General features: G+C 43.4%; 4 protein-coding genes across 4 annotated transcripts; 2 read left to right on the top strand and 2 right to left on the bottom strand.

The window, feature by feature from the left end:
- Positions 1–12,871: 12,871 nt before the first annotated feature.
- tmem186 (transmembrane protein 186) lies at positions 12,872–14,416 on the bottom strand. Its single transcript, XM_084318829.1, has 2 exons — positions 14,283–14,416; positions 12,872–13,951 (listed from the first exon to the last, which is right to left on the bottom strand). The coding sequence occupies exons 1-2, from the start codon at positions 14,283–14,285 to the stop codon at positions 13,271–13,273; spliced, it is 684 nt and encodes a 227-aa protein (XP_084174955.1). The 5' UTR covers positions 14,286–14,416; the 3' UTR covers positions 12,872–13,270.
- A 250-nt stretch (positions 14,417–14,666) lies between these two features.
- On the top strand, positions 14,667–29,686 carry gde1 (glycerophosphodiester phosphodiesterase 1). The gene is made up of 6 exons (XM_084318859.1): positions 14,667–15,290; positions 18,025–18,200; positions 19,450–19,555; positions 21,716–21,808; positions 22,410–22,621; positions 28,543–29,686. Exons 1-6 carry the CDS (start codon positions 15,024–15,026, stop codon positions 28,688–28,690), a joined length of 1,002 nt encoding a protein of 333 aa, XP_084174985.1. The 5' UTR covers positions 14,667–15,023; the 3' UTR covers positions 28,691–29,686.
- A 3,766-nt stretch (positions 29,687–33,452) lies between these two features.
- On the top strand, positions 33,453–68,048 carry mcrip2 (MAPK regulated corepressor interacting protein 2). Its single transcript, XM_084319114.1, has 5 exons — positions 33,453–33,870; positions 34,020–34,089; positions 43,836–43,969; positions 51,349–51,462; positions 67,254–68,048. Exons 1-5 carry the CDS (start codon positions 33,804–33,806, stop codon positions 67,322–67,324), a joined length of 456 nt encoding a protein of 151 aa, XP_084175240.1. The 5' UTR covers positions 33,453–33,803; the 3' UTR covers positions 67,325–68,048.
- Positions 68,049–68,101: 53 nt separating this feature from the next.
- Positions 68,102–102,626, bottom strand: slx4 (SLX4 structure-specific endonuclease subunit homolog). Its single transcript, XM_084319113.1, has 13 exons — positions 101,956–102,626; positions 99,373–99,583; positions 97,805–98,017; positions 91,943–92,163; positions 91,147–91,442; positions 90,297–90,540; positions 88,329–88,477; positions 87,871–88,017; positions 81,668–81,837; positions 77,937–80,248; positions 72,076–72,175; positions 68,859–69,164; positions 68,102–68,501 (listed from the first exon to the last, which is right to left on the bottom strand). Exons 1-13 carry the CDS (start codon positions 102,452–102,454, stop codon positions 68,120–68,122), a joined length of 5,250 nt encoding a protein of 1,749 aa, XP_084175239.1. The 5' UTR covers positions 102,455–102,626; the 3' UTR covers positions 68,102–68,119.
- Positions 102,627–102,924: the final 298 nt, after the last annotated feature.

Raw genomic sequence — 102,924 nt, 5'->3', positions numbered from 1 at the left:
TGTAAAGCGCTTTGGATAAATAAATGCAGCCATTTACCATTTATATATGTATGGTTCTCTCTCCTAAAAGTGAGAACAAGATACCAGAAAATATATTTAGTGTTTACTGCAGACCCATGTTACTGACCAAACACTCTATATCAGTGATGGCTGTTAGAATGTAGAGCTACTTAACACATAACGTATACAATTATATATTTTTTTAAATGCAAGCTTAAATACTTAACACATAAAAAAAACGAATCCAAGCTAAGGCCATGGCCACATTTGCACCAATGTTTTTTTCTCTTTCACCACCATTCAAAACCACACAAAATGGTGGCGCTGTCGCGAAGAAATGCTGCCTCACCTGCTTGGTCAAAGGTTCAAATTAGTTCAACTTCGACAAACCTACCCAACCAATGTGAGCAGTGAATGTGATTGGTTGAACACTGAGCAGCATCATATTATCCAGTACCGTCCACCTTTGCCGCAGCATACAAGGACACTTGGCATGGACAAAAAACTGTCTGACCATGACCTAAGAATAGAACTTCAACACACTGATAAGACTGTCTTCAAAGGTTTCTGAGACAGATACTGAAATTCCTTTGTTAGCATTTATATTTGGGTTGGTGAGGCTAACTCACGCTACCTTGAAATCCTGCAAGGCACTATACCCAAGTTCGTATTGTTTGAATAAAAAATGCAAAAAATGCTGACTTCTATTCTATGCCTTGTCTCCATTAGCCAGTATGTTTAGCCTTGCTTGGGCTAGCCATGGCCAGTTATTGTTCGGATATTGTGTTCCTTGTAAACTCTCTCAAAATTCACAACACCAACTGTGGTAAAACATGATGATACAACAGTCCCAGCCAGGTTTGACCAGGTTCTAAAGATAATGGAGACACTTACCTGTGTGCGTAGGCGGCGCGTGGGCTTTAGGTCAGGGAAGGCTGTAAAGGGAACGCCCCCCGTGCGGAGCGTGAACATTTTTACCTTTTATTTTTGGTTGCACGCAAACTGTCCAGGTTCTGATTTCATATACACACACACACACTACTAGGCTATACTACAGCGAGCCCCACTCATTTATATATAGTGCAAATTAATTGTTCAAATGAAGGCATCCAATATGATTAACGGTTCACTGATCATGAAATATAAACTAACTATACAATTTTTTTGGTTGCACGCAAATGATGCTGTCCAGGTTCTGATTTCATATACACACACACACACACTATTAGGCTACTACAGCGAGCCCCACTCATTTCATATAGTGCAAATTAAGTGTTCAAATGAAGGCATCCAATAATATATTAACCATTGTCTTACCTTAATGCAGATAAATGCGACGTTTCGTCTTGGTGAGAAAGACCGTTCACAACTTGAATCACAAGTTGCAATGAAGTGAATGTTTTTCGTAATTTAGATCTCATCATGCTTTGAAAACAATGTACATACAGTAGCTCTAAAAAGTTTCCACGATTTGATGAACTCGGACTCTCATCATGTCCTCTTAGAGCAAGTGTAGCCGGTGTGATCTTGTCTGCGTTGTGTTTAAGTCGATTCGACCCCTGTTAAGGGATCGCCCTGAGTGGGAGTTGAACCCCGGACGCCGGCGCCGCGGGCGGCATTACAGACCACTAAGCAAGAAGTGAATTCACTGCTTGCTTCCGGGTCTGGATGCCTCTGGGGAGTGAGTTTTACTTGCAGTACCGCTTACCATCCACAGCCACGTCACTACTTGTACCCGTGACTGTGGATATACTGCGGTACCTCCGTTACACAAGCCCTTGTTTGCCAAGATAAAACAACATACAGCCTCAGGTGATCGGTAGTTATGCCCAGGGCCAGCCCGGTGCAGCTTCTAAATTACTTTGTTTATGCCTTGGAAAAATACCGTATATCCATTTAGCTTTTTGAAATTTTACTCAAAATAGTGCGCTGGTGTTCGCTACAAAGCGATCGGCGGGCTGAAATTCAGAACACAGATGTTTGCTTACTGCGGCCTGCGGGATCAGGATGATCATGTGAATGATGTGATTGGCTACATTATTTAACCTGAGCCTATGTGTGATTGGTTACTGCCTGTACCTGGAATGTTAAACGCTGCCACCGATTGACACCTTCGTCGTTGACACCTCGGCCAGCCGGCTGCAGCACAAGACACACACAATAGCCAGCAGCCTGCGCACATATTATATACATTTCACAATTCCGAGCATAATATTCTGGGTAGGCATAGCCCCCCCTAGCCTATATATACCCGCCGCCTATGCCTGTGTGCCAGACAGTCACAGGCCACAGCACAACTAAACCCTGGCTAGTGGAGACAAGGCACTAGAGGTGTCGTGTACGGTGTTACCAATGCCGTTGGTCGAGTAGCGCCAGAAGCGGGAGTTTGTTGATGGTAGTACAGTACTGTAGTTGCACCTTACATTGTGCAAAGCACAGAGCACACAACCTTGTCTGGTTTGAAAGCCCCACTACTGCACGTGGTTTGCTAAATGTTGATTTGTCCGCGGAAAGCAACAGTTGTGATTGGGGGGTCGAGAAAAGAGGGCGGATCTAGGTCAATTCCACCTTCACTTATTTTCAATGGGGAGCAATTCGTCTTTCCAAAGCACGCTGAGCTCGCCTTTTTCACGGCATGGAAAAAGGATGAGTTCAGCAACTTCAGCTCAAGTGAACTTTATGCAAATGTACAAATTTGAGGCTCAAGAGCCAATCACATTGCTGTGAAGCACTCTGCGCACTCGTGCTGAGAAGGGTGCTATAAAAATGTAGTTTTACTTTTAGATTCAGCCAAACAACCAATGGTTTTTTGGGGGGCGGGGTGAAAATTACGAGTTCCAGCATAGCAGCTTAGTCATGATGACCAAAATAAAGTTACAACATTGTTACCCCTTAACTGTCAAATGGAGTAAATGTTTGTCTACTGTAAGTATTAACACTAACCTTAATCATTCACAAATAGTCAAAACACTGTTTTGTCATGGAAGACGTCTTTAATAATTAATATCTCCTCACGTGGATTGTTTGTATCTTTTACAGAGTCTGTCGAAACAGTTGGAGAAGGTCCAGGTGAACAACTGCATTTGTTATTGATACTATTTCACACCTTACAAAATCATTTCACTCATCATTTTGTCTTTGGTACATTGAGATAAGGAGAATTCCGAGAGAACATTGTGGAATCATTATTTCATTTAATTTCAAACCTTTATTTCAACTAGTAAGACACAGAGGTTACCCTCATTTACAGCGACGACGAGCTTACAAAACAAGACACAGTTTATCAGCAATTTCATACATATAATTATAGGCACAATAAATATGAATAAACAATACAAAATCAGCTAAGACAGTTACAAGTCGACACATGCTAGATCCACAAAGAATGGATTGCACTGTGCTAATTGCACCCTTACTTACAATTCATTATGAATTGAAAATGCAGTGATTGATTGAATGAAAATTGTATTAACAGATTGCAGAATGGGTACAATACAGTACAGCTCAGTTCACACAATTGTTGGGGGGGGGGGGGGTGCAGACCAGAGAAAGACTTTTGTCTTGTTTACATCAGGGTCCCCCATTTTCAATTCATAATGAATTGTAAGTAAGGGTGCAATCCATTCTTTGTGGATCTAGCCCACAGTGGTTGGATGTCATACTTTTAAATGCAGCAAGAGAAGGAAGAACCTTCAGCGTCAGAGTCAGTTGGAGGGCATTCCAGGTGTTGGAAGCATCAAAGGAAAAAGCAGTTATTAATTCTAACAGTCCTACAGCTTGGGACCCGTTACATAATGCTACTCTGGCAAATCCCAACAAATGAAGCAAGGGGGTGCATGAGCTACTCATACTTGGGTTTGAGATTTAATGTTTTTATGTACTTACTTTCACATACATTTCTACAATTTTCACTTTCATAGAATGGAGTATATGTTACATACAACAAAGACATACAAAATAAATGCATTTGAACTTTGTAGTACTAATCATAATCATAATCAACTGTATTTATATAGCACCTTTACAACAGTTGTGACAGGTTCAGATAGAAATAAAGATAAAAGAAAGAAAGAAATGTAGTATGTCCTGTGTAGTGTGTAGTATGTATGTACATTATTTGGTCGCTTAGGTGTACTTTTGTGTTATATAATCTCAAATCAGGTAATGATGCTGGTAGATGTTTCTCTCGTGATATTACCATCGTTTTCAGAATGTGATCCAGGTGAATTTCTTCTGTGACTATGAGGAGAGCAGAGGCAACTATCTAGTGGATGTTGATGGTAACCGCATGCTGGACGTCTACATGCAGATTGCCTCCATACCCATAGGTGAGAGTCTCTCTCTCCCCCTCTCTCTCTCTCCCCCCCCCCCTCTCTCTCTCTCTCTCTCTCTCTCTCTCTCTCTGTCTCTGTCTCTCTCTCTCCCCCTCTCTCCCTCTCTCTTTCTCTCTCTCTCTCTCTCTCTCTCTCTCTCTCTCTCTCTCTCTCTCTCTCTCTCTCTCTCTCTCTCTCTCTCTCTCTCTCTCTCTCTCTGTCTGTCTGTCTGTCTGTCTGTCTGTCTGTCTGTCTGTCTGTCTGTCTGTCTGTCTGTCTGTCTGTCTGTCTGTCTGTCTCTCTCTCTCTCACACGCACACGCACACGCACACACACACACACACACACATTTCAACTTTACTTTTGCTTTTCAGGATACAACCACCCAGCACTGACCAAAGTTATGGCTGACCCTACAAATCTGGTAATGTTGGAATAATGAAACATTGAAAATGTGGTCACAGGAAACATTTGATATATGATATATATAATAATGATGTATAATAATGATAATGTAATGTGTTTGTTCAGAGGGAATATTTGATATAATAAGGATATGATAATGTAATTAATGTAATGTGTTTGGTCACAGAAAACATGTGATAAAAGAATGATATGATAATGTAATGTAATGTGTTTTGTCACAGGGAACCTTTGTGAACAGACCAGCTCTTGGGATGCTTCCACCAGGACAATTTCCAGATAAACTATTCAACGGCTTAATGTCAGTAAGTTTGACATTTCACACCTTGGAGAACAGCTTTCATATGGTGGTCAAGTCTTCTCCCCCAGTTCTGTCAGGTAATGTGTTCAAGGGTAATCCTCTACCACCCCCAGCTCTAAAAGGTGTCTTCTCCTCCTTCTCCACCACCAGGTGGCACCCAAGGGCTTAGGTAGAGTGCAAACTATGGCCTGTGGCTCCTGCTCTAATGAGAACGCCTTCAAATCTATCTTCATCTGGTACAGAGTAAGTGATTGATGAAGTAGAAAGTTACTCATTGTCATCAGTTGTTGTTGTTATTGTTGTTGTTGTTGTTGTTGTTGTTGTTGTTGTTGTTGTTGTTGTTGTTATTATTACATTTGATTTATACTATTACTCAGTCAAAGCTGTGGTGTTTGTACTGTAGAACAAGCAGAGAGGCACCAGTGTGCCGACGCCAGAGGAAGAGAGGACCAGCCTCATAAACCAGGTAAGAAAAGCACATCTCAAAATAGAGAACATCTCAAAAGATATAATCATCTAATGATTAGTGATAGCAGTAGTAGGTTAGTAGTAGTGCTATTATTATTATTATTATTATTATTATTATTATTATTATTATTATTATTATTATTATTATTATTATTATTATTATTATTATTAGCATGATCATCATCATTATTATTATTATCATTATGGATTCAGTTTCACACTGTTTCAAAACCAAGTACAATATTGTATATGTATAATGTTGAGAATAACTTTTCAGTCTAGGACCAGGCATTACTGTATGTCCATCAGGAGTAGAGAGCATCACTGTTTATTCTCTAGGACCAGGGCAGGCTGTATGTATATCTGTCCATCAGGAGTAGAGAGCATCACTGTTTGTTCTCTAGGACCAGGCTGTATGTATATCTGTCCATCAGGAGTAGAGAGCATCACTGTTTGTTCTCTAGGACCAGGCTGTATGTATATCTGTCCATCAGGAGTAGAGAGCATCACTGTTTGTTCTCTAGGACCAGGCTGTATGTATATCTGTCCATCAGGAGTAGAGAGCATCACTGTTTGTTCTCTAGGACCAGGCTGTATGTATATCTGTCCATCAGGAGTAGAGAGCATCACTGTTTGTTCTCTAGGACCAGGGCAGGCTGTATGTATATCTGTCCATCAGGAGTAGAGAGCATCACTGTTTGTTCTCTAGGACCAGGCTGTATGTATATCTGTCCATCAGGAGTAGAGAGCATCACTGTTTGTTCTCTAGGTCCCTGGCTGCCCCGAGCTCACCATGCTATCGTTCATGGGAGGCTTTCACGGAAGAACTATGGGTAACATGACACATATCCCCAGCTTTACATTCATCATCTCCTTTACATGTTATATTATTACATAAGTCAAATGATGTGTTCACATGTCATCGTATTTCAACAGTTATCATTAGATGAGCACCCTAACAACTATGATCAATTCAGTATTGACGTTTTTCAAATGTATTTTATCAACTCATTTTATGATGTGATTAATAATTCCTTGCTGCAGGATGTCTGGCCACCAGCCACACCAAGGCCATTCAGAAGCTGGACGTGCCCACGTTCGACTGGCCCATCGCCCCCTACCCCAAACTCCAGTACCCTCTGCACCAGTTTGAGAGAGAGAATGCCCAGGAGGAAGCCCGCTGTCTGGAGGAGGTCAGTCCTTCCCACTGTCTGTTCTAATCCATCCATTTATTCATTGATTGATTAATCAATTGATTCGTTATTATTATTATTATTTTATTTTATTATTAGCCCGCTCCTCCTGAATCCTGCTTCCCATTTGACTCATTTACAATGTTGTAGATTTTGTTTATTATATTATTATTAGTATATGTTAAGTATACTTCCATACATAAAAAAACTAATAATGTTACTATAAAATATTCAATCTAAAATATCTAAAAGTCCATTAAGAAGAACATAAAAATCCTACATTAGATATAAATATAAATAAATAGGTATATAGAAAGGATTATATGCAGGTATATTCAGACAGATATAGATATATATATATGCAGTAAATATAAATATAGAAATGTACATATACAGTGTACAGCATTATTCAGATTCAGACAACTTTATTGATCCCGCGTGGGGCAATTCATATTTGCAGCTTCACCAACAAGCAACAAAGACAAACAAACAACAAAACATCTCAATGACAGCACGGCAAATAAAAAGAGAAACACTCCATGTGATACACAATCCAGCAGTAAAAGTAAAAGTAAAAACAGACAACCAAGTGCAAAAGGCTACTTAAAATGACTACCGTCTGTGTTTAAAAGTCTGATAGCCGAGGGGACAAAAGATTTGGCGTAGCAGTTGGTCCTACTTGGTGGGACGTCATAACGGCGTCCAGAAGGCAACAGTGAAAACCGCTGAGACAGAGCATGGAGGGGTTGATTAATGATGCTCGTCCCCTTCTTGACCACCTGGTCCGTCCAGAGAGAACATAGGTCTCTCTGTTTTACTCCAATTATTTTGGAGCACACTTTCACTATGTACTCTGTAGGCTGTTCCTATCTTTAATGGCCAGGCCACTGAACCAGCAGATAAAAGAAAAAGTTATGAGGCTTTCAATAAAATAACTATAAAAAGTGCTCAGGATCTTCGCACTAACATTAAAAGAGTTCAGCTTTCTCAGCAGGTAGATCCTCTGCTGTGCTGACCTTTTTTAACAATAGACTCTGTATTTAGGTTGAACTTCAGTTTACAGTCAAACACAGTTCCCAGGTATTTGTACGATTCAACAATCTGGATGTCCTCATCGTGAATTACACTAGCTACACTGGCTTGATGATCGGGGTTGTGTCTGAAGTCAATTATCATGTCCTTAGTCTTAGAGACATTGAGGTCCAAGTAATTCTCATCACACCAATTCACAAAGTCGTGAAGTACAAGTCCATGATCAGTTTCGGAGCGCTGCAGTAGGGATACCAGGACAGTGTCATCTGAAAACTTAACCAGATGCCTTTGGTCATGAAGCGATCTGCAGCTGTCCGTGTACATAATAAATAAACAACTATGTTATTATTGTACATAGGATATTTTTATTAATCCCTCACAGGGAAATTCAAGTGACATACACATACAGCTCATCGTCTCATTAAACGTACATGCTATCCTACAGAGTTATAAGGGTAGTTTGAGATAGGTAGTTATATATAAGACACTCAATCAATGATTAAATAGCATCAGTTAGCAGCACAGTTCATTAAAGTGTGTTGGTGAGAAAGTGCATTTTGTGAAATCTTTCACTTCGATGTTGGCATTAGGTTGGAGTTCATAGTCTGTTCATAATCCTCTGCCCTCTTCCACGCTCTCATCTCTCCGCCCTCCCGTCTCTAGGCTGAGGACCTGATCGAGAAGTGGGGGAAGAAAGGCAAGCCAGTGGCCGGTGTCGTCATTGAGCCAATCCAGGCCGAGGGAGGAGACAACCACGCCTCCATTGACTTCTACAGAAAGCTGAGGGGAATCACCAAGAAGGTATGGAGTCCATGGCTCCTCCTCTGTTCACAAGTGTTCACCTTTTCAATCAATATCTGAAAAAAAAAATTTAAGAAAACCCACTAACCTTCTTACTGTCTTTTACCATTATGTACCTTACCACTATGTACTATGTTACTATGCTTATACTACTACCCATCATGCTAATATGTCTATACTACTATGCACTCAGAGTGTAACACTCAAGTTTGACACTATTTAACAAACAATGCCACTGACTCTTAGCTGCCAGAGATGTACCCCTTCTGCTGACTTGTTGTTCACAACTTCGTCGCTTTGGATAAAAGTGTCAGCTAAATGACTAAATGTAGAAATGTAAATTATACATATTATTATTCAGGAAATGTAGCAGGGATGTATATGCATCAGCTTTACAAATCAAATATTGATATATATCTTGAAACGCCCCACCCATACTTCTACCTTTTAGAATGAGGAAAAAGAAAGAAGACAACATTACAAAGGGAGGTATAGACGGTTTCACTGGAATTCTGTTGCTAGGGAACAGTTTGGATCTAAATATATTTCCTGTCAACTATTGCATTAGCAGACATTGCAACAGGAAATATAATTGGGTCATTTTAGAATTGTATTGTTTATTGTGTCACTTTGAAACTGTCTATAGTAGTAATATACTAGTAGTTGTATTCAGTCATCACACACACAATACAATAGGCACAATCATTCCAGACTGTCAATGGTCTTTGATTTTGGCAGTGACTGAAAAGGTACAGGCTGAAGCATAATGCTTATATATGCCTGTCCTATATTCTTATCAAATTAAGATAAGATAATAATTCTCTAATATGTCTGTAAAGCACTGAAGAAGCACTGAATGTTAATCTAATTGGAACTCACATGTTGAACACTGCTTAGCTATACAAGATTACACTGATACATATACCCCAAATGCAATGACCTTTGTGCTGTAGGCCTACATGTGTGTATACTGTATGTTATGTATGGTTTCCCTCTTCAAGTTACCACTTAACAACCTCTGACCTTTGTGTGTTCCACAGCATGGGTGTGCATTCCTGGTGGATGAAGTGCAGACAGGGGGCGGGTCTACAGGGAAGTTCTGGGCTCATGAACACTGGGGATTGGACGATTCAGCTGACATCGTCTCCTTCAGTAAGAAGATGCAGACTGGGGGCTACTACCTCAAAGATGATTTCCAGCCAGACAAGGTTGGAAGAATCAGATAGATTGCTGCATTTTATAGCAAGATACAGTAGCTTCCCTGCTTGTACGGCAATTTATTCCTTGGATTAAAAGTTTCAAGTTTGCTTTTATTTGTCACGTATAAAGTAGGCTACATGTACTGTACATTACAGTGAAATGCTTGGTTCTGTATGAGCCCCTGAGAATGTACTTCATACAGTCAAAAAAGTAAGTAAAAGAGGAATAAAGTCCCAACACTATACAATATACAAACTAGAGTACAACCTACAATGGAAAGTAAAGAAATGCAGACAATGAGGTACAAAGATTCAAACTTAAAAAAAAAATGCTAAATGAGATATGGATGTAGCGCTAATCTCTTAATAAATAGAAAAGATATGGTGTAGTGTTAAAGTGTTTAAAGTGAGTGTTAAGGTGAGTGTTTGTTTAAAGTGAATGTGTGCATGTGGATTGTTACTGTCTTGGTGTTATCATACTCAGATCTAACCTTTAAGTCACACATCAACAAGACCAACAACCTTAGAAACAGCTAAAATACGACCATTTATAAATCAAATGGACGCTGAAAAACTGATCCATGCCTTTGCGTCGACTTGACTACTGTAATGCACTCTTTACTGGCCTCCCGAAAAGAAAACACACAAAGACTACAACTCATTCAAAACTCTGCAGCTAGACTATTAATAAAAATAACCACATCAGACCACATCAGTCCAGTGTTAGCTACTCTGCACCGGTTTACAGTAACATTTAAGGTCCTCCTTCTTATATACAAAGCACTAAATGGAACAGGACCAAGCTACATTGCCAATTATCTTGTCAACTATGTGCCCCCAAGAACATTACGATAATCTACTACTGGTTTATTGAAAGTTCCCAACAACAGCCAGAAGAAAATCGGGGATGCAACCTTTGCTAACTACGCACCAAAGCTATGGAACACCTTACATTAGGGGGGCTGGCTCACTAAATATTTTCTAAAATAAGCTAAAAACACATCTCTTCACCTTAGCCTTTTAATACATTCTGCCACTTACATCCACAGTGATTAGTGTACTGTATATTAGAGCTATTTTATTGCACTGCAAAAAATCTGTCCATTTGATGTTTATTTTTTACTGCATTTTATGTATGCACTTTGTGTAAATGTTATGCTCATTTTATGCCTATGTCTATTTTATGTTTATTTTGAAGCTTTGGGCTGCAGTTTTTGTATGAAAGGTGCATAAATACGTGTATAACGACAATACATTTGAATCTAATCTAAGCCGTTCAGGATCTTCAACACGTGGCTGGGAGACCACACCAAGAACATGTTCCTCACTGAGGTGCTGAAGGTGATCAGGACAGAGAACCTCCTGGAACAAGTGAAGAAGACGGGCAAAGTCATGCTAGACGGTCTCTATGACCTCCAGGTGAGACTCGCCACTCTCTTCACTTAAGATAACATAAGATATTCCTTTATCGATCCCCTTGGGGAAAGTTGGGGTGTCATAGCAGCATGGGGGAAGGGAGGTACAGGTATGGGCAGGGTAATAGTAGAAAGACATAAATACAGGCAATAATGAGATCTGAATATAAAAATATGAGGAAAGATAAACAATGTAAACAATATAATTAAATAAACAGGGTAAACAAAGGTGCAGATGAGGCTCTTACCAGAGACGGCACAAGAGACACCCTATTACCCGTCCAGGTTGCTATTGTGGTATACAGTAGTGTGTGTGTGTGGAGGGGAATCAGTATCGCCCGTCTGTCTCTGTAACATCAGAATGTTCTCCTCTTCAAGGCAAAATACCCTCACCTCCTTAGCAGAGCTCGGGGAATCGGGACCTTCTGCGCCATTGACTTGAAGGATGAGGCCACTCGCAACAACCTCATCCTCAAATGCCGGAACAAAGGTAACATATTTAGCACAATGGTAACGACACCTAAAACAATTATAATAATAATTACTGAGGTGTTACCGTGCCAATTATTGTCTTCTCTTCCCTCCAGGTCTGGTGTTAGGTGGCTGTGGAACTGAGTCCATCAGGTTCCGTCCTGCCCTGGTGTTCAAAGAGCACCACGCACACCTCTTCCTGGACATCTTCAGCGACGCCATAGCTGAACTCAAATAGAGAGGGCCAATGAAAATGCCCTCCGAGACCAGAAATGACAGACTAATGCAGAGTTTCAGCTCTGAAGAACTGCCTTTCCCTGTCAAATCTACTGCATGCATCAGTCGTGCAAAACCCAGCATATTCATAGTATTATTTCATGACGTGATTTGCAATGTACAACATGGTGCTACGCCACAGCTCATATGGTGCTATGCGGCTGTTTGCAAGAAAGATGTCTGCGATTAAATGTTGTGAATCTATATTTTCAGCTTAAAAGGGATAGATTTTTGGACATTCAGTTGTATGAAATACCCTGAAAACAGTGCCAATTTCCAGAATCAGAAATGCTGGAGGCCCGTGGTGTAGTGTTGGAAATGGGTCACACTTAACTGCATGTTGTGGTGGATTGAAACTTGGTTTACACAAAACGGGTTGGTTTCGTGACCCCCGTTTGCTTACCGGTTTGTCCGGAACCGGCCTGAACTCTTGCCCACTCCACTCGGTAAGTAAGCTAATAGCTTTGCATCGACTACACTACTGGCAAGTATTTCATACAAATGAATGTCAAAAATCCAAACTAGCTCATTAAAGGATCATTTGAGATTTCTAAATGTAATATTCCAAAGGTTCTATAGCCTGGTGGTAATCTTAAGAACCAGGTAAAATGGGCCTCAGTTTATTGAACTGATCTATGGTTAGCTGAGTATAATGAAACATCCCACGTTGGCCCTTATGTCATTTAGCATTAGCGGTGGCTAGATTTAGCTAGATTATCTGAGAAACAAACTGAATTGCACATTCACCTGGATTACTCAGGCCAAAGAGTCATCTGAATATGAAAATAACATTAATTAAGCTATTAATTTTGTCTATATTTGCTGTATTTAGATTATGTTGTAAAGGGGGAACTAGGGACAAATAGATAATATACATGCTTCTGCTTGGAGAAAAAATAACCGTGTAAATAAATAATATATACATTTGTATAGTAATTCCTGGAGTATGGTATAATAAAAGATATTTAGATTGTTTTTATTGTGGTCCGTTTTCATTTAATAATCTGCCATTTTAATAGCTGTCCAAGACAAGTGAAACAGTGAATAGTCACTGAGTGTTGAGTGACAGTCAACAGGCCAGAGTCCGGTGGAAACCTGCAAATGTTCATCCCTGCTTTTCAGGAACAAACTTGAATGACCACACACTCATTGGCCAATCATTTATATCATACATAACCATTCGGTACTTCTTAACCCAATGTCTTGTGATACACACCCCTGCTGAGGAGGTAAATCATACTACAGCGCTAGTGAACCTAGATTACTGTATAATCTATAACTCGGACACAAGGCTGTATTGCAGAACAGACTTTCAACGCAAAGCACACAATATCCAATGCAAAGTATTCACCATAAACACAATTTTACAGACTATACATCATTTATGAGTCCCAAACACTCTTTTGAAAGACTCCTTGTCCACCACCCGACCAAACCTGGTGGAGAAATACAGTGTCCGTGGAGTACTGTATCTCTTTAGCTTCTGAATGGGCTCGCCCACCGAATCCCCGGAGTCCGCAATGGGCATAACGTCCGACACAGGCAGGTAAATGTCATGGCGCCTGCCCCAGAACGTGAGGTGGCCAACTTTTAGTGTGGTCTGCGACGAGTCCAGATACATCATGCCCACCACCCTCCGGAGTAAGTGACTTACGGCGTACAGCATGCCGCCGGCGAACAGGGCTATCCCTGTGGTGTAGCTGAGCAGGAAGTATGAGACGTCTCCTTGGAGGTACATATAGAACACGGGGGGCAGGATGAGCATGGTGATTCCGGTCTGGATGAGTTTCAGCCTGGACACGGTTCTGAGGGTCATGATGTGTGGAAAAGAGTATATCAGAGTGTACTTCTGGTCGCTGGACAGGTCAGAGTAGTTTGCCAGGGCAGTGGGCTGCCGGAGAAGGGGTCCATAGGAGCTGCGCTGAATGGGTGCTGTTGGTGTTTTGTGAGCGTGTTGTGGTTGTGTGCCACACAGTAACCGGTGTATGGGACTTCTCTGTAGACATTTTCCTCTAGTAAAGGACAACAAACGGGCGGTTGGGAGGAATGTTGACCTAAACTGTAAAAGATAGAAAAGCAGATCAATTAAAAATGAAAAAAAATCCATGCTTATATTTATATGGCTACATTTACATTTAGTCATTTAGCTGACGCTTTTATCAAAAGCGACTTACAAGTTCTGTATGACAAGTCATCATCAGAAGGGCACAAATCTATCAGCTGGCTAGAGCGGCAGCTGACCGAGTTGACCTTTGCAGTACTGACTCACAATCCATGCTTACTTATTATTGAACTATTATGGGGGTAGTAGAGTACACACATTATTTCTAGACCCCGTTTCAAATCAACAAAAGCAGCGGATTAAGAGGACGACAGGTGCAGCTACTTACCATGACGGCCCGAGGACGAGCTAACTAGCAGAATCGAAATGGAAACAAACATGTCAACAGCCAGACATGGGTTTAGCTGCAGCTACACGCCCCCGCTCCCACGCTACTGTGACCCGGATGTGATTTGCCAAAAGATTTGCACGTTTTTTTTTTTTTACATTTAAAATTACATTTACTTTAGCTTGTGTGCCATCTTGTGGGAATGCTACAGATCGTTGGTCAAATTTTAACTTTTTTAAATGCCCGTTCAATTAAAAAATATTATGTCCTCTCCTTCGTGTTTTTCACGAACACGCGCTGGAACACGTGACGTCTTGCCGCAGAGGAGCGTTCAGATCCACGTGACCGTTCAGATTTCCACTTGTCTTGGATCAAAGTCAATGGTTGAAACGCTCAAACGTGAACTGGCCATGGGCACGGCGCTGCACATTTGGTCGCCGGTTTCATTCATCATTTGAAGGTGGAGCACGGGACATTTCTCGGAACGAGGTTGGAAAAAGTAGGAAGGTAGCCAAGTAGTTCTCCTCGCTAAGTAGGAAGGTAGCCAAGTAGTTCTCCTCGCTAAGTAGGAAGGTAGCCAAGTAGTTCTCCTCGCTAAGTAGGAAGGTAGCCAAGTAGTTCTCCTCGCTAAGTAGGAAGGTAGCCAAGTAGTTCTCCTCGCTGAGGCGGGTAAGTTGACGTGAACCTCTCCCTCGCTGCGGTGTCAACAACACGACACTGATGTGCTGCTGACTGTAAACAATGCTGCAGCTCGGAGACGAAGTCACCCTTTACACCGCGGTGTTCGTCGTGGTCCTGCTGGTCACTAGAAGTCCAATATGGTCCACCGCCCTCACCGTCTCCCTCTACCTCTTTCTGGTGATGTTCCAGTTCCCCCAAGTGTCCTCCGGCAGAGCACAGCAGGTGCTGCGTCCTGCAGCCACAGCGGGGTCCGGCGGGGTCTCTGTGATCGCCCACCGGGGCGGGGGGCATGATGCACCGGAGAACACTATGGCAGCCATTCGGGAGGTGAGACGGGGATGGGTGTAATAATAATGATATTCGTTGGAAAATCCCTCGGAACAGCTGCTCATAGATTCAGTGCTCTGAATGTCATTATCTCACGTGAAGCAGCAGGTAATGTGTCTGTCCTCAGGCCAGCATAATTTATTGTTGGAGCTGAATCTGAGAGGTTGACTTCTTATGCATGCCCCCCCCCCCCCCCACACACACACGCATGCATTGATCAATACATACAATTGTTAAGGGGATTCAGACCAGAGAGAGACTTTCGTCTTGTTCAGGGTCCCCCATTTTCAATTCATCATATATGACACACACGACATACAGATAGACAGTACTGCTACAATACATCTATACATTTATTTATGACATACCAGATTTGCAAATACAGTACTGTTTGTGGTACAAAAAGTGTCCAGAAAAGAGTGTATATACATTTGACGTAGAAACTGTACATTGGAGGAGGTTGGGTCGGTGGGGGGGGGGGGGGGGGGGGACTGTATGAATGAATGAATGAAAACTTTATTAACAGATTGCAGAATGGGTAGTACAGTACAGCTCAATACATACAATTGTTAAGGGGATGCAGACCAGAGAAAGACTTTCGTCTTGTTTACATCAGGGTCCCCCATTTTCAATTCATCGTAACATATATGACATACATGACATACAGATAGACAGTACTGCTACATCTATACATTTATGACATACCAGATTTGCAATTACAGTACTGTTTGTGATACAAAAAGAGTCCAGAAAGAAAAGAGTATATACATTAGGCGTAGAAACTGTACATTGGATTGGGTAGGTGGGGGTGGGGGGGGACTGTACATTGGAGGTGGTTGGGGGGGGGGGGGGGGGGGGTGGGAAGGAGTGGGGGGGGGGGGGTGTTGGGTAGGAGTGGGGGGGGGGGTTGGGTAGGAGGGGTGGGTGGGGACTGTACATTGGAGGTGGTTGGGTGGGGGGGGTTGGGTAGGAGTGGGGGGGGGGGGTGGGTAGGAGTGGGGGGGGGGGTTGGGTAGGAGGGGTGGGTGGGGGACACTGTACAACTGTACAAACAACACTGTACATTGGATTATTGACAAGACCATACTTGGTAATTTACTGTACATTGGAGGGGGTTGTGTTCGGACATTGGAGGTGTGGGGGTTGGGTAGGGGACACTGTACACTGTACATTGGAATACTGACAAAGCCATACTTGGTAATTTACTGTACAACTTGGTTAGGACATTTGTAGGGGCCAGTTTCGAATTGCAGTCTCCCGTAGGTGTTCTTTGAGAGAGTTTTTGAAAGTGGGTAGTGATTCACATTCCTTTACAGCTTTGGGTAGGGTAGGGCGTTCCACATTGATGTGGCATAATTGCAAAACGTGTTTAGTCCCTTGTTTGAGCCGAATCTGGGTTTAACATGATTTGTGGAGCTCCCTCTGGTGTTGTGATCGTGGTATTCACTGACCTTTGGGAAGTATTTCGACATGCACATGGGTACCTTGGTCGTGTAGTGTATCTTGTGTATCTTGTAGACCAGGCCCATTGCAAGTTGCTGTACTCTGTCGTCTACTCTAAGCCATCCTAGGTTAAATGCACACATTTAAAGTAGCTGTAAGTGGGTTTTTTCTTCCAGTTTTTTTTATTAAGTGGTCTACGTGTTAAAAGAATAGCTCTACATTCTGACATTCATCACTGATATATAGTGTTTAGTCAGTAACATGGGTCTCCCACTCCCAGACAGTAGTGCAGTAAACAGAAAATACATTTCCTGGTATCCTGTTCCCAATTTATCCAATCAGGAGAAAGAACCCTAGAAATGTTTGCTTATTATTTATTTTTATTTTTTTTGGGTAGGTTTTTATTGTTTTTACTACCGGGCAGTCCGGTAGAGAGAGAGAGAGGAAGAACGGGAGACAGAGCGGGGGGGAAGACATTCGGCAAAGGACGCCGGGTCCGGGAATCGAACCCGGGTCGGCCGCTTCACGACGCACTGACGTGCAGTGTGTTACATGGTTCGCCACTTGGGCGCCCCATGTTTGCTTATTTCAAGAAATCTTGCCAAGTGCACTGGCAGATTATTTTTGCTTGTTTCAAGCACATTTGCTTAAAACTAGTTTTTATTTCTTATTTTTGTCAGATCATTTGCAGTGTGGACTGTGGAGCTCTCCTCTCCTGATTGGAGAGGTCCAGAAATACCAGAACATTTATTCTGTTTACTGAATTACTGACTAAACACTATATCAGTGACAGCTGTCTGAATATTATAGCTATTAAACACTTACTTTAACAACAAAAAATACCACTTACAGCCTACATTTACTTGAGTAGAATGCCATGTCTTGTTATTTAAAAATAAAGTTATTATTATACATATCTTGAAGAAGATCATTTTTATTGTCAATGTACACAAGGCAATTGAAATTAGTCTCCTATTAACATACATACACAGTCCCCCACGCATATACATTTCATCAGAGGTCAGAGTGCAGGAAGAAGTTTGTGGGTTTAGTGCCTTGCTCAAGGGCACTTAGACAGGACGGTGGGCACAGTAGATGTAATACCAGGCACCCTTGCCTTCAGTCACCAGCTCACAGCTGGATTACACCCTCCTGTCGGGTGTTGAACCAGCGACCTTTCCGTTACTGGCCGGCCTCTTTACCTCTAGGCCTGCCGCCTGCCTGCCTCTTACCTGAGTAGAATGCTGTGTCTCTTCATGCTTCTCCAATTAACCAACCCTCTCAATGCAAGGCCAGCAAGAACGGAGCGACGGGTGTGGAACTGGACCTGGAGTTCACATCAGACGGAGTTCCCATCTTGATGCACGATGAGACTGTGGACAGAACCACCAGCGGGTCTGGACCGCTCTCTCACATGAGCTTCTCTGAGCTGGGCTCACTAGACGCAGCTGCCAAGCATAGACTCAGGTGAGCGGGAGAGAGACGGGCGTATATATATATATTTTATACATAGTACAGACACACACAGAAACACACAGACAGGCACACACGCAGACACAGACAGACGGATACACACACACACAGATTGGCAACCTTTGGACAATGCCATTCATGAAATGTGCATTTCATTATGATGTGTGTGGTGCCTCCCAGACTAACAGTGAGACACCGAACAAAGCAAGTATTGATGGAGTATGTGCAATTCTGGCTCTTATCCTCTTCGCCTGGGTCCAGTGATAGCAATGTAATACAGGGCTTTCCCCAGGATGTTGGTACAGAGTCGGAACTAGGGGGTGGTCCGGAGGGGTTTCGTGCAAGAACAGCGAGCGTGGCCATCCACACCGAGTCCGACTTCAGAGTGGGCGAAAGCACACGGAGGAAGGCACATTTACATTGGAACAGCTGTAAATGCCTAGTCTATATAATAATAATAATAATGGCTTGGATTTATATAGCGCTCTTCATGACACCCAGAGCGCTTCACAGAGTCCATTATTCGTTCATACACAGTCATACCGGTGGTGGTAAGCTAAAATTGCAGCCAGAGCTGCTCTGAGGCAGACTCACGGAAGCGTGGCGAATAATCATCGCCTACGGCCCCTCCGACCACCACCAACATTCATTCACATGCATACACATTCATACGAGGCAAGTAGGTTAAGTGTCTTGCCCAAGGACACAACGGCGATGGGATGGACATGCGCTTGAGCGGGATTCGAACCACCAACCCTTCGATCATTGGACGACCCGCTCTATCCCTGAGCCAAAGCCGCCCCAAATATATGCAAAGTCAGTCCCCGTTTGAAGATTTCTTAAAGATTTCCAGTTCCAGTGTTCTATTTTGCATGTATAACCAGTTATTATCTAATTAATTAGAATGATGAAATCAGTGTGACTGTACTCCTGAAAAAGTATAGTATGGTTTATTTGTATTGGGAAAGATACAGACACATTAGCTGGTTGAACAACATCTATATTTGTGGTAATAATGCAGATATTGAGTGTATTTCTGTGAAAATGCGCGTGGCGCACGCCTCTGAATCCAACCAAAGCCGGTGTGAACAGCGACACCTGTTAACATGGGATTGAAAGTGAAGCGCCTCATGCCCGCGCTCTGTGGGTTTGGGCTGTCAGTTGGTATTGATGATTGGCTCGAACATGGTATGTTTGTAAACAACGAACAGGTCTATAGGGTTTGTTGTTGCTGACCTTCCAGAGAGCGGTTCGCTGGGGAGAAGGTGCCGACCCTGCAGGAGGCCGTGGAGGAATGCATCAAGCTCAAGCTCACCGTTTACTTTGATGTCAAAGGTCATCCTGACGAGGTACAGCCAGCAGCATACACGTTATCATGATCGGTTATTCAACACAGTCAAGTTCAAGTTTCAAGTTTGCTTTTATTTGTCATATAAAGTACATGTACATTACAGTGACATGCTTGGTTCTGTACGAGCCCCTGAGAATGTGCTTCATACAGTAAAAAAAATTAAGTAAGTAAAAGAGGAATTAAGTCTCAACACTATACAAATATACAATGAAAGTACAATGAAGTAAAAATGCAGGCAATGCGGTACAAAAATGCAAACTTAAAAGGGTTTGGATGAGGTATGGATTTAGTGCAAATCTCTTTAATAAATAGATAAAATATGGTGTAGTGTTAAAGTGAGTGTTAAGGTGAGTGTTTGTTTAAAGTGAGTGTGTGCTTGTGGATGTGTGTGCAATGAGTGTAGACTGTAGATGGATGGGTGGATGTACCCCTGATCCAGAGAATGTAGAAGCAAAAAAAGCTTAATTCTCAAGTTGACGATACATTTTTACATGGAATGAAAGTACATTCATTTCCATTGTATTTGCCTTGTTCTGACCATTTCACTCTGAATCGTCAGAGAACACGTTCAGGTACATTATAGTTCTTTGGTTTGCAACACTATCTTTAACAACTTCAGCGTATCTGCAGGTTATTAAAAAGTCTTACATTTAATTTGCACAGGGATAAAAAAATATTTGGGGCAGCCCAGCTGTCGGGAGATGAAATAATGTGAAAATATATTAAATGTTTTTGTATTCATGTCAAGTTGTTTTTTTGCTGTGCTACCGGGAGCTTGGTGTGTCTGGTGGGAGCTTGTATGGAACGTGCAAGAATTTAAATTGTCGCGCAAGTGCAGCTGCCAGCTCAGTGTCGCTATGTGTACTTTTTGCTAGTATATATACTATAGTCGTGAAATTGGTATTACATTTAGCTCTAAGTGGTATTAAAAAGGTCTTCAATTTAACTAGTTGAAACCTGCAAATACCCTGCACTTGACAACTAGCTGTTCTGTTTGTTGTTAATCGGCACATTTTTAGACCATGTGGAAGTGGTCGTTTCAGGCAGCGATATGCAGGGTCCAGGGCCCCCCTCATTTATCAACAATGCGTAGAAAGTGTTCTATTTCCGTTCCTAGCACGGAATTTATGCCACTTGTTCTACGCTCTGCGCTCGTGCACGATTTTAAGTATTTGCATATAGAACCGCCCGTAATTAACCATATTAATTAACCACGGTAATGAAACACCTCCATGAAATGTGGAAAAATGGACTAAACCGAGCGAACGCGTGTTATGGGAGAAATACGCGACAGGCTGACAGACGTGTACACGGTGATATCGGATATGATATCTATTAACTTCCTAAAGACCATTGCTGCCTGGGCAGCGCAAACACTAATAAAGACAGTTAACCACTGTTTGCCGTTGGTGTCATTAATAACCATGCTGGAATATGACTGTGGCCAAATACCCGAGGGTGGAGAGGACTTTAATGTGCATGGGGATGGCATTTGTGCGTTTTGTTCCACGCTCTAATTTCGGTCTCAAATTGCGGTACAAATCAAGGAGAATGTGTCTCGGGTAGCGGACTCTAGTTAATATTATGTTCTCTCTGCAATTAGACTGCCATTCATTCATTCATTCATCCCTATCTGCTATCTCTGAAAACAGCTCCCCCGCGGAGCGCAGTCAGCGCACCCCATAGTATTCCGATAACGCTATATATAAACCATGCTGCATTCATTCGGAAAGAAAGACCTATTCCAAATGCTATAGGGTTTGACAATAATTACACTACTGTCTGTCGCTATTTTACAATTAACTATAATGAATTACGGATCATATTCATATGAACACGTCAGTGACAGTTGAAACTAATGCATGAAAGTCCGTCTCATGGTGCGTGCAGTTTTCTCATTCTACCACTGGGCGCCAGGTACGCATGGTCTGAGCTGTGCGTATATATACGCACAAAGTCAAGCACACGTTCAAATTGATAAGTCCCACACTTTGCTTAGAAATTATCGTACACACGGGTTACGCACATATCTGTGCTACGCACCATTGATAAATGAGGGCCCAGGACCAGGGTTCCTACTGATAACACAGCTGCTCTCAGGAGACGCACACACACACAGCTGAGTTACAGTAGACATATGTTTCTCCTTCTCATACAGGCAGCAGCAGCCCTTAAAGACTTGTTTAAGAAGCACCCGGTTCTCTACAACACCAGCATCGTATGCTCGTTCGAGCCTAAAGTAATCTACAGGGTAAGGGGTGTACAAGGGCCTTCCAGGGGTACAGCAGGTTGATATATTTTATATATATATTTACTGCATATATATCCATATCTGTCTGAATATACCTGCATATAATCCTTCTATATATCTACTCATACACCTGCATATAACCCATATAACTATGTATGTACAATGCATGTACAATAATGCTGTATATGCCGTGTAAATATATATTTATTCTTACCATATATATATATATATATATATATATATATATATATATCCACATCTGTCTGTATACTGTATACCTGCATATAATCCTTTTTACATATATAAACTATATCTATCTGTCGGCTTGATCTAGTGGTGAGTGCACTTGCCCCCGACCCCAAGCATTGTCAGTTTGACAAGCATAATTATTTTTTACTTTCACCGATATGAAACGTAAATATATTACGTATGGCTAAAACATAATGTACATTATGTACCTTTTTTCCTGTGGTCACGATTAGTACTTTATTTACGTTTTCTTACGAGACTGTTGCTTATTGCTAAACACGGTGTGTTAAAGTAACCGTAAGCAACACTTTTGGTTCTTGGTTCTCCGTTGACACCGTTTCTTCTGTCCCAGATGAGGCAGGCTGACCCGGACGTGGTCACCGCTCTGACCCACAGGCCCTGGAGCCTGAGTCGGTTAGGAGACGGCGCCCCGCGCTTCTCATCGCTATGGAAACACTACTGGATGACACTCGTGGACGTGATGCTCGACTGGGTGCATCACCACCTGCTGTGGAAGCTTTGTGGCATCTCTGCCTTCCTGGTGCAGAAGAACTTTGTTTCCCCGTGAGTTTCTCCAACTGAAATCATACATTTTAAGATAAAAATATCCATTTATTGATCCCCTTGGGGAAATCCAGGTGTCATAGCAGCATGGGGGGGGGGGGGGGGGGGTGTACAGGTATGGGCAGGGTAATAGTAGAAAGACATACATATAGGCAGTACAATTCGATCTGAATATACAAATATGAGAATAAATAAACAGTGTTAACAATATAATTAACACTTTAATCGCCATGGGTTAAATTCATAATTTACCATCCCTCGCCAGCTCTATTTGTCTGGAGAAGTTCCCCTTCTCTGCAGGGCTATAACTTTTTAAATTCTATTGCTACATTGCCATTATTATGGCCCATTCAATGTCCTATATGTATTGTTCAGGGTGTAGCAACGTTAAACTTTTTCATTCACATATTCATACTAAAATATGGTCTAAAGTATAAGTATGTTTTTATCGTTTTCTGCAGCTTTCTTCAGAACGTGATTTATAGCCCTAAATGCATTATATTGATGATCAAATACAGTTTGGTAGGAATCTGTGCGAGATGAAAAATTTCAACTGGACGTACTTCTAGAATGATCTACGTATGATCTGATGATGACCGGATGGGCGGGGGATCGTTTATAATTCCGTGGGCAGCGTTAGATGATTCATCCAGAGTGGGTCATATGTTCATCATAGCAGTTTATATGGAATACGTTAGAAAATAACACTGAATCTTACCGTATGTTCCTCGCGCCGTTGGACGATCAGCGTGGAGTAGACCGTTTTCGATTATGGGATGTTGATCCTGATGAACCATTTCCAGGTTGTATAATACTATATACGTCCAAATAACGTTGTTTATTGAGTTAGGGCGAGCGATTGATCATCCAGTGTGTTGAGATGGAGTCCGGCTACCGATCGCGAGTGCCCGGAGCACATATGGATGAGCACTTCCTGTTTGGCGCGCCCCTCCCTCTTGGCCGATCGGCCACCAGATGGCGCTCTCGAACCGTTAGACAGTTGAGTGGAGCTCACCAGTACATATCAGGGCTCCGGAAAGGAAATATGATTTCGATGACAGATTTTTTTAATATTGACGTCAAAGACGAGTTACGGCGTCTTCGGCAGAATGAGCATGGCTAGGAATGACGTCTTAACTCGTCCCCGGCGATCATAGTGTTAACTCTGAATATAAAGATATGAGGAAAATAAACTATATAAACAACGGTGCAGATGAGGATCTGAATGCCCTATCGGTTATATTCTATGTTACAACAAATATCGGCAATAAATCATTTGAATTGTTTGGATGCTTGCAGTGCTGTGGAGAGCCACAGTATAGCTGCTTGCAGTGCTGTGAAGAGCCACGGTATAGCTGCTTGCAGTGCTGTGAAGAGCCACGGTATAGCTGCTTGCAGTGCTGTGAAGAGCCACGGTATAGCTGCTTGCAGTGCTGTGGAGAGCCACGGTATAGCTGCTTGCAGTGCTGTGGAGAGCCACGGTATAGCTGCTTGCAGTGCTGTGGAGAGCCACGGTATAGCTGCTTGCAGTGCTGTGGAGAACCACAGTATAGCTGCTTGCAGTGCTGTGGAGAACCACAGTATAGCTGCTTGCAGTGCTGTGAAGAGCCACGGTATAGCTGCTTGCAGTGCTGTGGAGAGCCACGGTATAGCTGCTTGCAGTGCTGTGGAGAGCCACGGTATAGCTGCTTGCAGTGCTGTGGAGAGCCACGGTATAGCTGCTTGCAGTGCTGTGAAGAGCCACGGTATAGCTGCTTGCAGTGCTGTGGAGAGCCACGGTATAGCTGCTTGCAGTGCTGTGGAGAGCCACGGTATAGCTGCTTGCAGTGCTGTGGAGAGCCACGGTATAGCTGCTTGCAGTGCTGTGGAGAACCACGGTATAGCTGCTTGCAGTGCTGTGGAGAACCACAGTATAGCTGCTTGCAGTGCTGTGGAGAACCACAGTATAGCTGCTTGCAGTGCTGTGTAGAACCACAGTATAGCTGCTTGCAGTGTTCTTGAGAACTCATCCGATCGACGTCACATTTTTTATAGTGACACCATCTGACCAAATGACACCAAATTCAACACTACAGATGGGCAGAGCTTACATGGATAGATTTTTTCTGGACCCACAGATACAATAATTTGTTTCTGAGAGTTACAGTTCAAAAGTTAGACACTGCACTCCCCTGGGTCCTCAGCAATATACCTGATGAGTGGGAAGTTGATGAATGGTTCTCGATAAATGCACATCAGACACACAGACAGAGATTCCTTCCTTTATAATTCATAACCCCTGAAACCATAGTGTCAGGATATTATGTATTCACCCTGGCAGCAGATCCTTCAAATTAACATAATAACTCAATTGTTTTGTTTCTATTACATTTTGTTCAAATTAGCTGTGAACATTGATGACCTCTAGAGGAGGAACCCTATAGACCTGTTCGCAGTCCACGTCAGACTCTGTGTGCGTGCGCATCAAGGGGGCAAAAGGAACATAATCCTTGTCAGAACAACGGGGCAGACTACAATATATTTGCATTTGTTAGCCATGCTAGCGATCTAAACAATCAATCCATGCCAAAGCTAGATATGTAAAAGGTGAAAGTCTCACACTCACAGCCATGCTGATTTGGCAAAATGACATCCAGCCGTTTTTGTTTTGAAACAACTTTTAGTCAGGCGAGTGTCATGGTTTCTCCATAGAGCCCCGTTGTACTTTTTTAGCGGAGCAGCTCGCGCATGTAGGGGGCAACTTAGTCACGTGACTCAGTTGGTATTGCTGATTGGCTCGAACACGGTATGTTTGTATACAGCAAACGGGTCTATTGACTTTGTTGACCCCATGACCTTTCCTCTAGTGCCACCATGGAGACAAAAGGAGCCTATAAGTCCTGACTTGTTAGTCATACAGCTGTTCAGCTGATTCTGAGAGAAATGTGGAATCTTATCAAGGGACCAAGACCTTCAAATTAGGGCTGTCAGTTTATCGCGTTAGATTAATTAATTACACAGCAAATTATCACGTTATGAAAATGTACTCAATTAATAAAACATATACCATATATATTTTTTCAATAATATATATATTTTTTAATCTCATTCATTCCATAAGAACGTAGAATAAACATTTACAAACTTGTTTTTATATGGTACATTTGCATGTTCTTGGTATCTGATTCTAGGGACATCTATGGATCTCAGGGAATGTATTCCCAGTGTCAGAAATACTGTGTCTGTTACTAGGCTTGAGTAAATTGTAATGAACCAAATGAGAATATCAATTCAATTTTATTTTTAATTTTTTTTTATCTTTGACTGTGAATAACACCATGCTAAAATTTACCAGACCTGAAAAATCTAAGCAAATGAATAAATGGAAGATGATTAAACAGAAGGTTTTGTAGATACAGTACTGAATTCTGCCATCCGGACACATGCAATTTGAAATATGATTATAGAATATCAGCCCTAAAATGGTTATGCGATTAAAATGCGATTAATTAATTACAAATCCTGTAATTAATTAGATAAAAAATGTTAATCGCCTGACAGCACTACTTCAAATGTATATTTAGATAGTCGATATGCTCTGCCTAATTCTGGGTACACTCCAATGGGGCTGTTCATTCTCAAACAGAAAGCCCTTGTTTATGATTTATGAAAGATCTTTTCAATAATTGCAGAATTGTACTTCTCATCCATAAAGTCTAAACAATTAAATTGTATTTCTCAGTGTTTTTATTAAATACGGAATTAACCCAGACTCTATATGAATAGGATTTTCTTTCGTCCCTAATATTGTCCTGTGGTGTGTGAGATTGAAGACTACATTGGAAATTAGCTGTTTTTAACACTTGAATGTGTTTTGTGCAGGAACACCGTCTCCATTATAATCTTGTGTTTGATGATGAGTTGTAGCTCACTGGTGTCATGTGGTCATGTTACAGACTAGCAGGCTATAATCCATTATAAAAGCTCCTTAATCCTTATGACATGAGATAAGGACTGGCCGGCCCAACGAAAGATATTTATTCTCACTGGACCGACTGCAGACGCCTCAGGGAAGCCAAAGCATGCGCACCCGGGTATCTAAGGCTACGTTCGCACTGCAGATGACATTAAAGTGGCCCAAATCTGATCTCTTTGCTCATATGTGACTCGGATCCAATTTCACAACAGTGTGAACAGCACAAAACACATGGAATCTGATCTTTTCAATTCTGATTTGGGCCACTTTCATATGTGGTACTAAATAAGATACAGGTCTTGATTTTTTGCAATGCAACCTCAGTCATGCGACTTTCATACAACTTTTACGTCACTCTGGATTGACATTTGTCACAATTGTTTACGTCCATCTGCTTTATTGTTCATTTGCGCATGCGGGTCAGTTCAGGAGCGTGATGAGTTCATACTGGAATCTGACATTGGCCACAAAATAATAATAATAATAATAATAATAATAATAATAATAATAATAATAATAATAATAATAATAATAATAATAATGTGAACAGCCAAACAGATCTGAGCATTAAGTCAGAATTGAGCACTAAGGCTTGCAGTGTGAACGTAGCCTAAGAGTTACATTATACAAATGCACATTTACATCTATCGAGCCTTTCCACGTGTGCAGACGGGTTTTAACTGCACACAATAGACCCCTTTCTGAGGATATGACCTCATTACCTCCTTGATGGTAAAGAGGAAGTGATGCGCTACTTGGGAACATTTTGTCCGATTTGGACCGAAAGTGAACAAAAACGTTTGTCCTACTACTATAGCAAGAAGGCATGTGAAGTTTTGAGTCATTTGGCCTCCTGGTGGCTCTATTCTCACAAAGTAAAGATTGCAAACTACTCCTCGATGGCTCGTCTGATCATGATAAACACGTGTTGTTCCGGTGTGGCGTCCTGCTGCTGCTGCCAGTCGCATTTCCTCGTAAACACATTTCGCTCCTCCTTGGCTTTTCACTTCATTATAATAATAATAATAATAATAATAATAATAATAATAATAATTCATTACATTTATATAGTGCTTTTCTCACACTCAAAGCACGCCCCACAATGTAGAGTGTAAATTGCCTCCGTCACCACCACTGGTAGCACCCAACCTTGGGCTACGCAGGCTCAATGGCTACCATACACTGGCATCCGGCACACATCACACTACCCAATGGCTGAACGGCTCAGGAGATGGGGATTGATATCAGTCAATTAAGGGTAAGGGATGATTAGGTGGCCTTGATGTCAGAGACCTGATTGGGAATTTGGCCAGGAACGTCGGGGAACCCCCCACTCTTTACGATAGGCGTCCTGGGTTCTTTAACGGATGAAATTATCATTAAACATGTTGTCATTAAACATGTTGTCTGTCAAACGTTGTATAAAGAACAGGGCTTTCCCCAGGATTTAACAAGATGGTGCTGAGTCGCTAGAAGGGGGGTGGTCCGGAGGGGGGTGCAAGCGATGCATTAAGTGCAGACATACAAGTATAAAATAGACAGAATAAAAGCGATGCATAAAGTACAGACAGAATAAAAGCAGTGCAATAAAATAGCTCTCATTCACAGTGCAATAATCATAAAAATAAACAAGATTAGCACAAAAGAGATTTGATTTGATTTGATTTGTGTATTAAAAGGCCTCCCTAATGTCCATAGGTAGGTGAAATATGCAACTATTTGGCCTGGTTCCTTCATTGCATAAGAACAATGAAGAAATATAGAGTGTTACAAGCCTACATGGAAGAGAGCCTCAGAAAATACTTGTTCTAAAACCAAAAAGCTTAATATGAATAATTCCTTTCCGAAAAAAAAAAAAAACGTTTTGCTTGATTCATTACATTCACTTTTCTGTGTTCTGTAAGGGTGTGAGGACGAGACTTGGAAATCTCTATTGACTGTGTCCCGCCTTTGTCTCTGTGTACAGGGACTATGTCCAGTACTGGGCCCAGAGGGAGGTGGAGGTGGTGGCATGGACTGTCAACACGGCGGTGGAGAAACAGTACTACCAGGAGCTGCTCCAAGTCAATTACATCACAGACAGTTTACTACAGGACTGTGATCCCCATTACTGACAGAAGCATGGCGCCAGGACCCCACCCCCACCAGCGTTGCCAGATGGGAAAAGTTCTCGCTTCTCGATAATTCTAAGCCTTTGGTATGATACTTTTAACATTTAATGTAGAATTATCATATTTGGAGGAAAATTATCGTATGCGAGTCATAACATATGCCTACATAAGTAGGGATTTGTCAAAACTCACTAAATGACTACTGTCCATCCCTAACCAATAGTCACCCATAACCTACATGGAAATCAAATAAACACACAAACAGAGAAAGATTAAACTCTCATTTACATAGCATTGTGTATCATTTTGAATTGTAGCGACGTCTTCACTAAAATTTCATGTGGCATCACCTACAGTATACCTTTAGTTCCTATGGTGTTTTTGCACAGTAATGTCTGGAAACACTTTGCCAAATGCAATGAATGTACAGGAAGTTGTGTATGAATTTGAGCGTTAGATTAACAGAACTCAAAATCAAAAACATGGCGCTTTGTGTGAATTTATGTACATTGATCCTTATAGGCTACAAATGTGAGGGACATTTTTTTAGAATGACCTATATCAAATGTACTGTATTCACCATCTCAGGAGCAAACCAGTGACTGTTCTGTAAAATACCACTCTTTCATTCTAACAATGTGAGGGGCCAGTACTAACAATGTGAGGGGGGGCCAGTACTATGTTCGAGCCCCGACCCACTTACACTGGAGTCACAACATTAGGACCCCCCCCCCCTAATGAGTTATACCTCCTTTTGCACAATCCACATCTCTTTTCTCCATGCTAAAATATCCCTCTTTAACTCGTCTCTTTGTCTACATCTCCTCTGAAGTGGATTAACAAGTGGAATGAAGGTCATCGCTTTCACCTGGATTCACCTGTTCGTACCAGAGTGGGTGTTCCTGTTTTTGTTTTTTGTACTCTCGGGTTTATTAACATCAGTCATCAGTCTCCATGTTTAGTTTTCCTGGGACTCAGGAATTTCATCGCACAATCTGGGAAGAAATAAATCTTTGTGAAAGGCAAAAAGTCTCTTTGTTCCTCAAGAAGCACATGTAGTCAGGTCCATATTATGTGGACATTGACACTTTTGGCTCTGTACACCACCCCAATGACTCTGTACACCACCTCAATGACTATACACCACCTCAATGACTCTGTACACCACCTCAATGACTGTACACCACCCCAATGACTCTGTACACCACCTCAATGACTATACACCACCTCAATGACGCTGTACACCACCTCAATGACTCTGTACACCACCTCAATGACTCTGTACACCACCACAATGACTGTACACCACCTCAATGACTCTGTACACCACCACAATGACTCTGTACACCACCTCAATGACTCTGTACACCACCTCAATGACTCTGTACACCACCTCAATGACTGTACACCATCTCAATGACTCTGTACACCACCTCAATGACTCTGTACACCACCTCAATGTCTCTGTACACCACCTCAATGACTACACCACCTCAATGTCTCTGTACACCACCTCAATGACTCTGTACACCACCACAATGTCTCTGTACACCACCACAATGTCTCTGTACACCACCTCAATGACTATACACCACCTCAATGACTCTGTACACCACCTCAATGACTGTACACCACATCAATGTCTCTGTACACCACCTCAATGACTGTACACCACCACAATGTCTGTACACCACCTCAATGGACTTGAAATGAAACAATCAAGACGTGCTTCAAGTGCAGACTTTAACTGCTTTAATTTGAGGTGAATGGTGTAGAATTACAAGTTTCTACATGTGCCTCCCCCTTTTTCCAATTACTTTTGGTCCCTTTAAAAAGGGGGAAGCACATAATTATAAAAACGGTTGCAATTCCTACACCGTTCACCTAATTTGGGTGTAAATTAAAGCAGTTAAAGTCTGCACTTAAAACACATGTGGCTCGGGAGGTAGAGCAGTCGTCTGGTAATCTGGGAGGTTCCCGGTTATATTCCAGCTCCTCCCGGGCAGCATGTCGAAGTGTCCCTGAGCAAGACACATAACCTCTAATCGCTCCTGATGAGCAGGTTGGCACCTTGCATGGTTGCCTCTGCCGTCGGTCTGTTAATGTGTGAGTTGAATGGGTAAAATGTGAGGAACAAATTGTAAAGCGCTTTGGATAAAAGCGCTATATAAATGCAGGCATTTACATGTTGTTTAATTCCAAGTCCATTGTGGTGGCGTACAGGGCCAGAATGATGAACATTGTGTTGATGTCCAAATATGTATCCATATGTATGGACCTGACTAGGTAAAGGGTTCCATAGATGGACATTAGCCGCATGGCTTGGAGACTGTGTTATACTGACCACATCGGAGTGAGCTGGCAAGAAGCAAAGGCCCTGGCCCAGAAGAGAGTGAGATGGAGAGCTCTGGTGGACGCCCCCTATGCCCCCCAACGGGGTAAAGAGGATTAAGTCAACATGGAGTGACAAGTATCACCCAGGATAAGCCTGTCTGAGCTGCTTCTTCTCACAGCCGATCTCGCTACCAACACTGCTGCCAGTTTACACCATGTTTTGTCGCTCATAGACGTTATAATAATAATACATTTAATTTGTAGTGCACTCTACATTTCACAATTAAATCTCAGTGTGCTACAGGTTAAACTTCAAGCAACAGATCAAATAGGCATGGTTAAAACAAAAAACAAAAGATAGGTCTGTGTTCCTGACTTTTGATGATTGATTGATTTTATTGATGGAATAAAAACACACAACAAGAATCCAAAGGATAACATGAGAGAGTAAGTAATAAGACCCTTATTTCCGTCATGGTCCCAGGGCTGTTAGGCCACAACAAAAAAACGAACATGACAAGGACACAAAAACATACATTTAAAGCATTAGAAAACTAACATAGCTAAAATTGTATATCACACAATAACAAAACAGTTGGAATCCCATTCTTAGTATAGGGGGGCTATTCCTCTACTCTGTCCATGAGCCACTTCCTGACATTTCTCTTGAAGCTGTGGAGGCACAAGCTCTGCTTGATGGGGATAGGCAGCTTGTTCCAATCCTGGGCTCCAGAGAAAGCAAGGGAGCACTGACCTAGTTTGGAACGAAAAGAAGCAGGCTTCAGGTTTGCTATGCTTGCTATAGTTCTGTGGTTGTGGGATTCACTGACCGGGGTGAAGTAGTTCTGAAGGTATCTAGGGGACCTTTGGTTGATAATATTGTGCACTACGTTGAGTCTGAGCTGAGTAACTGGCCTCCACAGGAAGCCAGTTTAGCTCCTGGAATTGACTCCTCCCTATGTGGGTGCGGGGGCCAAGACCCATTACCACCCTTTCCAACTTATTTTGGGAAACCTGAAGCTTCTTTTTTATGGTCCCTGACAGGCCCTCGAACCAAGACACGCTACCATAATCAAAGTGGCAGAGTACTAGGCTATTTGCTAGTGGCCTGAGACTATCTCTGCCAAGGAGGTTGGCTTTCCTAGCTAGGTACCTGGTGCAGGCGTTGACTTTGCCCAGTACTTGGGAGGCCATAGCCTCCCCATCTAGACTCCCATCATGCAGCCTATAGATACTTCACTGTTTTTTGCTGTTTTAGGGTTTCAAACCCTAACTGGATATTGAACTCCTGTGCTTTCCTGAGCTTGGGCTTGGAGCCCAATAATACTGCCTCTGTCTTACCTAGGTGTAGAGAAAGCCTGTTGTCCGAAAGCCAACTGCTGACCCCTGCAAATTCTTCTCCTAGCAGCTGTTCTAGTGTGATCTGATCCTTGTGTGAGACTAGCAGGGCTGAGTCGTCTGAAAATAAAAACAAGCTACATGAGCATGCTGCTGACATGTCATTTATGTACAGTCACCCCACATACTATGGGCTTGGCATCCGACATAGTGCCACTGACCTCAACCTGCTGGACCCTATCAGAAAGTTAGGAAGAGAACCATCTGACCACTGTCTCGGTCATACCCAAGGCCTTAAGCTTGGAGAGCAGTAGGTCGTGGTTCACTGTGTCCAGAAGAACTAGCCCACACAGCTTACCTGAACCTATCTCCCTCCTGATACTGTCTGTAAGATAAAGAAGACATGTGTCAGTAGAGTAGGACTTCCTAAAGCCGGATTGGAGATCGTACAGCAGGTCATGGCTGCTTGCATTGAGGTTCATCATTATTCCAGCCCATGATGTCACAAGGCTACATTTACATTGGCTTCAGGACATGTCGACCATCAGACTATGAAACATTACATCGGCCATGAAAGGGCACGTGGTACCTCGTTTAAAGGCCCAATCTGTGATCCAAAAGTGAACAAATTGGTAGCCACCCCCCCCCCCCCACCCCCCCAAAGATTGGAGACATGTTTTTATTCTCTAGTCTAGTTGATTGACTGAGGTTTGATATAGCATAACACTAGATATGAGTTTTGAACTATAGCTATAGGCTAATATGTATTTGGGGCTGTAATACGTTTGTTTACGTTGGTAATGATGTTTGTACACAGAGCCATTCTGATTCATGATGAGCATATTTTTCATCTACAGATCAAACTCTTAAGAATGTATGTGGATATACCCCACACACGCATATAGTTAAACATTTAATCTGGATTGGGTTTTTTAATGTTTAATTATTGTTTTATACTGAATAAACCTACACATTTGGATTAATGAGTGAAAGGTTGGCGGTACTATTCGAACGGCTGCCCCTCCTCCATCCCGACTAGTGGGGGCGTGGCGTGACGTCACCCGGGGGGTGCCCGAGCGTGATGGGTCTCCGGTTCTGAAGAAACCAAAGCTTGGAGCTGGCGGTTCCCCACGCTGCATTAATGTAGAACGGCTTTCCAAAGGTGAATCAGACGAATTTCCGTCCAAGATTGTGATCGGAAGGGAGGGACACGCGTTTGTTTCAAGCATGTGGCGCTGTTTCACCTTGGACGACCTATAGGATACCCTTTGTGGTGAACAGACGGCTTTAAACCAAACATAAATTACATTTATGCTTCTTCTGCGCTACGGTCCATCTCAAGGCGGTACCAACACCTCTGACAGTCACTTGTAGCTTGTAGGCTGTGGGCTCGACGCAGAACCAGCCGAGTTGGAAAAGCACGTTGTAGGTGTGTTTGTTTCGCATGATGTACACACTTACCAGAGGTCCCAGTAAACTTGTTGTTACCCAACACAGGACAGCCTGGACAGGTGAGCAGCAATCTAAATTAATAGATACAAAAACGTGTGTAGAAAGATAATTATGTATCGCGGAGGTTGTGACATGCATTTTGAGTGATGCCCTTTTTTTTAAGCAACAATGCAGTTTGTAAATAAAACTCCTTGCATTTTATCTCTAGGTCCCACGCAACAAATTGAGAATAAAGTCAACGACTTGAAGCTCAGACCGACCTCTTGGTTGACGTCAAAGTAAGAAGAAAGTACTAATCTTGTGTTAATTGCATGGAGCTCTCTTGAACCAGGCGTGAGTATGGGCTGAAAACACGTGCGGGCTCGTCACCGCCGATAGTCTTATCATTTAACGCCAGAAGTCACGATGAACGTCAATGAATAATTGAGCCACCGGATACTATGGCCGTGGCTGCTGTTGGCTACTGGCTGTTGGTTATGTTGTCATTGCATCAGACTTGTAACAACACATTTCTAACCCGACATATCGTCCATAACTGTGACCTTGCAAGGTTAGCCGACAGACTACCGGTGTTGGGGGACACTACTGTAGTACCCAGTTACTGCACAAAGAGTTTCAAGTTTCTTTATTAGTTGTTGTCATACAAAAATACAGAACACTTTTATATGAAATGCTTTTTCCGAGAAGTAGTTAAACTACATCTTATTAACTACTCTAAAAAATTGCAGCTAAATACAAAATGCCAGCTTATACAAAATTACTACTTATACAATATAAAAACAACTACAACACCGGAAATTATCACAATAGAGAGTCTGGAATCTCATACAACCGAACCGACTAGTAGTGGGTGTTTTTGCCTCAGGACAAGGACAGGCCAATCCTCGGATGTTTTTTTAACACTTTGAGTGCCACGCCTCCGGTGCCCCGGAACCCTGTTGCGTGCCACCACCCACTTCAATGACAGAGCTCTCATATTTGCGAACGCATAAACTATATCTTAAATTGTGGCTATGTGTCTAATAGGGTTGCACGGTATACCGGTATTAGTATAGTACCGCGGTACTAGAGTGTTCGAAATGATACTATACTGCGTTTGGAAAAACATTTTCTTTTTTTTCTTTAATTTATTCATTTATGCATGCGAATACCTTCCTATTGGAGCACAGCGCTGCTGTCAGTGATGACGTTGCGCTAGTTTACCGGAAGAGAGAGCTCTGATGGGGAGAGATTGAGAATTCTATTCTTGCGAATAGCATTGTGGACATTTTCTAATGCTCGTATAAGGAACTGTAGTCACGAGAGCTAGCATTAACGTAACGTTAGTTATCATAACCATCGGCAATCACAGTGAGGATCTTTATTGATTAACACTTTAATCGCCGATGACGTGTTTAGAGACGTCATTCCTAGCCATGCTCATTCTGCCGAAGACGCCGTAACTCGTCTTTGATGTCAATATTTCAAAAATCTGTGATCGAAATCATATTTCTCCTCCGGGGTCCTGAGATATACTGCTGATCTCCACTCAACTCTCTAGCGGTTCAAGAGTGCCATCTGGTGGCCGGTCGGCAGATCGCCAACAGGAAGTGACTCGTCAAACAGGAAGTGCTCATCCATAAATCGTCCGGGCACTCGCGATCATTAGCAGGACTCTATCTCAACACACTGGATAATCAATCGCTCGCCCTAACTCAATAAACAACGTTATTTGGACGTATATAGTATTATACAACCTGGAAATGGTTCATCAGGATCAACATCCCATAATCGAAAACTGTCTACTCCAAGCTGATCGTCCAACGGCGCGAGGAAGATACGGTGAGTTTCAACGTTATTTTCTAACGTCTTCTATACTAACTGATCTGATGATCATATGACCCACACTAGATGAATGGTATAACGTTGCCCACGGAATTATAAACGCCCCCTCTCCCATCCGGTCAATATCAGATGATGCGTAGTAACTTCTAGAACCACGTCCAGTTGAAATTTTTTACCTTGCGCCGATTGCTATCAAACTGTATTTCATCATCAATATAATGCATTTGGAGCTATAAATCAAGTTCTGGAGAAAGCTGCAGAAAACGATAAAAACATACTTATACTTTAGACTATATTTTAGTATGAATATGTGAATGAAAAAGTATATCGTTGCTACACCCTGAACAATGGATATAGGACATTGAATGGGCCATAATAATGTCAATTTAGCAATAGAATTTAAAAAGTTATAGCCCTGCAAAGAAGGGGAACTTCTCCATAGACAAATAGAGCTGGCTAGGGATGGTAAATTATGAATTTAACCCATGGCGATCAAAGTGTTAACGTTAGCTAGCTTTAACTAGAATTATAGTTTGCTAGCTATATAAGCTAACGTTAGCCGAGTTTATTCTATGCAAAATGTGCTAGCTAGCTAACGTTAACACATCCACCGCCGGAAACGGCTTACGACGTGTTTCAAGGTCATGCGAATTCCGCCATTCCACGGTGTACGACGTTATTGAGATCATATTTCATTTTTTCGCCCATGGTATTCATAATTCCCTCACAGAGCCTGGTCTGATACAGTGGGAGCCTGCACAACAGTGCAACGCTTCAATACCGCCGCCTGGTGGATGATCGGGCGAGTTACCAAACCGGAAATGGATCGAATCGATCTCCGTGCATCTGGGAAATGCGTCCGGCAATACCAGTTTCTGACCGAAGAATAATTGCCAACTTATACTGGAGGCAGAAGGCTAATGTTAGAATAGGAAAGGAGAAATCAAGAGACTTCCCGGTGGAGAAGGGTGTAAGACAAGGATGCATCTTGTCCCCTGTACTCTTTAATATGTACAGTGAATCACTGATGAAAAAAGGTCTGAGAGGAGGGAAAGGAGTAAAACTTGGCGAATAGAACATCACCAATATAAGATACGCGGATGACACTGCTATAGTCTGTAACTGTCAAGAAGATCTACAGGACATGATGAATAAGCTGAATGTCGAATGCAAAAACTATGGAATGTCGCTAAACACAAAACTAAAGTAATGATCATTGAAAAAACACCAGGAACTGTTTGTAAAATACAGGTGGATGGAGAAAAACTTGAACAAGTGAAGGAGTACATGTACCTTGGAAGCTGGATCAGTGAAGGTGGAAGAGCTAACATGGACATTAAGAGAAGAACCGGAATTGCAAAGGGCACATTCTGGAACCATAAAGAATTATTGAGAAGAAACATAAGTTGGAAAACGAAGACCAGGATTTTGGAAACGTATGTTATGTCAGTCTTTTCATACGGAGCAGAAGCATGGACGCTGAATGAAGAGGCAAAGAGGATGATAGACTCTTTTGAAATGTGGACACTGAGGAAGATGCTGAAGATAACATGGAAGGATAAGATCAAGAATGAGGAGGTACTGAGAAGAGCGGATATGCAAGGAGGACAGCTGCTGGAGAGGTTGAAAAAGAGAAAGATGGAGTTGTGCGGGCATGTTCTGAGAGGATCCAGCGGGGAGATGTTCAAGAAGGTGGTGATGGGGAAGGTGGATGGAAAGAGAGGAAGTGGAAGACCAAGAAGAGGCTGGGTAGACAACATCTGTGATTGGAGTTGAGTGAGAGGCGGAGTCACGGAGTTGGAGAGAAGAAGTGGGGACAGAATGGGTTGGAGAGTGATAGGCAACCTTCGGAACGAAGAAGCCACCTAATGATGATGAGTCACATATTGTTGCAGGACTCTAGACACACATCCGTGTATATGGATCGCTGCCATAACTCAATAATCGATATGATTTGGCCGTTTATTTCGCCATACAAACCGGAAATGGATCTAGTCGATCCACGTCAAATAAGTGGGATCTTTTTCCTCCAGTCTCATCGGCGAACGGTAAGAGGACAGTAACGTTACTTTCAGCGTGATTGTTTATTATTATTAATGCAAACTGCTCTGATCAATATATCACCCATACTACATAAAGCATTTACTGACGATCACGGAATTATAGACGACCCCCCCCTCGTTCATCCGCGCATGATGAGTCATAACGTTTAGGATCGTATTCAGTTGGATTTATTATTATTTTGTATCTTTTTCCCCCCTCCTTTTTTCCGATTTTTCTCCCATCCCACTGGTAGTCGTTATGCCAATTCCCAACCCCCTTCCTGGTTGTTGCGCACTCCCCCCTACTGTTGGTCCGGGAGGCCGGAGACTGTCGCATGCTTTCCTCAGACGCATGTGCAGCCAGCCGGCAGCCAGCCTGGCAGCACAGATTCTCACCGGGAGAGTGTAATGTGTGGAAGGTCACACTACCTCCCTCCAGATCCTACCCTCGCTGTGCAGGCGCCCCGACCGAACTGTAGGGGTCGCTGTCCACAACGCCCAGGACCCACCCATCAGCTTTCCCACCCCTAACACTGCCAATTGTGTTAGTATGAACAACCAGCCAAGCTGATAGCAACGCCGAGAGCTGGATTCGAACCCAGCGTCTCCAGCGTTGATGGCGAGCGCCTTGCCCACTACACCACCTAGCCGCCCCTGGATTTTTTTAATATAGCGTGTATCACGAATAAACTGCAATTGATAATCTATATTATGCGTTTAGGCCTATAACTAGCGTTCTAGGAATTACTGCAGAAAACGATAAAAACATATTTATATTCTAGACGGTATTTTCGTATGAATCTATGAATGAAAAAGTATAACGTTCCTACATCCTGAACAATAGATAATCGATGTTGAATGGGCCATAGTAATGTCAATTTAGCAATACAATTAAAAAAGTTATAGCCCTGCAAAGAAGGTGAACATCTCCATAGGCTTAGAGTGGTGGCAGAGAGTGGTATGAGAGGGGCAAACTACGTGGCAGTTAATGTGTTAATAAAGATCCTCACTGCAATTGCAGATGGTATGGTATGATAACTAACGTTACATTAATGCTACAGTAGCTCGGACTAGCTCCCATCAGTACTGTAGTCATGCCATTGATACCAACATTCGTTGGATGAGCTATGCTAGCTCTCGTGACTACAGTTCCTTATACGAGCATTAGAAAATGTTCACAATGCTATTCGCAAGAATAGAAAATAAATTAAAGCCTAATAATAAGCTATACATAGCCTAAATTGCCGTGCTGAAAGCTAGTAAACACAGCATCCCCTGTTGCCTACCCACAACAGAAATGAATTGATGCACATGTGCATCTCTATAGCTTAGTCACAAACGTGATTTATACAGAGACATTTGACAATTGCCCATTTAATGGTTCATACATACTGTATAAAGACAACGGAAATCTATTATTTGTGTTAGTTCTAGATTATGATAGGCTCATCAAAATGTTTTCTAGGTTATGGTATCTCAAACTAATTAGGCCCTCTGCTATGACAAATGTATAATAATAATAATACAACCATACTTTTTCTACCCCTTGCATTTTTTTAACTACAGAAGTCTGCTGCATTAGGCTCACAGAGTGACTCCCCCCACTCAGAAGCAACCTAACCTCCCAGCTTTTTTTGAGCAGCATATTAAGTACACAAATTAGTCCAAAGATGATAAAAGGCTCAACAGGGCAGTCTCGGAGTTCATTTGTGTGGACCAAGTTCCAATATATATACAGTTGAGAAAGCTGGGTTCAGAAACCTTGTACAGCAACTGTTTTGAGTGCAAATAAAGTTCTCCAGCATTTTGAATGCCATTGCTTTTAATTTAATTTATTTATTCTTGTCATTGTTCATTGTTGTGTTTTAAAATAAAGAACAATAATGACATCTGAGAGTATCGAAAAGTATCAATTCATATTGGTATAGTATCGAAACAAATGTTGGTATCGTGACAACCCTAGTGTCTAATATGGCAGTCGCTTATCAATGACTTGTTTGCAGTCAACATTGTCGAAACGGATTGTTTTTTTAATCGGTTCATTTCCGTTTTATACCATTTTGATTCTGTGATAAACGCCCTTTATTGGAATACACTGGAATACACAAAACACGTTGTCATTTTTCGGCCTATTTATGAATCGTTTTCAAATAAACGCTAGATTATCGATAGTATATGTGTACTTATGCACGCTATAGAAGCAGGCTGAAAAATCGATTATCTTATTTCCTGATCGCACACACACACACATATGGCACACGCTGATTATATAGGTGAAAATAGCTCTGATTATCCCAAGACTGGTAAAATAGATTCCTTACCTCAGATCAGATGTTCTCCAAAAAGATAATTCCAATTCCTGATCGCCATTCCAAATATCGATCGCGTTTATTGACCAACGCTGGGTACTGGAAACACACGTTCTCCGCTGTTCTGGTGGTGGGCGATTACTTGGATCGTCTCCGGTTACTTGTCTGACAAGTAAAATGTGGAAGCAGGACTTTTTTTTCTCCATGCGTTTCATTCAATCCAATCCAAAGGGGTGCAGTACCATCCAGAGAGACAATAGGGGGCGATATTTTCCCTGTTCGAGTTCAGACAGATCCCCACTGGTAACGTGAGGCTAGATTGATGAAAAATGAATGGAAATCGATAATAAAAAAATAACGATTAAAAACGAGATCTCTCGTCGGCTGGCACTGAAAGTGTTAAGGAGGGGGCAGGCATCTGTTGTTGAGGTACCGGGAAAATACAAACTTTCTAGGGAAATGTGTAGTTTGTAATTAACTACCTAAGCTACATAACTACTGAAAAAGCTACTGAGATTTGAACGTAGTTTAAAGGAGCTGTAAGTGGTTTTTCTTTGTTAGAATAATAAGTGGTCTAACATGCTCCACATTCCGACAGCTATCACTGTTCTAGAAGGTTTGGTCAGTAACATGGGTCTCCAAGTCCCTCTGCTCTGCAGTAAACACAAAATAAATGTCCTGGTATCCCGTTCCCACTTTATCCAATCAGGACAGGGAAGGGAACTCAACACTGCAAAAATGGTGTGAATTTTTTTTTAAATAAAAACTAGTTGCAAATAATGTGTTTGAAATAAATTAAATAATCTGCCAGTGCAATAAGCTAATTTGGCTTGGCAAGATTTCTTGAAATAAGCAAATAAAATCAAATGTATTTGTATAGCCCGAAATCAATCATGACCAAACACTAGCCATATATCGGTGACGGCTGTCAGAATGTAAAGCTATTAACTCTTTCAGTGCCAGCAGGGGGCGCACGATTTAGTGCTTGAATGCCCACCATCCACTTCAATGTTAGCGTTAATATCGCCTAATCTATGTTTTAAATTATGTCTAAATTGTGTCTAATCTGCCCGTCGCTTATCAATGACTCATTTTCCAGTCAACATTGTCAAAGCGGATTGTTTTTTTATCTGTTCATTTCCGTTTTATAGCATCTTGAAAAGCCCTCGTTTTCAAGGAAAATAAAAATATTACATAATAAACGGAATATTCTAGAATACACTAACATTAAACATTTTCTGCCTATTTATGAATAGTTTTCAAATAAACGCTAGATTATCGATAGTATATGTGTACGTATGCACGCTATATAGGCAATCTGATATCTGATATATTTCCTGATCGCTCGCACAGCCAAACAGCCACATCACACATAGGGGAAAAGCTTATATCTCTGTGAAAACGGGTCTGATTATCCTAAGACTGGTAAAATAGATTCCTTACCTGAGATCAGATGTTATCCAAAAAGATTATTCCAATTCCTGATCGCCATTCCAAAAACCGATCGCTTTTATTGATCCAATGCTAAACACATATTACACGCTGTTCTGATGGTCCACAATGACTGGGATCATCTCCGGTTACATGCGTGAGAAGTAAAATGTGGATTCCGGATTTTTCTTTTCTCATCCATTTTCATTGAGTCTATTCCAAAAGGGTGCATTACCATCTGGGAGACGATAGGGGGCGCTTTTTTCACATCTGAGCTCCTGGTGGGGCTGGTTTCCCAACGGTAGACTCGGTTGATGAAATATGAATTCAGATCGCTAATAAAGAAATTCACGGCAATTGTCGTGGTGGGCATTCAGGGGGCGGGCTGATAACACGTGTTATGTCGTTTTGGGCATTCGAAGTGTTAAATACTTATTTTAACAACAAAAGAAGACTACTTACAGCACCTTTTAAACTACCACCCAAGTACTGCAAATGTAGTTCAACTAGTAATTTAAATAGGCTTACATGTAGTTAACCGCTCCCAAACACTGCATGCTACCCATGTATTTGTTGACCACCCATATAGACGGTTATCAATTGGATGGATCAGACAGGCGGGTAATTAAGGGGACTAACACCAGTGGTGGAAGAAGTACACAGTTCCTTTACTTAAGTAAAAGTAGAAATACTCAGCTAAATGAGTACTAGTAATAGTAAAAGTCCTCCATTCAAACTCTACTTAAGTAAAAGTAGAGAAGTATTTGCTATTGAATGTACTTAAGTATCTAAAATAAAAGTAGTAAGTACACATTCTACATGACGTTTTTTGTATCCATTAGGGCTGTCTTAAATGCTTCGAAGCTTCGTTCGATGGCACGAGCTTCGAACATTCAAAAAAGAAGCGAAGTTAAAATAAAATAAAAAAGATTTTGCCTCAAATCTTGCGCCTCCATTCCAATGAAACTAAAGTAAACAGCGCCTTCCCGCCTCCATTCCAATGAAACGAAAGTAAGTGGTGCCTCGACTCCACCTCTCTACAACAAGCACGTGGAGATTATCTGTGTTGAAAACAACAAGGACATGTGCAGCAGACATGTCGACGAAGAAGTCATCAGACGTGTGGTTACACTTTAAAATATGCAAAGACAATGCCCAAAAAGCAGAGTGCCAGATATGCCAGAAGAAAATGGCATATCACAACTCTACAACAACTGTCAAATCACCTAAAAAACGTAAGTATCGTTGTACACGACGGCGACGCCACACAAAACATTAATAAGGCTATGCCTATGCTGCTATGACTAATGCGTTACCAAGTTGGCAAATTTAATTGTAATCATCTGCTTTTGTAGGTGCATTGTCTGATATAATTATAAATGATAAATTAAATATAATATAATTGTTTGCTTGATAGACGAAGGTTGCAACATAATTATGTAATGTCATGTCGTTGGCTGTGAGAGCAGCCCCACTGCACCCAGGCAGCGCAAGGGGCTACTTAATTAATTAATCCAATCCACTTTATTTATAGAGCCCATTTAAAAACAACAAAATTTACCAAAGTGCTGTACAAGTCCCACAACATAAGATAAAAAAATAATAATAATAAAAAAAATATTATAAAAAAAGAAAATCTCGAAGCTTCGAATTAAAATCGAAGCTCGGCCCCGAAGCTTCGATTGCCAAAAAAAGCTTAGAAGGTCAGCCCTACAAAACACGTTGTCAGTTTCCGGCTGATTTATGAATCGTTTTCAAATAAATGCTAGATTATCGAGAGTATTTGTGTTCTTATGCACGATACAAAAGCGGGCTGAAAAACCATTTATTCGTGCCGCGCTCGGCGCCTAACGCCACACACACACACGTTGTGAACGCTGTGAAAAACAACTGATTAACCCAAAACTGGTAACATAGATTCCTTACCTCAGATCAGATGTTCTGCAAAAAGATGAATCCAATTCCTGATCGCCATTCCAAATATTGATTGCGTTTATTGATCCAACGTTATAGTCCGAAACGCATAATCGAAAGCTGCTCCGAGCCTCGCCAGTGAATCTGGTAACGGACACTGCTTGCCAGAGATGGGGAAACCCTGGACCGGAGTTTTTCTCTGATGCACTTTTTTACTCAATCCAATCCAATGATGATGGGGGGCGGTATTTGCCCTTTTCGAGCTCAGAGCCATTCCCAATGATAACGTCAGGCTGGACGGATGAAAAATGAATGGATATCGCTAATAAAAGAAATAACGATTAAATAACGAGAAATCTCGTTATTGGCAACCAATGCATGGCGGCCAATAACTAGAAATCTCGTTGTTGGCAACCAATGTGTTAATTGCTCAGCCCTAGCAAATGCCCAATCACACTGTTTTATTAAATAATAAACCTTGCTATTTGCCTGCTTTTTTTCCAGTTCTCCGCCCCCTAAGATAGTGTTTAATCGTCTGAGCGGGAAGCGGTACCACACAGCGTCCGCGCAGAAGGAAGCCGGCCCTGCTGAAGGCTTCACACCTGACCACCAAGATAATGTTAGATTTGTCTACGAAGGTGAGCTTTGGGACAGATATTTAATTCGTCGTACAATTGATGACCCGTTAAGACATACAGGGTGATGCACAAGTCACGATTTGATACAGTAGTTAAACAGAATGACGACATTGCAGTGTAAATCTTCAATATTCACTGGTTCCCTGGTTACAGTAGGTTGCAAATTCATTGCTAAAATCACACATTTAAGCGTTTCATCAAGCACATTTAGTCATTTCTGTGTATTTGACTTCAGTTCAAATGATTTGTATAAATAGTTTATTTTGGGTTTATGTGTTGGGTGTTTTGACAAGGTAATGGAATTTATTAAATTCTCTACTGTATTTAAAGGACATACTTTACATAATCCATCTAGTCAGGACTTTCCTTCATTCTGGGTCAGACCCAGTGGTCAGACAGTCTGTCATTGTGTATTGTCTGTTTAGGGCCAGATAATCTTATAATTTGTGTTGGATTTTAGTTGTTTAGTTTCTGAATAATTTGGTTGGTAACTACAGCTGTCCTGGGGCTCTGTTGTGTTCTGCTAGGTTGACTGCTTGGTGAATACAGCTGTCCTGTGGCTCTGTTGTGTTCTGCTAGGTTGACTGCTTGGTGACTACAGCTGTCCTGGGGCTCTGTGGTGTTCTGCTAGGTTGACTGCTTGGTGACTACAGCTGTCCTGGGGCTCTGTGGTGTTCTGCTAGGTTGACTGCTTGGTGACTACAGCTGTCCTGGGGCTCTGTGGTGTTCTGCTAGGTTGACTGCTTGGTGACTACAGCTGTCCTGGGGCTCTGTGGTGTTCTGCTAGGTTGACTGCTTGGTGACTACAGCTGTCCTGGGGGCTCTGTGTGTTCTGCTAGGTTGACTGCTTGGTGACTACAGCTGTCCTGGGGCTCTGTGGTGTTCTGCTAGGTTGACTGCTTGGTGACTACAGCTGTCCTGGGGCTCTGTGGTGTTCTGCTAGGTTGACTGCTTGGTGACTACAGCTGTCCTGGGGCTCTGTGGTGTTCTGCTAGGTTGACTGCTTGGTGACTACAGCTGTCCTGGGGCTCTGTGGTGTTCTGCTAGGTTGACTGCTTGGTGAGTGACTACAGCTGTCCTGGGGCTCTGTGGTGTTCTGCTAGGTTGACTGCTTGGTGACTACAGCTGTCCTGGGGCTCTGTGTTCTGCTAGGTTGACTGCTTGGTGACTACAGCTGTCCTGGGGCTCTGTGTGTTCTGCTAGGTTGACTGCTTGGTGACTACAGCTGTCCTGGGGCTCTGTGTGTTCTGCTAGGTTGACTGCTTGGTGACTACAGCTGTCCTGGGGCTCTGTGGTGTTCTGCTAGGTTGACTGCTTGGTGACTACAGCTGTCCTGGGGCTCTGTGGTGTTCTGCTAGGTTGACTGGGCCTCAGGAAAAAGTCTGGTCAGAAAACATAATAAAGTACTAATCAACCACAGGCAAAAAGGTACATAATACGTTATGTACGTCATTGTACGTTATGTTATAGCCATACGTAATATATATATATTTTTTGTATTGGTGAACAATCGAGAGTCAAACTAACAATGATTGTTAACACCCACCGACTATGGGTGGGACGATACATCGATCCAGATCGATATATCGATCTATTATCAATTATCAAATAGGATCGATGCAACGTAAAAAGATCGATTCATATTGCGATACTCTTATTTTGAAAATCCCGTCGTGAGCATATCCGCCCGGCTGCAACAACAGTAGCTCAGCGCAGCTCAGCGTGTGTAGACGTTAGACAGCATTGCTTCAGAGTCCGCCTATTTTGCCCGAAATAAGTGCCTGTTTTTTTCCCCACAAGGGGTCAAATGCTGCATCTAACATGCTTTCCATCCTCGCCATTCCTTTATGCCCACGTTAAATACCGAAATTAACGTTGCGTTAGCGTGAGCTAACTAAGCTAAGCTGATAGAGCGATAGAGAGGTCCACTAGGGACTGGGAAGGAGGGGGGGTTACTGCATTCTCGAGATAGCCCCACTAACAGGATCTGGCCGGTACTGCACCTTCTGACTCCCAATATGCCTTTTCCAGCCAAAATACAGCGCTGTGATAGGATATTAATATCTGAAAAAAAAGAAAAACGAACCAAAAACAGTGAACAGGATGTCTATTTGTATTAAAAACAATAGATTGTTTTTCATTTAAATGTCTGGAAGAGATCAAAAATAAAAATGTCAAATGATATTTCCATTGCCTTTTTTTGTTGTTGATTTAAATGTTACTGATTGTGTTAAATGGGCATATAATATTGTCTCATATCGATCGCAGGCACCTGAATCGAATCGTATCGTATCGTGGCAGACTTTGTGATATCGGAAAATATCGTATCGTTGTCCAAAGAATCGATATCGTATCGTATCGTGATGAAACTGGTGATTCCCACCCCTACCACCGACCCACCCTGATACAAACACAGCTATGATGATTCCTTTTAACATTTAATGGTTATTATGGTTAAGATGGAAAGTTAGGGTTAAGGACGGTTAGTTTAACTCATTCAGCGCCAGTCACGAGAAAAGTCGGGTTAACTCGCCAACCGTTCAGCGCCAATCACGAGAAAAGTCGGGTTTTAATCGTTATTTCTTTTATTAGCTATATCCATTCATTTTTCATCCATCCAGCCTGATGTTATTATTGGGATGGGTCTGAGCTCGCAAAGGGCAAATACCGCCGCCTACGCCTTCCAGCCGGTATTGCACATCATTGAAATCCCTTTCCCTTGGGCTGTATGCTGATCTAACAAGTCCGGTCCAGGTTTTCCTTCTCGGCATGCAGTATTGTTATAACACAGGGACTGGGGAGACTGAGAGCGGCGTGGATTATGCCTTTCGGACATATAACGTTGGATCAATATTTGGAATGGCGATCAGGAATTGGATTAATCTTTTTGCAGGACATCAAATACCAGGTAAGGACTCTATGTTACGAATCTTGGGTTAATCCGATGTTTCTTTCGCCACCATCGGAGCGTGTGTGTGTGTTTCTGACGTTGGCTGCAGGTAAAGCACTGAGAAGCGCCCGCTTCTGTTCACGCATGATGACACATATAATACCGATAATCTAGCGTTATTTTCAGAACGATTCATAAATCAAGCGACAAATGGCACGATTTCTAAGGAAATGCATTGAAGCGCCATTTGCTCGAGTTTCTTGAGATTAGACAGAATGCTCTGGAAATATACTCTTATTCACCACGGTATAAAACGGAAATGTACGGATGAAAAAACAATCTGTTTTGTGCATGTTGACTGGAAGCAACTCACTGACAATCGACGGGTGTATTAGACCCATAGCTATAATATAAGATATATTTTAAGCACTCGCAAACGTCGCAGTCTCCCCATTGATTAAAGCGATGTCGCTCTAGCGCCCTCTGGTGCCCCGACCCCTGGCACTGATTGAGTTAAGGCAACAGTGTGGTTAGGTTAAGGTTAGGGTTAGTTTAAGGCAACTGTGGTTAAGGTTAGGGTTAGTTTAAGGTAACAGTGTGGTTAAGGTTAGGGTTCAGGTTAGTGTAATGTAACAGTGTAATTAGGGTTTGAGTGAGGCTATCAGAAAAGTGTGTCTCTGTAGTCTTGAGGTAAAGGCACTTGCCTCCCATGTGAGCATCCCAGGTTTGTTTGAGGGGAACTCGGAACGTTTTCTGAATACATTAAAAGTTAAAGAATGTTTAATATGTAATATATGCACTTATTTGGAAATGTGTCAATCAATATATTACTTACTTACATTACAATATTTTCCTTTTTCCTGTAGTTGATAAGTACTTTATTTACATATTGCAGAGGAGGAGACTCTTCTTTGGCTTCCTCTCTTGGCAGGTTAGATTATTGTGGTTTAATGTTTGAGAGACACTACATTTTAGATGTTGACATTTGATGGTACTTTCTTTTAGTTCTGCTCACTCACTCACACCAGATTCAGATTCGGTTTTATTTGCCATATGCAACAAGTACAATGGAATTCTTACTCTCTGTTTGCTCCACAGCATAAAGGAATAAAAAGCAACAATTTACAGAATAGAAAAGCAGGTATTTATATACAATAAACAATCAACTGTCTGTGGTATCGGTATGTGCAATAAAAATAAGTACAACTAGTATAAGTAAATAAAATAAAAAATAACCGAATAGTCGCTTGCAGGGAGTAATTTATGTTTGTCAAACACTTCCTCTCCTAACTGTTGGCTAACATTTGCAAACATTGAATCCCAAACATAAACAAATGGTGAGTGTGCAAACATTTGCAAACATAATGCCTTGTTGAACGCACCTCTTGTATATAGGACCTGTTCACTGTATACAAAGTATGCCGTGTTCGAGCCAATCAGCAATACCAACTGAGTCACGTGACTAAGTTGCCCACTACCTGCACGAGATAAAAGAAATATGACAGGGCTCTATGGAGAAACCTTGACACTCCCCTGACTAAAGGTTGTTTCAAACGAAAACGACTGGATGTCATTTTTGCCAAATCAGCATGGCTGTGACTCTGAGTCTTTCACCTTTTACATATCTAGCTTTGGCATGGATTGATTGTTTAGATCACTAGCATGGCTAACAAATGCAAATATATTATAGTCTGCCATGTTGTTCTGACAAGCGCGCACATCGAGTCTGACGTGGACAGCGAACAGGTCTATAGAACAGCCATATATTTGACATCCAGGTGACATCACAGATTCATAGTGTGCTGATGACTCCACCACCTCAGCAGGTTTGATCCACCTGGAGGGGTGAGGGCGGCACCTTGTTAAACCATGCACTGTGTGAACAACTTGGACCTTTTTATTGGAGTTCTGAGGCTTGGTAAGCCACACATCCCTTGGTCGTGTCGTGATTGTTTTTTAAACTTTATTGTAGTTATATGACTTTGTGTGTATACTGTATTTTGTATTTCTTTTAGTATTTCTGTTTTTGTATTGTACAGCACTTTGGTACAACTTCGGTTGATTTGAAATGTGCTATATAAATAAAGTTGACCTTGACCTTAATGTTGGCGAAACAAAATATATGATGGTGGACTTGACCAGACCTGAACTCCAGCCTTTAGTGACTGATGGACAAACGGTTGGTACCGTAAATTAAGTGGGAAGTGGACTCTTGACATCATAATACATTAGTCACAACAGTGGCTCCACTTCCTCCAGCAGCTAAAAGGGTTGAGTTGTCATCAAAGAGAAGCCACCTATTCTCGGTCCTCGCTCCACAATGGTTGAATGAAGTTCCCACCACAGTTTGGAGAGCCGAAACACGACCGATCTTTCGCCGTCGACTAAAAACACACTTCTTCAATCAATATCTGAAATGAAAGGTTACAAAAATAAAACGTCTTACTATCGTGCACTCTTCCACTAATTCATCTTCCTTGTCTATATTACTACCTACTATACTAATATGTCTCTACTACTATGCACTCAACACTGCAGAACCCAAGTTTCAACACTGTTTGATGAACATTGTTACTCAGCTGAAAGAGGTGTACCCACAGGCACTGAATCTGCGCTCATTAAGGTTATAAATGACATACGGATGAACACTGATGAAGGCAAAATCTAAATTCTAGTGTTTGATACTGTTGACAGACTAGAGAACTGGGTTTGGCTTTCGGGCACAGTCTTAGAGTGGTTCAGGTCCTACCTGCAAGACAGGAACTACTTTGTTTCCGTTGGAAATTACACATCTGAACAAAGTTAACTAATATGACATGTGGGGTACCCCAAGGTTACATTTTAGGACCAGTCTTATTCAACCTTTATATGCTCCCACTAGGCCTAATTATGCAAAAAATGCTGCGTCAGTGCATTGACCAAATACTGGATCACTGGATGTGCCAGAACATCCAACTAAATAAAGACAAAACGGAGATAATTTCTTAAATGGACGACAGGCCTAACTCATTGTCATTTCTCTTTTAAGCATTAGCTTCAGATAATGTATGCTATGTAGCAACCGACTGCAGCTGAAAGTGTCTGGACGGGCTGTGTGAGTTTAACCACAACCTTCAGTCTTATCTGAGGGTGAAGCCCCCCTCCTTCTGCTTGATGCAACATGCCAGAAGTCTGCCTGGCCCACCAAGGACACACGGCTGCTTGTTTTCTGAAGCAGTACATGCAAGGTTACTTGTACTGGGATATTAGAAAAGGGATTATTCTGCAGATACAAGATCATTGACAAAAAAAATCCAAATGTTTCTTATATGTTTTTGTTATATTAAAAACACATTGGTTGCCAGCCGGATATGGCGATTTATCGCTTGGATGCCACCACGTTAATGAATGGGAGGACGAGCACATTTGCAAACGCATAAACTATATCTTAAATTATGGCTGTGTCTAATACACCCGTCGCTTATCAATGACTTGCTTGCAGTCAACATGTACGAAACGGATTGTTTTTTCATCAGTACATTTCCGTTTATACCGTTTTGGATACGAGTATAGTTTCGGAGAGTTCTAGAAATTCCGCGAAAATAGCCATTTACTGGAATACACAACACGTTGTCATTTTCCGCCTGATTTATGAATCGTTTTCAAATAAACGCTAGATTATCGAGAGTATTTGTGTTCTTATGCACGATACAAAAGCTGGCTGAAAAAATCATTTATTCGTGCCGCGCTCAGCACCTAACGCCACACACACACACACACACACACACTCACACACGTTGTGAAATCTGTGAAAAACAACTCTGATTAACCCAAAACTGGTCAAATAGATTCCTTACCTCATATCAGATGTTTTGCAAAAAGATGAATCCAATTCCTGATCGCCATTCCAAATATTGATCGCATTTATTGATCTAACGCTATAGTCTGAAACGCATGATCCAAGCTGCTTCCAGCCTCGCCACTGTATCTGGTAACACGACACTGCTTTCCAGAGGTGGGGAAACCCTGGGGCAGAGTTTTTTTCTGATGCATTTTCCCATCGACTCCAATCCAATGATGTGCATTACCATCCGGGAGACGATAGGGGGCGGTATTTGCCCTTTTCGAGCTCAGAGCCATTCCCAATGATAATGTCAGGCTGGACGGATGAAAAATGAATGGATATCGCTAATAAAAGAAATAACGATTAAATAACGAAATCTCGTTATTGGCAACCAACGCATGGCGGCCAACATGGCCAACAACGAGATATCTCGTTGTTGGCACCCAATGTGTTAATACATGGTCGACTTTTGTAATGCGATTGTTACGTTTTAATATATGAATACAAAAATGGTCAGGTTACAGGTTCTTTAAACTAAACCTAGAAAAGTGCATTATGATGAGCCATTGTTTTTGTCCTTTCTGTGTACACTTCAGATGCTGTTGAATTAGTTATCCGTAGGGTCTATTGATATTTGAACACCATTGCGTGTGTGTGTGTGTGCAGCATGGCAGGAGGTGGAGCAGAAGATGGAGGACGGCGATGCGAGTGGAGGGGAGGCCCCGTGTGGCCAGGGCCCCGTGCAGTACGCAGAGAAGACCCCCAGTCCTGTGAGGAAGAGTAAGCTGCTCCTTTTACCTCCACCTTGTTCTGCTCAAACATTCCAGAGAAAGACGAGGTTGTAACTAAGGGTGCTTTCTCACTCACCATTCGGGTCCGTACCGTCCTCATTCCGGGTTAGGGTGCGAACTTCCCCCCTCCCTCTCCCCCCTCTAGTTTGTGTACACACTTCAGTCTTGTCCAGTGGCGGCTCGTGGATTCTTCTCCACTAGGGGCGCTATACCAAACATTTTGCAAACATGTACAAGGCACGCATTGGCGAATATTATCACCATTGCCATCGATCAATATATGATCACAGTCAGTCAAATGCAACCACGTTTCCAATAGCCCAACACAAACACGCACAGCTCTCTCTCTCTCTCTCTTTCTCTCTCTCTCAGATGATGTCAGATCGATTCAATAATAAACACATATGTATATTTTGTCATTTTAAACAAGTTACCATTCATGGTCTGAGTGGTTATGCCTCACACGCGGCGAAATGAGAGAGAGCGAGAGAGAGCGAGCGAGAGAGAGAGAGAGAGAGAGAGAGAGATTAGCTGAGTGGCTAACAGCAGCTAAAGTTAGCTAAGAGAGAGAGAATTAACTCACTTTGTTTAATTGAAACGTGGTCCAGCCGGAGGGCTTAATAAAGTGGATGTCCACTGACTGTCCCCCAGACTGTTGTCGATGTATATCCATTCCACTCACTGTCCAGACTCCAGACTGAATCACAAGTTCACAACACACAGCCTCGAACAACGAAATGCGGCTATGGAAATTCTAGACGGAAATTCTAAACGCTTGCCTAGACCGCTTCAAATCGTGCCCGGCTTCCATCATAAACATCATATTTCAACGCACAACGCGTTACGCACTGATTGGCTGCGACGGATACAGCGATGAAACAGCGCACTCAGAGCGCTATTGCGTCTAGCCCGAGAGAAATACGGCAGGATAAATGCGGCTAAGGTAATGGAACGTTCTTTATCAGACAGAATCGTCACTTCCTGTTCAGGAAAACGATTATTAATATTTTATATTTTAACGTTATATTGTGCATTGGAAACACAAACATACTTAAAATGAGTAAATATTATTCATTTTAAACATGTTTATTTTATTTTTAGGGGTCTAAAATAAAAATAAAACATTTTCTTCTTCTCCTGCTCTCTTTACCAGGGGGGGCGGCGCCCTAGCGCCCCCCAGTGGCGGCCGCCACTGGTCTTGTCTTGGTTCGCTCCGGGTTCTGTTTACGGTTTGCGTTTTGAGCGTGTACGCTTGCCGTAGGCGATGATGTCACGCTCGAAAATGTAAACAGGAAGAGTGTTAACACAGCGGTGGAGACTGGATGCTGATGTAAAATAAACAAATAACCAATAAATATGAAGTTATATTTGAACCTCTGTTGTCAAGCCTTGTCAATATAACCCACCCCCTTTTCTCACTAATGGATGGTGTTGTAGAGTCCGCTTTTGAGTGTTTCCCAGGGCTAACGCTAAGCTAACGGCTAACGCTAGTTAGCGTAGCCTATTACTAGTCTAGTATAGCCACTGTAGCACTTATTTTTCAGCAAAGAACGTGCAATAAACAAAACGGATACATTCACTGTGTGTTCTGCCTCTCATTTGTTGATGAAACAAAACTAACATCAACACAATTGAACACCAAAATCGGAGTTTAGTCTCATCGGCGCCGATTTTGTTAGCTTACATGCTAACGTGAATGGAATATGCCAGTATAACAGTATAGCATTGTGGCTAGCAGCTAACGTTAGCTCACGTTAGTTAGCCAGCCAGCACCAAACTGATGATATCGGGAGCTATCAGTAGCTAGATAACATTATCCCATCGCTCGTGGCAATTATATTGCATGTCATTGATCTACTGGTCGACCATGGCCGACTGGTTGGGCACCACTGGTCTAATAGAAATAAATGCATTCGAACAAGAAACCAATGTATAGACATAGCAATGGCAAACAAAATGTCCAGGCCTAATGTGAGCCAGGGAAGTGCTGTGCTTTGTAACGTGGCTTCATGTTTTCATCCACTGAGCTCAGCTGTGAGGCTCCACATGCTTGTTTGGTTGAGGTCTGAACTCGCAAATTGCCCATAAATATCGTTTTTGTGGGTATTGTCCAGTTGTTGCTGTGTGGTTTTATCTGCCCAAAATTCAAGCAAGTAACGACGTTGTGTGTGTCAGCAAGTTGATACAAAAGCCTCCCCCGCTCCCACTGGCGCACACCCGGAACCACCTATTTCAGCGGTCCAGGTTCAGCGCCCCCCGGGGACGCTGATTCGTCCCCGGGGACGGGGGGGAGCGTTCTCACTAGGACAGATACACCCTTTTCTGATGCGAGCCGGCTCTGATTCGACCCCGAACGGTGAGTGAGAAAGCACCCTAAGGTCTGCTTTTATGGCAGATATAGATCATATTATTATTTATATAGCACCTTTCATACATGGATTGCAGCTCAAAGTGCTTCACAGCAAATGGCATCAAATGAACATAGACATAGAATTAGCATACAGTTGACAGAATAAAAGCAATGCATAAAGTGCAGACGTAAGAATAGGCATAGTGTTGCTCGAAAGCATGTCCTGTGTATATATATATATATATATATATATATATATATATATATATATATGGCAGATAAGAGTAGGAAGCAGATTCTAGATGCATGAATACCACATAAGTGGATGTTAGGGGTGTAACGGTACACAGAAGCCACGGTTCGGTACGCACCTCGTATTGGGGTCACGGTTCGGTACGAGTTCGGTACAACAGAATTTTTTTTTAATAATAATAATTATTAACACTTTGATCGCCATGGTTAAATTCATAATTTACCATCCCTAGCCAGCTCTATTTGTCTATGGAGAAGTTCCCCTTCTTTGCAGGGCTATAACTTTTTAAATTCTATTGCTAAATTGACATTATTATGGCCCATTCAATGTCCTATATCCATTGTTCAGGGTGTAGCAACGATATACTTTTTCATTCACATATTCATACTAAAATATGGTCTAAAGTATAAGTATGTTTTTATCGTTTTCTGCAGCTTTCTCCAGAACGTGATTTATAGCTCCAAATGCATTATATTGATGATGAAATACAGTTTGATAGCAATCGGCGCGAGATAAAAAAATTCAACTGGACGTGGTTCTAGAAGTTACTACGTATCATCTGATGTTGACCGGATGGGCGAGGGGGCGTTTATAATTCCGTGGGCAACGTTATACCATCTAGTGTGGGTCATATGATCATCAGATCAGTTAGTATAGAAGACGTTAGAAAATAACGTTGAAACTCACCGTATCTTCCTCGCGCCATTGGACGATCAGCGTGGAGTAGACAGTTTTCGATTATGGGATGTTGATCCTGATGAACCATTTCCAGGTTGTATAATACTATATACGTCCAAATAACGTTGTTTATTGAGTTAGGGCGAGCGATTGATTATCCAGTGTGTTGAGATAGAGTCCTGCTAATGATCGCGAGTGCCCGGACGATTTATGGATGAGCACTTCCTGTTTGACGAGTCACTTCCTGTTGGCGATCTGCCGATCGGCCACCAGATGGCGCTCTTGAACCGCTAGAGAGTTGAGTGGAGATCAGCAGTATATCTCAGGACCCCGGAGGAGAAATATGATTTCGATCACAGATTTTTGAAATATTGACATCAAAGACGAGTTACGGCGTCTTCGGCAGAATGAGCATGGCTAGGAATGACGTCTAAACACGTCATCGGCGATTAAAGTGTTAATATACTTTCTTTTTATTTTAAATTTATATATTATATTTATAATAATTATTATTATTATTAAATAGAATAATTTTCTATAGGCTTGCCGTGGTAGTCAGTGATACTGGTGTCATTCTGTGTTCAGGCATCCACTTGCCTACTGCCCCTTTAACAACTTATCCTTGTGAAGTTTCAGTTTCACTTCTAGAGAGAATTTAACTTCACGACAAGACTGAATACTAGAGAACAGATGACATGTTACAACAATGGCAGAGGATTATTTGGATTTAAACATAGTAGCAGTTCAACTGGAGAGGAGCTCAGATGATCTGTCTGGAAAAGTATGTTTCTTTTTTTTTAATCCTCTTTCTCCGATTTGTCTCCGTTTTTCTTCCCGTCGTTGTGCCAATTATCCCCCCTCCCCCTCCCCTGCCTGGTTGTTGTGCACATGTTCTCCTACTGGTCGGTACAAGGGAACCCTGAAGTCATCCGCACGCTTCCTCCGACACGTGCGGCGACAGCCAGTCACTCTTTTTTCACCTGGCAGCGAGGACTCTCATTGGTGAAGCGTAACGCGTGGGAGGCAGTGTTAATTTTGTTGACTAAATTGATGACGAAAGATGTTCGTCAACGAAGGTTTTTTTCATGACGACAACGAGACGTGACGTCACGTTATTGAAGACCACGTGACGCCAACGCGACTAAATAGTTAATTACATATCGTTGACCACAACTGAGTACACAAAAATGTAGTTTACAAAAACCATGACGAATTCTCTCTTAATTTATGTTGACTAAAACAAGATGAGACAAAATAATTATAACTTTTAGAATAAGTCACGTTATTATTTCAGCATTTCCCATTTCCGTTTCCGGGTTAAGCTCAGCAGCGTTTATGGCTAAAAGCCAAGCTACATAACATACGTGAGGCTAAAAACCGTGTCCCAGGTCTCTCGTGACTACAGCTTATACCAATAACCATGAACGGAATCTGCTACTCTCTCAACACTCCTGCGGCAGCCGAACAGTTCTACCAAAATAACATAGCATTTAAGACGACGGAGGCTGAGAGGATGGCTAGGCTGCCAGAAGAGCTAATATCCTGGGAGTCGGGACCTATATCCCAGACACAGACTTGCTCTCTTTCATCTGTGTACACCCACTACTATCAACATTACACATGGATACAACAAGGACAAGACCACGTTCACTTAAAAAGGTAATGTTAGTATGAAAAGAAAAGAAACAGATGAGTACTAACACTGAGATTGACCCTGCTATAAATTATGAATCCCTTTAGCGCTTGAAGTGCACTAAAACGTCGTAATGACTTTTTATTTTTCATATAATGTTGGGTACATGCTCAGTAGAGTTAGAACGCTCCCAGTCTTAGGGGCTGTGATATTTTGTTACCACACTTTATGCACATAGAAGTGCGGTGGCAGGTTTGCTAAGCTAATGTTATTAGCCGAATGCTCTGATGGGGGCCGCCATTTTAAAGGACGTCAGCGATCTACGGTACGACTCGAGGGACAAAAGGGAATATGTGTGTGAAATTTGTACAGTAGGTCCCAGTAAGAATTGCAATCAGTGTGTACTGTGTATTTACACTATCCTAATGTTGCTTTGTTGGTTAAAAAAAATAAGCAATTTAAATCAGAATATGTTTCATTCCATGTCTGACTATTTCTGAATCTTGACCATTTCAAGGAATGTTTGGTTACTATTGTATTGGGCTTCTAGCCTTCTACTGAACTTATTGTGAATCAGCTGATAGGGTTTGGGCTAGACTATACTTAATAAATAGAATTGCATTTACAATATAAAAATATAAAATGCCTTTTTTTCATTAGCGAAAACTAGACAAAAATCATCAGTTTTCTGCGACTAAATCTAGACAAAAACAAAAAAGACAAAATCGAGACTAACACTGACTAAGACTAAAATGCTCAGACATTTAGTTGACTACCGTAAAACTGACTAAACGAAAAATAAATGCAGATGACTAAATATGATAAACGAAAAAGGAGCACTTGACACATGACTAAGACTAAAACTAAAATGAAAATGGCTGCCAAAATTAACACTGGTGGGAGGTCACGCTGCCTTCATCAAGTCCTGCCTCCGCTGAGCAAGCGCCCAGACCTGACCTGTAGGCGTCGCTGTCCACAACGCCAGATTCCCACCCATGACTTCCCTCCCCCTAACTCAGCCAAACGAGTTAGTATGACGATCAGCCCAAGCCAAGGCAATGCTGACTCCGGGAGTCGAGACCGCAGCCTCTTACATTGGTGACGAGCGCAATCTCCGCTACGCCACCTGACCGCCCTCTTTTTTTAATTTGATTGTGCCTGTGAGTCCGGCGGGGGAGAATGTTGATGCGTTTGTTGGCGCGTGTGTGTGTCTTTCCATTTGTTTCATTTGGTTAACGTTATTGGGCGAACAAGAAAACGAAAGAAAACTGTAATGACCCTGCAGCTGTTCCAATGTAAATGTGCCTTTCTCCGTGCACTTTCGCCCGCTCTGAACTGAAGTCGGACTCTGTGTGCCTGGACCTCGCGAGTGCCTGCATGTGCGACTGGTGTTTGCACTGTGGGGCGTATTCTTCGTATAGCTGCGCGTACCGCACCGTGACGGCCGTACCGTAAATTCACGGGACGAATACACGTACCGTTACACCCCTAGTGGATGTAATGTGATTTTATATATGTATATAAAATGAATCACAATACATCCACTTATGTGCTATTCATGCATCTAGAATCCACTTCCCATCTTAAAAAGGAAAAGAGCTGTACAATGCATCTCTCAAGTCAAGTCAAGAGTTTTATTTGTCACGGCATACAGTGAAATGCGGGTGGTCATGCCCGCAGCGATTGTGCAATAATACAAGTAATAAGAATAAGACATCACACACATAATAAACCTCTCCATAAAACAGGGACACGTCCCCAAGGACTTCAAAATTGCGAGAGTGACCCCTCTGCACAAAAAGGGCAGCAAATTAGACCCAGGCAACTACCGCCCTGTTTCTATTCTTACCTCCATCTCGAAAGTCATGGAGAAAATAGTCTACGAACAGGTCGAAAAGTACCTGGCGGAAAAAAAATCAAATCTACGAATTCCAATCTGGCTTCAGAACTAGGGCTGGGCGATAAAACGATAACGATAATCAGTGATAAATTATTTCCTCGAAATAAACATGAAACATGGTCGCAAAGTTTCGATATATCGATTTTCCAAGCTTGGACCAAACAACCAATCAGTGAAGGAGATGGCGACAGTGAAGGAGACCCGCGGTGCACCTCTGGGAGTCTGGGTAGGAAACAAGGCTGGCTAGGATCATTAGCTTGCACGCCGCTATTTTATAGTTTACGTGCGGAGTGGGTGTGTGACGTGAATTCTGAGGATAACGGTTAGAGTAGTGTGGGATATGCGGTGGACGTCGTTGCAATGTATTGGGGCGGAACGGAGTATTTTAGGGTGATTTTAGTACATTGTCGTGGGATACACCGCTTGCTCTGGCTAACTGTGTTCCATTCTTATAATGCATATGATCCAGTGGCGGTAGGTTGCCCCCTGGTGGAATATAATAATCTATGCACTGGGCCGTGTTTACTGCGGAGAAGAATGTGCGCGGACTGATGACGACATCAACTCGAGACATTCAGTTGTTTTGGTGGTTTGAAATCACGCGGCATAATCACAAGAAAACATTCATTCAGACTGTGTTGGATATAACAAAATGGATTTATATGGATTATGGACTTGGACACATTCATGGAGAATTCAAGCGGGGACCACAACGCTTCTCAAAGGGTTGGCTCGACAGCGACGGCTCTCCAACTCGTCTCGTAATGACGTCTTCGACTCTGTTGTGGAGGGGGGGGGCAACCGCGGGGGGGCGGGGACGCTCTCTCGTTGTCGGAACACAGTGTGAGAAGAGCATTTATACAGGTGAACACCAGGAAGGCTGCTGGCCCAGATGGCATAACAGGACGCATACTCAAGTCCTGTGCCAACCAGCAGTGATGGGCAGTAGCTTGCTACAAGTAGCGACGCTACATAGCTTAACTACAATTCTCAGTAGCGTGCTGGTAGCTCGCTACTTTTTAACCAGGGTAGCAGTCTCTGTAGCGGAGCTCTTTATAGAACGAAGTAGTAACGTAGCGACGAGAAACGTTACACGCTACTTTCGAGAGAAACAGTCATTCATTCATTCATTCATTCACTAGAATATCTGCGAGGAGAAAAAAAATTCCCCGTAAAAAACCCACTATGATTGGTTGCTTGGTTTGTTTAGATATGAGTGACGACTTCACGATTGGGTATGGTAGGCCAAAACGTTATGGGTAGGCCAATCAGAGGCAGGATAGGGCGGGACTCCAGCCGCAAAGCAGGAAGTGAAAATCAAAACAGACGTATTCAATGAATGCAATTTAACGGATTACATGAACAAGAACCAGTCTGAGCGAAATGGCAGAGGGGTTCGATGTCATTGATGAAGATGATGATGTCAATAACAACAATGACTCTCCATGGCCCTATCTGGGACACATTTATGAGTTTGACTGAAAAAACGGCTAAAACTATGCTGCTCTCAACTTGAAGACACATTCAGGTGAGCTGATGAAAATCAACTGTTCCCAAACAGCACACAAGTCAGTACACTTTGTCAACAGCTTTAACTAAGATAGCTGCTATCATGATGTTTCACTGTAGGCAGAAAATGAACAATATTATTGGGGTGGAGAAAAGAAAAAAAGAGGGAAAAGCAGTGGTTCTCAACCTGTGGGACAGGACCCCCAGGGGCGGTCCCCACATGATTTTGGGGCCATGGAATGTTTTGTGAGTTACATATTTAAATACATTTGGTCATTTAGCTGACACTTTCATTCAAAGCAACTTACAAATTGTGTACAACAAGTCAGTAGGAGTGGTACATATCTAGCAGCCAAGGATAAGTAGTATTGTTTGTCAGTGTCAAGCTTGAGTGTTATACTCTGAGTACATACTGTAGTAGTATAGACATATTAGCATAGTTGGTACTGGTAGTAGTATATACATGGTAGCATAATACTAGTAAAATGAAGTAAAACAATTCAGATATTGAAGAAGTGTGTAATACAAGTTCATGTTAAAAGGATGACACAAAAAGCCAGACCGAGGGCTTGTTTCAGTTTTATAATAAACAATCAAACTGAGAATTTTTTTTCCTGCCTATTTGTTTGGTGGAAACTTGGTCACGAAGTAAAAAAAAAAATAAAAAAGTAGTGCCGATGTAGCTAGCTATTTTTGCCATATTCTTGTAGTGTAGCTTGCTACATTTATCTGGGGATAGCTTCCATTGTAGTTGAGCTATATTTAATCGAGAGTAACTTGTAGTGTAGCTTGCTACATTTTCCAAGTAGCTTGCCCATCACTGCCAACCAGCTGGCCCCAGTGTTCACCGCCATATTTAATCAATCCCTGGCGGAGTCAGTGGTCCCTGCCTGCTTCAAGATGTCTACCATCATCCCTGTACCGAAGAAACCCTCCCCAACATGTCCAAATGACTACAGACCGGTGGCACTCACCTCTGTGGTCATGAAATGTTTCGAGAGGCTGGTCAAGGACCACATTTGTGCCTCCCTCCCCAGTGATATGGACCCTATGCAATTTGCATACAGGACAAACGGGTCCACCGACGACGCGGTCTCCCAGGTACTGCACAGCACCCTCTCGCACCTTGACCGTCAGAAGGGGGGCTATGTGAGACTGTTGTTCATTGACTACAGCTCAGCGTTCAACACCATAGTCCCCACCAGACTGGTGGACAAGCTGATCGAGCTAGGTCTGAGCTCCGCCCTGAGCGCCTGGGTACTGGACTTTCTGAGCGAAAGACTCCAGGCGGTCAGGGTGGGGGGTCAGACCTCCAACACCATCACCCTGAGCATCGGGTCCCCCCAGGGCTGTGTTCTGAGCCCCCTGCTGTACTCACTCTACACACACGACTGTGTGGCCAAGTTCAGCTCCAACTCCATAGTGAAGTTCGCAGACGACACGGTGGTGGTGGGGCTGATCTCTGACAACGACGAGAAGGCCTACCGGGAGGAGGTTGAGGTACTGGAACGCTGGTGCCAGGACAACAGCCTGCTCCTGAACATTGGTAAAACCAAGGAGCTGATCGTGGATTATAGGAGAGGACAGCAGGAGACGCACACACCACTGATGATTAACGGGGCCACCGTGGACAGGGTGAGCAGCTTTAAGTACCTGGGGGTCCACATCTCAGAGGACCTGACATGGTCAACACACATAGACACAGTAGTAAAGAAGGCGAAACAGCGCCTCTACCACCTGAGACAGTTAAGTAAGTTCAGAGTATCGGGGAAGATACTCCAGTCCTTCTACTCAGGAGCTGTAGAGAGCATCCTGACCGGAAACATCACTGCCTGGTATGGAAACAGCACGGCACAGGACAAGAAGGCCCTACAGAGAGTGGTGCGCTCAGCCGAGCGTACCACGGGTATTGCACTACCCCCCCTGCAGGTTCTATACAACAAGAGGTGCAAATCCAGAGCCTGCAGGATAATGAAAGACCCTCACCACCCCAATAACAGCCTGTTTCAGCTGCTGAGGTCAGGCAGACGCCTGCGAACCCCAGCTACTAGGACAGAGCGGCTTAGGCTCAGCTTCTTCCCCCAGGCCATCAGAGCCATGAACAATGAACATTGAGTGCTCAGAACATTGAACTATCCACACACAAGCACACATGAACACACACACGACACGCACGCTGTGCACGCTCACACACTAGCAGCCACTTAACACTTTAACATGAGCGGGCACACACTCATGTCGCACACACGCACACTTATGGCCAAAGGAAAGGACACTTTAAATTAGAATAACAGGAACAGTGTATTGCACTACCAAAGCTAACTAGCATGTCCCATATGCTCTGTAAATAACTATGTACAGATACCGAGATGTCACTCCATGTTACCCGTTACCTGTTTACTGCACAATGTTGTTTTTTCATTTTTGATTCTATTATATGTTGTACCACTGTATTGCACATCGTTGCGGGCAAGACCACCCGCATTTCATTGTATACCTGTATGCCGTGACAATTAAAACTCTTGACTTGACTTGACTTGACTTGTTCTATCGCAGCAAAACAAGTGAGTCTATTAATAGCCCGTCGGCGCCGGCCATAAGAAGTTAATTAAACTTGACAGAAATGTATATCGACGATAATTATCAATATCGAGTTATATGAAAATTATTTTATTATTTTATCACGATAACGTGTTTGGCCATATCGCCCAGCCCTATTCAGAACGTCCCACTCCACTGACACATGCCTTCTCTATTTGAACGACCACATCAAACAAGAGGTGGACGCGGGCAAATACTGCGGCATGGTCATGCTGGACCTACAAAAGGCCTTCGACACTGTCGATCACTCCAGTCTGATTGACAAGCTAAAAGCAATTGGTTTTGATAGTTTATCAGTGAGCTGGATGCAATCCTACCTGGAGGGGAGAGAACAGATGGTGGAGGTAAACGGTACTCTACCCCCCCCCCCCCTCAGTGAGCTGTGGTGTTCCACAAGGAAGCATACTAGGACCGCTACTGTTCCTAATTTATGCAAATGACATGTCGTCAGCCTGTGACTGCAACTTGTTCCTGTTTGCGGACGACTCAGCCCTGCTGGTCTCTGACAAGAACAAGTTGCAGGTTGAAAAAACCCTCCGCTCGGAACTAGGCAAAATCTGCATATGGCTCGCTGATAAACTATCATTACACATGGGCAAAACAGAGTCCATTCTCTTCGGTTAAAATAACAAACTCAGCAAGACCGACGGCTTCTCAGTTACAGTGGGTGACAATATTGTCACAAGGAAAGATGAAATTACCAACCTGGCAGGGGAGGAAATTAGGCCACTTTACTCGCCAAATGCGAGTATTTTTTATGTTTTGCGAGTGATTCACGAAGACCACTCGCCAGTCTGGCGACTAGTAATAATAACAAAACAAAATAAAGTTATTCTGCAATCTGCTGATTCGCTCACTGGCACAAGCCTAACTCTGACTCCCCCCTTATGATTCCTCCCATTTGTGCCTCATAATAATCCATAACCAATGAACATCATCATTGTACAGATGCGCTCTAAGCTCCTCCAATGAACACTCGTTTTCTAGAAGATGTCGCACATCTAGGGGAAGTGGATAGACCACTGCGTGCAGACCTAGACTCCTGTCACTGGCTTGACAACGTAGAGACAAACTTAAGACAAAAACACATCGTGGATGAAAATAATTGCATGTAGAGTCGTAGCTTTCGGATATCAGTGCGGTCTGTCTGACATGGGGGCGAACAGCACACGACACGTCTCGTTCGAGTCGGATGAGAATGACAAGTGGCTGTGAGGCTAACCCAGCATTAGCCGGCTAGCTACCTAGCATGTAACAAGCTACCATAACGCGCATTGAACATAGTGGACGACTATACTGAGCGGCTTTGCTTAAATGCAGCCGAGTGACATTTATTATTACCGGGTTTCCCCCCATATCACCACTCGCCCATATGCCCTTCACAACGGGGATGTTGTCATACTTGTCATTCAGAATACACCTGCTGAACCCCTAGCGTTGACATGAGATTAGATTCCAATGTATTGTCGTTATACAGCACAAGTACAGTACAACCAGAATACGTTTGGCATCCAACCAGAGTGCAAATGTAACGAGTCAAATTCAAGTTTTTTTTATTTAGCTATTACATTACAGTGAAATTCTTGGTTCTTTCACTGCCCAGCCCAGTCCAGCCCAACCTAGACCAGCCCAACTTTCCCTGCCCAACCCAGTCCAGCCCAGCATCTTTCACTGCCCAGTTCAGCCCAACCCAGTCCAGCATCTTTCACTGCCCAGTTCAGCCCAACCCAGTCCAGAATAGTTCCCTCTTTCATGTTAATATGTGATATCCTAATATTTTGAAGAGTAGACACACTTATTAATGTTTTATGCTAATAAATATTTTAAAGAGTAGAGACACGGTGTGATTATTACTATGATTGAAAATCAATTTAGACGAAGACATACAAAGAAGTAATTATCACAATTAGCGATTTATTTTTGGCTGGTAAAGAAAATCATCTACTTGCCAGTTGGCTGGTAAGCCAAAAAGTTAGTTTCCTCCCCTGCTACCTGGGTTCCATCCTAGAGGCAAATCTTTCCTGTGACAAAATGGCATCCAATGTAATAAAAAAAAAATCAACCAACGAACTAGATTCTTGTACCGGATCTCCTCTCTGGTAAACAAGAATACCCTGAAGACTCTCGCAGGAGCACTCATTCAAGGGTACTACGACTATGCTTGCACCTCATGGTACCAAAGCACTTCAAAGGCGCTAAAAACAAGATTACAAACATCACAAAACAAACTGGTCAGACTACTACTTGACCTTACCCCTAGAACCCACCTCACCCCTGCCCACTTTGACAACCTAGGATGGCTTAGAGTAGACGACAGAGTACAGCAACTTGCAATGGGCCTGGTCTACAAGATACACTACACCACTAAGGTACCCATGTACATGTCAAAATACTTCCCAAAGGTCAGTGAATATTTTATTCACATCACATATTTATGCCACATCAATGTGGAATGCCCTACCCACAGCTGTAAAGGAATGTGAATCACTACCCACTTTCAAAACCACTATCAAAGAGCACCTACGGGAGACTGCAATTCGAAACTGGCCCCTAAATGTCTAAACCCAACCCCCTCCAATGTACAGCCCCCCGCCTACCCAACCCCCCCACCCCACCTACCCAACCTCCTCCAATGTAGTTTCTTTCCCCTCAAATGTATATACTCTCTTTTCAGACTCCTTTTGTACACATAAACAGTACTGTATATTTGTAGATCTGGTGTCATAAATGTCTAGATGCAACAGTACTGTCTACCTGTATGTCATGTATGTCATATATGTTATGATGAATTGAAAATGGGGGACCCTGATGTAAACAAGACAGAAGTCTTTCTTTGGTCTGCATCCCCTTAACAATTGTGTGAGCTGTACTGTATTGTACCCATTCTGCAATCTGTTAATAAAAATGTCAATCAATCAACCGGACGCATGGGCCACCTCATTTCACTCACTGCGCATCCTTTGAGAGCGATGTGCACCGGCTTTGCGTCGGAAAAACCCTTTGTGGATTCCGCCCCAAGTGTTTCTTGGCTCAGCCTTATCTACAGCCAGACGAGGGTGGTTATAATAGTTAGTTAACTGTAATATTTAACTGCAGGAACAACCCTAACCCCTGTATACTGACTACCTGTACCCCCCCCCCTCCCCCCATGCTGCTATGATGCCTGAATTTCCCCAAGAGGATCAATAAAGGAATATCTATCTTATCACCCTGCTGCGGCTGGTGATTCTTAAGACCTGCCTGCTCCTGTTTCCATTCTCCAAGCCTCTATATACATGTGATTTACTACAGCAGTGATACTACAGTTGCACTTAAAGCAAATTACTTACTGCATCTATCTAGTATTTCCATTAGCCGTTTACCGATTTTTTCTCAGCAAAAAAGCATGACATATCAGATTTGATTATTTTAAGCATAAGGTGATTCATTTGTGCGAAACACAATTTTTGTAATCAGTATTTTCTGTTGAAAACCTCTCAATGACCTGCTATCAGGTCTCGTTGGGCCAATCAAGGCTTGATTGATTGAAAACTTTATTAACAGATTGCAGAATGGGTACAGTACAGCTCACCAGGGACTATACATTGGAGGTAGGTGGGTGGGTTGGGTAGGAGGGGTGGGGGACACTACAACTGTACAAGCAAAACTGTACATTGGAATATTGATGGTCATTTACTGTACATTGGAGGGGGTTGGGTTGCACCACCAGCGGCCACTTGTTTATTTTCTTTGTAGACAAAACCCGACCTGTGCTTTACTTACTTACTTACGCCTGCTACCCCTTCTGGGGCATAGGCCGTCAACAAGTGATCTCCCAGCATCTCTGTCTTGAGCTGTTCTCTCCAGTTGGTTCCGGATTTTCTCAATACTGTGCTGTCAGAACAGTATCATTGTTTGTAGGTGAAGTATTTACCAGGGCGGCTAGGTGGTGTAGTGGACAAGGCACTCGCCACCAGTGTGGAGACGCTAGGATTCGCGTGTTCGAATCCAGCTCTCCACATTGTTTTCAGTTTAGCTGGTCGTCCGCAGTAATACACATTGGCCGTATTACGGGGAGGGAAAACTGAAGGGTGGGGATCGAACGTTGTGAACAAGCGACTCCTACAAGTCGGTTGGTGCGCCTGCGCAGTAGAATCAGGAAGTGTCGGGGGCAGCGTGAGCCTCCCACGCGTTACTCCTCGACACTGAGAGATCGAGCTGCGCAGGTGAAAAGATGCGACTGCTGTTACCTCAAGTACCGGAGGGGACTTGTGCTATGTATGACTTAGTCCACATTGCAGCCGGCTTGTGGGAGGCAAGAAACAGCGTTCGTGACAGGGGAGGGTTGAATTGGATGATACGAAATTGGGATGGGAGAAAAATATAGAAAATGGGAGAAAAAGTGGATCAAAAAAAAAAAAGTGAAGTATTTACCTAGCTTGTTTAACCAGGAAATGTCCAAGAGAAAGTTGTGTATTATAGGTGAAAGCTAGTAATCCATGCTCAGAAACCCAGCAAATTTTAATCATCTAACATTGTGCCATCAAGGCGGTGTTATGTTTGTACACGATGCATTTACAATGGTCACTTTGGCCAAACAAGATGAGGCTTTCATTTAAGTTCAATCTTTACCAATTTTTCTAAATGAAAAAAAAAAACGAGGGATGTTTACAAGGACATTTTTTATACAGAAAAATATATTGATATCATAAATCTAAGCTCCAAATATTGATAAATCTGTACCAAAACTCTCATGTCGGTCTAGTTAAGTTCCATCCCTGTCTGTCAGTGGTCAAACTTCTCGTTCTCATCTTTCATTTCGTATGCACTTGGTCTCTTAAGTCCTTTTCTGTTTATGTTCTTTCTTTCTTTTTCAGATTTCGTGGCCATCGATCTGGAGGAGTGGTGGGCCCAGCGTTTCCTAGCCAACATCGGAAACCTGTCATGAGGCGTTGAGGTTTTACGCTGGGGCTCAGGAGGAAGGCTTGGATGGAGGAGGAGGAGGAAGAGGCCTGGATAGGCCCTCTGGGCCAGTGATGATGATGATGAGCAGTGGAAGTGAAACGCCGATGGTAGGAGGACGTGGTGGAGACGAGCTGCCGTGCGACTGGGTCGTTGGACTCAGAGCCACCGTGACTGTCGTTCCACGCTGCTGTAGTGAACCCTGGCCTGATGTAACTCTACAGTGTTCCAGTTCCACTTCTAAAAAGGACCCCTTCATACCGGAAAGGCCCATCGGAGAGATGATCTGGGGTTTTCAAAACCCCCTCCCCCCTGCTTCAAGTTTGTTTATTGACTGGTCTTTGGATGAAAAGAAAGTTTTTCAAGATTTGTGTGAGTGCTCTAATTATTTATATGCATCTATTGTTGTTACTTTGTACCGTTTTTGGCTATTGGTTCAATAAAGCCGGGATGTGTATGAAACTAAAGTAGAGACACGACGAGAAACGTAGGCTCTGATCATCAGACGTGATGCTGGGATAATTTGACGGTTTATTTTCACAAGAAATACACAATAAATAGATTTGTAGAATTCACACTTGCTGTACACATTACAGGTACAATAACCTTTCAACAAAGTAATAAAACTGGGTTTCAACTGTTACTAGAGGAAGAAAAACAAACATTGCATTTAGTTAGAACAGCTCTAGTCTTTTCCACCCAACTCTTCTACCTGCAAACTTAATATCTTTTCCAAAAGATAAGTAAAATTCACAGCAACATTCCATTTCAACATTCCATTTCAGTCCTTTGAGGTAGCACCTCCTCTTCTCCTCCCTCTAACGCCGCCACCTCGTCCCGGTGCTTTTGCCCCCTTGCCTCGGCGCCGGGGATTGGCCGAGCCGCTGGGCTTAGCCGTAGTGAAAGTGATGCACTGGGAGTCCAGGTAGTCGAGCAGCTTGGCGACGCCCAGGCGGATGCCGGCGGCCTTGAGTCTGGCCTGGAGCTGGGACAGCACGAGGGGCTGGTACCGGAGGACCCGACCGTAGAGCTCCGGGTCGGCCAGGATGAAGGATCGCACCGCCTGCAGACGCTCCTCGTGACGAGAGACCGCCTGGGAGGCCGTCACGCCCCCGTCGCTATCAGAGCCGCCGTCGGAGGAGATGCACAGCTCTGGGTTGGACCTGCAGCAAAAGAGTTAAATGTAATGTAGTGCAACAAAGGAAATGCAGCAAAAGAGTTAAATGTAATGTAGTGTAACAAAGGAAATGCAGCAAAAGAGTTAAATGTAATGTAGTGCAACAAAGGAAATGCTCTGGGTTGGACCTGCAGCAAGAGTTAAATGTAATGAAATGCAGCAAAAGAGTTAAATGTAATGTAGTGTAACAAAGGAAATGCAGCAAAAGAGTTAAATGTAATGTAGTGCAACAAAGGAAATGCTCTGGGTTGGACCTGCAGCAAGAGTTAAATGTAATGAAATGCAGCAAAAGAGTTGAATGTAGGTAGTGCAACAAAGGAAATAGCCACTGAACACAACTCACCTTTCAGATTCTTCACTGGCAGCAGCTGAAGAAGTATTGGACCCTTGCGAGGCAGATAGAGGCTCTGCGTCTTCCTCGTTGCCTTTCACAGGAGAGGGGGTAGAGGGTATTCTGGGTTGTTTGAATTCCACCGCGTGGGCACAGGAGACGGGCCTGCTGCTGGTGGGCAGGGGGTCCACCTGAGCCATGCGACCCAGAGCGGGTGCCTCATCCTCAGACTCGGAACTGCTCAGCTGGTGGGTGTAATGATGGATCTCCTTCAGCTTGAGGATCATCTGGCGTTTGGGTAAAGGACGCACGCCGAACCTAGATAGAGGAAATATATCGCTGGCATTAACACTTTCCGTGCCAGCCTCCGTGTCCTATTTACCCCATTGAATGCCACCGCTCTATTCAATGACAGAGCTCTCATTTGCGAACGCATAAACTATATCTTAAATTATGGCTGTGTCTAATACGACCATCGCTTATCAATGACTTGTTTGCAGTCAACATTGTCGAAACAGGTATTTTTCTTTTTAATCTGTTCATTTCCGTTTTATACCATTTTGAAAAACGCTTGTTTTTTTTACTTTAAAAACAAACAAAGATTCTGCAGGAATCACGCTTTACTGTAATACACAAAACACGTAATTTTTTGGCCTATTTATGAATCGTTTTCAAATAAACGCTAGATTATCGATCGTATGTGTACTTATGCACGCTATAGAAGCGGGCTGAAAAATACATTATCTTATTTCCTGATCAGCTACACACACTCACAGCCACATACACACAGGGGACACGTTGATATATAGGTGAAAACAGCTCTGATTATCCCAATACTGGTCAAATAGATTCCTTACCTCAGATCAGATGTTCTCCAAAAAGATTATTCCAATTACTGATCGCCATTCCAAATATCGATCGTGTTTATTGATAAAATGCTGGGTGGTCAAAAGACATATTCCACGCTGTTCTGATGGTGGGCAATGACTTGGATCGTCTCCGGTTACTTGCCTGACAAGTAAAATGTGGAATCCTTTTTTCCCCCCATGTGTTTCATTCAATCCAATCCAATGGGGTGCAGTACCATCCGGAGAGACGATAGGGGCCGGTATTTTCCCTGTTCGAGCTCAGACAGATCCCCACTGGTAAAGTGAGGCCATATTGATGAAATATGAATGAAAATCACTAATAAAAAAACGGCATATCTCGTTTCTGGCACTCAGCGGTTGGCATGAAATAACGAATTATGCCGTGGCTGGCACTCAAAGTGTTAAGACAGATGGAGACTGGGCGAAAATCACTCTTGTTGTGAAGTTGTGCTTCTAGGCCACGCCCCCTTTTGCCAATTGGCCTGAACATTTAATCAGCTGTTCTTTAGGTCATGACCAACCTTTCCACAAAATCTTGTGCAAGTCAATCAATTTGAAAGTCATGCGCCTTTTCACCATAGGCCACTCCAATTACCACACCCCCTTCTAGCCAATTAATAATAATAATTAATTACATTAATATAGCGCTTTTCTAGACACTCAAAGCGCTCCCCACAATGTAGGGTGGAAATTGCCTTGTTCACCACCACTGGTAGCACCCAACCTTGGCAGGCTCAATGGCTGCCATACACTGGTACATGGCACACATCACACTACACAATGGCTGAATGGCTCAGGAGACAGGGATTGCCATCAGCCAATTAACACATTGGGTGCCACGCAGTATGCCCATCTTTACCACTCTCTACCAGTGCTGTAACCATATGGAGTGGCTCACCTTCTTTGCAGGGCTATAACTTTAAAAATATTATAGCTATATCGACATTACTATGGCCCATTCAACATCGGGTATCTATTGTTCCGGATGTGGGAACGTTATATTTTTCCATTCATACATTGTCGTGTTAGTACCGTCGAGAATATAAGTGTTTTTAGACTATAGCAGTAATTCCTAGAACGCGCGCTATAGGTCCCGGCGCGTATTATACATTATCGATTGGCGTTTCGTCCCTATACACGCTATATTAAAAATGTCAAATGCATATGATCGCTATACATTATGCTCCATCATGCATGAAGGAAAGGGGGGGGGGGGTCGTTTATGATTCCTTGATTGTCAGTAACGGCTTTCTTTAGTAAGACACCATACGTTGATCAGATGGATTGCAATGAAATAAATGGACAATCGAGCTGGAAATAACGTTAGATTCCTCTGGCCGATGCGTCTGGAGAATTTTTTTCCCAATTGTTTGATGTTGATCTGCTAGATCCATTTTCCGTTTGTATGACGCAATAAACGCCGAAAGCATATCGATTCTTGCGTCTCGAAAGCGATCCCATGCACTCGAGGTGTGTATATTGATCCACGTTACAAGATATCTCTGGCGGAGCTTTTCCCCCGATGCACAGAGTGCCACTTCCGGTTTAGAGTGGAGTGTAACTCGCCCGAAAATCTACCAGGCGGCGGTATTGAGGCGTTGAAATATCAGACAGGGTCCAGCTGGCTCCCGGAGGCTTCCTGGATGAATTATGAATGCCAATAGCGAATAAAAGAAATAACGATCATAAAAACGAGTTTACTCGTTGTTGGCACTCAACGCATGGCGGCCAATAACAAGTATACTCGCTATTGGTAGGGATGCTCGATATTGGCTTTTTTACCGATATTGTCCAACTCTTAATTTCCGATACCGATATCAACCGATACGGATATATGCAGCCCCCCCCCCCCCCCAAAAACTGAATAATTTCAGGTAATTAACATTTCATATATCTTGTCATGGAATTAACACAACATTATGCATACTTTTGACAATAAATAAAATCAGAATTTGTTCTTACTTGCGTGGGTAAATAAAGGTGAAATAAATGTAAAAAAAGACATTTGAAAACCGATCATTTTCGATAGCACATTTTAATGCCAATATCGGACGATAATATCGGACATCCCTAGTTATTGGCAATTAATGTGTTAAGGGGAAGGGATGATTTGAGACCTGATTTTGGCCAGGAACGTTGGGGAACCCCCTATTCTTTGCGATAGGCGTCCTGGGTTCTTTAACAATCGAGATTCAGTCAGGACCTCGGTTTAGCGTCTCATCCGAAGGGCGGAAACTGAGACACACACACCAGGATTTCAGCTTCCTAGGGTGCAAACTGGCTGCTAGACTAAAGGGTGGTGAATTCTGTGGACCTTTTTAATAGTTCAATAATGATTAATGAGGGAGAAACCCAATGACCTGTTGAGTTTGTTCTTGAGTTCCGGCGTGTCCATGACAGAGTAGCTGGGCATGGGGGTGATGGGCACCAAGGCACAACGCTCTTTACTCCGGGACGACACTGGAAAGAGAGAGAGGACAATGGAAAATCCATCACAGGGAAGTATGGTGGTGGAATACATTGATGGGGGGAAAAACCTTGTGACAGACTTGAAAAAATAGTTACTCACTGGCACACTATCTTCACTTGCAACACTTGATTCAAGGCTGCGTTTCAGTCATAGGAACCTGTTCTGCATCAGCATGCTTTCTATTAGATTAGATTCACATGTATTGTCATTGTATAGTACAACGAAAATAAGTTTTGCATCCAACCAGAATGCAAATGTAACAGTAAAGTGCCATAGTATTATACAATGTACACACAATGTAAAATATATAAATTAGTACTAAGAGTATAGTACTAATGAGATGTATGTACAGAGGTGTCATAATATTTACAGTGATACAGGTATAAAGACACTGGTAGTAAGTCATACTGGCCAGCAGCGTAACTAGTAAGTGTTGGATTCTCGTGTTATCGGCCAGTAATCTCTGGTTCCGTGAAGTCTGCGTTGTGTTTGTTATCTCTTACTCATCGTACTGGCTTTCACACTCTGTCCCCCCGTTAATGCACCGTCGAATCAGAAGAAAACGACACACTGGATTGTGATGTTTATTCCATAAACATAGACTCATAAGATGGAAATGGTTTGAATTGTATTTGAAAGTCTTTCCTCATATCAGCCCGGTGATTCTTGCGGCCTAGTCTTGTGGCCTCCCCTCCCAACCCTCTGGCTTTGAGGGTTGGGAGCTCAGCTCCTGACTTGCTGTTAATGCGTCTGGTTAGTCTGCTAGTCCAACTCCACCCGGAAGAACCCCCCAGCTATACAGTGTATTTCCCTAGCAACGGCCATTAGCCATGGCAACGACGCAACATCTCGTCACCTCTGACCCACTCTAACGCCCTTTCTCTATCTCTCTCAGCGGCCTGTGTTGAAGTCAGAGGTTCTGTGTAGGATTGTTAGTAACTGTAACTGCATATATAACTGTTTCCACCAGTAACTGTCTAACTGCATATATAACTGTTTCCACTAGAGGGCGCTCTAGGCGGAGACACTCAGGAGTACTACCAGGTGGCGAGTATAAGTAGCTATGTCTCCTCCCACTTCTTTCTCTCCCCCCCATGTCTCTCAGAGAGAGAAGACCTGTAGAACTGCTGCTCTTCATGTGAATAAATAAACCACGCCAGTTAAGGCTCAAGATAGAAACCATGCCTCTTGACCACATTATTGTCGCACTATAGCCGAATTCTGTTAACAGCCTGCTCTCGATGTTGACCTTGGCTCACAGGGCCTCTGTGGCTCTCCCACAGTCTAACTTGAAAACACATGTACATGGAAGCTGATCTTATTTAAGATCTATAGATCTAGGTTATACACCATGATTTCCTTCAATTCTCTCAGCTTTAAAGACCCTCTGTGTTAATTATAAAGCCTGAGTGTCAGAGTAGATGTCTGCTGTCATCTACAGATATTTACATTACGTACACATATGAAAGTGCTATCTCACATAAGGGATATGTACAGATATAAGTATCTAGATATGCAAAAAGGATTATATACTGGTATGTACAGACAAGATGTGGATAAATATATATACGGTAAGAATAAATATATATACGGTATATACAGCATTATTCATATATACTATCAAGCCACGTGAGCGGATCGGCGCGGCCGAGAAATCCGCTCTTCGCTCTTTAAAGCTTGGTCCGCTCCGCTAATCGCTCATGTTGACCCCGCTCCCAAGTCGCTCTCCGCTCGCTCCCCACTCACCTTGAATCGAGCGCTCCCCGCTCCCCGCGCCAGATCGCTCGGCAGTTTTTCTTTTTCTTTTTTGGAGCATGGTGTAAATGAGCTCAAACTACAACAGTCTACACCCCCTGGGCCCCTTAACAATTGTTTGTATTGAGCCGCATTGTAATTGTAGCCATTCTGCAATGTTAAATAACGTTGTTTATCCATTCACTAGTTCTATTAAGCGATGATAGGCTAGCCGAGCCACAATGCTATGGTCGCTGCCATTAACGTTAGCATGTAAGCTAACGTCAACAACAATGGCGTCGATAATTTTTTTTAACAGGAGTGAGTGTGGGCGTCATAGATATCTATGGTGGGCGTCTCTACAGTGACGAAGCCTGAACCCTTCTCATTGGTTGAAAATGGCCTTCATGTTTGTACATCGCCATCTGTTGCTTTGGCATTGTACTGCATGTATATATTACATCAACAGTGTTAAACCACTGTGAGCGGCCTGGAGTGGATTGGAGCGGAGGAGAACTCTCGCTCCGGACGTCGCGCCGACTCATTTTAAAACCCACTCCTCGCTCACGTCAAAACAGCCCGCTCCGCGCCCCGCGCCGCTCACGCTCCGATCCGCTCACATGGCCTGTATACTATTCATAAATTTGTTTTGAAAAGTAAGAATAAAATGCATCACACTAATTTCCAGGAAAATTAAATGTGGTTAATAGGTTATTTATACAACAGTTAGTCCATCCAAGTAATTTGATTGGACAAGAGGCACTCCATACGTGCCGATATTCAGTACAACGGCACTGGGACTTTTAACTATGCATCACTCAGCCGTGCAGGTGTTCTATTAATAACAGTTAGTTAGGCTACATTAACGTTTGTGTTCAGGTTGCCTGGCAACAACCCAAGTTCAAGAGCGCAGTTGTGGAACTATTTGTTGGCAGAACTAAATGATTAAATAAACAAAAAATCTGTTGTCGCTCATTACCGTTAACATCGGTTGTATAAAAGCAATAACACACTCAAGGTCGTGCGGTTATACTGAATATCAGCACGGCTGTGATTATTCCGGCCTTGTACCTATGACCGAATCACAGCCATGCTGATCTTCAGTGGTGGAAGAAGTACACAGTTCCTTTACTTAAGTAAAGGTCCTCCATTCAAATTCTACTATTGCTATTGAGTGTACTTAAGTATCTAAAGTAAAAGTTCACATTCTACATGACGTTTGTGTATCCATTGACCTCTTATGTTAAAGTGGTATGTGGTCCAGTTATGCTGCTCTGATTACATCCTCTTGAAGTTGACAGGCTTCAAATGTGAAAGTATATAATCTTCATACATTTTTTATTTTGTATATATTGTGTTTTCTATGCTAAATCCTTTTCTTCAGTAGGCGGTCGGATGCCGTAGCGGAGATTGCGCTCGTCACCAATGCAAGAGGCTGTGGTCTCGACTCCCGGAGTCAGCATTGCCCTGCGGCTTGGGCCGATCGTCATACTAACTCGTTTGGCTGAGTTAGCGGGAGGGAAGTCGAGGGTGGTAATCTGGCGTTGTGGACAGCGACGCCTACAGGTCAGGTCTGGGCGCCTGCTCAGCGAAAGGCAGGAAATGGTGAAGGCAGCGTGACCTCCCACGTGTTACGCTTCACCAATGAGAGTCCTCGCTGCCAGGTGAGAAGAGAGCCACTGGCTGTCTCCACACGTGTCGGAGGAAGCATGTGGTGGACTTCAGGGTTCCCTCGTACCGACCAGTTGGAGGAACATGCGCACAACAACCAGGTAGGGGAGGGGGGAATTGGCATAACGACTAAATTGGGATGGGGAGAAAAAATAGAAAATCAGGCGGATAAAAAGAGGATAAGAAAAAAATTAATCCTTTTCTTCAAAGTAACTAGTAACCGAGGGGTTCAGATAAATGTAGTAGAGTAAAAAGTACAATATTTCCCTTGAAATATAGTGGAGTAAAAGTATAAAGTTCCCTAAAATGAAAATACTCACATAAAGTACAAGTAGCTCGAAATTGTACTTAAGTACAGTACTTGAGTAAAAATACTTAGTTACTTTCCACCACTGCTGATCTTCAGTATAACAGCACAACCTTGAGTGTGATATTGCTTAATTAAATCAATGCTGGACCCTGACTGGTATGACCTCCTGACCCCTCATTTAAGTGATGCAACGCTGCTGACAGGAGGCGTTCCCGGGGCGTGTTGTTTAGCTGCCCAAAACCTCTATGATTGGAGGGATTTAAGCAGCCGTTTAGGGAGGAGTAAACAATCCAGACCACGTTGTGATGCATGAACTGGAGCTAAATCAATATGTCCCTTTTAACCCTGTGGGTGCCGTTCGCGTAGTTCTACTTTTCTGTCGCCCGGCGGTTGAGTGCCAGAAACATAGAACTACGTTTTTCTCACGGTATTTCTTTTATTCGCTATTGCCATTCATAATTCAGCGTGGCACCTTGTGCATACTGTTCTGAGTGTGTCTGAGCTGGCAGACGGTCTTATACGGCCCTCTAACGCCTTCGGCCGCTATTGCACTCCATTAGAAACGGTGTAGTTTCTTTTCTCTACCGAGCTGCGGCGTGGGGGCAGGTCCTAAACACTCCGGCAAAACACGTACTTGTAGGGATGGCTTGGACAACTGACCCCGCCCGCCCGTTCATGTGCAATGCCCAATAACGTCGGAGACAGGATCGCTGTGGATAACTGGAATGGCGATCAGATGGATAAACCGGTCTAAACCACATTTCATGGGTGCATGAGGAAGGATAATAACGATAATCTAGCGTTGATTTCAGGAAGATTCGATAATCAGGCGAAAAATGACAACGTGATAAGTGAATTACACAAAAACGCTATTATCGCATCTTTTTCCTGGAATTACTCAGAAGCACCCAAACTATATTCATATTCAAAACGGTATAAAGCGGAAATGTACGGATGAAAATAATCTGTTTTTTGCACGTTGACTGGAAGCAACTCACTGACAATCGACGGCTTTATTAGACCCATAGCTATAATATAAAATATAGGTTTAGCTCTACAAACTACAACTACGTTTACATGGGGTTAATGGACGGCAAGGCCAGATGCACTTCCCGGAAGGGGCGTGGCACTCAATGTGTTAATAAATACAATACAAAAATATATATATATATTAGTGGTGTCAGGCGCTTAAATTTTTTTATCTAATTAATTACAGGATTTGTAATTAATTAATCTAATTAATCACATTTTAATCGCATAACCATTTTAGGCCTGATATTCTATAATCATATTTCAAATTGCATGTGTCCGGATGGCAGAATTCAGTACTGAATCTACAAAACCTTCTGTTTAATCATCTTCCATTTATTCATATTTTTCAAGTCTGGTAAATTTTAGCATGGTGTTATTCACAGTCAAAGATAAAAAATGTAAATAAAACAAATTGAATTGATATTCTCATTTGGTTCATTACAATTTACTCAAGCCTAGTAACAGACACAGTATTTCTGACACTGGGAATACATTCCCTGAGATCCATAGATGTCCCTAGAATCAGATACCAAGAACATGCAAATGGACCATTTAAAAAAAAAGTCTGTAAATGTTTATTCTACGTTCTTATGGAATAAATGAGATTTAAAAAAAATATATAAATTATATTTAAATTTAAATTTAAAAAAAATAAAAGAAAATCGTTAATTTTCATAACGCGATAATATGCTGTGTAATAAATTAATCTAGGGGGGCTCCAGTAGCTCACCGCATATCTCTGCGCTATTTCTGCGTCGGGGAAAACCGTGCTGCGTCACGGATCTGGTGGACTCCGAGTTCGATTCCCGGACCCGCCGTCATTTACCAGAATGTCTTCCCCTGATCTATATCCCGTTTCACCCTGTATCTGTCGGTCATGCTTGACCAGAAAAGCGATAAACGCTGAAAAATAAAGTTTAAAAAAAAAAAAAAATGTATCTAATTAACACGATAAATTGACAGCCCTAATATATATATATATATATATAATTTTTTTTTTTTACCTGGGGTTTTGAACTTGGGCACTTTCTGGCTCTGCCTCTCTCTCACCCTCTGAGAGAGCGGGATAGCATCCTCCTCCCAGTCGTCCCAGTTCTTGGGGTCCAGGAGACGGGCACTGACCTCTGGAGTACTGTGTCTGGCAGGGGGGGTGGGCTCAGGAGGGGAGGGGCTGAGGGACAGGCAGACACGCGCGTGGGCTTTGGGTCCGGTCGCTCGCATTTGGGACGGAGGAGGAGACGGGGTGAATCCATCGTGCACGCGGGTTTTGAACGGACGGACGACGCGAGTGGCGGCTGAAGGAGAAAAAGTAGGAGAGGAGGTCATTTCTTCCGGCGCGCTGGCTCCTCCTCCGCTGTCCTCCAGCCGCAGACTGAAGCGGACGCGGCGGCTCGCCTCTCCGTCCGCCGCGTCGAGGCCCCACGAGTCGTTGAAAGCCATGGGCGGCTCGTCCGTCTCCGTGAAGCTCTGGCAGAAACTGGACACTGAGATCTCCGCCTCTTCGATTTCTTTTTTTACCGACGACGCTGTCGCTTCTTCCGGCCCTCCCTCGGTTCCCGTCCCCTTTTCCCCAACTGCTCCCTCTCCTTCCTCACTCCTCTCCACCCCCCTCTCTGCCGGTTCGCCCCCCGGGCTCTTGCGGCAGTCGGACCCGGCGGACCCGCTGTGTAGGCCGGGGGAACCACCGTGAGGAGAGGGGTCGGATGGGGAGAGACGAAGAGCCTCCAACCCTCTCTCGTCCGGGCTCTCGGAAAGCCCCCTTCCTCGCAGCCTTAAACACTCCCTCTCAGGGTTCCTAAGGATTGGGGAGGCCGCAGAGGGCGCGGGGACGTCGGTGTGAAGGGGAGTGCTGCTCCAAGGCCGGGTGTGGCCGTGGAGAGGGGTCTCCTTCGCGGGGACGTGCTGCGGGGGGGCCGTTTGCCCGTCTTGGGTGATGAGTGTAGAAACTCTGCACGAATTGCTGGAAGTCCGAGGTCTAACTTTTAATTCGGAGGAAGATGATGATGAAGATGAGGCGGCTTTGGGGAAGAGCTGCATCCTGCACATGCTGCTGTGGGTCTGAGTCGAGCTGGTGCTGGTGTTGGCGCTTCTCCTGGACTGGACCGGTGTGGACGGTATAAGCCAGGAAACTTCTGCAGAACAGTCCATTGGATTTGTACTCTGGGCTGGCACTGGAGCACAGGCTCCACACTCAGAACCACCGGTTTCTAAGCTGGGGTCATTAGGTTCTGGGTTTGGTGGGGTTCTGATCCTGGTGTAGTTTCGGAGATTCTGGTTGGCTGGTTCTGGCTCCACCTCCTCACTAGAGTCAGATAACACTATGAGCTCGGGCTGCTTACTGCTCTCAGGAGAGAGGGAGGCACAAATACTACGAGGACCTTGACTCTCTCGCTTCGGAGACAGTCTTTCCTCTCTACAAAACACCTGCTCTTTAGAAAGGTCCTTAGGACCCACACATGCATGATCTTTCTGCGTCCCCTCGTGTCCACCGTCCACTTGGTCACTCGCAGCCCCGGGAGAGGAACCAGGGACGGGCAGGTTGGACACGCTAGGGGGAGGACTGATCGACAGGTCAATGATCTCACTCACCGATGACTGCAGACAGCGCCCGTCCGACGGCCTCTCGCCTGCGTCTCTTCTGGAAGACAGTTTGAGAGGGGAGCCGCATCGTTGGGAGCGGGAAGCTTTTGTCTTAGCGGAACGGGAGGAGGAGGAGGGCGGGGACGAGGGATCTTCCTCATAGACCCCCCAGGAGTCAGAGAAGAGCCGGCTATAACTGCGGTCCAGGCCGGCGTCTGCATCGTGTCCGGAGCGGAGGTGGGGGTCGTTTTCCTCAGAGCCTGTTGAGACACACTTAGGTTCTGTAGCGTTTGGCTTTGAGACCTGTTGTTCTTCCTCTACCTCCATGTCCAGGTCACCCTCCTCACCCTCCTCCTCTTCTTCTTCTAGGCTGTCTTCCTCCTCTCCCCTCTTCCTCTGCGTGGCGGCAAACTCGTAGATCTCCTCCATCTCTTCCTCGTTCACTCGTTCTTCGCGGATCTCTCCGTCTCCTAATGCCATGTCTTCAGCACCACCAGCACCACCGTCTCCCAGCCCCATCTCTCCATCCCCTGCTCCAACTCTTCCTCTACCATCATCATCATCATCATCGTCATCCTCTTCATTCCACATGGAGCGGAGGAGCTCGAGGAAGGTCTGGTCTTTTTGGGCCTCCTCTGCCCCCGATTGCTGCTCCTGGGCCGGGCAGTCTTCCCAGGATTCCCACTCTCCCTGGATCTCCGTCTGACACAGCTGCTGCAGCTCTGCCAGGTCAAATCTAAAGAGTAAAGATGGACAGAGGAGAAGAAGTTAAATATATAGAGCTTAGGGCCCATTGATTAACCTGGATGCTAGCTCCAGTACACTGTATATTAAGCTGGAAGCTAGCTCCAGTACACTGTATATTAACCTGGAAGCTAGCTCCAGTACACTGTATATTAACCTGGAAGCTAGCTCCAGTACACTGTATATTAACCTGGAAGCTAGCTCCAGTACACTGTATATTAACCTGGAAGCTAGCTCCAGTACACTGTATATTAACCTGGAAGCTAGCTCCAGTACACTGTATATTAACCTGGAAGCTAGCTCCAGTACACTGTATATTAACCTGGAAGCTAGCTCCAGACCAGTACACTGTATATTAATGAATGAATGAATTACTTTAATTGACAATATAAAATAAACATGTGACAGAAAGCACAGTCAGGAGATACTGCCAAGGATGTACACAAGAAAGCTTATTTCCATTGTGGTCCTTGTAGGGGGGTAGGGGAATGAGATGCTTAGACATGCATCATACAGACATGACATCACAACACATCACATATACAATTTATATACATAACAGACGCATAAAAACATGTAAGGGTGCCTTTTAGCTGAGTGTCTGGGTTAATTATAGTCCCTTTTGAGCCATGTCTTTAGGCTGGACTTGAATCTAACAGCATTGATTACAATTTTCAGGTCACTGGGCAGACTGTTCCAAAAGACAGCTGCAGAATATAAAAATGACTCCTTCCCCATACAACTCCTGAATCTGACTGGCACAAAGTCAGTTGAGCTACACCTAGTTGGGTATGCATGGGTGTTCCTGATTCGGTTGAAGTAGTTGTTGAAGTACACTGGCACTACCCTGTGCACGATTCTGTGAACTAGGCACATCCCTATTTGGTTGACTCTGTCTTCCACCTTTAGCCATCTCATGTTCTCAAAGTCTGATGGGTCAAGGTGGGTTCGGGCAGGTAGCCTTAGTATTACGCTGATTAGCTTGTTTTGGGATGTCTGTAGTTTTATTTTCTGACTTTTGGGGGCGCTGTTGTACCAGGAGCCACATGCATAGTCATAGTGACACTGTATGAGTGTTCCAGCAAGAATTTTCATCGCTGACTGATCTAAAAACTTGGAAGCTAGCTCCAGTACACTGTATATTAACCTGGAAGCTAGCTCCAGTACACTGTATATTAACCTGGAAGCTAGCTCCAGTACACTGTATATTAACCTGGAAGCTAGCTCCAGTACACTGTATATTAACCTGGAAGCTAGCTCCAGTACACTGTATATTAACCTGGAAGCTAGCTCCAGTACACTGTATATTAACCTGGAAGCTAGCTCCAGTACACTGTATATTAACCTGGAAGCTAGCTCCAGTACACTGTATATTAACCTGGAAGCTAGCTCCAGTACACTGTATATTAACCTGGAAGCTAGCTCCAGTAGGTGGGGCTGCAGGGAGGGTGTGACGAGGCAGTGGGCCGTGTAGAGGTACTGCAGTAGAGACTGGACTGCCGGGCCGGGCACCTCACCCAGCAACACTCTCTGGGCAGCAGGCATGCCCTCCTCCTGAACCCCAAAACCACTGTCATGTATCTGGGGGAGGGGGAGGGGGAGGGAGAGGGTCAGTATCACACAGAACGCAGCGGCCCACCTGATCTACAACCTACCAAAGTCAGCCCACATTACCCCACTTCTCAGAGAGCTGCACTGGCTTCTAGGGCTGTACCGAATGTCATTTTTTAACATTCGAAGCTTCGATTGAAGTATTCGAACGAAGCTTCGAATGTCTATAAAAAAAAGTACTTCAAAAATGTTTAGACTAAATCCTCAATTTGAATAAAGTGATTAATCTGATTAAATTAGTATTTTTCTTTTATTAAATCAACTTTCTTTAATGAATATAACTCATCAGTTTCGTCAACATAAATAATCCAATAAGGGCACAGTTGGTATGAAAGTGATGGTGACGTCTTATAGTATAATATTATAATATTAGTGTAGCCTAATCTTTAACTGCAACTGTGAAGAAAACCCCCATTGGTTTAAACAGATTGAATAGAAGAAAAAAAAAGAAAAAAAAAAAGAAAAAAAAATTTATTAAACATTTAAAATTCGAATGTTGATTTAGAATTTGAATGTCAACATTATGATCGAAGCTTCGAAGCATTCGGTACAGCCCTACTGGCTTCCCATTGCTGCACGAATCCGCTTCAAGGTTCTTGATCTGGCATACCGTGCAGCGAAGGGAACAGTTCCCTCCTACCTCCGGTCATTGGTCTCCAACTACACACCCTCAAGACCCCTACGCTCTGCATCTTCTAACTACACACCCTCAAGACCCCTACGCTCTGCATCTTCTAACTACACACCCTCAAGACCCCTACGCTCTGCATCTTCTAACTACACACCCTCAAGACCACTACGCTCTGCATCTTCTAACTACACACCCTCAAGACCCCTACGCTCTGCATCTTCTAACTACACACCCTCAAGACCCCTACGCTCTGCATCTTCTAACTACACACCCTCAAGACCACTACGCTCTGCATCTTCTAACTACACACCCTCAAGACCCCTACGCTCTGCAACTTCTAACTACACACCCTCAAGACCCCTACGCTCTGCAACTTCTAACTACACACCCTCAAGACCCCTACGCTCTGCATCTTCTAACTACACACCCTCAAGACCACTACGCTCTGCATCTTCTAACTACACACCCTCAAGACCCCTACGCTCTGCAACTTCTAACTACACACCCTCAAGACCCCTACGCTCTGCAACTTCTAACTACACACCCTCAAGACCCCTACGCTCTGCATCTTCTAACTACACACCCTCAAGACCACTACGCTCTGCATCTTCTAACTACAGTACACACCCTCAAGACCCCTACGCTCTGCATCTTCTGGCCACCTCAGACCCACTCCTATCTGAGCTCCAGGAGGGTCAGCAAAGTGAAGCAGGCTATTCTCGGTCCTCGCTCCACAATGGTGGAACGAACTTACCACCAGTCATGGAAAGCTGAAACCTGGCCTATTTTCCGCCGCCAACTAAAAAACACTTCAAACTATATCTATTATTTATTATCTTTTACCATTATGCACTTTGCTACTAAGGAATCTACCTTGCCTATATTACTACCTACTATGCTCGGATGTCTATACAACTATGCACTCAAGACTGTAGCACCCAAGTTTCAACACTGTTTGACAAACAATATTACTGACCCTTAGCTGCCAGAGTTGTACCCTTCCTGCTGACTTGTTGTACAGAACTTGTAAGTTGTGTTGGATAAAATAGTCAGCTAAATGACTAAATGTAAATATAAACAGTGTTAGAGATCTCTGGAAACATGTGTTCTGAAGATGGCTACGTTTTAAAATGCACACAAAAAGTTAATCGAAATCAGGAAGTGGAAAATTCTTCTGATATTCTTCAAATACCAATACAGCAGTACGTGTTTCCCCTAGGATTTTTTTCAGGGTGGGTGGTAGGCCCCCAAAACTACTAGTGTTTTCGCGGGGCGCGCATGTCACGGATACGTGGTGTCAACAGTGTCGTCATAGACGCGCGCAGTAAGGCGGTTGTTAGTATCGGTGCATTTTCTACACGGAGCTGAAATTAAACGATTGCACATAGATTAGGTAAATAAATATTAACAAGGTGATTGATTGAATGAAAATTTTATTAACAGATTGCAGAATGGGTACAATACAGTACGGCTCAATACACACAATTGTTAACACATCCACCGCCAAAAACGGCTTACGACGGGTTTCAAGGTCATGCGAATTCCGCCATTCCACGGCGTACAACGTTATTGTGATCATATTTCATTTTTTCGCCATGGTATTCATAATTCCCTCACCCAGCCTCGGCTGAGACAGTGGGACTCGGCACAACCGTGCAACGCTTCAATACCGCCACCTGGTGGATGATCGGGCAAGTTACAACCGGAAATGGATCTCTGGTGATCTCCGTGCATCTGGGAAATGCGTCCGGCAGTCACATATTGTTGCGGGACTCTAGACACACATCCGTGTATATGGATCGCTGCCATAACTCAATAATCGATATGATTTGGCCGTTTATTGCGCCATACAAACCGGAAATGGATCTAGTCGATCGATGTCAAATAAGTGGGATCTTTTTTCTCCAGTCTCATCGGCGAACGGTAAGAGGACAGTAACGTTACTTTCAGCGTGATTGTTTATTATTATTAATGCAAACCGCTCTGATCAATATATCACCCATACTACATAAAGCATTTACTGACGATAGGGCGGCTACGTGGCGTAGTGGGCAAGGCGCTCGCCACGAAATCTGGAGACGCTGGGCTTGCCTGTTCGAGCCCAGCGCTCCACATTTGCCTTCAGTTTAGCTGGTCGTCCGTACTAATACACATTGGCCGTATTAGGGGGTGGGAAACTGATGGGTGGGGATCAGGCGTTGTGGACAGCGACTCCTACAGGTCGGTTGGTGCGCCTGCGCAGTAGAATCAGGAAGTGTCGGGGGCAGCGTGAGCCTCCCACGTGTTACTCCTCGCCACTGAGAGATCGAGCTGCGCAGGTGAAAAGATGCGACTGCTGTTACCTCAAGTACCGGAGGGGACTTGTGCTATGTATGACTTAGTCCACATTGCAGCCGGCTTGTGGGAGGCAAGAAACAGCGTTCGTGACAGGGGAGGGTTGAATTGGATGATACGAAATTGGGATGGGAGAAAATATAGAAAATGGGAGAAAAAGTGGATAAAAAAAAAAAAAAAAACATTTACTGACGATCACGGAATTATAAACGACCCCCCCCCCTTTCATCCGCGCATGATGAGTCGTAACGTTTAGGATCGTATTCAGTTGGATTTTTTTATATAGCGTGTATCTCGAATAAACTGCAATCGATAATCTATATATTATGCGTTTAGGCATATAACTAGCGTTCTAGGAATTACTGCAGAAAATGATAAAAACATACTTATATTCTAGACCAGGGAGGGGCAACTGGCGGCCCGCGGGCCGCATGCGGCCCTCACCGACGTTCCATGCGGCCCCAGGCCAAAAAAAAATAATTATAATATTTTTTTATTTTTTTTATTTTTATTTTTTTTATTTTTTTATTTTTTTTGTATTGTATTCGACTACGAAGAGTTGGCAGTCGACTATGGCTCCTTTCGATCGATTAGTCGACTATTTGACTAATAGGGGTCAGCCCTAGTGTGGACATATGAAACGCTGTTGAAAGTGCCGTGCAGCAATATGGGGGTTTTAATAAACTGTCGGCTGTTGTTACCGATGGAGCACCGGCAATGAAAGGAAAACGCACAGGATTCGCCGGGCTTCTAAGGCAGAGTGGCGTTGAGTGTCCAATGCTGCACTGCATTATACATCAGGTAAGTTCGCTAACATAATTCCCATCTATTGTGGGTCAATAATAATGACCAATGCGAGTCGAGTGTAGTAAAATTATATGCGAGAGTCGTTAAATCGTTTTTCTTTCTTGCTGTCTTGTCGCACAGAACTTGTAAGTCGCTTTGGATAAAAGCGTCAGCTAAATGACTAAATGTAAATGTAAATGTACAGGAGCGACATTGAAACACTGCAAATGCAATTCAATGATCGGTTTGAAGATTTCAACGGCATGCAGTCACGGATAGCGCTGTTTGCCGGCCCCCTCACCGCTACGGTGTCAGAGCAGCCCCCACCGTTGCAGCTTGAACTGTGCGAGCTACAGTCAGATCCTTTTTTTCAAGCAAAGAGAAATGAGAGGGGAATTTCATTTTGGAAACTGCTACCTGAGCCCCGCTTCCCACTCCTCAGGGACTTTGCCCTCTCTATGGCCAGTATGTTTGGGAGCACATACATATGTGAGAGCAATTTCTCAAACATGAAGCACATCAAGTCAAAGGAGAGAAACAGGCTGTTGGATGAAACATTATTTCATCTGATGCAGATTGCATGCACAAACATTGAAGTTGACATTCCTGCTATTGTGCGCCAACAAGAGAGACCACAAGTGTCTCATTAAAGACAGGGGGGGAGGAGATGATGAAGAGGTGTAGAGGGGGGGGGGGAAGGAGATGATGAAGAGGTGTAGAGAGGGGGGAAGAGATGATGAAGAGGTGTAGAGAGGGGGGGAGATGATGGAGAGGTGTAGAGAGGGGACCATTATTATTATTATTATTATTATTATAACCATTATTGACCCACTGTGGGGCGAGGGTGAATGTCATGCCAGTTTGATAAAGGGTCAATGGGAGGCATGTAGTATTGCACTTTACTTTACTTGCACTTTACTTGTTTACTTTTGTAGTGTTCAGATAACACTAATAACACAAACACAAAGCAGTATTCCTGCTGCATTTCACTACAACAGTAAATCAAAAGTGCAATAATAAATGATTTTGTTAAATGTATACACTTTTATCCTGCTACTAAACAAAACATTCCTGAGTGCTTCATATCCATAACATGCATTTCAGTGTTATAATGTTTTGTTTAGTAGCAGGATAAAAGTTTATACATTTAACAAAATCATTTATTATTGCACTTTTGATTTACTGTTGTAGTGAAATGCAGCAGGAATGCTGCTTTGTGTTTGTTGAGCAGTGGGCTTTAAGTTCATACATTTATTTTATTAGAAGCCTTAATTATAATTGATCATTTTTGTATATATTTGGGGTTACACAGAAATACTTTTAAATTCAGCTGTTTATAAATTCATAAAGTTGAAATTGCATTACTAAATGCATTTGAAATGGAATAAAAACAAAGTTACAACAAATTATAATTGTTTATATACCTTGTGACTATTAGGGCTATTTGAGTGATGGGGTACTACTGGCGGGACTGCCGATAAACAATGCGGCCCCCCAGATTGATTGTGGACATTTTGTGGCCCTCACCATATACAAAGTTGCCCACCCCTGTTCTAGACGGTATTTTCGTATGAATATATATCAATATATCACCCATACTACATAAAGCATTTACTGACGATCACGGAATTATAAACGACCCCCCCCCCCCCCCCCCCCCATTCATCCGCGCATGATCAGTCATAACGTTTAGGATCATGTACAGTTGAAATTTTAATATAACGTGTATCGGCAACAAATGGCAGTTGATAATCTATATGCGTTTATGCCTATAACTCACATTCTAGGAATTACTGCAGAAAACGATAAAAACATATTTATATTCTAGACGGTATTTTCGTATGAATCTATGAATGAAAAAGTATAACGTTCCTACATCCTGAACGATAGATAATCGATGTTGAATGGGCCATAGTAATGTCAATTTAGCAATACAATTTAAAAAGTTATAGCCCTGCAAAGAAGGTGAACATCTCCATAGGCTTAGAGTGGTGGCAGAGAGTGGTATAAGACGGGCAAACTGCGTGGCAGTTAATGTGTTAATGCTCAATGGATTGCAGTTCAATTGACATTCTGAATTGATGGCATTTCAGACACTACTTACATTTTGCATTGCATTTAGCAGAGATGCTCTTACCCTGTGCAACTTGCAACAAGCACAGCAGTAGACTAAGGCTGTATTCATGGGTCAGTACTTTATAACAGCATCACACACACACACACACACACCACCCAGTACTGTGTGCACTTACCATCTGTACCAGCAGAGGGCAGCGTGCGTATAGCATGAACGAATGAGTGAAGAAGACCTCTCCGCTGTCCACCTGCAGCTGGACGTCGCTGAGCTGAGGGTTGTTCACCAGACTGCTCAGGTCTGACACCAGTCTGGACAGAAACACCTGCGGAGGACAGACACCAACACAGCGCGTTGGCTCAATGCATTATGGCCGCTAGAGGGTGGAGAAACTGACAGTGTGACGTATAGAGCTGCTGGTCGCAGCTAATAAATTACAATGTAAAACTTCTATTGGTCATGAATGTTGGCAAAGATTCTCACATTTGCCACCAAATATGTTTCATAGCCGTGAGGTAGAGAAGATCAAGCTTATCAATTGAAACAATAGAAAGTTTACTATCTTCATCCGATAACGATGCTCTTACACATGAAGGATTACTATCTTCCTCTCATAAGGATGCTGTTAGCTCTTACAGATGTGTGGGCTCCCGCCTGCGTCTCTGCTCTTGGCTGGCTGCTCCTCCTGGCTGGGCTGAGTGCTGCTGGGTCTGGGAGGGAGCCACTGAGACAGAGCTCTGCCTGCAGCTCAGGTCCCTCTGGGATGAAGCCACTCAGGTTCATGTCTGGGGGAACATGGATGTAGTGGAGCTAGATGTGTGAGTATCAAACTACAGCCCTGGCTACATCCGTCCTTGGAAAAAGTATATATATATGTGACCAGGCACAGATAACAGGGTCTTGTTAAGCAAGCTTCAAATGATTATTTTCCCTTGTACAAATCGGGCGGATACTTTTCAATCTATGTCTTATTAACAAAGATGATAACACAATAGCCCGTTTTGAGCCACAGAGCTTCAAAGGTTGGCTGTTCTCTTAAGATGCATGCAGAACTACAAATACCAACTGGCCATTGCCACCTAACCCCTCCCCCACCTAACACCTTTTGCAGGTGAGGCATTCACTGGTAGGGGGTAGGTGCGCAAAAGTTACCATAGCTCAGCGTATGTATGCTGTCTCTATGTGTTCGGGAGACTCCGGTGCATAAAAACCTGATTATGATCATGTCTCTACTACTACCACAGCTGTGAGTGAATTACGTGAAGGGGAGCATTATGGCAGGAGACTTATTTTATGAAAAATAGTGAGGCGAGGGCGGAAGTGAAATTTTTTCTGAGTAAAATACCGACAAGACTAATGGAAATAAAAGACATTTCCTTTTAAACAACTTTATTCTTTCTTTGCGGCCCGGTACCAAATGATCCACAGCCAGGTACCGGTCCACGACCTGATGGTTGGGGACCTCTCCTATAGAGCAATCTCTCTATACTCCGTTATGTGCACGTTTACAGACTTGCAGAGCGTGTACCAGAGCATGTGAGCGGCGTGGAGCGGCCGAGAAATCCGCTCTTCGCTCTGGACGGCTTTAGTTCCGCTCTCATTCGCTCGTGTTGACCCCCCCCCCCCACGCCGCTCTACGCTCGCTTAGCGCTCACCTTCATTTGCGCATCAAGCGCTCCACTCAGATATGCCCGCTCAGCAGAAAAGAATTACGGGGGAAATCCGATTTTTTGGAGCTAAATTAGCTTGATTTGACCAAACTACAACAGTCTGCACCCCCTTAACAATTGTTTGTATTGAGCCGTTTGTATTGAGCCGTATTGTACCCATTCTGCAATCTGTTAAATAACGTTTTCATCCATTTATTCTACTAGCGTTACTATGCTAATGTACGCTAGCCGCAATGCTAACGTTTATAATGGCAAATCCCAATCAGGTTAGCATGTAAGCTAACAACATCAGTGCTCTTTTTGTGAGACTAAACTCTCCGCTCTTGGTGGTACATTGTGTTGATGTTGGTTTTGTTTCATCAACAAATGAGGCAGAACACACAGTGAATGTATTCTTTTTTTTATTGTACTTTGTTTCTTGCTGCAAATAAATGCTATATGTTGCTAATGGTTCACGCGAGGTAATTTAAAGATGGCGGGTTTCTGTTTTGAGCAGGAAGTGTAGTGACGCGTTCAACCCTTCTGATTGGTTGAAAATGGCCTTCATGTTTGAACTACATCGCCACCTATTGCTTTGGCATTGTAGTACATGTATATTACATCAGTTTAAACCACTGCGTGTACCCGTGATCGTGTGCACTGAGCGGCTCGGATCGGCTTGGAGTGGAGGACAGCTCTCACTCCGGAAGTCACTCTGACCCATTTTAAAACCCACTCCGCGCTCACTTCAAAATCCACCCGCTCCACTCCTCGCTCCGCTCGCGCTCGGCTCACATGCTCTGGTCTACAGGAGTATGTAGGACCAGTAGGAGTATGTCTACAGGAGTATGTAGCACCAGTAGGAGTTAGTATAGTTCATAATGATCATGGCGTCTCTTTGTGTGCTAAGAGTGTCAGGGTATGGGTGTGGTGTGTGTGCGTGAGTGTATCTGACCTTTAGAGGGCCCTGAGGTGCCGTAGCTCCACTGGGTGAGGGTCAAGCCCTCGTCAGCCAGGTCAATCAGGTCATTCAGGGTCTGGCTGCCAACAGGAAGCTGCCCGGTCCCTGGGGTGGGGGGAGGAGCAGGGGAGGCAGAGGCGAGGATGGACCTCTTGGCCACAGAGCAAGGGGTGCCTTCTCCGACAGCCGGATGCGTAGATGTGTCAGGCTTGTCCTCTGTCGCAGAGACCGGGTCGGTCTAAAAGTGTGTGTGTGTGTGTGTGTGTGTGTGGGGGGGGGGGGGGGGGGGGGGGGGGAATCAAAGGGTTGTGTGAATGTATACTCTGCTGTTAAAGATGCATGCTTGCTTCTAAAATTGGTACGATCGATTCAAATCAACTCAACAACCCATACTACTAGGAAGGTCAAACTTTCACACTTCTTCAATCGATATCTGAAATGAATATATATACTGTATATATATATATATATTTTTTTTTAACACACCTTACTGTTTTCTACTATCATCTCTTCCTACTATACTAAATATCTCTACTACTATGCACTCAACAACGCAGCCCCCAAGTTTCAGCACTGTTTGATGAACATTGTTACTCAGCTGTAAGAGTTGTACCCTTCCTGCTGACTTGTCGTACATAACTTGTAAGTCGCTTTGGATAAAAGCGTTACGCTAAATGACTAAATGTAAATGCTGTAATCAAATGGGAGCTCTGCCCACAATGCTATTTAAAAAGCAGTTTATTTAGAAAGCAGTTTCGGGCCACTTCCCAAATACTACAGCGTTGGAAACAACGGCCCCTACGAGGACAACAGGTACAACACAGCAGGCACGTCCATCGCTCACCCTCGTCGGTTCTGAAGGCACAATGAACTCGCTCAGCTCCGGTGTGTAGAACTCCGAAGGACAACCGGGACCTCCTTCTCGCAGCGCCGTCTTCTGCCAGAGGGGGGCAGCACCACTCCGGGCAGGCAGACTGCTGGGACAGCGGGTGGGGGTTGGAGGTGAGGGGGCGCGGGCGTGGATCAGGAGGGACGCTACCCGCTCCTGGAGCCTCTTCAGGGCCGTCTCCATGTCCTGGACCAGCAGCAGTGGAAGAGGGCGGGGGCCCCCCCCCTTCCTTCTCTTGCCTCGTGACTTACCTGTAAAGCAGTACGGAAAGGAGAGGACAGGGTTAAGTCAAGTCGTCTGCGTGACATCTACCTGCAAAGACCTCACCCTCTGACATTTTTTTCCGCCTAGGGTAGAAATGAACGGTTCTTTTCCTTTACCAGTCATTTTGTCCTCGATACCGCATGTGAGCTTAAAGGGAAAATTCCATTAGGAATTTTTCACCAAAGGATTTTAGGTTTTGTTCATGTTCTAATTTTCTTAAGTCAAATTTGTCACTTAAAATTCTAAATCTACTGCCTTATCAGGAGTTGAATTTCCCCAAGGGGATCAATAAAGGAATATCTTATCTTATTATTGTACATGCTATCATGCAGAGTTATATTGGTTATACGAGTTATATGAAGGTGAATAAGTAGGTATATAGAAGTATTATGCAGGTATATTCAGAAAGATATATATAATATATATATATTTTGCAAGCTTAAAAACATGTGAAGGGGGACCTTCTCCTTTTGGAAAAGAGGTCTACCTGTGCCAGGCCTCCCGGTGGGCAACGGAGCCTCCCCGTGCAGCTCCCTCTCCAGCGCAGCCACTCTCTGCCGCTCCCTCTCCTGCTCCAGCATGGAGGAGCTCAGAGCCAGGGCCACCATGGTGTCCTCGTCCGGGCGCGGGGCCTTCTTCCTGGGCTTCTTCCTCAGCGGCAGGCTGGGATTAGACACTCCCTTCCTTTTGGAACCTCCGGTCTGCACACTGAGTGAAGAGAAGAGGACAAGGGGAAATATACCAGATGGGATTTAGTTCAGATGCGAATCGAAACTAGAACGTTAAAAAAACTGAGCAATAGTGCTAATCAGTACAGCCAGGGTTGTAGTGTTAATATGTACAGAAATACAGGTATAAAGACACTATGGTAGTAAGTCATACTGGCCAGCAGCGTAACTTGTAAGAGTAGGTAAGGGATATGTACAGATATAATATCTACAGACATGCAAAAAGGATTATATAATAATATAATATAATAATATAATAATAATTGTTAGACTAGAAGTCTTTATTTGTCATGCAGTTTTTAACACACACACACACACGAGATGGGCAACCCACAGGAACACACACACACACACACACATGCACTGAGTCGCCGATGAAATGTCTCTCTGCACTTTTCCCATCCCGTTGTCCTTCCCCCCATGGGCAGCTGGGAGCAGATAGGGCGTCAACGTGAGCCGCGCCCCGGGGACCAATCCAAGTGCTCCTGTCCGTCTTCGTCAAGGACGCCACAGCGTTAGCGATCTGTTGTGCATGTTTTTCCATTGGGTTTATCTTATCGGGGGGGAAACCCTTGCGAGCACGGGGAGAACATGCAAACTCCACACAGAAAGGCCTGGGAGATACCCCACCTGAGTACCTGGCATCATGGAAACCTGGGCCCTCATTCATCAACGTGTCTTACGCACAGATTTGTGCTTACCCTGTGCGTACGATCATTTCTAAGCAAAGAGTCAACTTGAACTTGACTTTGTGCTTATGTCTACGCAAAGCTCTGAGCACACTTAGCTGACGCCCAGTGGTAGAATATATTATTACAACAAGGAAATGAGCTTATGTGCATTAGTTTCAACACTGGCGGAGCGCAGTCAGTAGCCTACACCCCGTATATTCCGATAACGCTATATAAACCATGCTGCATTCATTCTGAGAGAAAGATCTATTATTCCAAATGCTATTTATAGGGTTTTGACCATAATTACACTACTGTTGCTGTAACTGAGGGGTACAATTCCCTGACTGTATTGATAAGTATGGTATCATTAAACCACTACCGCTTTATGTACTTTAATTACTGGCCATACAGTACACGATATATGAATATGATGAACACTTCCCACAATGAAATCGGTTCCAGTCAAAGGTATTAATCAAGTATTTAATGGAGCAAAAGGTACATAGGATACTTTACATTATTCTTTGAATGCACTTGTAAGGCAAAGGAGTATGCGTAGGCAAATCAATAACGAATGTCCATTCTCTGGTTACGCAGGAGGTAATTATACAACCTGAATCTTAGGGAATTATATCTATGGTGCACTAGTAATAGCGGGAGATACTGGAAGGGGTTCCCACTGGTTGTAAGCCAGCAAGGGGGTAGAAGATCTGTCGGTAGTAGGACGTCTGGTCAACGATGACTAGGGAGACTTCAGGTACAGAAGCCGGTGCAGTAGTCTCTTGATCCACAGACGAATACAGCTTGGTTCTCTTGTAGACTGTAGCTCTACAGTGAAGAAAGCTAGGCGGCCTCAGGCTCTCTGAGCGCCGACTCGACTTGACTCCTCTCGGGGTAAATCCAACACGTGCAGGCGTCGGCGATTATCCGCTCCATAAATCATAGGACCAAAGCAAATATATTCCAGCCGCAAAGGGCTATGTAGGCGTCGGGTAGATTAATCCAGTGTACATGTCCATACGGTTCTCGCCTAGGTCTCCTCGGGTGAAAGCGCCATGCGGTCGGCCCAGCCTGGATAAGAACTCTAGCTAATACGAGAAAGCGTTAGAGATGCTGGTCACTATAGAATTCTAACCGCACGATACACTATACACAAATAGACTATTAAAGACTCAATAGAAATATGTCGCACTCGACGGTATAGCGCCAAACTCTGACAATTCAGTTACTAATTCGCACGCGGTCTCGATGCTCTATTCTGGGGCCAAACAGGCCATACTTCACCGCACGTTGTATCGTGGGTGAGGCTTCAACTTATCGGTAACATACTAAAATGAACGAAGGGTACGGAGGTAAGGGGCTTCTACATACACCTGCGCCGTATTTATACGCACAGTGCACAAATAGTGCCACTCTCATTTCTGTCGCCGTATCCCTGGGCAGGGCCGGGGCAAGTACAGACATGTCGTGTCGGTGACTTTGAACTTGGCTCCGGGGGCCGGTCCCTGGCGCCGGTGGACCGCTGTCCAATAGGAGAATGAACTATTATGGGCTGGACTAAAGGGATATTCCGTGTATATGTACAAGGAATATACAAGGGATATCAAACGATATACAAATACTATGCAATATATATCAATAAATAAATATATATATTCGGTTTAATCTGATCCTTTGTAACAGTTGCTATTTTACAATGAACTATAATGAATTACGGTTCATACAGAACTTCTGTATGAACCGTAATTCATTATAGTTCATTGTAAAATAGCAACAGTAGTGTAATTATGGTCAAAACCCTATAAATAGCATTTGGAATAATAGATCTTTCTCTCAGAATGAATGCAGCATGGTTTATATAGCGTTATCGGAATATACGGGGTGTAGTGTAGGCTACTGACTGACTGCGCTCCGCGTATCTCAACTCGTTATTATTTTGTGCACAGACCGCAGAAACACGGGAACGTTTTGATTATATTTAAAAGGCTTTACGTTAAACGAAACAAGTGGAGTTTCGAAGCTGTAAGCAGAGTCATATGAACACCCACGATATAGTGTTCTTCCCCCTTTTTACTGCATAAGAAAGAATAGAAAACGCATTGCAATGACACCAGATAGTGGACAGACTATGTATATGATGGGATTCAAGTTCGCGTTTTTGTTGATCATAGGCATGCTGTCAGAGTATGATATCTTAATCAAACATTCTAGAACATTTGTCGTCACAGATCATGTCCTAATAGAACATAGGCTATGGCATGGTCCATCGTGATATTGTGTGGACTGTTATTATTACTGTACCGGTACCACCCATTGTGACAACAGCCTTGTGAGTCCCGCACACAAACATGATGGAATTCAAGTTCATGTATTGAAAGGCAGGCTACATCATACATGCAGTGAGATTCATTGTTCTTGTATATGCTCTCGTATTATTGTTTATATAGGCTACCCAATACTGACATCAAAATAGATTGTAGTATGCCTCTAGAAATCATATGCAGCAGGTAGAAAATTGACGGAAGATCCATCGCGATTTGGAATAAAATTGAGAACTTTAATCCCTGGGTATTAATCAAACAACACGGGAAAAGGCAGTCATATTCCAGCGCGGTCTTTGTGTTTGCGCTGCCCAGGCAGCAATGGTTAATAGATATCATATCCGACATCACCGTAAGTGTACACGTCTGTCAGCCTGTCGAACGAGTTGAGTTCTAACAAAGAACATATTACATGCTGGTATGCTGATAGAGTAAACTATTATATGAATATGATATGATACAAGGTATACACTGGTCCGTCGCATACACTGGTATGCGCAAGTTACTGTTGCATAATGTAGGCTATGGCTGCTATTATATGTAATTCATATAGGCTACCTAATAGTATATGATTTTTAGAGGCATCTATTTTGTTGTCGGTAATACCGACAACAAAATAGATGCCTCTAAAAATCATATAGCCAATCGAACACAACTAATAAAGGCATTCATATTACAGCACGGTTATAATGACACACAACCAACGCCAAACAGTGGTCAACGAACGGTCTTTATTAGTATTTTGAGCTGTCCAGGCAGAATTGCAGCAATGGTCTTAGGGAGCCGTTGATATCTGACATCACCGTTTACAAGTCCGCCTTTTATTTATCCCATAAACACGCGCGTTGTGTCTTCTTGGTTTCGACAGCAGTGAAAAATCTCCGTGAAGCTTCTCAGAGTTCCGCTCGGGTCAGTCCATTATTTCACATCCCATGGGGGGTGTTTCCTCACTTTCATGACCATATATGGATAATCATGCACGAGCATTGACGGTAGAACAAAGTGGTATTCATCAACGCGGAGGAGCATAGGACCTGTGTACGCACGGTTGATGAATCCCAATATTCCTGTGCGTACACTCATTCTAAATTCTGTGCTTACGTGTGGAAATAGAACATGTTCTACGCACACGTTGATGAATGAGGGCCCTGGTCCCCAAGCGGGAATCGAACCCTGGACCTTCTTGCTGTGAGGCGACAGTGTTAACCACTACACCACCGTGCCGCCCTATGCATGCAGGTATGTACACAGATGTGGATAAATATATATGGTAAGAATTAGGTGCGAGGGATAATGGAGGTACTATCCAAGGTGGGGTCCGGGAGGGGGGGTTCGAGCTGGAGCATATGTGTGTAGGTTTTTAGATAACAGGTATTAGGGGTATATCCTATATAAGACAATTAACTAAAATGTGATTTCATTGGATGTGCACTGACAACTAATGCTTGTATATCTTATCGTGTGTTGTCATGTTTGTTTATGTGTTTGTTTAAAAAATAATAAAAAAATAAAATACAAAAAAGAATATATATATATACGGTATATACATCACTTTTCTACTGTACTATAATTGTATTGCCTGTATTTATGTCTTCTACTATTACCCTGCCCATACCTGTACCCCCCCCCCCATGCTGCTATGATGCCTGCATTTCCCAAAGGGGATTAATAAAGGAATATCTTATCTTATCATTGTTCATGCTATCATGCAGTTATACGAGTTATATGAAGGTGTATAAGTAGCTATATAGAAGGATTATATGCAGGTATATTCAGACAGATATGTAGAGAAGTATTTGCTATTGAATGTACTTAAGTATCTAAAGTAAAAGTACACATGCTATTCTACATGACATTTGTGTATCCATTGACCTCTATATGTTGCGTTAAAGTGGTATGTGGTCCAGTTATGCTGCTCTGATTACGTCATCTTCAAGTTGACAGGCTTCAAATGTGAAAGTATATAATCTTCATACATTTTTTATTTTGTATATTATTATGTTTTCTATGCAAAATAATTTTCTTCAAAGTAACCCGTACTTTTCGGACTATAAGCCGCGGCTTTTCCCCCCATTTTTCGACCCTGCGGCTTATATAACGGTGCGGCTTATATGTGACTCAACGTGACCAAACCCGAAAATGTAAAAATCTAAATATAGCTTTTTTGACTGCATTGAAATGTTATTTATCTGTTCCCTTATTTGCTAAACTTAATACAACTTGTAAATGAGTTCATTCTTGTTATTTGTCCGACAGTATTGTGTCCCAATGCTAATTACATATGGTAATTAAACATTAAAACACCTGCGGCTTATAGTCCAGTGCGGCTTATATATGTACACATCATTCAATTTAGCTGCTGCGGCTTATATTCAGGTGCGGCTTATAGTCCGAAAAGTACGGTAGTAACGGATGGGTTCAGATAAATGTAGTGGAGTAAAAAGTACAATATTTCCCTTGAAATGTAGTGGAGTAAAAGTATAAAGTTCCCTCAAATCAAAATACTCGCATAAAGTACAAGTAGCTCGAAATTGTACTTAAGTACAGTACCTCAGTAAAAATACTTAGTGACTTTCCACCACTGTAAAAACAACAACACAATGAGAGATCACTGAGAACGACTCACGGTTGGAGGGCAGCACTGTCACTCTCGGCCGTCTGTCTGTGCACAGCCTGCAGCAGGTTGGCCGGGGACACGCCCAGGTCCGAGGAGCAGCGCTTCAGATGGACCGAACGACTCTTCAGAGACTTGAACCTCTTCCCACAGATGGGGCAGTCGGGGACACCGGGGGTAGGAGGGGGAGGGGGAGGGGCGTGGCTCTCTGTTTCATCCAAACACCTGCAGCGGTACAAGGAGCATCACCACAGCAGAATTGTACCAACATCTCAATTAGCCTACAATATCTGAAATAAATAAATCAAAAGAAAACTGTCTTTTACCATTATGCACTAAGTAATCTACCTTGCCTATATTACTCTACCTACTATGCTCATGTCTATACTAGCATGCACTCAAGATTGTTTGACAAACAATATTACTGACCCTTAGCTGCCAGAGTTGTACCCTTCCTGCTGACTTGTTTTACAGAACTTGCAAGTCGCTTTGGATAAAAGAGTCAGCTAAATGACTAAATGTAAGCGTCACAAATCAAACAAGGCTGAAACTAGTCCTAAAAATGTACAAAGAATTATACACATTTTCTGCTACTCTACTACTATAATGGCAACACCCAGGTTTTGCCAGCAGTCTGCAGTGTTAAAGGAACACGCCAACATTATGGGGAATACGCTTCCCGTCTTCTCCAGAGTCAGACAACAAGATAGATACCAATTACCTCTCTGTGCTGTGCGTTCTGTAGACAGCAAGCTTGCTTAGCTTAGCACCAGGCATGCGTTCGTCATGGGACGGGGTTGCACTCCGTGCAGGGTCAGATAAGTACTCGCTATAAGTACCCACCTGGGCTACTTTGCATATCAATATAGCGCCGGTCGTCAGGTGTGTTAAATACGTTCTCAGATACATTCACACCTAACTTGTTGTGAATGACATGTGTTACATTCCATTCGTAGAGGCAATTAGGCACCGTCTGTACTCTGTAGTCTGTGCTCAAGCGAGGGGACATTTATGCGCATTCGCGGGAGCGCGCGCACGCGCCAGGAGCGCGCGTGCACGTGACGCCATTAGGTGCGTGCAACCCCAGTTGATTTCAGGAACGCACGCCTGCTTAGCACAGATTAATAGAAGCGGATACGGACCACTAGCCTAGCTTAAAACGGGAGAGGTGTTTTTGGCCAACAGTTAGATACTGTATCTATCAAGTAAGTTCAAGTTTCAAGTTGTTTTATTCGTCACGTATAAAGTACATGTACATTACAGTGAAATGCTTGGTTCTGTATGAGTCCTTGAGAATGTGCTTCATACAGTAAAAAAAAAGTAAGTAAAAGAGGAATAAGTCCCAACACTATACAAACTAAATTACAACCTAAGTACAATGAAAAAAAAATGCAGACAATGAGGTACAAACAAAAAAAGGCAAGATGCAAAATGAGGTATGGATGTAGTGCTAAGTGTCCGACTCTGGAGAAGACGGTAAGCGAATGTCCCATAATGTCGCTGTGTTCCTTTTACAGACACACACATTGGGGGTTATGTTGGATTAATTACTAAAGCCTTGGAGCGTGCTCAGTCCAGACCTGTTGAGGTGCTGGGTACGCCCCTCTGGGGTCATATGGGACAGGCTTCTATGGCAGAGCTGACAGAAAAAGAGGCCTCCATCCACCAGGTCTATGGCTCGACCCACCGCTGCCTCCTTGTCCAGCTCACGCTGTAGTCTCAGGGCCAGCGCCTCGTCACCGTCCTGCGGCTCTGCATGATGGAAGCCAGAGGTAGAGGGCTCTGGGCTGTCTGAACGCAGAGGTGGTGGAAGCAGGACAAATTAATACAAGTATTAACATTCACAATATTAAGAAGAGGTAAATGTGTCCCCCTCAATATGGCTAATATGAAAGACAACCCCCTCCTCAAGAGGTAAAAATAACAGGTCAAAACCTTTATATATCCTTCTTACCTGTAACTATATATTAACAAACAATTTCAGACACACCCCTACAGGACCATACCATCTCAACCTTGCAGACTTCAGTCAGTGGCTTCTGGCTAGCCTTGCGGAAGGTAAAGCAGCCAGTGTAGTGTAGTAGGTATTCCATTATATACCTGAATGTCGTCTTTTCCTTTACATAAATAAAAGACATTTCCACCTAAAATGTATGCATAAAAGGCACAAATTGGTGCATAAAAGTACACCAGAATGCAGGAAATGAAGTGACACCCAATTGACTATATGATGCGGGGAAAGAGAACAAGGAGTAGTCCCATAGCTTGTGTCCCATCCTGGCACAACACTGCTGCAGGTGCACTGTTTTGATTGATTGAAAACTTTATTAACAGATTGCAGAATGGGTACAATACAGTACAGCTCAATACACACAATTGTTAAGGAGATGCAGACCAGAGAAAGACTTTCGTCTTGTTTACATCAGGGTCCCCCATTTTCAATTCATCAGGACATATATGACATACATGACATACAGATAGACAGTAGTGTACTGCTACATCTATACATTTATGACATACCAGATTTGCAAATACAGTACCGTTTGTGATACAAAAAGAGTCCAGAAAAGGGAGTATATACATTTGACATAAAAACTGTACATTGGAGGAGGTTGGGTGGGGTTGGGTTGGGTAGGAGGGGGGGGGGGACACACTGTACAACTGTACAAGCAAAACTGTACATTGGAATATTGACAACCATACTAGGTTGCTCAACATAGGGGCCCCCCAGGGCTGTGTTCTGAGCCCCCTCCTCTACTCCCTGTACACACATGACTGCGTAGCACAGCGGAACAACAACACCATCATCAAATTTGCTGATGACACAGTAGTGGTGGGCCTGATCTCTGCCAACGACGAAAGGGCCTACCTGGAAGAGGTAGAGAACCTGTCACAGTGGTGTCAGGAGAACTGCCTCTCCCTGAACGTCAGCAAAACAAAAGAGATGATTGTGGACTTCAGGAGGTCGGGGGTCAAGGACTACAGCCCCCTCAGCATCGACGGGGCACCAGTTGAGAGAGTGAACAGTTTCAAGTACCTCGGAGCCCACATATCCGAGGACTTGACATGGACCACACACATTGACAGTGTTGTGAAGAAGGCACGACAACGCCTCTACTTCCTCAGGCGCCTAAGGAAGTTCCAAGTCAGTCAGAAGATCCTTAGGAACTTCTACTCATGTACAATAGAGAGCATCCTGACCGGCAACATCACCTCCTGGTTTGGGAATAGCACTGCACAAGACCGTAGCAGACTACAAAGAGTGACACGTTCAGCCGAACGCACAATTAGAGGGGGGCTTCCCACCCTCCAGAACATTTACAACAAGCGGTGCAAGGGGAAGGCTAAGAGAATTATTAAGGACTCGAGCCACCCGAACAACTGCCTCTTTGAACTGCTGCCGTCAGGCAAGCGATACCGGAGTCTTATGGCGAGCACAGAAAGACTCAGAAGGAGCTTCTATCCCCAGGCCATCAGGCTGCTAAACGAACAATAATCGCTAAACGAACAATAATCACTATGCAACAACCATCAAATGCACACAGCACACACACCCACACGCACACAAACAAACAACACACTGCAGCACCCACTCTCCACACTTTAGATCACACAAACACACTTACACTTTATATTTATTGATAAAGGATTTGCACTACAACTCGTACACCTACTGTGAATTGTACCTAAACTGCACCTCGTCCATTTATGCCTTGCACTATATAGCATTGTATATTAGTACACTGCACAGTATTGTATATTGTATGGTAACTACGTCTACGAACATTGTACATATGTCTAAACTGAACACTGTGACCTCTTTTTTTACTTCTAATTTTTACTATGTTTTTATTTCATACTTATCTCGTCATGCACAGTCTCTGGAGCGCAACAGTAAGAAGCATTTTGTACAAAAGTATTCTGTACTTCTGTATGACAACTATTAAAGAAACTTGAAACTTGAAACTTGAGGTAAATTACTGTACATTGGAGGGGGTTGGGTTAGGACATTTACAGGGGCCAGTTTCGAATTGCAGTCTCCCGTAGGTGTTCTTTGAGAGTGGTTTTGAAAGTGGGTAGTGATTCACATTCCTTTACAGCTTTGGGTAGGGCGTTCCACATTGATGTGGCATAATTGCGTGTGCTGGATGTTATGATCTCACCTCGTCCTTGTGGCCGTGGTGGTAGACATTCGTCCTTCTCAGTCCTCTTCGGGTGGTTCTTCTCGTTGTAAATTAGTTTCTGAGGACTGACTCGCTTGAACTGTTGCATTCGGAGAAGCACCTTGTCCTTGGCCCGAAGATCCCTCTTAGCGTCGCCGTTGACGTCAAGCACAGCAGCAGCATCTACGACATGATCTCCCGAGTCGTGGGCACCGCTTCCATTGACCAGCGGCGGATGCTCGGGGTCAGATTCTCTATCAGAACGACCCCCGCGGCGACCAGCAGCACCGCCGGGTGACGCGGAGACGGACCGAGTCGCGTCGACATCCTTGGAAACCTTGTCTTTCTTATTTCTCCTCTTGCTCGAATCTCCCCCGCATTTCTGAGTCGAGGGCTTGGGATCGGCCTTTCTCTGCACCCCGGTGTCGCCTGCTTTCCTTCGGACTCGTTTGAGCAGCTTAGAGCAGAGGTCTACGAAGTCCTGATCCGAGTCGTCCATGGTGCGCCGCCTCCTGCAGAAGGGTCCTGCTGGGGACCGCAGCTCTGCTAACGGTAGCAAACACGCTAAGTTAGCCAACTGCTACATCAGCATCATGTCAACAACGACGTGGTCACTTCGAATCTGTCTCCCTTTGCTAGATGCTCTCCAGCGCGCCATCGCTGTTGTCGTTTTGCAATAGATCTGCGTCACCTCGGCGGGATGTGGGTTTGTTTTCAAAGTACTCACGTTAGACCGCTTCTTTTTTGCACCTACCGGTCACGTGACGGAAACGTCTAGTTTAAAGCGTGAATACCAAACCAAGCCGCATTTCTCGGAGACGCTCTCTGATTGGCCGACGCCTGTTTCTACACTGGTTAAGCTTAGGCACTCTTCGAAGTTGGTTAAGGTCAGGGGCCTTTCTCACCATTCGGGGTCGAATCAGCGGCGGGTCGAACCAGAAAAGGGTCTGTGTCTGTGAGAGCACTATT

This window comes from Notolepis coatsorum, assembly GCF_963971535.1.
Source record: "Notolepis coatsorum genome assembly, chromosome: 7".
NCBI classification, from domain to species: Eukaryota; Metazoa; Chordata; class Actinopteri; order Aulopiformes; family Paralepididae; genus Notolepis; species Notolepis coatsorum.
The sequence above is the reverse complement of the archived record's forward strand: the minus strand, read 5'-3'. Positions and strand labels throughout refer to the sequence as shown.

Excerpts from the sequence above, each read along its gene's own strand:
- mcrip2 (XM_084319114.1), top strand. The coding sequence starts at position 33,804 with ATGATGTACACACTTACCAGAGGTCCCAGTAAACTTGTTGTTACCCAA. Across the intron at positions 34,090-43,835 it reads ACCTCTTGGTTGACGTCAAA|TTCTCCGCCCCCTAAGATAG; the intron begins GTAAGAAGAAAG and ends CTTTTTTTCCAG. Across the intron at positions 43,970-51,348 it reads TGTTAGATTTGTCTACGAAG|CATGGCAGGAGGTGGAGCAG; the intron begins GTGAGCTTTGGG and ends GTGTGTGTGCAG.
- gde1 (XM_084318859.1), top strand. The coding sequence starts at position 15,024 with ATGCTGCAGCTCGGAGACGAAGTCACCCTTTACACCGCGGTGTTCGTC. Across the intron at positions 19,556-21,715 it reads TCAAAGGTCATCCTGACGAG|GCAGCAGCAGCCCTTAAAGA; the intron begins GTACAGCCAGCA and ends CTTCTCATACAG. Across the intron at positions 21,809-22,409 it reads AGCCTAAAGTAATCTACAGG|ATGAGGCAGGCTGACCCGGA; the intron begins GTAAGGGGTGTA and ends CTTCTGTCCCAG.
- slx4 (XM_084319113.1), bottom strand. The coding sequence starts at position 102,454 with ATGGACGACTCGGATCAGGACTTCGTAGACCTCTGCTCTAAGCTGCTC. Across the intron at positions 98,018-99,372 it reads CGTACCCAGCACCTCAACAG|GTGTTTGGATGAAACAGAGA; the intron begins GTCTGGACTGAG and ends GTACCGCTGCAG. Across the intron at positions 80,249-81,667 it reads CTACTGGAGCTAGCTTCCAG|ATTTGACCTGGCAGAGCTGC; the intron begins GTTAATATACAG and ends TTTACTCTTTAG.